Source organism: Chlamydotis macqueenii, chromosome 18 (genome assembly GCF_036417535.1).
Source record: "Chlamydotis macqueenii isolate bChlMac1 chromosome 18, bChlMac1.mat, whole genome shotgun sequence".
Lineage (NCBI taxonomy): Eukaryota > Metazoa > Chordata > Aves > Otidiformes > Otididae > Chlamydotis > Chlamydotis macqueenii.
In genome coordinates this window covers 2,727,318-2,859,273 of record NC_141573.1, presented here as the reverse complement: position 1 = coordinate 2,859,273, position 131,956 = coordinate 2,727,318, and the positions used below count along the sequence as shown (strand labels likewise).

Genomic DNA, 131,956 nt, shown 5'->3' with positions numbered 1-131,956 from the left:
GTGCCGCTGAAGCGGGACCCCAGTCCACGGCAACCCCTTGGGGCTTCCCTGAAAAGCAGCTGGAGAGCACGCAGCATCTCCAAACATCATCAATGAGCTGCCCAAGTGGTTGTTCCACAGGATTTCTGAGGAGGGGCCTGGGACCAGCCTTGGATCAGCCCTTACGTCTGCCAGGAGGAGGAGAGGGGCTGGGGATGGAGCAGCATCCTCTGAGGGGGACGCTCCAAGCACCGTGTTTCAGGAGACAGGAGAACAGAAAGCTGCGGGAAGCTCTTACCAAGAAGAAATTCACCATGCTAAATCAAGGACTTTCTGAAGATCTCTTAAAGGAAGAATTACAAGGGACTGGACTAATTTCACAGCTAAAAAAAAAATAAAAAAAAAATAAAAAAATGGTACGCTGCCCTCAAAATACCATTGAAGAACAACTAGCATGAAAAGCTGGGAACTTTCACCAAATTCAGAGTAAATTTATTTGGAGTTATTTTCCTCCCCATGAGGGGTCCAGGGAGCACAAACTCCTCTCATTTTGCTAGGTCCTTAGCCGACTTGCAGGGCTGGAGGCGGATCTCCTCCTCGGCAGCAGGTCACGCCAGGAGCCAGCGGTCCCATACAGCAGCCGAGGAGCGGGCAGCGTACTTCATCCCCGTAGACCACGGTTTCGTGTTCCAGCTTCAGCCAACCCTCTCACCAGCAGCATTTCCCCACTCCACACCGCAGCCAGCGCCCACCCAGTGAGTTACCCTTGGGCACGGACCCAACCAGAAAAATGAAATTTTTTTTTTCGGTGGGGTTAATTTTCAAGCGGATGAACGTGATTCATCCCCGCAGATGCACAACGCGGCGTGCCAGGAGGGCACAGCTGCCGAGAAGTCACTTCTAGCCCGTGGTGGGCAGTCGAATCCTGAGTGTTGCAATACTGCAACTCCCTGATTTCAATTGAAAAGATGCAATTACTGAAGCCTGACACCCCCAGCCACGCCAAGAGCCAGAGCCCCCGCTCACCCACACACCCCGGTGTGCTCCAGCAGCAAAGGCATCTGAAAACAGTCCCCCTGCCTCTAGCACGGCAAAACACACGCACGATAGGAACACGAGCATTTAACAATCCAATCCATCTTTATTTTGGTAGTACTTTCTGCTGAAAAACCTTGACTTTACAAATGAAGCGGTAAAAGAAAGGCAGGTGTATAAAGTAAACGGCAAATGATTCCAAGTGCCCGACAGTAACGTCAGGAGGAGCGTCACAAACGTGTCACCTCAGACCCAGCACCTTCTGTTCCTGCTACCGGAGTACCGGACATCAGCTACGGAATCCACTTCACTCGCTGTACAGTTATATTTTTAAATAAGGGCTTTTCTTGGTAATGTAAACAAAATCAGACACATTAACTCCTTCCGTAGAAAAATACCACCTTGTCATAACACCACAAAGTGCGTACATCTTCCCAGTGTTCGATAGACCAGCAATTCCTCACAGCCACCCTGCGAGGTAACTAAACCCACCGGTGGCACGAAGGGAATTGATTTGCCCCGGGTCCCACAGCCGGCCCGAACCCCGCTGCCTCGCCTCCATCTTATCTCCTAGAGCACAAGCTGGGTGCGCGCGTCGTATGGCTGGGATTTGGCACGGCACTGGGAACAGCTGAACAAAGGGACTTCAAACTGCAGGAACTGTGCTTCCAGGGGGTTCTGTGGTTGCATTTTGCATGTGCTTTTCCCTGTTCCAGCAGTGACAGACGTGACAGGATGCTTTGAAAGCCTTCCGACACGACACACTATGATTGCAGCGACGGTTTGGGGGGGCACCTTACACCACATTCACACATGATGTCACCACGCCAAGAAGACCCCACCCAAATGCACAGTTAACCTGACGAGCCAAATTCTTTGTACGTGTAGCTGCATAAATCCAGTGTCACCATCAGCAGGGTTACACCAGGGTAAACAAGAACGGTACCAAGCTGAACAGATCTGGATGCTAATGGAAGTTTTCATCGGATCCATTCGACACATTAGAAAACAAGAAACTATTTGAGCCAGGGTGATTTCGTCCAGACAGTACCGAACCACTTTACAGATTATTATTAAGTCTGGCTATAAGTTAAAGAATAAAATTAAGACATCAAGGCTGACAGGTCACAACTGTACTTTCACAAGCCCACGTGGAAAGAGCGTGCTGTGCGCTGCTGGAGATGTGCAGATGACACTCAGCTGAAGCACCATTTACAAAGAGATGGAAGCAAGAAGTGTGGGATTTGGAGAAGACACACTTAGCTTGTATGTACAGACATGGGAAAGCATCACGAGACAAAGTTCTGGGTCCCGCCTTCGCTGCAAATAAAGGAAAATGCTTGGAGATACTGGTCGGCAGCAGGGACGCAGCCAGGAGCAACGGGCTAGGGATTCCTGGGGCTAAATAAAAGGCTGCATAAACAAAAGAGCTGAATTCGGGTCCTTTTTTACTCACAGGGAAGCTTTGTCCCTAGAAAGGCCCTGCCAGTTTGCAGGCTGGCGCTGTAACCCCGTTCTCCACCTCGGTTTTGTTCCCAGCACCGGAGAGCTGGGCACGTCCCAGTACCACGGCTCAGGGCTCGCCAAGCCAGGCAGATTCACCGTCTGTGTGCCCGAAGGGAAGGAGCCTTCCCCCAGGGAAGCAAACGGGACGTCCAGGTGTTTCTGGTCTTTGGCTCAGATTTTAACTACTAAACAAAACCGGCCCATTTATGTGCAACCTACGGGAACAGAAGTTGTACGTAAAGGGCTCACACCGCCCCATAGCAGAGTAAGAAACTGATGAAAAACAGATTTTGGCTCAACATTACGATAAACAATTATCAGATATATAACATACATTATTGCCTGATAATTACAGCTGGAACACAGGACTCCACCTTAACCCACAGCTTTTTGAGTTTTTGCAAGAAAAACAAAGGTCTTTTCTAACTTTAATGTGAAGAGATACGATCGATATGACTTATGAAGCCAATGTTTCGATATAAATCCATCTCTGTATTTGTTCACTGCAGAACGCAATGAACTGTTAGCAATCTTTAATTTCACCTTATTAAACTAAAAGGGTGACGACAGCTTTGCGTAGAAAAAAAACCAAAAAAAATAATATATTTTGAACATACATCTGTCATCTCTTAAGATAAAGGATCACATCATATTCTGCTCTTCTTAGTGCTTCCATGCAAACCAAAGGCACCATTCCTACTGATGAGGTTGTGAGTTTGGATCTGATTTTGGAGGGTTTATGAAGGTGAATGAAAAAACGGTCAGGCCAGGACAAAGCGAACGTTCATGTGCTGAGCATGCTGCTGCATTAGTTACGTTATCACAACAAAGACGGATTAAGAAAGGCTGTTGCATGTACTTATGAATTCACTGTCAAGAAAAATGAAAACATCTACAAAGGTCTGACTCTAAAAACAGCTGGCAGGACACACACCGTTACACCCAGCAAAATAATTAGACTGGTTTTAATGAAGACGAGAAGTATTCACATCTCTGCAAATCCCGTAACTACGCAGTTATCACAGAATCATTTAGGCTGGAAAAGACCTCAAGATCACCAAGTCCAACCGTTAACCGAGCACTGCCAAGGCCACCACTAACCATGTCCCTCAGCACCACATCTACACGTCTTTTAAAGATCTCCGGGGATGGCGACTCCACCACCTCCCTGCGCAGCCTGTTCCAGTGCTTGACAACGCTTTCAGTGAAGAAATTTTTCCTAATGTCCAACCTAAAGTGTTACGTGCATGCATTACGAACACCAATGCCACCCAGCCTGGCGGCACGCGTTAACCACATCTGCCAACTGGCAGTAGAAAGGAACACAAGTGCCGACGAGTGCCGTGTTACATCTGTAAATGGACGCTTTCACATTGTTTGGATACCAAGCTAAGCTCACAGTGCAATTCAGGACCCTCTTCATAGTGAACACAGTTACTCCGGAGTGCGTTGTCCCCCTCCCCTAAGCAGGTGCATCTTCTAGGCATAAGCAGGGAGGGATCGGCCGGCGAGGGAGCAGGACCTCACACAGCCACACGTCTGCACGGAGCCTTGCTGGGCAGGCAGCGATGCCCACTGAGGGCAGGAGGCATGGCAAGACCCTGCTCAGCAGGTCCCGCAGGGCAGGACGCTCCAGCAGCAACTGGTTTTGCTCAAATGCACGATTTCCAGTAGGGACAGCCCAACCTCAGGCAGTCAGCCCCAACACCGGCACAGCGTGGCCAAGGAAGGCAGGCAGGTGGTCCTGCACAAGCAACCAACTCCAGGAGATGATCGACTGTCGCGGCAGCGTCTGCTCGCTCAACACAAACTGGGAAACAGCGAGGGGAGAAGGAATTTCAGGACAGCCAGAATAACGGTGAGGATGCTCACCGCTATCAGGGCGTTATTCCTAAGGCCAGGATGGTGGAACACGCTCAGTGCTTCCAAATACGATTTTTCCGTGACCATCCCAGCTCCGAGGTTTTCCACGCACACACCCCAACACATGTGCAGAGGATCACCGCTGGCACACGACACGAGCTGTCAAGCACATCTGGACCGTGAGGAGCTCAGAAAACGACTCGGTCTTCCTGTGTCCTCTCCCACCACAGCGTGCTGTTCAGGGTGCCGAAGCTGCTGTCCTCCTCCTCCTGCTCTTTAGCAAGCTCCACAAAAACCTGGAATCGACAGAAAGGATGTGAATATGCCACACTTCGTGTAGGAACTTTCTCAGTCACAAATAGAATTCATGCTAAAAACCTCAAAAATTTGAGGTATTGCTTCATCTCCGAGTAGGAAGTTTTTAGCATTTTGGGTTTCTTCTCCTTGCTCCTACCCTCCCGCCTCATTTCAAGGACACAATGAAAAGGAAGCTGGACTGAACACATGCTGAAGGACATTCATCGTCAGCATAACTAATCCAGAATAAGCCATAATAAGCCTCAGCTTTACGCTCCTTTCAGAAATGAACAACAACACCCCTCCTCTGAATAAATCAGAGCAATACTGCCACTGAAGTCCCAAATTTATTTTGCTCCAGTCGTTGCAGTTGGCATCTTACTTTTAAAAGAGAAAATGGGAATAAAGACGAGCAGGGGAGCTGGCAGTCCCAGTTCGCTTTGGAAAAGGGGACTTACTTCCACGAAACATCATCTGCTTTAGCATACCTGCTCCAGCGTCGCCTGAGAAAAGCTGTACTCCTCGATGTTGAAGGCGTGTTTTACTGTTAAAAGAATTCAGGAGAGCGTATTTAGGAACACTTCACTAACCAACACAATGGGATTGAAAGCATTTTAAGTCGTTACAAGTGCTTACACTTGATTTCACAAGAAATAGAGTTGAGGACAGCAATAATAACAGAAAAAAATAGATTAAATAAATTTGGAACAGAAATGCAGAAGTGCCACTGCATGGCAAATGTGTCTGTTATGGGAGACAAAGCGATTTCTGCACGTGATGCATGGCAAGTGCTTAATTACCTTCTTCCAGCTTGGAAAAAGAATGCGAAAGCGACTGTACATCTTCTTTAGGAACTTTATACGCCAAAATAGAAGCAAAACTGGAACAAAGAAACAAAGCAAGTTTAGCTTCAGGTAGCATTACTCAAAGCAAAAATATCAATATCCAGATGAATGAGTTTAAGTTCGTTTTCTGAAGGTGACTCCAGGCATTTTGACTAGTCATCATCGTACGAGACACCAGGAATGATGCAGTTCCAGACCAGCTGGTTTATAACCCATCTCAGAGATCCAGGTCCAGGTGCGCCAGCTGAGATCCCCCCGAGACCGCTCTATGATTTATAAGCTCTTCAGCTAAGATTAAATCATTTATACTCTGCCTATAAACCCATGAAAGAAAATTCGCTGCCCAGGATTCGCAAAGTCACGATGTTCTGCCTTTCAAATGAACTCAGACAGAGGTCACAGGATCTCTTGGGACTTTGCATCATCCTGCAACAACCCCGATGCCAGAACAGGGAGCTGCTCTACCCCACACGTCAGCTGCTGAGAAACAAACTCCCCTCCACATGTCCCACATCGAGGGATGCCTGCAGTGCCCTTTTTGGAGCCTCACCAGCGGTCACCAAGCCAGACCCTCCAGCTCATACAGCAGAAATTCAAAGCTGTTGGGGGAAAACCAACCAACTCACCCTCAAACTTCAAGGTATCCCCAGAAAATGTTCAAACATTTCTAGGTAAGGGCCAGTGACTCAGTTTTCACCCTGGTTTCCTAGGGGCCCTGACCAAGGAGGAAGCTGCCAGGCAACAGCTCTGCAGAAATTGAGTTTTGCTTCCTCTGTGCCAAACATCTGCACGCAGGGCACGCAGCTGCCGCCCTGGCAGCTTACGCTGGCCTGCAAACCCCTTCCTCTTTTATTTTTAAGCTACATGTAAATATTTTTCACAAATTTTTAGTATCACAGCATTCCTTACTCAGTGCCAAGGAGCTGTTGAGAAATCAGGGGCTTGTATTAATATAAATGTTTTCTGCGTATTAGTTCAAATTTACCTTTCCTGACGATTCGCGTTTGGGAAGATGTGCAAAATCTGGCTCTGCAGATACTCCACCTGCTGCACATCGGCTGTATCTTTCAATTTCATTTCCAAGAAGTATCCTCTGCCAAACTTACTCTTCAGGTGTTGGACGGTACCTATACACCTACCAATCGCAGAGAGAAAACAAGGGCTGTACATGTTACGTCGCACTCAAAAAGCAGCCTAACTTCTAACAGACCCTTTTACACCCTTCAGTTTAATTTTGCTCCAAGTTTAAGGTGCAAAATAATTGTCTACTTATATTTTCAAAGAAATATATTCTTGTCAACAGCTATCCTGTCCTCCCTGCCACACCACTCGCCCGCAGGGGAGGGAGCCGGCGGTACCTGAGCTGCCCGGACACCAGGATGGCCACGCGGTCACAGACAGCGTCCGCCTCTTCCATGTAGTGAGTGGTCAGGATAGCTGCTCTCTCTTTATTTTTAAATGCTGCTCGAATTGCTCGCCTACAAAACATAACAAAAAAAAAAACAAACCACCAACCGAAAACAAAACGAAACAAAAAAAAACAATCAAAAAACCTTGAATAAACATTTGGCACAGTAAATCCTAGGTTAGTAGGACAAGAGGACTGTGATGGCCAAACACAAACTCTTTTTTTTCATGGGCCAATACTACTCCAACAGAACCAATTAACACTGATTTTTTTTCCACAAAGATGACTCAAATCTCATACACCTTACATTATTTTAAAGATTGCTTTCAACTTTCAAGCTTTTAACCCCCAAGCTGCCCTGGGAGAGGACACTGAGGAGTGCACCTGGCGCTAAGGTTGGGTTGATCCCCTGTCTGTGGCTCTCCCCAGTGTTAGCAGGGATAATACACACATAACATTGGACAAATTCCCAAAGAGAAACAAGCCGGTGGTCAGCGCAGCCCCGGCGGCACTCACCACATGTGCTGCTTGGCTTTTGGATCCATCCCGGTTGATGGTTCATCCAACAGCGTGACCCGCGGGTTGCCCAGCATACTCAGGGCAAAGCACAGCTGGGAGGAAGGCAAAGGCAAAGGGTAAGGGCACAACGGCTGCTGGAGATGCCCAACGCGGCAGCTCAAGCAGCTCCCCCATACCTTGCGTTTCAGCCCTACGCCCAGCTTCTTCGTCCTCTTCTGCAGGTGGTCTTTTAAATCCAGGGCACTTGCGATGCTGCAGGAGGGGGAGGACCGAACATGAAAAGCTGAGAGGGTGATGGCTTCCCGATCACACACTACACAAACAGTCTCATTTGAAGAGCTCTGCTACAAACATTTCCACATATTTGTATATAAAGTATAAAAAAAGCAAAGCAAGCTGGGCACTTCCATACAAAAACACCTGCCCTGGTCCCAGAGGAGCCCGCAGGGACAACCCAGAAACAGGTCCAAGCCCTGGACTCCTCATCCTCGCAGCCTCTGAAAAGGTCATTGTTAGCACCTAATAACTTCAAAACAAAACAAAACAGAATCTCAAAACCCACCAAATACCAGTTGAATTTTGCATGGCTGAACCTGTATCTCCTAACCTACAAATTCACACTTGCCAAATTTGCTGAAAAGATCCAATAAAACTTAAATGAAAAAAAAGATTGCATTAGTGAAAAAAAAAAAAAAAACCACCCAAACACCTGCTAAGAAAAATATAGCTAAGCCTTAAAAATGTCCATAATAAACTACTTACCGTTTTACGACTTCCTTAACATCAGTCTGACTCATTCCTTTGATAGCACCATAAATTTCAAAGTGTTCCTGCAATGTAATATCTGGCCAAAGTGGGTTCGTCTGAGGACAGTACCCCACAAATTTCACTGAATCATCTTCGCTGCTCATTCCAAAAGAACAATCTCCCATCAGAACCTGCAAGGAACATGTAGAGACTTTACTCAATAATATTTTAAGTTTCAGAGCTGTTTTTGTAAAGTTCTAGCAAAAAAAAAAAAATCACTTGGGAATGCTTGCAGTAATAATAAAAAATTAAATATAGACTCATTTTCTATTTAGCTTGCAGCATGTGACATACCTGCCCACTGGTTGGCTCAATCTCTCCAACAAGCATGTTAATTAACGTGCTTTTCCCAGCTCCGTTGGGTCCTAACAACCCCAGTATTTCTCCTAAGGATGGAGGACACACAAAACATTGTCTGGGAGGTCAGATACATGGATTCAAGAGCCATTTTTGTAATTAAAACAGCTCAACAGCAAGTAATTAACTCCAACCTTTTTTTACGCAGAGAGAAACGTGTTTCGTTGCCACTTTCTTTATTTTCCTCCTCAGAAGAAATTCCTTTCTTTCATCAAACTCCTTGTGCAAGCTGCTGACCAGGATTGCTGGCATCTAGGAGAGGAGAGAAGCTGCTGCAGATGCCAGCGGCTCCGGGACATCTCCAAACGCGGGGTTTGGGTAGCGCCCACGGGCGCGCGGCATTACCTCCTCGCTTTTGGGGCTGTTCAGTATTTCTCGGACTCGCAGCCTCTCCGCCTTCACGTCTTCATCTTCGTTCTCGTCATGCGGGACATCGGGGCACTTCCAGGTTCTGGCTTTTGTAAAACATTTCCTAAGGGGAAAAAAACAGCATGATGCCCCCCGCTCGGCACTCAGCTGAGATCTGCTCACCGCTTTGAGGCGGAAAGCAATTTGTGTTTGCCAAAGCCAGGAGAACCACATCTCTGCAGCACATCTGAGAAGCCCCGAAAGAGCCACCAATGATTGCAACTTCGACATCTTTATGCTCAGCTCTTGGTTTGGGTACGGCCTCTCTAACCATGCAATGGGAAAGGAAGTTCCTCTGTTTTTATATAAGGGATGCCCTTACAAAATTCCCAATTTTGCACTTAAAAGGAAGTAAAAAAAAAAAAAAACAAAACCAAACTATTTCTGCAGTTTATTAACTGAATTTCAGAAAAGTAAAGTTAGGAGAAAAAGTTCTTTGGATGCTTAGGATGGGATATAACCAAAGGTATTTTATTTTCTGCAATATCCCCCACAGCTATACACTTCATACACCAGCATCACTTTTAAAACCAGCTTATTTGGACTATTACTTTTAAGAAATCTGTTCAACGGGGACACACCTGAAAAATGGATCCTCTCTAACTGTCCTCCCTCCATTCTTCAGCTCGAAACACCGCAGCAGGAAGAGCCAGACGACACACTGCAAATAGGGCTACAACAAATACAGTTCTGGTTACTGGGGGAGCTGCCAGCCCTGCAAGGCTGGTGACCCTACAAGTGACCTTACAGGCGACCACAACCACGTGATGGGTGACAAGAAGCTCCCGTGGGTCAACGCTGAGGACGCACAACCAGGGTCTGCTTAGATTTCATGGCAATTATTTGGGGTTTTTGGAGAGAGAAGGGACTGTCCCCTGCTCTTGCTCCATCAGCACGGACTCCCGTAAGGATCAGGATCGGTATCGGCACCGGTAGTAAGACCACTGCCGCAGCAGAAGTTGAGCTGCTAGCACAGCAGCTTGACTGATCGCGCTCGTGCTGCAACAGGTTGCAAAAGCTGCAGGCACCAGCGGTGCTCAGCGCTAGATCAAATCTTTATTAATCAAGATGCCTGAACAGAAGGGGCCTCCCAGCAGGAGTCAGCAACTCCCTCCAGCAAATCCGGCAGATAATCCAATAACCACGCTTACCGCTACGACTGCTACCAGGAGCCGGTCCCACGGGTCGTAGTACCCTCCGTTCTTCCGCTTGCCTTTCCACGAGACCTGACAAGGCAGAAAACACGCATCCAGGTAAATAACGTCCTACCAGAGACTGCGTGTTCTACACTGCCCTTAAACGACTGGTTTGAGGTTCATGTCACTCAAAGACTTTCTGAGCTCTCCAGAGACCCTGCTTGCATGAGCCTGACACCAATAAAACTCCATCAAAGTCCCTGGGGCTGCTCCCAGTTTAAAGCCATTGACTCCCAATTAACCCATCTCTCACCACTGGGTCTGCCCAGCAACACAGGCTGAAAAACGCACGGTCTTCCTTTAGGTATTTCATGGAAGACTTGCTTCTCTCCTCATTTTAAAACTGCAACATTCTGCTTACAGAAAAAAGGTGACTTTTCACCAGTTGCTGTTTTTCACGTGTCAAATGGCAACGGATGGCACCACAGCACCAGGCAGTATCTGCTGTCCCGTTATCATCAAAGATATCGGCCCAATTCCAGCTGTCTCCAAGCGCTCTGGAGAGGACCTCCTCTATCCCCTTACCTTTATAAAGCAAATCAGACAGCCAATAAGGGGATAAATAGGAATAAAGATGGAAAAGACATAATGCAGGATGGTGGTTATCAGGTAGTAGTCCAGAAAAAAGGCCACTTCAGTCACAACGGTACAGAGCAAGGCTGTCTGTACAAAAGAAAAAAAAAAAAATAAAAAAAGTCCATTTTCATTCAGTTCAGACTCTCTCAGCATAGGTTTTCTAATTTGAGGCACATTTTTTAAAGCTTTTATCATTTAGGAAATGGCAGTAATACAGAGACATTAGTAAATGTTTCTAATTTCTTGTGCATTAAGGACACACAGTTAAATAAAACAACTACAAATCCTGTCTTCCGAGCTCAAGGTAAAGTTACTCACCACTGAAAATATGAATGACCAAAATTCTTTCGTATTCTGGACTTTTTTAAACGTGAAGGAGACCACGTAAGTGAAGAGCACGACTGATGGGACATAGCCAATCAGGCAAAAAATCTGCAAAGGGAGAAAAGGTTTCTCAGGAAATGGACAGCAAGAACCCAGGGGTGAATTTTTTTGTATAAATATCAACTGGAATCACTGTGTGCACTACATAACTCTGGATTCATCTTTGTAATTTGATGTGTTTTGTCATCTTGGTATGTACAGCATGTTCTGTTAGAGACGCAAATAAAAATACGTGGATAGGCAGGAATCTCCCTCACTCAGTTTCCTTTAGACCATTTTTTTTTTTTTTTTTTTTTTTTTTTCCCCTCCTCTCCCCAATAACACAGGCTCCCATAACTGTTGACCTGATGATTTTGGCAAATATTAGGAATTCCCCCTTCAGCCTTAGCATTTTCACAGAAATGAAAACAAGGGCAGATGCAGCGGTAGAAAAATAGCCTCGCAGCGCAACGGTCACATCCCAAACCTGATTAACTCAGAGCTGCTGGGAAAGCAGCTCGGAAAATCTGGTTCGTCTCAATTACAGCCAATATCTCAGGGAAGCCCGCTCTGAATATAGAAGACACGAAGGCTTGTAGTCTCTTCAATTCAATCATGTGCTGCAATTCATTGCAGGGCTGGTCTGCGTTCGAAGTCACCGTAACCTTGTCATTAGCAGCCCACCGATGCACACGGAGCATCAACCGGCAGCAAAGAGCGCAAAGCTAGCACAGCAAAAAAGGATGGAGCACTTCCTTGGAAGATCCTGGTATTTTAAAGCTCCATTTTCTTCCAGTTCTGAATGAAAATCCAAAATGTGAGTATTTTTCCCACAAAAAGTAGAACTATTTTGCCTCTGGTGCAGCCTGACTGCTGCCTCTGCCTCAGCAGCCTTAATTAAGCTTTTTCCCTGTGTATCGGTGGGAAAAAGTCTGCTGAATCATCTAACAAAAATAAATCCCTGTAGAAAATAAGCTAACCGTGCTCTCGCATCCCCACGTGCGCTCCAATCCGCACCGCACTCACCACAGCAAGGAACTTGCCAACGTAGAAATAAACGCCGTAGTGGAAGGCGAAGAGGCTGCCTATCATCAGGACAAGGATGGAGAAGAACAGCGGGAGGTCAACGACGGCTTGCCCGGTCCAGTACGCGGAGGGATAAAGCCCCGCTATCTTCAGCTGCGTGTACGCTTTGATCTGTGGCAGGAAAAGAAAACGCAATGTTAATTTCTGCCCTACCCCAGGCAGCAAACACCAGTCACATCCATACTGCCTCTCAAAAACGCTATTTAAATCACAAACCCCACTATCTAAAACACCTTTTCAGATTTTCCCCAAATCCCAAGGTTTTTAAGTTCTTGTGCAGCCTGTGAATCCACATCTGGGAGTCTACCTTATGGTTTTCAGCGTTGTCCATGGCAAAATAGGGCGGCATTCCGGTTATAATGATTCCCAGTAACACAGCTTCAAAATAGATCTCCAGTCTGAAAATTGTGTCTGGAAGATTCTGAAATACAAATCAGATCTCTTCAATACCAGACGCGTGTGACCAAAAGAAAAGCATTTAGAACTGGAACGTGACTGTAAATGCTAAAACATACATTCTGTGCATCTCAAGATCATCTGAGCTGCATGAAGAAAGGTATCTATGGAGGTTTTTGGAGTATTTGTAAGCGTGTGTGATAAATTCCTAGAGCACTGCTCTCCTGCAGCAGGTCCTCTCCTCTCCCAAAGGCCACCCCAGCTCTCACAGGAGGCTGTAGATCTCCAGCATCCCCGCGTTCAGCCCCTGACCGTTGCAGGTAACCCTTAACAAATTCCCAACAGGACATCCTCTTTCCAAGCCCCTTCTTCCTTCACTTCCACAAGCAGTAGAACAAAATCCCGGCACCTCTCAAGTCCTCTTCAATTCTGCAAAGGTCCAGGCCACCAAGGACTTACTCCATGGGCTTTGGGGACCGGGGCCCGATCCTTCCTGACAGCCACGGGTGCTGCTCACCTGAATGAAGGGGTTGCTCCAGATCTCGATGCTCTCCGTCACGTTTAAATTGCGCAGAAGTAGATTACTGACAATGTTCATCAAAACTGGCAGGGAGTGCACCATGGTACTGTTGAATACGAGCGTGAAGACATAGTTCTGGAGAGGAAAGTACGCGCTACGTTAATTCTCCTGCACGAAGGGCAATACCCTGGGAGAGCTCTCCTATGGGTTTAATTAAACCTGAACATTGGGAAAAATCTCTGCACAATAAAGTACGCTTTGCAGGAATCGCTGGGCTGCTCAGGGCGGTTACAACACGTAACCCAATTCAGGAAAACAGGCATGCTCACAGAGAACAAATTCTTTGGAATAAGTTCCCAGAACGTTTTATGTAACTGTGAGGCTATGAGAAGTGATGCTCCAGACAATTACAGCCTGAAAAACAAAACACACGACGACCCGCACGCCTGTGCTCCTGCTAATGCATTTAAAAACCAGACAGGCAAAAATTCCCACCAGCTACGGGCTGCGCCGTCCCACTGATGTTAACTGTTTGCAATGAATAAAAACGGGACTGAGAGAGCGAGCTGGCACATTGCAAAGCAGTTCCTTTGCCAGTGATTAAACACAACCCCAGTGTTCAAATCCTTCTGACTCTCCTTCAGCGACCATATCGAAATGAACACCTGCAATCCAAGAAACTCATTTTTCTTTACACATGAGAACACCATGGAATTACACTTCTGTCAAATTGTATAATTCAGCCAGTATAAGGAGAGAAAAAAAAAATAAAAAAATCTATGCCAGGCCTCTTGTGAAGTAAAATATTTCTCTTGGCTTTTTGTATCCTTGTGTGGAAGAAAGGGCGGTGGAAGTTTTACTAGCCCTCCATAATTACCATTGTGGAAGAACATTTATTTTGATAATATTTCCATTCTGTTAATACAAGTCCTCTTTGCAGGCCTCTTGTACAAGCAGTACTCTATGATTATTTGACGATGTGACTCAATACAGCCCTCCCAAACAGGAGTGCACCGAACCCAGCCCCTAACCAGCTGCGTGTCTGCTCTTTGGGATACGGCCGAGCCGCTCTGCCCATCTTACCTGTCTGGATTCAAGGTCAAACACGTTTAGTGCTGCGCTGTGAGGTGCAGCTGAGACATAATCACTGTCATTGAACATCTCCAGGAGTATGTTCATGCCTCCAAGAGAGCGGACAATGTCATCGATACCCGATTCTGGTGCGAGACAGAGAAAACAACATGAGCCCTCATCACCAGCTTGGAGAATTTTTACACAAAATTATCAATGCATTTTCCCACTGACATAATGCTATGGTGAAAGATCACTGTTTCCTTACGCGTGACCACCAAAACCAGCCCTCTGCTATTTTGAACAACATGGATGTTTTTATTTCAGATTCCCACTCAACAGCCTCCAAAGAACTCAAGAACATTTTTTGGTTATATGCTCCAATTAATTTGTGCAAGTCAAATGCAGCAGTGAGAAAGCGGAGCTGCCAATGATCATTATCAGGATACTCAAAAGTTTCAGCTGAGCAGAGAATCAGCTAAGAGAGCAGGACACCAGCAGCACTTTGATAAAGCGTCCAAAGAAACTAAGTTCCCAACAGCTCAAGCAGACACTCATTTCCATTGCGTGGATTGCTGCTACGCACTTTTAAAGTACCCTAAATAGAAACAAAAAGGAGTTTTCCAGAATGCTGTGTAGCAGGACTTCACTGTTGATGCATCTAAACTTCTCTCTGGCCAGTCATCTGGGTCATCTTATGACACAGTGAACGCAAGGCTACCAGATATAGGAGGAGGATCTCTCAACCGAAGCACAAAGGATATTCACTCTCTACCGACTCTGGGTACTTGGAAACTCTTCATTTCAAGGAAAAAGTTTGTTTCGAACCCCCAAAGTAGCACACACACTTTTTCCCCACCACGTGAAATGCTACGCTAAAGAGAGAGGCGGAGACGGGAGCTACTCCCGCAGAGCATCTCTGAATCCTACCTGTGGAGTTCTGCAGCAGGAGACGGCTCCTGTACTTGTGATAGTGCTCTCCGGGCTTCAGCAAGTACAAATCTGGGGAGAGTTTGATAGCAGCTACAGAATTTTTGATGATGTGGTGTATGAAAAATAGTAAGATCTGAACTACAAGAAAAATCAGAAAAAGCAACAACCTGAAAGAAATGAAAGTTTTGGTTTTATTAAAATTCAGTGAAAGGCAACCCAGTTTATAACCATGTTATTAAAACATCTCCCTGGCCCCAAAAAAGCACGTATTCAACAGTAATACTTGTTATTATTGAAATGTAACTACGGAGAAAAAAATTAATTGCATTCTGCCATTTCTCTGGTATCTTCCAAATAATTTTGAGAATTTTCTATACAAACGAGAAAGCCCCGATACTTACATAACTCTCACACATTTATTTTCCCGCTTGAGACTAAGGAAATGAACTTTGGCTATGGTGGAAACCTGCTTCTTCCAGAGGGCCGTATTGCTCATGGCCGGCGCCTTCGTCTCCGAGAGCATCAGGAGGCTCTGCTCCATATCATCGAAGGATTTTGTATCCATTTCATCCTGCGCTTGCTGGGAATTGAACACGCTATAATCTGAAAAAGAAGAGAGTAAAACTCTACAAATTTGACATGGTTTGAAAGGGCAGGGCTGGAGAAAGCTGGATGGCCATCAGTTCCTCCCCCTTGCTATCGCAGGAGCCATCTCATCCCACCCCCATCTCCCAACTCAACCCCAAGGTCAGCGACACCGATCCACCCAAAACTCTGACACACACACACTTGAGGCAGATGAACAAATTTCTGCCAGGGCAGACTTGCCCCCATTCCATACCACTGGCCTCTCTGTGCGCCCATATTACTCAGTACCAGCACATTCAGCCGTTCAGCCCCCTGGTACCCACGCAAGAGCTCTGCGGAGCGGGATGGTTTACGAGTCTGTACCACACAGAAAGCCCCAGAAAGATTAAGCTAGCTTAAACCACTCAAAGTCAACATCGAAAGAAGAACTGTTTAGTTGTGGAGTAATATTAAGCAGGCCCAGCTTTAAATTAAATTTCAATTCAAAAGAAAAGGAAAGGAAGAAAGACAAGTTCAGCTATTTCAGCCCTAAGTGCAGGCCACTACTATTACTGCTCATGCAGAAAGCTGGAAATCATTTCTACACTGTGCATTTACAAGTCCTGGAAAATAAGCTCCATTAGGAAAATAAAGCACATTTTCAAAAGCTAGCCATAAGAAGTGCAATTGTAAAGTAAAGAAGTTAGATAAACTGGATGAAAAATTAATTACTGCAGAGACAGCCAGTAAAAACCTTTTCCCCTGGATCCTCCCAGAATCTCTCCCCATCCAACTCGCTGCTTTTGTGTGTTTTTCATGTTAAATATTTCAAAAGCCTGGAATGATGCAAGACCAAAGGTATCCCATGCTGCTGGATGTAGCAATATGCGAGATGAGCTTTTATTTTTACCTCCATAGCAAAACTCCTTCTGGCAGTGATGTTGCATGGGGAATTCTACACTAATTAAGACAAAATCAAATACGAGGGAAAACAAAAAAAGAGCCACAGTCCATCCCACCTGCTTGATCGATCTCTGCCTCAACTTCCAGCTTCAGGTAGACATCCTCCAGCGTCGTCATGGAAACGCCGTAGGTGATAACACCCAAGTGGGAATGCGTGTCGAGGTCAGAAAACAAGCCTAGAGAAAAAAAGTGAAACGTATTGGTTGTTCTGAAAGAGGATAACATCGTCTCCACAGAGATCTTCAAGCACATCAGAGGCCTCCCTAAAGCCTTCTGCACGGGATCAGGTAATGCGCAAGTGTGGTTGCTTAATTATGAAGACACAAGTCACTCGAGAACAGAGGTTGGGATTAGCTCCTTTTAGCAAAAAAACCTCTCAGCCTCTGGTCAGGTGTGGGAAGTTGGTGCGTTTTCACAAAGCGTAATGTTTATGAAAATCACCTCAGCATCCTAAAGCTCCCGGGCTCAGATCTGCCTCAGAGCCCCTCGCCTGGAAACATCGCACACAGGGACTGCAGGAGAGCTTGTCCAAGCTACATCCCTGCCCAGGCACAAAGGAATTTTACAAATAAAATCACTGAGTAATTTTTATATATATTTAAAAAAAAATACGTGTATTTTATATATGTGTGTATATATATACACACCCCCCAAGACCTGTAAAGACAGCTTAACTGGGCAAGACCAAAATTACACCTGGAGTGAGAGCACTTAATAGCTCCTTGGGATAACCAAAACGCTACTGGGCTCTCGCCAGTCCTATGAAGCACAGGACTTCACAAAACAAGGACCTTCAGAGCCAAGGGCACACTGACTGGGAATGCAAACGTGTAAAATGGGAAGGACAGCTGGATACTCAACGATGCTCATCAGATCTCCCCAGTTTCTTCTGCTCTAGCAGCTGAGGCATATTCCTAACCTCGGCTTCTCCTTAAAACAGTTTGAGGGAATTGACTCGATCTTGCGTAATGATGCCTATTTTTCAGAAGTGCATGCAGTGGCTGCTAAAGGTAAAGTGAATAAATTATTCACTGATTAAATGCAATGGGGAAAAAAAAATAATTATGCAATATGAGCTGCATATTCACATCAGTATTGATCCTCCCTTAGCTTTCCACGCAGTGCAAAGGACAAGCTGTTTCTTCCACTTCCTCCCGGGAGATGACGAGCAGCCCTGCGTAGGACTGCTCAGATAATTGCTGCCATCTAGTGAAACCAACACGTCTGTTCCGCGCTCCCCCTCATCAGTGAATTTTAATGCGGTGACACGACGCCCTTTCAGGCTCACAATTTTGTAGGTCGATTTTTGTAGGACTTCGGGCTTTCTGGCTTCCCGCTGGAGGGAAGCTCCTGCTCATTAAAACGCTCTGCAACGAGATGATGCTTCTGCATGACAAGGGGATGCCTGGACAAAAGGGTCTCTTCACCCTTTTGCTAAAGGCATCTCCCCAGCACTTGCTGCTGGGTACCCACATTCCTCTTAACACACCTTGGAGGAGGTGAGAAGGACCTCATCCCCCTGAGAAAGACCTTGCTGACCGATCATCAGCCAAATAAACATACATAAGCCCACATAAAATGCAGAAGTGACAATTTAACTGGAATTGCAAGCTAGTCACGCTCGATGGATTTCTCTTCGCCACCCTGCAGCACAACAAACATCCACACCTGCAAACTTGTCCATGTCCTTGAGCGGCAGGGTGTACACGAGCTGCTCGTCGTTCTCCTGGACCAGGCTGGCTGCGGGTATGTGCTGCCTTATCAGCGAGGTTGTGGCTTCCGTGTTGCAATAGGCATCGATGTGCATGCTACGAAAACGCACAAGAAAGCGGGTTTTCAAAGCTTGCTTTTCTCCTTACAACTGCATCAGAGCTATCAGTCGGCAGAGCACTAAATATTCAGAATGAAGATGATAAAAGGATCTTTTTTGGGGGCGAGGAGTGCTGTTTTAAAGGTTTCAACAGAAAACAAAAACAAACAAACAAACAAAAAAAAGATACATGATGTCACGTAACTGGCATCACACAAGAAGAGTACCTCAAGCGGTAGCCAATCCCCCACTTGCTTTTCAGAAAGAGAGATGATCCAAGGCATTTTAGCATCCCTTGAGAAATCACAGCTTTACGATCTAGAAACAAACAAACAAACTAATTAGAGAGAGGGAACTGTCTATTTGCTCCAATAAACAACTATATATTTCAAATAAAGGCGCCTTCCATGCTTGTATCCTATCCACTTTTGCTCTGCAACGTGACCATCGCCCACGGACTGGGTGTCCCGGCCGTACCCCCGGGGCCGCAGCAGGACTCACCGGCGAGGATATCCGCCTCGTCCATGAAGTGGGTACTGAAAACGGTTACACGATTGGCTTTTCTGTTTTTCAGGAGGTTCCAGACGATGTGCCGCGAACACGGATCCATACCTGCCGTCGGCTCGTCCAGCAGTAAAACCTTCGTGCAAAAACAAGAGGTGTCTGCAAAGCCATACCCCACGTGCCAGGCGGTGGCCTCAGGAAACCTCACCCAAGTAACAGAAACTGGGCTTTTTGTCTGAAGCCTGCTAGTTAGTCCTCTAAAACACGGAGGAAACATCCCCTAGAGTAAGCAAGGCAGCTATCTTCATTACGCTTTGAATAAATTCGCCTCCTGTTGTGACAAACGGAAGAATTACAGAGTAACTTAACGCCTCACGCTGTTTTATTCTGTTTCTAATACAATCACACTTAACTATGAATTCACTCCTTTCGTAAGGGATGGTGAGCGATGCACACATGCTCTTAAACTCCCAGTGAACTGTCACACACATCATTTTTAAGTACGGATCTAAAAGCAGTTCCCGCTCTCGCAGGCTAGAAATAATAGATCCGTAACACCCCCGGACAGCGTTGCAAGGAAAGGCTCTGACAGTTTTGCTGGGGGGCTCAACGTTACCTGCCTAAAATGACATCAAACTTGTCACACTATTTATTTTGCAAAGAGATCAAATCCAGAGCTACTGCCATCACCTAAGCCATTAACATCCGCAAGCACAAAGGCAGAGCTATTGAAGTGATTTTAATTGTTTAAACAAGAAGAAAAAAAAAAAAAAAAAAAAAAAAAAAAGAAAGAGTGGCAGATGCTCACAGTAACAATTTCAGCATCTTACACATTATACGTGTTAGCCTGTTTTGACCAGAGACACCCACCTCAGGCGTGGCAGTGACAGCGAGGCGGGACACCCCCATCACGCTCACCTTCGGGTTCCCGAGAACGGCGATCCCCACCGACAGCCGCCTTTTCTGCCCCCCGCTTAATTTTTTAGCTTGGTTGTCGCGGATAGGCTGCATATCCAAATCCAGCAACACCTTCTGCACCTTCAAAACACCAGAAACGCTCATTGTTAAAAAAAGGCTAGAAATCTTTTTAACCAGATTATTAACTTTCAAATTAACTTCTCTTAACTCCATGTATTCTGTATCTGACCTGCGCACCCGGCCAACGAACCTGTACAGGGTTTTGAGCTCCAGCCAACCCAAAGAAGTTATAAGGTGTCTGGTGCTTGAACACAAATGCTAGGATCAAAAATGTTTCACGAGCATTTTAGTTTCCCAGGAAAATTTAACAGTTTACGTGCGTAAAACCATCTGTCTGCACCTCTTTGTCCATTGTAGTGTATTGTACTATAACTCAAATTATTCCCTTCAAATTTGTCTTAAGGAAATACCTGTGCACTGTACAAGTATTTTGCCCTACAGGTTAAAAATGAATATATAAGACAGTATCTGTGCCTGGCTGGCTTACCTCTTGTATCAAATCATTCTGAGGGATTCCTTTAATTGCAGCAAATATGGAGAGATTCTCCTCCACCGTTAAAATATCGAAGTGTATGTCAGACTGGGGGCACACCCCTGCTATTTGTCGCACTTCAAGCATTTCATCAATTTCGGAGACTTTGTGCCCATAGACAGAGACAAAGCCTAAAAAAAAAAAAAAAAAAGAAAAAAAGAGGACAGGTTGTTTTTTTTTTTATACAGCCAGAGAACAGGCCAACATGGACATGAATCTAAAGCGGACTCTGCCAGACATTGCCCAGACAAAAATTTGTGCATCCTGAAATAACTGTAAAGGTTAAAAGCTTCGGTTCTCAAAAGCAGGGTACCCAAAATCTCCTAAGACCAGAGCAGCTCACCGTCTGTCGGCGGACACAGCCCGCAAAGGATGTTCATCAGCGTCGTCTTCCCGGTCCCGCTGTGCCCGAGCAGAGCCGTGATCTGACCTTCATAGATGTCGAAGGACAAATCTGGTCCCCGAGACAGGCAGGAGAGAAAGAGGAGATGTTAGCAACATGCTCGCGGTGCCCGGAGCCGGCTCCCACGCGGAGGTAAATTCAAATACTGCCATATGGGGTATGCGTTTAGGCTCTGCTCAAAGGGACGCCTTACCTCCACGCCCCGCCACGGGACAGTCCCTGCACCGGCTGCGCACGTTTAAAAGCCAACACAAGGCAACAAGATGAAAAGATCAGGGGGACGGGGCAGGGAAGATCGCATTGCTAACGAAGTGAGCGGAGCGGGAATAACGGGGATGATGCCAGCAGGCTTGCTTTAGTGACGGGAGGGCTCCTCTTTCTGGGGTGCCATTTTAAACAAGATTACTGCCAAAGCGGTGAGAGAAGACACACACGAGCACATCTGGCATTCATGCTGCAAGGTCCCACCCCACTAAAAGAAACCAAAAAGCCCAAACTGAAAGACAAAAGACCACTCAACAATTCAGCTATCGCTCCTCTGCATCTGACAAGCAGCTAAAAAGCTAAAGCGTTCTTACTTCTGAGAGCCTCCACAGTTTCCCCCTTTTTCCTGAATGTTTTCTGAACACAGCTGATTCTGAAAGAAGACATGTCATTTTATAAACTATTTTAAGGTCTTCATACATCATTTTGAATGGTTAACACTCGACAGCAGTCACAAGCAGACGACCACGCTAAAGTGGCACTAGACACGTTAAAGACCCACAGAGGCAAGTCAAGAGCCAGGGCATCTTGTCACAGAACTGAATCCATCTCCACTCTGGTATCAGAAAGCTTTTTCTGGTATCCTTCTAAGGTCTTTCCTATGATGACAGACTGAATTATTTCAAATGTGTATTTCTTTCACATGTAGGACAACGCACCAGAGGTTTCCTAAGCCAGAAAAGGGCATGGCTACCCCCACAAAATGTCACAATTCAACAGAAGACTCAACAGACACGATATGGAAAAGAGATGTTAGAGAACAGACTCCAGTGATTACTGACAGCTTTTGACCAAAATTAGGCCGAAGAAAGCAAGTTATCTTTCTCTCCAAGAAAGGTAAAAAGCTTCCTTCCAGCCCCATTGTTTTTCAAGATGAAAAAACCCAACCATGTTATTTGAAGGCACCACGTGAAGGATGGATTTTGGAAGCCTGGCCACACTGAAAATGAGGACAGGGGACAGATTACAGGTCTCAATAGCGGGAAGGAGAACCGAGTGTGAAAGAAAACAAAACCTCTACATGTAAAGATGACAAGACAGTGTGAAAGTGATGGAGAGCTGTTGGATGGATGCTATGGACAGAGTCCAGGGTGGATGAATAATGCAAAAATGGCCACAATGTCCTCATGTGAGAATCAGGATTAAGACTAGAGCCTTCAACCTATGGCAGATGTCCAAAGAGACATGGACAGCATGGACAACACAAGAGTCGTTCTTGTCACTAAGCTCAAATATTTATTTGAGACTAGTGGAGCCAATCAGGAGGAGTGAAGACGCAGAGTTCCTCAACTCACATCAGGCTATGCCTTTGGAAAATGATGGAAACAAGGGCTAAAAGGAAGATACCGAAATTAGGAATCCCAGACACACTAAAAATAGATGACAGTCCAGATGCAAGACAACAGGTGACACAAAATGCAATGCAAAAGATGAGTGTGGCCATCTATTTTTCAGTTTTGTTTTACCCTCTTAGGTACAGCAGCTGGGTAAACCACCATGAAGTTCTCCTCTGGTTGATGGAGAACCCAACAGCCTTCACACAAACCTGGAATTCAGCTTTTTTTTTTTTTTTTTTCCCCTCAAATGTGTATTACCAGAAACTAAACCCTCCCAGAAGAGTAGGCGTTTCAACATCTGCAACTGCTTACGCCTCTCGTGGCCTCAGTGAAACTGAGGGAATGGAAAATCGGCCAGTTTTGAGAGGACTCCAACTGGAAGAATACAACCCACAAACAAATCCTTTCTTAAAGCCCAGCGATTTATCCCTGGAGAGCATCCATGTCGTTGACGATGGGCCTTCATCGAAAACGGAAAGGAGCAGTGCTGCGTGCGTGTGGAGGACTCTCTGCAATGCATACCATATGCTATTTGGATCCAACACTTGGAGAAACAAGAGTGATTTTCAAATTACACGTTAAACGTCAGGGACCCAGGTTAGCTAAACGACACGTGGGACAGGGCAGGAATCGTACCTGATGGCTTCTTTCCCCTGAAATTCGGAAGTCACGGGTTCAACGATCTCACTGAAACTTAAACTGCCGTTGATGCTGCTCTCATACAACTCCTTGTAATTTTTTCTGCGCTTTGACCAAAACGACGGCTTCATAAAGAAAAACGGCATGCGGCGCAGTCCAAACTCCCCTGGACAGTAAAGGGAAAAAGAGAATTTCTTAACAGCAACGGCAGATATTCCTCAGCTTCTGGGTTTTAGCTACAAAAACCATGAGCTGCACTGCTAGAAGTTCAGGAGCCACCCACACCTCCACTCTGGAGGGATTTCATCAGCCAAGTTTACGTTATCCACATGTAAGGCACGGTTCCCACCAACGCTGCTGGCAGGTTCCCGTTTTGCCAAGTAGTTAAATGTACGTGCAAACCTCCTCCTACGCAAGAGAAACCCCCGGTGCCGAAAGAGCAGCGACTTCAACACCGGCAACAGAAAGCCAGAGAGACCAGAGGCAACTGGAGCTGAAAGGCTTAACCGGGCATTAGTCTCAAGATTAACAACTTCATTCTGTGTTTCACGTTAAACTACCGCCGCCACAGGGAAAGGTCTGGAACAGGCAGAGCAGTCTTTAATTTTCAGAGCAAACGGCAAAGGCTGAGGCGCTGGTTAATGCAGCGAGGAAGTTTTTTCCTCTAGAAAGAGGGAAACAGGGTTCAGCCGGCAAACACAACACGCATCAGCTCTCCAGGTGCTCACACCTCTGCTCACATCTCTCAGCTTTAATGGAATACAAGTTACTGCAGCTAAAAGTATTCCGAGCCACAGCGTAAAGGCTATTTGCAAACACCAGCATTTCCTTTCTCCGCAGTTGAAATTAAGTCAGAAACGCCACCAGGTCCACCAGTCCTGTCGACCTGAGGCGCTCAGGACTTCAGGAACTGGTGCTGCCAGCACAGTTCAGTTCAGTTTTTCTCAAGAACGTACCTGGGATAACCTGGTCAAGGTAGACAGCCACAAGCAGATAAAATACGCTATCCAGCACCAATAAAATAAGAGAGATGAAGAGGGGGTAAGGACCATGATTTAGATTTGCGAATGTCGCACCATCTTCGTAATCTTCTAGATGCATGACCTGCCAACAAACACAGAGGGAGATGTTACACATCAGCACCGCACCGGCCTGGAAAGGCACGACAGCAGCGTGCAAAACTTAGCAACAGGGAAAAAAAAAAAAATAAAAAAAAAAAAAAAGTGACTGAGATTGCAGCAATGAACACAAAGAATAACAGCTGCTTGATGCTGTGCTGTATTTCATTAGATATTAAATTGCCATGGGAAGCTATTACAATAGCCATTTTTCCCCCATCATCATCATTTTATTTAAAAAAAAAAAAAATGTTAAGAATATCTGCATCACGACCTATTTGAAAACGACGCAAGACAAATGAGCGCGATGAGGCTGCAACGGGAGGAGCGGAAGGTTCTTTACCTGTGCGACACCGATCAAGAAGCTGCACTGACACAAGGGGCTGAGGATCCACACGAAGGACTTGGGGAAATCTTCCAGCAGGACGATGTTAAGGCCCACAAAGCCAAACGCCAGCGTCGCCAAGAACTCCACTATACCCACGTGCTTTGACTTTTTAAACAGAGGTGTCAGCATAAGGGCAAAGAAAACCTAAGAAGAGATTAAAAACAAAAGATAAGAAGGTACTGTAGTAAAAAAAAAAATACAAGGTATTGAAAAAATGAAGTAAAAGGAGTATAGCTTTACTTTTCCTGATAATCAAATCATTTTCCCTGGTGTAGTCACCACAGCATTCACCCACATCCCGCACTTCCCTGACAAACAGACCACTGGGACGGACAGTTTCCCAGAGACAGCAGGTCACAGAACACAGAAAAAAAATCATAAAAGAAAAATAAGGAGCCATATGGCTGAAGGCGCATACAGATCCGGCTTAGTGCACCTTCTGTGAGTGACAGACAGTAAAGAAATAACTGTTTCTGCACTGGTTGCTAATGAACTCTGACAAGCAATTTGCTGTCTAAATTAATTCTCTGACCCTTACTTAGGGTTTTAACACTATATAGTAAGAGGGAGAAAAAAAAAAAAACCAAACAAAAAAAACCCCACAGGGATAGGATGGCCAAATTCAACGAGATCAGGAATACTTACTGAAGAGATGCCATACAGGAAAAAAAGGAGAAATATCACAAAGGCACTGCTCTGGGGAAAGAGGGAAGAGGCTGTCGCAATCACCGCCATAAGAATGGACATGACAAAAATCAGGCTCATGTAGAGCAGCACCCAAGAAAGCCTAGGAGCAAAATGAGGGGGAGGGGGGGGGTGGAAAGAAAAAATAAAAGAAAAGAAACCAGTCAATGAATTCCCAGCCTGAATTATTCTCACATAAAAATAGCTAAAACTAGCATTCCTTAATATTCCAGTCAGCTGCACCAAAGGACAGGCTTGCAACAAAACAAGAGCCCCCAAATAAAAAGAGCTCTTGTAAACATCCCTGTAATTGTTCTAAGCACTACAGCACACACATCAACACCCACGGCACCAAAGAGAGAGACAATTCGATGATTCATGGTTTGGTTGGGTTGTTTTTTTTTTTTTACCTTGCATAATTAATCCCCTGGTATAACCAAAAGAGGGTAACTGAGTAGTAAGTTTCAATAATTAAAGAAATTCTGTTTAAAATTTAATACGGTAGTCATCCCAGTAGCCGGGGAGGGTAATAAAACCCTCTTCCTAAAAACAGAGCTGCCAGTCTGCGAGCAGCTCTGACCTCGGGAAACAAGGGCAGGTTGTGCACAGGTAGTAAAAAATGACACGTCTTCCTCACAAACACACTCCTGAGTTCTGTTCAGCGGCAGATCAAAGCTGCGTTACCAGTCTGCCTTTGCAGGTCGCTCCCATTTCACACTGGGAAAAGTAAAAAGGTTTTCTCCAGAGCAGAGGTGCCCAACGCCGACGCGCGAGCGGGGCCAGCGCGCCACCGCTGCGGGTGAAGGGCTCGGCTGCATAAGACGTGGCACTAAGGACGTACCGCAAACAAACAGAAGTGACTGCCACAAAAGAGCTTGGGTGCAGAAATAAAACAAAAACAACCCCCAAAAAATAAATAAATCAATAAAAATAATAACAACCCAGAGAACCCCAGCTGGCTGTTATGGTGCAAGAGGGAAAGATGCTAAAGCCCTGTTGGCTGCTGCGGCAAAGGGCAAAGCTAAAATAATTTTTATCTCCGCAAATATCAATGATTTCAAATCAGTACATCCTCCCATTTGGAAAAAAATCCCACCATTATACAGCAGAGGACAATTTCCAGCAGGACAAGGAAACAAATTAAAACCTGTTGCTAAGACTGCTCTGTCACGTTAAAACTCCAGAGTGAGATTCATTTAATTACGTGTGGGGGAAACGCTGCTGACAAACTGTGAAGAGAGGCTGCAGGTTACCTGCCGAGCCTCCAGAAAAGGAGGTACTGAGCCAAAAATATTTAAAAACAATAAAACCAAACCACATAAAAATCTCACGCATCACCGTGTTTAATCCCTCTAAAGTCTGGCGTGACTTTACGTGCATAAATGCAACAGCATTACTCTGGTATTTACTTACAAAAATATTCCTACTTCATGATATTGATATCTTAGATTTTACAGAATATCTCATTTTTAGGCTGTTTTCAATTATTCAGACTGAAAACAATTAAAGCTCGGTGCTGGGATAGAAGAGTTTTCCTAGAAAGTGTTACTTTTCTTTTTGCATTTCTTTATGTATTTTCTATTTCTTTCATAAAGAATGGGTTATACCAAACACTCACATACCAAAAGGCAGTGTCATGAAGTCCCAGTATTTTTAAGAATTCCTTCAACTTCCTCTCCTTTTCCGCCACAATATGAATCGCCAAATAATACCCAAATGGTGAGAAAGCAATCACTAGGTAAATTAAAATGATGGCACGAGGAAAATTATCAATTTCCACCACCGCAGCCTCTCCCATAACCATTGCTCTCGTCAGTTCCAGTTGTTCCCAAACGGACTGATTGGTCTTCAGCTGAAGGGAAGAGAAGGAAGAGTCACTTTTGCATCGCTCCCAATTGTAAAGCCCCATCCCACCCAGCGACCCCCAGCACCGCGCTCAGCCCAGTCTCCATCCCCACTGACAGGGAGAGATGTGGATACCCCGAAACCTGACTGTCCCCAAATCCCAGTCCAAAAGCACAGGAATTGGAGAATATCTGAACATCTGGAGATAAAATGAACAATTTTGCGATTCCTAGCACCCAAAAGGATGAGACTCGCTCTCAGTGGGAGCGGCAAGAGGGGAGAGAAACAGGGAAAAAGTCATTGCTGGCAAACACTGACACCAAAGAACACGGCAAATTCTGCAGCCCCTGCGGTACAGCATCTTAAACAGGATTTTGGGGGGAGCACTGTCAAGCCCTCGTGCTTCGATGACTGCTGTGATGTTTGGTTCGGGCTCATTTGGACACAAAAGAGGACAAATGCCCGGGTTATTCAACTGGACAAGAACACTTCTGTACAAAATACGGCAAAATACACATGCAATACTCTGCCCGCTCATCAGATTCAGGCTGATTTTCTTATTTGGAATTTTACACAATTAACAGACAACATCACAAAAACAGTCAGAGCCAAGGCAGTCCACAGATTTGAAGCTCCTTGGTTTTCTTACATTCTTTTTTTCCCGATTTACCTGTATAATCGCAGCATCGATGCAGGCTTGCAGAGCCGTAAACCCCGAGCTCCAGTACGTCACCGACTCACAGCCTTTCCGCAGGTTGGAGCAACTGGCTGCAAGGTAAAGCAGGACATTTTAAAAAGTGACGAGACAGAGATACGGCTCTCCTATCCCTAACGTAAAGATGGTGCAGCTTGAAGTGATCCCTCATAAATGGTGGAAAAATCTTCCAGAAAATCAATATATGCAACATCAGGCCAAAAAAATAAAAAGGAGGAATGATTTTTTAGTGTATCCTGTTACAGATCACGTATACGAGCGTGCACATTTACCTCTTGACTCCATATAAATGGACGACATTGCGACCGAATCGGGGAACCTCAGCTGGTAGGACATGGCGTCGTTGAACACTACGCCCACGAAGTTGGAGGGTTTAAAAGCACTGGCCTCCTGCAGCTCCTCTTCGCTTAAATACTCCTCTGTGATGATGCCTGCGAGACAGAAGACATTATCAGGTTGATTTAGGCACGCGCACAGCGGGAAGAGACACTGCAATAGCTTTAAAGAAGCATCACGTTAATCATTAATGATTTATTTGGTTTTGGGCAGATATATATTTATACGGTTATATTTTTATCCCAGTGAAGGAAGTATTCTCCTGAACAGAAACCCGCAGGAGTGTCGCTCAGGAGCGGGGTGGGTAATTCAAATTTACACCCCAGTCTCCCTCTTTTCCCCCCATTTTTTGCTGCTCCAGTAGCTTCTGTGCCCCAATCCTCTGCCGGCCCCCCGAGAGTTTATTCTCCAGCACCAGCACTTCTCAAGAAGGGCAGACTAAATCAGTGCAGGGGGCTAAATATACGAAAACATGGTATTTTGCCCCAACTTCAGCAGAGGACGGGAGGAAGATGGGCTGCAAATGCAGAAAGTGAAACCATTTGCTCAAAGCAGCCGAGGGCACCCGTGAGGAAAACACAGACGTGGGGCTGGGCGGTTTCTCCGCGGTACCTTTGAAGCATGCATGCCACGAGGAAGAGAATCAAAGGTACCAAACTAAAAATTTGGGTTTGGAGGTATAAGTTCCCGCTAGATGTGTAGGCAAAGCACTTAAAAGAAAAGGGGAAAAAAAAAAAAAAAAAAAAATTGCTTTCAAAAGGTGACATAGTGTTAATGGAAATTCTAATTAAAAAAAAAAAAAAAACAAAACAAAAACCACAAAAACCCAAAAAAACAAACCCATTATAATGTTGTTTTGATAATAACCACAGGATAGAAAATGCGACTTAATATACCTGCAGGACAGCATCATTTCCTGAACTCGAGCATCATTTCCTGAATTCGCCCCAAGATGTCCCAGGACAAGCATTAATTAGCCCTAGAGCTGCTCAGGGGCTTTCTGTATTTTCCATTTGGGTTCTCCCAAAACCTTTCCTGCAGCTACATAACACTTGCTGGCTGCCACAGCAGGAACGTGAACTACTTTGAGATGGCAGTGCCAGAACATTTGCCAACCAAGCAAAAAAAAAAAAAAAACAAACGCCCTCACAGTCTGTTCTCTATCTGCGATGGAAAAGAAATTTTTTTTTTTTTTTTAATCATCATCAGCAACAGTGAGCTCCCTCTTCAAACACAAGCCACGGCACGAGACATACTGAGAAAAATAAAACGCTCAGGTTCCAATACCATCTTCGAAGTTATCGAAAGCCACTTTCTTCATGATTTCTCGTGCCATCCGGGTCGGCGGCGTGTATCCGATGACAAAATTCACCAGCATGGAGGTATCCAGAGTGCCAAGGTTGGTGTTGGTGACCTCGTCGAACTTCCTGTGCGGGTGCATCATGCTCATCAGAATCAGCCAAAACAGGAAAAAGAGTGGGAAAAGGACCTCCTGCACACAGAAAAATAAATACAAGTTCAAAGAGCAGTCATAGAAACAAGAATTTCCAAAAGTTTCTCTTAGTTACACGAAGCTTAAAGGAGTGACTGTGAGTCCAATTACTCAACTGCAAAGTTCCCTGAATGCTTTCAACAATAATTTTAATGCCAAATCCTTGTCTGGCACTGCAGCAGGATTTTAACCGCATGCGCTGGTAACCTAAGGAGCCATTTTAAGGCACACAGGGATAATTCCGCTTGCTTTACATATCAGCAAACTTTTGCTATTTGCAAAGGAGCAAAACACAAATCATTAAACAAGCCTAGCCAGGCATTGTACGGTCTCTCCTGCACCTCAAAATTCATTTTAAATATCACACACATCACCTACGCACAGAGCTAAACCGTCAGGAAAGATAAAAATCTTTTGGAGAGGTCTAATCCCGCTATATTGCTCAGTTACAGGTGCGACCGTTTCTAACGGTACAATAAGATCGCAACGTTAATTCAAGGATTTTTTTTTTTTATATATATTTGTATTTACACTGAGGATACATTTTCAACCAAAGGATCACACGATACCTTCCGAAAAAGCCTATTTCAACCCAAAATTCGGAGCGGACCTTGAAGCTTCAGCAACGTTACACAAAAACTGAGCAGGGCCTCTCAGGAGCCACGGAAACGCAGAACAACGGCAGACACCCGACGTAAACGCGTGCCGCGCTCACCTGAACGCTGCTCTTTTTAGTCCTGCACTTAATGAGGCAGTTCTTGAACAAGAGAGCTCTGGTTTGCCTCCAGACTCCCGCTTCTCTCGGAGCTGCTGGTGCCATTTTGCAAGGCTAGTTTGTTTAAGAAGAGAAAAAAAAAAAAACACAAAAAAACCAAACAACAACAAATCCATATGAAACGATGAAATAATTTAAAAAGTGAAAGTCAGGTAGTTGCAGCATTCCATATCTCATATTTTTATATCTTCATGTAATTTTTCCATTTTCAATTTTTCATATTTTTAATGCCTTCCAATATATACGTTAGATGCCCGTTACATGAAGAAATTGGCAGAAATCATTCACGAGCACCAGGAAGAAGCCTCGGAGGTCTCCACCCAAAGGCAGGATCAGCTCCACGCAAGCTCACAAGACTTGAGCTAACCTGGGCTTCTTTTCATTTTGCTTCACATAAATGACAACCCAAAGTGTTTTATCTCAGAGCACAACCCCCCGTGTTCATCACTCGGGCTCAGGGCAGCCAGCCAGGCCCAGGCATCCGAAAACGAGAGCCGCCTCGCCCCAGGCAAGCTGCTCAATTCACCGTGAGTAACCCATTTCCACTCTGGAGCAGATCCAGCACTGCTTATTTTCCTTTTCATTATTTTTTTTCTTTCCTTTCAATTAGGCCAGCTGCACAGCACGGTAGTGCTGGACGTAATCTTTTGGAACAAAAAATTGGAAAACGCGCTTCCCGTCGGCTGCACCCCGTTCCACCAGGACGTACCTGGTCAGGGAACCACCTTGCTGCCGGAGTTTCGGAGTCACCGGTCGATCTACATCTCTTTCCTCGCCTGTGAGGTTGAGACGCAACCGTGAGCCGCTCCCCACGAGAACCAGCGCAGGTCTTCCCGCCGCCCCACTTCCAGCTCCCCGACCGCGCCAGCCACGAGTCCCACCCGCAGCAACGCCCGCTGCCACAGGTGAACGACCGAGTCGTTTCTCAACCTTCCAGCCAGAACACAGTGCGGATTTTCAGAATTCACCCGTAATCCAGACTTCACAGCTCCCAATACTCCGTCAAAAAGCGGGCGATGCATTTGGTGAGCATGCATCAGAGCAGCTCCGCGGCAGGACCTGCTCTCTCCGGCCCGAGCTTCCTTCCCCAGCTGTATTTTAATACGGAAATCTATTTTTGGAGCACAGACATCATTTAACGAAAGAAACACATGACGCTCAGATGTCAGCACCGCTGCTGTGAGCTGAGCCCGAGGAACTTCAAACACACAAACTGCTACAGCCAGCCAGCTCTGTCGCAGCCCGCGTTCCCGCGAGCGTAGCGGGGAGGAGAGGAGGGGAAAGGCGCCCGCAAGCAACCGAGCCCGCGGCTCACGGCTCCCTTTGCGGGGTGCGGGGCCCGGGGAGCCCCAGCAGGCAGACGCAGCACGAGGACACGCGAGGGACACGGCTGCGCATCCCTGAACACGAAGCCCGGGGGAAGGGATCCCACCTAGAGCCTGGAGCGCTTCCGACAAAGCCCCAGGGAATCTACTTCAAAAATTAAAAAAAATAATAAAAAATAATAATAAAAAAATCCTTCAATAAAAAATAAAGAAACCACCACCACAAAATGCTTAAACATCAACCTATGCTAATAGTTAATTCTCGCAGGAAGAAATGCATATCCTCTGGATATTTTCAAGCAAGAAATTCTTCAGAGTGTTTAAAAATTAATCAAGAGCAGCAGCTATTGCTTACAGGTCATAAAAAATAACGTGCTCCTCGCCTCTGCTCACAGCACGCCCGACTAAGCGCTTGGGCTTCTGCTGTTTGCTTTCGGGAGCAGATTTCCAAGAGCACAGACACGGGGAGAAGCTCCACCAAGGTCCCTGCCGAATGCTACACGACCGCATTAGTAACCCCCCCCAGTCACACTCCTCTATTTCACTGAAATCCAGAAAACTGGCAAAGCTCATTTAACCAGTTCAATCACCAATGCCAGTTACCGTTTCTTTAATTATTTTCTATGCAGTTATATAAAAAAAAAATAATAAACCAGTAATACTTCCTCATCCTCACCATGCTTTAATTTACATCACCTAGGTTGGAGGAAAGGTCGTTTTAAGAATGTTAATTAGTTTCTTGATATCACACCTGCCATCTCCACACAAGCTGCTGAAGCCACATAACCCGCAATTAAGGAGAATGAAGAAGTAACACTCGAATGGTGAAAACCTGTGTCTGGGCAAAAAAAAAAAAAAAAACCCCAAACCCTCCAGGTGAGGAAAATGAACACGGAGGCTGAAGAGAAAAAGAAGCTGCCAAGACATTTATTTGAATAATACTGGACAAAATTAAAATACCCTTAATCTGCAAAAGTCCCCCACAATTCAGCCACTTCCTCACAGCCTGGTTTTGACAGGAGTGGCTGAAACACAGCTACTTGTGGGCATCTCCATCAAAGCAATCTCAAGGAAATTACTTGGTGCTGTACTTTAACTCCACATTAGAGATGCCAGTGCTTCTTACGGGGGGGAAATAACCATCGTAACGATGAGACTTCGGAAGACTTCCCTCGCACCCCCAGACACCAACCTGACAAGGTCTTCAAGGGTCAGCGTAGGCGATTTAGGGCTGCACGTCACTTTCCTCTCGGTTTTGTCAGCTACAAGAAAAACAAACAAACAAACAAAGGAGGGTGAGCCTCAGCTAAAGGAGCTGTGGGGAAAAAAAACCCAAACTTAGCAGTGAACACCTGCAGACAGATAAGAAAATCAGATTATTGATCTTGCTGCAAGAAGACAATAGCTTAAACGATACTTATGGAAAATTCTGATGTGCTTTTTATTGCTCTTCAATTATTTAGGCTGAATGATTTATTTATGCGTTTTTAAAAACGGGCTGAATTTTCCTCCCGATCCGGGTCCCACGGGAGACAGACGTGTCTCGGGCAGCCGCGCACCACTGAACCCCGCCACCCACCCCCGTGCAACCCCCCCTCACCCCAGCAGAGCCGGCCCGGGCCGCCCCCCGCACCCTCCCCTCGCTCCCCGGGGACTCCGCGGGCGCTCGCTGCCGGCGCAGTGGGGCGTGGGGGCCCTTTTGGGTTTCCATTCCCCCTTCCCCCCCCCCCCCCGCCCGACCCCTTCACACAGCGGCTCCTCACCATTTTTCGCCCCGCCGCGGAACCTCGATGTGTCAATAAACACATCGATAACCCAACACCTTCCCAGCGATGACGCGCACCGACAGGTACGGCAAAACCCCTCCTCTTCCTCTCCCTCCTCCTCTTCCCCTTCCCGTTTCACACACCTCGGGGGGGCCCGCCCCCCCATCCCCGCCTCCATCCGCATCCGAAGACCCCCGCCCCGCACTCACCGGCTCCGCTGCAGGGGACGCGGCGCTCCCGGAACAGGGCGAGCGGAGGGGCCGGGCTGCCCCTTCACCATCACCGCCCCGGGGCGGAGCTGCCCCGCATCCCCCCCTCCCCGCTCCTGGCCCCGCATCCCCGCCCCACCCGGGCGGGGCCCCATCGCCTCCCCGCAGAACCGGGGACCCTCCTTTCCGGGACCCTCCTCCCGGAGACCCCCTCTTCCTGAGACACCCCCTCCCCCGTAAACCCCCCCTTCCCGTGAACCACCCCCCCTGGCGACCCCCTCTTCCCAGGACCACCCGCCCTCCCGGGACCACCACCCCCCCCGACACCCGCTCTCCCGGGGACACTTCTTCCCGAGGACCCCCCCTTCCTCTGGACACCCCCCCTCCCGGACAACCCCCCTCCCTGAACCCCCATTCCCCTGGGGACACCCCCTCCTAGAGACCCCTCCCCTTCCCGGGGACCCCACTCCCTCCCAGCCCAGGGAGCGATGGAAAAAGGTTGGAAATACGGCCTGGGGACACAGAGATTTATGGCTGGGTGGGAGCCGCCTCGATAAATCCATTGCTGCTGGTTCCTGCGTGCATCCGGAAGGTCGCTGGTATTTTACTGCATTACCCAAAATACAATTAAAGTGTTGAAAATGGTGCCTTGCATACAATCCAGTACGTAAAGGGGCCAGCACAAAAGCTGGGGAGGGACTTTTGACAAGGGCACGTAGTGAGAGGACAAGAGGGAACGGCTTCAAACTGGCAGAGGGCAGGAGTAGATCAGACATAAGGAAGAAATTCTTCCCTGTGAGGGTGGTGGGGCGCTGGCACAGGCTGCCCAGAGAAGCTGTGGGTGCCCCATCCCTGGCAGCGTTCAGGGCCAGGTCGGACGGGGCTCTGAGCGCCCTGGTCCCGTGGAAGGTGTCCCTGCCCAGGGCAGGGGGGTCGGAACGGGGTGAGCTTTCAGGTTCCTTCCAACCCAGACCATTCCGTGATTCTATGAAATGCTGAATTCCCATCATTTACCTGTTGGTTCCCTACCTCAGTGGCTTGATGGAGTGTGATATTTCCCACCAAGTTGTTCCCCTTCCTGCGGGTGCTCTCATCCCCCTCCACAAAAGGCCCTTCACCTTAGTCCATGACTGGCCTTTTCCTGACAAGTGGGATGTGATCAAAAACACCGAGATCTTAATTATCCCACGCGCAATCTGACATGCTTGTTTTCCTAAATGCCTCCTGCATCCTGCTGGGAAAGGCTGAGCTGAAAACGAAACCCAGAGATGTCGCCGAGCACCTGGAGACCTGCCGCAGAGATGCTGCATGTGTGCTGAGGAACCGACCGCGCAGGTCCCCGTGCTCCCCCGAGGACAGGCTGCTCGGCCTCCTGTGGGGAACGGAGCGGTTTGACGGGGCAGTATTTGGAACTCCTCGGCTGCGTTGGTTTGGTGCAGCGGAGGAGCTGCACGAGCACCTGCGTGCCCACGCTGCAGCGCAGCTCTGTGACCACACTACGGACTCAACATTTTTACTTGGAAAACTGAAATCGGGAGACTAGTCCTCATCTGGAAAGGGGAAAAGGGTCTCAAAGCACAGTATGAAACCTCAAGGCTCGGTTTACATGAGCTGTAGGTATCACGGCCATGCATTCACACCTTCACCTACAGCGGTGATTGGAAATCGCCGGGACTCCAGCCCCAGATCTGGTCCCAGGGCCCTTGTTGTGTAGAGGCACACCAGAGCCGCATAAATCCCATGGGCTGGCATGGCAGGGTTTTGGGGAGGAGGGTTTGGGGGGAGGCTGCTTCCACTAGGTCCCTCCCTGATACAGGGAATTAACTTTCTGAGTTGCAGAGTTTGATGTGCGCGTCACCCCCACCCCCGCGAGCAGCGTGGCCCAGCAGCGGTGGGTCCAGGCCTCTTCAGATACCTCACATACAGAAAATTATCCAGTCACACCTGATCTTTATGCTAGCACCTCCTTTAGAAAAAAAAAAAAAAGAAAAGCCATCAGAAAGGCTTGCTTTAACTGGAAACTTTCTTTTTTTTTTTTTCCATTAGTTTCCATCTTAACAAAGAGCATTAGATAAAAGTACTCTAATTAAATAATGCCCCTCAGTTTTGCCTAATGAATACTGGGTAAATACAATGGTGTAACTTGAGCTTCAATAAAAAAAAAACCAAAACCCCAAACTTCTTATCTTCATCCATCTAGCATTAAACAGAACAGAAGCCCATCTGGGGCTGAACTCTTCTGGTCCCTTTGATGTTTGTTGTGGTCTCTGTTTATACTTAGAGAGTTTTAACCCCTCATATTCATGTTCTACCTGCGAAGTTTTGAAGTCCCTGCAGTTTGAGGTATTTTTAGCACAACCACCCCTCCTGAAGAGGTTGACACCTCTGCTTACCTCAGGCCCTGTCCTTCCAGGGAACTGCTGAGAGCTCGGGGTCTGCAGCAATAACCCACCCTAGCATAGTTCGCAAGGAAAAGCCAATGGTCCGCAGGGAGCACAGGAGCGGTTTTTCATGTGGGTGCTCCAAAACACTGGGCTATGTCACCTGGGAAGGCAACATCCCCCAAAATATATCTTACTTACACCTAAAATACATCATCTTACCATCAGGCGGGCGAGACACCCACGGTACCGGGTGCCACTGCCGCTGGAGCAGCACCGAGCACACGCGCGGCAGCACCCCTACAAGAGTCAAAACCAACCGGCACCATGAGGAGTGAGCCTCCAGAGAGTAATTATCACCTCAAGTGCTGCAATGCTTTTCATCTTCAAAGCACATGAAAACCATTACCTAATTAATTTTTACAACACCCCCATATGCTCAGGTGCCTCAGACATCATCTCCGTTCAGAGATACAAAAAGCCAAGGGTGGTGTAACTTGGTCAAGGCCAAAAGCAGCCCTCATCTGAGGTGGGGATGGGCACTGCTTATGGCAAACACCAGAAACCTCACCAACTGCTTCTTCTGAGCAAAAAACTCAAAAGACAAAGAAAGCAATTTCATCTCTTTAACTGGAATAAAGATCTAAGCAGCTACACCCCACTCATGGCACCAAATGCAACAAATCCACATGAATGGTCCCACAAAGGTTCGGTAGGAATAGATAATCTGGTTTTCTTTATGGAAACTGGTTTCTGCCCATGATGGTGAGGCTTCCACATCTGCAGCCGGGGTTTCTCCATCAGCATCCAATAACAAACAAACCCTGCACCTGGCAAAACAACTCAGCCCCAGAGCAGGCTGGAACGTTTACGCATCTGTTCGAAAGTTTGGGATGTTTCTTCCTCTGCTCACGAGTCCAGTGTAAACTGAAAGAGCTGTTGCTTAAACTAAAATCTATGAGTTTGATAACAGAAGGTAAAATAACCAAACATTCAGGAAAAGTAAGTCTGAGGTGAAACTTGAAAACACTAATGAGGTGCCTGGAGATCTGCGGGGTGCTGCGACAGCCCCGTCCAGCAAACCCCGAGCAGCTGCGGCGATACGGGCTGGGGACCTTCACGCCCGACGGCAGAACTTGTTCCTCAGCCGCAGGGCAGCCCCACCATCGCGTCTTTGTGCCCACGGTTTGTCTGTCTTCCGTTTCCAGGTACCCAGCACGTGGAGGTGATGCTAGCGCCAGCGTTCCCTGGCTCCCCAGCTCTTCCTTTGCGCCCTGGGGCTGCTCCGTGTAAGCACCTAAGCAGAGCCTGAGTTTGGAATATAGAATTCAAAACTTTTAAGAAAACTTGAACATTTGAACTCTTTATTTTGCTGGGGCTTATGCTAGCAGGTCTCCAGCTTGTTTTCCATACCCAAATGACCGACAGCTCGTGCCGAAGCAGTGGGAATTTTGTCCCGTTCTCATCACTTTGGGCTGACGGAGCCTCTGCAGCGCACGGGGAGCTCGAAGCCGCAGCGGCACCCGCAGAACGGTGCTTCTGCCCTGCCAGACCGGGGACGGCCATTTCCCCCACTTGCTTTTTAAAGGGTCCCCTTACAGAAGTATTTCTCTGAAGAAGCCAGCTGTGCACAGGCGCTCACCTAGGGAATTCAGCGAACAGGATATTATGGAAACACAGCTCAATGCACACGATTAACTGAATTTCCTTTCTTTGAGTAGGTGGTGACTCAGCCGTTCAAAAGTAAAAAGAAAAAAAAAAATAAAGGGAGCATTAAAATGACGAAGGACCATTTCCAAATTCCTGGGCAGCATCCCCGCTCATCCTGCCGGTGAGAGGACTGCGCAGAACCTGCTACACCCGGACGTGGAGCCGAGCAGGAGGGAGATGCCTACATCAGAGCAGGCTCTGCTTCTTGCAAGAAATACGGGAGGTTCTGCCCATCCTTCCGCGTGCTGGGTTGAGAGGGGGGAACAAGTTCAGTATCGAGATAACAAATGAATGGCCGGAGCTGGAACATTATTCTCGAGTTTCAGTGTGGTGGCTGAAGCCCTTCTGTCCCCTCTGGCGTCGATGGCACCGCTGGGAAGCGTGTGCCTGCTAGCAGAGGGTTTGCAAAAAGCCCAGGAATGCTGAAATGATTTTCTCTAGTGATGCAGAAGCTTCAGGTAAGCTAAGCAGCTGCTCTTTCACTGTTCCTCTTTTTATCAAAGCTTTGCAGAGTCCTTTGAGGACCGGAGGCCCCCCACATAAATTGCTCAGATGCAAATATTTTACCTTTTTCTCTGGATTTACCATCTGTTTATTAACTGACTCCAGTCCCATTCCTGGCCCATTTCTCGTTACTGTTTAGATCCAGGAAGCAGAAATAAAAAAAGAAACAGCATTTATGCTGTAAATCGTAGATGTTCTCGGCACGCTCAGAGGGCACAGATGTTCTCGCCCAGGACACGGCTCCTCCTGCATCCAAACCAGCGGCTGCAAATCCCCGAGGTCGCGATTCTCTGGAAGCCGAGCACCGGCGCCAGGTTTTCTGCCCCACGCCGGCAGCCTGCCTTCTCCCCGCCGAGGGTCTGCCCCAAAGAACTGCACTTTTATTCCCTGAGGGATCGTGATTAGAGACCGTGCCGGGCAGAACCAAATTTCAGGTGAAAAACTGAGTTCCCCATTGCGTCCTGCTTCTATTTGGAGATGGCATTTCCCGAGCACCCAGCACTTCACCACAGCACAGGCAGGGAGAACAAAACCACAGTAATCTGCTTGTATTTTTTCTCATTTTGGTGAGTTTTGCTCGGCTGTGAGGCCACACACCGCACAGGCCATCATTAGGAGCATCAGGGGTGCCCGGCACTGTTTCCCAGCTCGCTTCACCTGCTGTGGTTTCATCCAGATTGAAACTCAACAGAGCTGTTCATAAAGGCAGGTTGTCCAGAATTTTTTAGGTTTAATTAATCAGACAAATTGCCACCAACAGTTAAACTCACTCTCAGCAATCAGGTAGCTTTGTCTGTAAGCAATCATTCCACCCTCCGGAGCAGAGGCAATGGCTTATGAGAAGGCAGAACAGGCTTTAAAGAGGAGATATACTCATATTTACTGGAAACGATGTGTTTGCATCAATAAACCTGACCATAAGGACAAGGATGATGCGTTTGCATCATCGAACGCTACAGCCCAGATCCGCTGCCAGGGAAGCCCTCCAGCAGCAATTCAGAGCACCTCGTGTAGAGACCTGCCTCTGTCTGCGGGCTAGGAGGAGATTAAAATAAACTCTGCAAAAAAAACCCCATCTTCCTTCAGCATCAACTGCTCCAGCCTGCCCCCAGCTGAGAAGGGAGCTCCGACACTGCCCAAGCCACAAGCTCTTTGCTACCAAAAACTTCTCTGATATTCAGAAGCGGGGCATGATGATTGAGCACAGAGCAGCAGCAATAGCAATTTATGCCGGTGTATAAAGAAAAGGGGTTAAACCCTGCTGAGAAGGGCAGCACTTTGCAGCTCTAAATGGCGATGCACAATGAAATTTTTTAGGAGTCAGGCTTGCTCACAGCGTGCACGTCACAAATTTCACCCCGTGCCCTTATCCACCTTCTAGAACAAGATTCAAATTGTCTAAAAAAAAAAAAAAAATTCATAAAAGAAATGTCAATCTTGGCCTAAGACTTGGCACAGAGAGTTTCAGCTCAGAATAGTTAGAAACCACTGAAAAAAACCCCAAGTTTTCCAGCTGAAACATCAACAGGCTCTTAACAACTGTCAAGTACAAGGATAATCCATACATTGTACGCAATGCGTACGGCATACCGTCATTACAGCCACGTCAGCACAAACATATATTCATCCTGGCCACGAGTGGTACCTCATGTTCACGGAAAAAAAAAGAACGAAAATGCCTATTTTAAATCAGCAGAGTCCGGAGGGGGCGAATGCGCCCCGTCGCTGGTGGGGACGTGGCAGAAAACTGGTATTTTTCACCGGCGCTGCCGCCGCGTGTGGCAGCGTCCCCCGAGCCAGCGGCCGTCAAACACGCGCCCACCCCCAGCTGCGTTCCCTTCCCAGGGGATTTTGCTGTACGGATGATGAAATATAATTTCCCGTTTCAAAAAAGCGCGACACTGGCTGACTTTGTATTACAGCAGACTCTAGATATACATGTCATTTAAAGAAAATTATGCTTCCTGCTGCCGGCCCAATAAAAATATCCCTTCAGACAGAGGCCGCTACTTGCCCTTATTTAGCACCACTGTTCTCAGAATCTCACTTTTGGAGCTGCTCAACCTCATTCAGCCACGGTCGAGAACATTTTTGCAGTGGATTCCTCCCCCTCCCCGGCTGCCAGTAAGGCGGCAGCTTCTAGCCCTCGATATTTGGGCTTCTCCCTGCCTTGCACCCTCTGTACCGGGAGCTGCCAGGGAGTTTCCTACCAAACCCTAGGCTGGTCGGGGCACCCTGTAGCATTGCATCCATATCCAAAAAATCATCAGGCGCCCACCCAGGCAGGGCTTTTGCTGACAGAGCCGCCGTGCTGGGGCGAAGCCCCCTGCAAAGCCACACAGGGCTCCCCTTCACCTTCCGCGTCCAAGCCCCCCGATGCCGATGTTTACACCCAGCCATCCAAATTTGTGTCATGTTAAACAGGAGGGCAAATGGTGACCACAGGCTTTTGGCAAACTCTTCATAGAATCACAGAATGGTCTGGGTTGGAAGTGACCTGAAAGCTCTCGTCCCAACCCCCCAGCCCTGGGCAGGGACACCTTCCACTGGGCCAGGGCGCTCAGAGCCCCGTCCAGCCTGACCGTGAACGCTGCCAGGGATGGGGCACCCACAGCTTCTCTGGGCAGCCTGTGCCAGTGCCCCACCACCCTCACTGGGAAGAATTTCTTCCTTATGTCTGATCTACTCCTGCCCTCTGCCAGTTTAAGGAAAGTCACAAATAAAACTGGCTCTGGTAATTAACTCCAGATTATATTACCCTAGGAGTTACATAAATATAATAAAGGTTTAATAAACCATCGCGACAAAAACACTCATGGGGTGGTGGCTGTACACACCGAGTGGTAAAGACCGTCCCTACCCCGGAGAGCTGACGGGCAGCTCCAGTCCAGCAGCGAGGAGCCTGCCTGCGGGAAGCGCTCGGACCCCGCCGATGCTCGGGTCCCGCAGACAGCCCCTCGCAGGAACACGTGCGTCAGGGGGAACCCAGAGCAACGAGCCACTTACAGTTGAACCCTTAATTGTGTTGTTGAATGAGCCTGCAACTCATTTTGCTGCAAAAAAGAAAAAAAGATGGTGGAATGAAGGAGACAGGGGAAAAAAGTGAGAAACAAAGTCCAAACAGAGCAGTGCCACAGGGTGGAAAAAAACTAGACCCTAAATGCCTACGTAAGGCAGGGCGTGAGGGACGCAGGGCAAGTGACTCGCACGGACTGTCGCCGCCAGGCCAAAGGTTGTGCCCACACCTCTACCCGGCCACCAGCATCCCAACCGGTGTCACCAAGCGGTGACATGGGGCCAGCGGCTCCTGCTTCTGGCTCCTCATGGTCCTGCCCAGCCCCTGCCTGCCCGGGAAGGAGGGAGGATCACTCCCCAGACAGAGGCGGGCTGGCTGGCGTTTATTTAGTGCAACTTCAAGGCCCTCTGACTGTAGAGGAACCTTGAAGGAGTAATTTCAAATGTTCTCGGTTCTCAGTGCGGTGCTTTCACTCAGCCTTATGAAAGGGCTTGGATATTGGCTGGATGGGCAGAATTTAGAAAAGTCTGAATTTGCTTTATTGCTCCTGTCCTTGGGATGAAGCCACTGGGCATTTAAACGATGCCTGGTGAGCGACCTGCAAACCTTACCACCACGGAGACCAAAGGTGATGGGTATGACCCCAAAAGATATTTAACCATCCAAAGCCGAGCAGACGCAGGGCCACGAACACGCAGCCTGCGGCGCGGCGTCGCGCTGGGGATGTACCCGGGGGGGGAAAGGACCCGGAGCCAGCACTGCAAATCCAGCAAAGCACAAAGGGCTTGGCACTGCAGACTGAACTAAGTGCTCGCGAGATGCCTGAGGGATGCACGTTGGTCCATTACTTCACCAAAGCAAACAGAGACGCTATTATATACGTATATATATATATACATGCACGGAGTACAGATAGAAGGAGATCCAAACAGCAGAGAAGCAATATTTGCAGCATCAAACCCCACGCTAGCAGCCAAGGAGAACCAGCCACAACGCTCAACTCTGCTTCCAGCACGCCGACCCTAAACGTGTGCGACAGAGGGATGGGACCTCCAACGGGGACATTCTGCAGCAAAAAGGTGATCACATAACGTATATCTGGTAAAATTGCAGGCTTTTTTACAAGAGACAAAAGCATCACTGACAGCACGCCTGCAAGTCTTGGGAGGAGGGACATGCAATGTAAGAGATGCCATATAAAACCACCTTTTCCTCCAGCCCCCAAGTAAATGATTTCCAGAGGTATGAGGCTGCTGTAGTTCATCTGTGCATTAATCTCATATTTAAAAAAAAAAAAACAACCTAAAAATCCCATCTGGCTTTTACATGTCATGGCTCTCTACCTCCATCTCCGCCCCTCTTCTTTAGGCTAACAGACCCGAGAGCATTGCCCACGCCCCTCCTGGAAGAGGGTGCTCAACCCGTTATTATTACCTAGCTGGGTTCATGGCTCTAAGACCTTATCATTATGGTTACTAAGTCGAAAGTAGTTTTTATTTATTGGCCTCTGCCACCTTTACGAGCTGCGTGTACTCCTTGGGTCATTTTATCTTCTCTGAATTCCGCAGTTATCTGGCTAAAGCCACAGAGAGAGATTTTACCAACTGTTCCACCCTGTGCGCACCGGGGCAGCCCGGTTTGTTTAACTTCTGCCAACTGCAACGTCCTCCTGGGCTCTTCATCCACCTACTGCAGATCTGAGGCAGAAAAATGTGCTACGAACTAATGACTGCCAGAGAAAATGCTTGAGGAGGAGGAGAGGGAGGAAATTCAAACAAAAGGTAAGACGTGGCTGAGCTCTCGGGGACTGTGTTCGGCTTTAAACCCTCACAGCCTGCAATTCCCTTTAAACTGGGAACAAAGGAATGCAGGATATCGCTGGGCACCATCACGCGGGTGAAAAGCAGATGGTCCCTGCTCCCATAAGCGGCTCGTGCTCAGGACTGCTCATTGCTTCTCACCTCCTCTCTCCTCAAGCCGCATTCTCCTCCCCAGCATCTGCACCCACTGTTTGCTTTGGCTTTTCTTCAGGCTCCTTCCCCAGACATCTCCTCAGAGCATCCCTTTTTCCAGCTGGTCCCTCTTCTCTTGGAGAACTTCCTGCAGTTTCTTCCCCTTCTGTAGCAAAGTGCCCTGCCTTGCCTGCCTGCCCCGTAGCAGGCAGAGCCTTTAGCGTGCTTATTCCTACTATTTTTCTTTTTCAGCTTGGTAGCGTGAGACCACCGTACCTCGGGAGCATCAGGGAAATGGCTGGTGTTCACCTGGCCACGTGCAGTCTCCTCTGCTTCTCTACAGGGGCTGACCACTACCTCAGCTGAAAAATGATGGGAAATTTCACAGGATGCTGTCCAGGGGATGGGATGACACTTGAAAATATCTTTGTCTTGCCTGTTGTCTCTAAAAGCCATCGTTACGCTCTCTCACAGGACAGACCAAGCCAAACCCTTGCTACACGTGCCCCACAACATCCTTCGTTCTCCACAGCTCCCATTCCCAGGGAGGCGATGGCTGGAAGCAGCAGAATCCAACAAAAACACAAAATGGAACTGAAGGAAACCGAAATAGCCACTGGGTCCTTCTGCAGAGGTCGTGTTGGAGCCCCTCCATCTCCTGCTCCATGGAAGTTGGCTCTCCAGGCTCCTCTGCTCCGCTCGATTTCTTCCTTTGCGAAGCGTATTGTTTTTGGAAGATCCCAGGCACCGTGACTTCTGTCCATCCCTGCACAGGGTTGTCATCCAAAATACACAACAGCTTCAGAGCAATAGCTACGGCACCTTCACACCACAGGAGACACTGGGAAAGCCATGATTTGAGCCCAAAACCCTGGTCTTGGTGCTCAAGGATGCACACGGAGGCACCAGAGGTGTGCTGGACACCAGTTTTGCATCTGTTTCTCACCATCTCTGCTTAAAACGGTTATGAGCCAGGCACGAGCAGCATCTGAATTTTCCAAACAATTTTAGTGAAGGGATATGAACCGGGGGAAAACATATCCCTCCCCACCGAGACGTAAGAAATTGAGATAGTTAAAAAAACTCTGATGATGGTCTTGCAAGAGTGAAGCAGGATGACTTTGAGAAGCCGCAACCCTCGAGCTCGCTGTTGTTTGTGGACCGAGTGCTGGCATTAATTTTTGGCCTGTCGATTAAGCACAAGCGATCGTTCCCGCAAACACTGCAACCGAAGCCTCTAATTGTATTTTTGCTGGACAAACCCGCCACATGACTCGGCTCGCCTTCCAAGCGCCCCGATCAAAGCGAACGCTGGAAACGAAGCCATGTCTAAAACAAATACATATTTCGGCGCTGTTTACCAACGCGGGGAGGAGATTTTTCAGGAGTGCCCTGAAACCACAGCGTGTTTGTCCCATTTCTCTGCAGCAAATTTGCTTCTTAGCAATGAAGGAGCAAGCTGGAAGGAGGAATAAACAAACTGTAACACATGTAAAATTCAAATGACTATGGAAGAAGTTACAGCCAGACTCAGACGCAGAAGTCGGATCTCTTCGTTCACGCTCACGGGCTCCCCAGCAGTCACCGCCTTCCCTTGAGCCACTCTCTCCCCAGGCGCTGTGCGGTACCGCCGTATTCCACGGCCACTCATCATTTGATAATTTAGTTCCTAAAAGGTCGCTGCCCAGGGATGCACACGGCACGGCGCTACTTAGCATCACGCCGCAGCCTTCAGGTACGTAACCGTCCAGGAAGAGAGGTTCCTGTTCCGCTTCAGCCTCTGCTCTCACAAACTAACTGCTGCACGGCAAATCCAAGTGTGTTACTGCAAACAAAACCAGCAACTCGAGTCATGTGTAAGAAATTACTTAACAAGTCCTCAGAAGACAAACGGCCTTTTCCGCAGCTCGGAAGCGCTGCTGACCGGAGGAGATGGTTTGAACAGCAGAGGTGGGGACCTGAGCCTGACCCCGGATGGGAGGAGGGCGATTTGTACCTAGGGCAAAGGAGATCTGGTCATGCTGTCTGGAGAATTTAGGTTTTAAAAGTAAAAAGATCTGCCGAGAGGAAACTAAATGCTGACCGTGAACAATAAAGATGATAAAGCCTTGTGGTACCACTTGACTCAAAGCCGTCCACGGCACGGTGATGCTCTGTCCGCGGCAGCCCGCTCGTGCTTACACCGGCTCACCCACCAACATCCCCACCGGCCGCGGGGCAGGGCAGGGCATCCCGCGGTGCCGGGGAAGGCTGCAGCCCTCACCCTGCCCGGGCAGCCCCCCAGCCCGCTCCCCCCAGCCCAGCCGCTCCGCCTGGTCCCACGCAGCCTGCTGAGACTCGCCCGCCGGCTGAACTTCACGCGCCCTCCAGCCCTGCACACACCAACGAGCCTCTGCAGGTCCCAGGCTCAGCCTAAACCCATTAAAGCCGGGAGAAAAATCTCCTCGGCGTTAGCAGGGTACAAGGGCACCCTAATTTTGAGGAGGGCAGCACTGCAGTGGGATCCCAGATCCCTGCACGCCTCTGGGGAGGAGGAATAGGGAAAATATCAACAAAAAATTAAAATTTACAGTGTGCTGTTCACTGGGTGGTGGAAGTGTGACACAGGTTTTGCTGGGCTGCCGCAGCTCACGCATGCGGCAAGGACGTCCCGGAGCATCCGATCACACCTGGGACACAGCAAGGGACACGGCCAGGGCTCTGGGAAACTGCGGAGAACAAGGACCCCATCCTCTTTAGGAAAAAAAATGCCTTAAAACAACTGGACTCTTGTTCTCGCCCAACGGATGTTCTTCCAGCGGTCATCCAAAAACTTCATGTGAAACCAGAGGTGCACCCCTCGTTCTGCATGCAAGTGCAGCTAACAAGAGTTCATTAGGAAAATTAAAAGCAAATGAAAAGCCATTGCCTGGCTGCACATCTCCATCGAGACAAGGCCTGCTCAGTACCGCAATCCTCGAAGGCCGCCCGCGCCGCTGCTCGTTTAGCTTACAGCTCCTGAACGGTGACGCTGCCGTTCGCGACGCGTTCGTTCAGGGTTTGTCAGCATTTCCACCGTAAACCCTTCATTTGGGGGATTTACTGCTTGGCCGTCAGGATTTGCTCTAGCGGGAAGTTCGGCAGGAAGGACCACGTACAGCGGGATATTTCCCTCACCCCAATCGCGCCGAACACGAGGAAGTTACACAAACGGATCTCTAATTGAGGGTTACAGCCTCCTGCAGACTTCGGCCCTCGCAGCCAAAGACGGCAAAACCCAGAGCAAGGCCAGCCCAGCGTGAGCTCAGCCGCACGGGGCCGGCCGGGAAACGGAGCAGCGCGAGGGCACGGGACGAAAATCAGCTACGATCCACATTTTCCAGCCCGAGGGAAAAAGGGCTCTGGAAGCGGCAGCGCTGCTTACGATCCCGGATGTGCTCTCCGTGTGACCTTTTCACTGGATTTTATAGCTTTGGCATCAGTATTTCGCCGGGGTGTAAACAAACGTCCTTGCCACTAATTCAGCTGTAAATGTTTTTAGAGCACACATTTCTTAGCGCTTAGGGTTTTTTTTATTATTATTCTGCCAGTGGTCCTATAAGGAAGCATATATTTAATGTAAAAGGCTGCTTTAGGAAGGCCTATCTTTTTCTTAGGGGCTTTTCCCGAAGCGGGGTTCCTACGTGCGGAAGGGGGTACCCATCCACCACACCCCAGCTGCATTTCTGATCCGGACACCATCCCCGTCTCAGGGGGATGTCACCGCATCGTGTCCCCCCAGCTCTTCTCAGGGAAACCTCCGCAAGCCCGCAGGGAGGAAAACACTCCCGTTCCAGATTTGGGATAAATTCGCTTCATCTGCTCTGCCTGCGAGGGGAAAAGAAAATAAAAGATTAGGGAATTGTTAATGTTATGTAAGGCTAAGAGCGGTGTCTAAGCCAGGGCACCGCCGCGTTACGCAGAACGCGCGACGCCCGCGGCACCGCAGGAGCACAAAAGCAGGGGTTCCTCTCCAGTGCATCCTTACAATCTGAAACCAACGGAAACAAAACGCAGCGCATCTCATTTTTCCTCTTTCCGCTGTATTTTCCCACCCTGCTCTCTCCCGTTTTCGCTGCCCGCGCACCCGCACACCGCGACGGCCTTCCCCGCGCCCACCACCCGCGGGGCTGAGAGCACGAAGACCCCCGTGGGCGACACCTCCATGCCCTAGACGTGCTCACCCCATCATCTCACCGTCCCACCTCCGCCTTCCCCTCCGCCCACAGCCCCTGGTCCCCGAGGAGCCTCCGCATCCCACCGGGTCCCCAGCTGGGAACAGGAGCAGGAGCAGGAGGAGCAGGAGGAGGAGGAGGAGGAGGAGGAGGAGGAGGGGGAAGAGGAGAGCCAGCAGCCCCCGCACCCGCCTCCCGCACCGCGCAGGCAGCGAGAAAATAAAAAACATTAAAAAATTAAAAAATAAAAAGGCGAGCAACCGCCGACCCAGGACATCTCCGCGCATCCCCCCGGAACCGCAGCCGGGAAAAAGCCGCCCTCGCAGTTTGCGCGCCATCTGCGCTCGCTTTTGCGCTCTGCACCGACCCCCCCCACCCCCTACCCTTCACTCCCTTAACCCCACCCCCGCTCGCGGCGGCAGGAGGCCCCGCGCAGGCTCCGCAGGGCGCGCAGGCACCGCGCCGCCCCCTGCAGGAAAGGGGCGGGCGCCCGGGACTACAGCACCCAGGAGGCAGCGCGGCGGGCGGCGCGCCTGCGCACTGCGCCTCCCTCCCCCCCCCCCCCCCCCCGCCGTTTGCTCCAAGTTTGGAGCTTGGAGCTGCCAGCCCTGGCCCATCATGTAGGTGCAGCAGAGCCTTCCCTACCATTGCAAGCGGGGGCGGGGTGGGGAGGGGGGGGGAAAGGAAATCCCCCCCCCCGCTCTGCAAGCTGCCCTGCAAAGTGTGCAATTGCACGGGGCCTCCCCAGCACCCCCCTATCCACCCCTCACCCCCCCCCCCGCCCCCCCATCCCGCCCCCTCCACCACCGCCCCCCGCTGCAAGGAGAGCTGCTGCAGCAAGTCAGGAAAACTCCCGTTGCATGAAGATTGAGCCGCTTGCAGTTTGCATCTTTGTGGCAAAACTAGCTGCCGCGGAGAGGCAAGGCAAAGTCTTTTGTGCTCCCCTCCCCCACCAAAGCGAAGGGGACAATGTCTCAGTCGCGAGGTAAGGCTCCCGCTTCTGTTCGCCGCAAATATGCAAAAAGCCGCGCATGCATATTTCAGTGCATGCATGCATTTATTTTTTTTTTTTTTTCGGGATGCAGTTGCGTTTTGAAGTTGGAGGCTCGCCGTGGCTCTCCGTTGCATTTCCTGTTCAGCGGGTGCCTTTTTTTTTTTGCAGCCGCGCACACACACTCGCACGCACAGTTCCTGTGAGGCAGGGCTTGCCGTTCAGCTGTGCATTGACGTTATTTGAATTCTTCTGCGGGGATTACCGAGCCCTTTTTTTTTTTTTTTTTTTTTGGTTTTTTTTTTTTTTTTTTCCCCCCCTGCCTTTTGCACACTCAGGACAGGGAAAGGGGGTGGCGGAGAGCAGATGCGGGCGCCGCGGACGTGCATGCAGGAGGGGCAGGGTGCATGCGGGTTGCAGCGAATTGCAAAGTGCAGAAATTAAAGGAAACTTTTACAGAAGTGCGGGGAGGAGATGAAAGGTGAAACTCGAGTGGAGTTACCAGGAATTAAATATATACCTATGTTTCCATGGGAAAGTATTGTTCTTGTGCCAGGACTGAGATCATTTTCCACTGATTTCCCCCCCCCCTCCCCCGACCCCCCCGTAATATTTGGTAACTTTTGGGCAGAGGCAGCAGTCTGGTTTGTAACACCCGATCGCGGGGAGCACGCAGGAGGGCGGCTTTATTTAGCATTTCGGAGCTTGGGATGGGGCGGCTGTGGGCAGGGGATTTATTTTATTATTATTCTATTTTTTTTTTAATTTTTTTTTTTTTTCCCTTGCCAGCGCCGTGGGGATGGTTTGCTTCTTTGCTTTTTAACTTGAGGATTATTGCGGAGTGGCTCTGCCTTGTGTCCTGCGAGGACGGGGCGGGGGAGAGAGGTGGGTGGGAGGAGGTGGAGAATTTAATATTGCAAAAAAAAAAAAAAAAAAAAAAAGAAAACTGCTGTGGGAATGCAAGAGCCGCTGCTCGGGAGCGGGGTGTCTGAGGAGGAGCTGCTCCGGCCGCTCACGGTGACGGGAGATGCCCGCACGTCACGGCCGGCCGCGCAGATGCGGCGTTGGGAGCTGCGCTTAAATATTTGGGTTTGAGGGTGCAGCTGCTTCGCCTTGCGCTCTGCAGCCTCCGCTCGTATCGGGGAGCAGTTCCCAAACCGGGACTGGGGCTTTGCTGTTGTTGCTTTGTTTGTTTTCCTTTTTTTTTTTTTTTAAAAGACATCCGTGCAGGCGGTGGCCTTCCCCCGTAAGCCTGGCTGGGAGGACCAAGGAAGGAGGTGCTTTCACAGCTCTTGCCACACAGTTTTCCTTTGTAAGAAAAATGTAAAGTTGTTGTATAATTTATTCCTAATTTGGGTTTGCTGCAGTCATCTTTTCCAGCCAAGCAGCGAATTGTAAAAGTTTCCAATAGAAAGAGCCAAGGAACTTTGATAATGCACAATCCAACCAAGCGATACCCGGAGCTGCTGCTGCTGCTGGTGGCAGGGTCCCCGCCAGGCCCGCGGCCGCTCCCCGAGGGTCCCCGGGAAATCTCGGGGTGCAGAGCCCTGGCTGCACGGAGCCGGCGGCAGGCTGGTGGCCCCCGCGCTCGCCGGCACCGGCCTGGTCCGTCCTGCGTACCGGGAAAACGGGAAAATAGAAGGAGCCAACCCACAGAGCGCGGCCTCGATGAATGGCATCATTCTTGAAGCCGTTTTCCGTCCGTCGCGCGCTCGGCCGTACGAGTGCCTCAAGTCTGAATTCCTGACGCGGATAACTTCCCAGTTCAGCTGTTCAGGCTGGGGTTGTGCCGGGGAAGGGGTTTCGGCGCCGGGGTTTGCCGCAGAGGTACGGTTCTCTGGGATGAATTAAGGGAGGCGTAATCTGCCTTTCGGGATCAGCTTTCATCTGTTGCACAGGAGGTTCCTCGTCAGCTTTCTGAAACACGGCACAGAGCTTCAGCCAGCCGCTGAGCTGAGAGCCCTCGCCTGACTTTGAGTTGTTTCCAAAGCTGCTCTGAGAATTTGCCATAGATTATTATTTTTTTTTAAAGCTGCCTGTCAGGAGGGACAGTAACCGGGAGGGTTATTCTCTGATAAGATTTATTCCCTGTGAGAAATCTCGCCTGGTTGGGAGGGCAGGACCACTCCTCGGGCCCTACCTGTCCCGTGTGAAGGAGCGGAGAGGATCTGCTTTCTGCGTTGCTGTACCTGGGCTGTTCAAGATAAATCTTCCCAGGGTTCAGAGGGAACAGCTTCAGCCCAGCTGAAACCAGCTGACACGGCCAGCGTCGCGCTCGCGGCGCTCCGCCACGTGAACCCACGCGTGATGGGCTCCTGAGGACTTTGCGGTCAACAAAATCCCCGTCAGGTCTGAAAGGCACCGCCGCATTTCACCCCGTGCTCCTTTCTACCTTCATTCCTGCTTTTAAGTTGCAAAAGGATCTTTTTAGTTGGATGGAGCAATCCATAGAAAATAAGATTTTTTTTTTTTTTTTTTTCTCTGCCAAACCCAGCAGGTTATTTCTCACCTTCAGAGAGGAGCCCACTCTGGGACAAGTGGGGCTCTATGCTGATGGCAGTTCGGAAGTTGAATCCTTGCCGAAATGTGCCACACTTGGCTGTCATGACTAATAGGATATTATTCTGGAAGAGGGGGGAAAAAAAAAAAGTGGAAGTCCATATTACAAGCTAAACAACAGTTAGATGCTATAAATCCGAACTCTCGTGACAGCAGATACATTGAAGAGTCTTCACAATTCATTGTGGTGGAGGAATTATTCACTCACAAAGCCTGTGTCAGAGAAGCAACCTGCAAATACGCGAACGTCTCCATTGAAATAAGAAAAGGGAAGGGGAGCAGTTCCCATTAGAGCACTAACTCATAAAAAGTACGCTGAAGTGAGGTACATATGAAACTACTGAATGTTGCTGTCCATTGATCTCATTCCTCAGACTTTGTTGTTGCCAACACAATTTTTTGTGCTCTCGCTGAAAACGGATACCGAGGTTATGAGAACCACGTCCCACGTGATGCTGGCTGAACGTTACCCTATGGACTTTGACCAAAGGCCCCGCACCTATTCCAAAATCTTGCATTTTATGTAAAATGCTTAAAATGCTCTTTTTTTTTTTTTTTTTTTGCAGCTAAAAGTCTCAGTGGAACAGATGTAAAGCCTAAATAGTAGCTTTTTAAAAAAAAAAAAAAAAAAAAAATTCCTAAGTAGGTGGCAGGTTTTTGCTGGTATAAAATTAACCCGTCAGCAGCGCGAGGCTCCTGCGGTTGTGCAACGCGCGGTTTGCCTCGTCAGCACCACCTCGGCGCTCGCCGCCGGCGCACGCCCGCGACACGGGCGCTTGGCAAGGGCAGGCGGTGCAGGAGCACGGCGAGCGAAGCCGCGGCGCGGTCAGCGAGGTGCGAGCCTAGCAAAGCCTAGTCTAGCAAAGACAACCAATTTCAGTTTGAGTTGATGATTTATTTTTGGTTTTTTTATTTATTTTTTTTAAGATTAACACGTTGAATTACTCTTTTGCGCCATTGCGCGTGCTGCCGGCTCTGCTGTACCACTTTAGTGATGGAGGTGCCTGCGTGCTTTGGGTTAAGAGGGGTCAAATGTTTATGAAAAGGTTTAAAAGCTCCTCGCAATGCCATGCTGGAGCAATTAACGAACGTGGGAAAAAAGAAAAGCATCTAGTTGGGTAGAACTTACCACCTCAGACTTACTTTTCCTCAATGTTTGGTTATTTTACCTTTTGTTATCAAACTCAGAGAATTTAGTTTAAGCAACAACTCCTTTAGTTTACGCTGGACTCCCGAGCAGAGGAAGAAACATCCCAAACTTTCAAATGCGTGTCTGGCCTAAGCCAAATCTCTGCTCTGCACAGCTGAGCAACGGGGAACCGGTACACCCAGTCAGGGCTCTGCGGTTGCTGCGTTTCGTTCCCCGCTCCCCCCGCCTTGCACAACGGGCGCGTTTTCTTGCGGCGCTGCTGGGCTGTGCAGGGACGGAGCCCTCGGCCCCTCCGTCCCAGGCAGTGACACGGGGTGCAGGACCCGGAGTGCGTTCGCAGGGTGCCCTGTCCCCGCGCCCCGACGGCTCCCCGCGCTGAGCAGGGACACACAAGCGTTTAAAAGCTCCAACTATAAAAGTAATTATAGCAGTAAAAGCGATAAGTTGCAGGGGGAAAAGGAGCAAAGAGCTGTTTTCTCCTCCCAGATGGAAAAAAAAAAAAAAGTTTAGGGTTCTCACTGTCGTGGTAAAGTGTTGCATTTGTTGCATTAGTCACCAAAAAAATGGGGCTTCCTCTGGGGCGAATTCCCTCCCCTGACACAGGCAGGCTGCTGGGGTGAACCAAATGATGCTCAATTAAAACCACAGGAGTAATTTAGAGAGATGAGACACTTCATTCCTCCACGAGTATTGGCATTAGTGGAGCGCAATTACCTTCAACGTCACGTGGCGGGTTTGCAGATTCGGTGCACTGTGGTTGCAAATATGTAAGGTGATGACAAAGTTTTGCTTTTTTTTTTTTTTTTCCTCTCTCCAAACAAGAGGTGCATTTGATGTCACTTGTCCATTTTGTCTTGCTGAAAAAAGCCGTAACAACACCTATAGGGGTCTCTCAGAAAAGGATTTAAAAACACCACATCTGAAAAAATGAGCCCTTTTTTAAATTGGAAAATGATCCACCGACCCCTTTTTTTTTAAATTTGAAAAAGAAGGAAAAAATAAAATAGCGTGGGAGCTTTGATAGCGCCGGAGCGGGAATGCACTTGTGTCTCTCCTCTGCGCATGCAGCGTCTGCGACCCCGATCACGGGGCACGGTGATGCTTCCCAGCCCTTTCCCACGGGATTCGCTGCCTTCACCCCGGGATCTTTGCCTTTCTGATGCTGGGCCGGCCCGCGGGCCTCGTCCCGCTCCCGGGGCAGAGCTCCGCGTCTCCCAGGGAGCTCAGGCACCCGCGGCAGTGCCCGGCTCCCCGCTGGCAGCGGGTGGGACGAGTAATTCCGAGCAAGGGAAAGGGGCTGAAACCAGCGCGCGCGAGCGTCCCTCACCATGGTCACTCCCGTTTTGGGGGACGGTGGGCGCACGGTACGGGTTGGCAGCCTGGCCACCAGCAGCACCATTACGTGAAGCGTTGAGTCAGTCTCCGGTGGCCGGATGAGTTGCAGGACTGTTCTTATAATTTTAGACATGGGCAGAGCTATAATTAAAAAAAAAAAACAAAACAAAAAGAATTCATTACCTGTAGAGTTCCTCAGCTGCCTTCCTGAGGGCCTGTCTGGGGACAGTTTCAGAGGTCGGCGTTATCGCCAGAGCGGAGTTAGCAGAAAGCAGATCTGGGACCCTGGAGCTGTGCCACCGTAGATAATTGTGCTCTGCGGTGGCCGCGTGAAGGCCATTCACTGCAGCTTCCACATCTACTCATTGTGCAAAAAGTTGAGGGTTTGATTTTTTTTTTTTTTTGCTTTTGTCTTCCAAATCCACAATATTCTGCATATTGACAAGTGCGAATGGAAAAGTGTCTTGTGCTCAGTAATCCTGGCTCAGTAATCAGCAATTTGGAGATGGGAAGCCTGAGACTCTCACTTGTGGGGCTTTCTAGTGTCTCAGAGCCGAAATTAAAACCTTCCTTTCTTTTAAGCTAGAAATTCCAAACACCCAGTTGATGTTTCAGAGGGCTTGTGCCACCGTGAAAGTCTCTGGGGTGCTGAAGCCCCTTGGAGTCGCCTTTGCTGCGGGGATGTCGCACGCGGATGCTGAGCATCCTTTACGGAAGCGCCGAGAAGCCGCTTGTGCATCTTGGTCTGCTGGTGCTAGCGAAGCTTTGGCCGAGCATCGCTCTGGAGCTGCAGCCTGCCAGTCGAGCACGGAGCCGAGTTCGTGTGTGAGGGTGGTGAGGGCAGCATCCGACCGCGTCGGGAGAGCAGTTTTGGGTAGAAGCTACTCAGGCCAATTTCCCCCTCAAAGTCACTACAGCAGCGACGGTCGTGGCTTGTTACGCCGCTGCAGAAAGCTGAGCATTGTGCAAACAGCTGAGGGAGCAGCCGCTGCAGCCCGGAGTTTCGTATATTTGTAAGAAAGATTGCAGAGAGAGAAAGCTTTTTTTTTTTTTCTCCCTTGTTTGAGCAGGAAAACTTCAGAGCAGCGCTGATCCAGTTTCTTGCTGTTGCTGTTTTGTTAGCCTACTTCGCTTGCAGTGTTATAATCGAGGCTAGATTTTCCTAGCCTGTACCCAAGCAGATCAAAAACCATTAGCGGAGCTGAGGCCCAGGCAGTATGCGCTTTTACTGCACTCAGATGAAACCAGTGGGGAAAAAAACCAACCAAAACAAAACACAAAAAACAAACCCAACCCAGCAGAAGTTGCAGATGAGATGCCAAAGATAAGGCAGCAGCAGAAAATGAGCGCAGGAGTCACCGCTCCGCTGTGTCTGCAGTCAGAGGCCTTTGATGAAGGCTGAATCAGCAGAGACTTGGGAGCTGTTTTTTTTTTTCTAAACAAAAATATGTAATTGCGCTCATGAAACCATGCTTATCAGTGCCAAGTGGCCTCAGAGCATCATCTGGCTGTTCTCCTGTGGAAGTCCCAGGTTAACATTATTTTCCCCCCTTATTTTCATCCTGAAGTTCCTTGTTTGGGTGTTTTCAGCAGGGTTTGACACCCAAGCAACAAGTTATATTACATAAATTACAGCTTCGCTCCATGTTATCATTCCTCTTAAGAATGTTTATGGCTTCTCCAGTAGTTCAAGGTCAGATGCGGAGGATGACTCAAAAGCCTTCTGTTCTGTCAGCCCTGAAGTGATGGAAGTCCCCACCTAGCAAAGACAAACCTTGCCAGGGTACCAGCATGGAGAAGAAGGGGAGACAGAAGATTTTAAAGTGAAGCCCAGCATTGATTACTGTTTGTTTGTCTGGTTTTTTTCCCCTGGATTTGCTCCATTATCTCTGCTCTTGTCACCTCTCAGCATCCCCCAGGAGCCCCAGTAAGACCCCAGTAGGCTTGCATGGTCACACAGGTACCCACGGGTAGGAGGTGAAGCCTGGAGATGAGCAGGTCCTTCTGGCACCGGCTCTGCGCGCAGGGTTTGTGCAAGCGCCCAGCGCTGCCCTTGGCACCAGCTCCTCCAGTGCTGGCAACTGGCACCCAGTTAGAGGCACGCTGCCCAGCTCTGGTTTCAACACAGCCCTTTCTTCCTAGGGCTGCTTGCGTTGCCTGCAATTTGGGCCTCCAGTGCTGCGAAAGTATGAAGAAATAAACCCCAAATTTGGCTTTGAAAGGACTGGAATTGAGTTCTTTTAAACAGCTGATGCTGTGCTCTTTTGGAAAGGGAGCAGTCAGCCTGTGATCATGGCCTTTATACCTGCTGCTGCCCAGGGATGAAAGCGCAGCTATGTGACATTTATTGTCGTTTTATTCAAAGAGTGAAACACCTGTAAGAGCCGACGACAGCTGTGCCCCTTCTTCCAGTTAGGTGCGTCATGGAAAAGCCAGGGACTTGCAGGCTATCATCAAAATGCCAAAACCCCTTTGGGCAAAGCAACGTCTTGGGTAGGTTTGTTTAAGCGCTGAGCCTCAGCACACTCCACAGAAATGCCACAGCAGGAGCAGAAGGCACAGCGCAGGGCTTTTGGCTGCCCCGATGGGTCCCTGAAGCTGCCATGGGTCACCCCAGCCCCTGCGCAGGGAGGCCGGGGTCTGGCCAGCTGGGACCCTGTGCTGTTGATGGTGTGCAGACAGGGATCCGAATTGGGTTGCTAAACCCCACGTGGGTTTTGGAGCTAGCGAGAGGACGGGGAAGCTGCAGCAGTTTCCATCCTAGGTTTGGCCACCGCTGAAGTTCTGTCCATGGAGATGTAGACTCGACCTGCAGTCCCATCGTGCAGTTTGCTTCTCCAGATTGAAAGATGCTGATGGTTATGCAGGAGCTCACTCCCAAGCAGACCTCAGTACTTAACTGTACTAATTAAATGTTTTCAAAAACCACAAGATTGACCTTCCCTGCATGCCCACGGATTTTTCTCTCATTTAGCAAGCAGAGGGTTGACAGTGTAGCCTATTAAAGAAGAAAGGCAGTGCTCTGGATACTGTTGTTTTTCAACCTATTCCAAAGTGTTTTCTGCTTTTTAACTATAAGAGATGGAAACCGTAATCCCCTGATAACCTACTGGGAGAAACCAGGCTGGACACAAGGAGTGTGTGGCTCAAATAAAGCACAAAGCCTGATAAAAGAGTGAACTTAACTTAAAACTGAGGCTTCCACAGGTATCTATGCAATAAGCCGTGACAGCCATTATCTCCAGGTACTTACGTAAGCAGAGAGCCAGTCTACATGGCATAGAGTTGTCCTTTGGGAGATGCCCTCTAGAAGAAAAATAAAGGCAGTTAACATGGACTCTGACTTCCTTACCTTTCCCAAGGACATCAGTAATTTGCTCATTGCTCATAAAACTTGGAACGTCTCTACAGAGCACTTGCGCTCCTGCCAAGGACTCGGCTTTACCAATTAACCGAAGGAGCAGATCGGTGCGGTGCACTGCAAGGACATCGCCAAACAAGCCCCCTCCCCGAGAGGGGCAGCGCCTGAACTGGAGGGAGAGCCCAAAATCGTCGCTGGCAGCTGGGGAGGGTGGCACCGACGCAGCGTTCAGAGGTGATGGGTTCTGGAGGCAGGAAAGGCTGAGCGCGCAGCAGGCACCTTTTGGGCAGGGAGGAGGCCTCTGGGCTCGCGCCTCTGCGGGTCTGTGCAGGGTGACAGCGTGGGAACGGGCCCTTGCTCGAAGCCACCTGAGCTGGGCAGCACGGCGCGCTTCCTCGTGGCATGACTTCGGTTTCATTCATGTCATTAGGCAGCTTCCTCTAGAGCTAAGCACGTGATTTTTTTTTTTTTTTTTTTCCCCTTTTTTCTTCCCCTCAAAAACATTTGGTACTTCCCCCGCAAGAAATCAGAAGCTTTATGTCTGATAAGAGGCTGGAACAGCTTCCTGCAATAGGAGAGCATTCCTCCTCTCGCGCTTCCTGCGCGGAGCTCAGAACAATGCCAGCGCTTCCAGCATCAGCCAGCTTCCCCTTCACCTTCCAGCTCGCTCATTTAGGGTCCATCCTGTGCAAGCATCTCCCCAGCCAGCATCTCCTGGGAAAAAAAAAAAAAAAAAAAAAAAAGGGGGGCGGATTTTCCACCCAGGAGCTTGCTTTAAAAAGGCATTGCCGCAGCTGAAACGCAAGGAGCAATCTGGGAGATTGAATCAGAGCCGGTTCGGAGCAGCTGGAGCCAAGCAGGGCCCTCATTTGCACGAGGGGGGTTGGAGGGATTTTTTTCTTTCCCCTTACAAGAGTAGCTGAATAGGATTTTTTTTTCTTTTTTTTTTAATGCTCTGATCTTGAAACTGCTTGTGCACATGGTGCACTTGGAGCATCCGAGTCCTTTTGTAGGGTGGGACTGAACCGGCTTGGAGTTGAGCACGCACAGAAGAGTTTACAAGGCTGGGGATGTATTTTGTCCTGGTTGCGAAGTAGGGTGGACATTATGGATCTGGGTAGATGATTTATACTACCCTGCCTTCTCTTGGTTTCTCTTTTTCCCATTTCTGCGGCTCAGAAAGCAGTATCCCGTTTGCACGCGCGTGTGTCTATAACTGAAACTACGGTTTTGGACCTCGCACGGGAAGTTCTATAGAGGCTTTGATAGAGAGCCTTATAAAGGGGGTTTGTATTTACAGCTTCTGATTTAGAAGGCTGGGTGGAGAGATGTGACCTGACGGGGTTTGATCCACGTGGACAAGATAAAAAAAAAAAAAATCTTGGACAGAAAAAAATCTGCCCAGTTGTGTCAGGCACACTTTATTGGGGAAAAAAAGGAGATGACTTGCTGTCTTCTGCCAGGGTGCTATGCCATAATGCATTTCTTCAGCTTGTTTTCCAAACTGAAATAAAATTGCATGATAAAACCTGGGGAAAGGCTTTTGTTCTTTCCATACTGCTTGCTTTACTTTATGATGTGATGTGCAAGCAAGCGTGTGCTCTTAGCGGCTGTCTGGAAGGAGAGCAAGAAGTTCACGCTCACTGACCTCTGGCTAAAATCTGCTTGAACCTGAGCGAGCTTCCCGGGAAGCCCCGCGAGCCACACTGCGTCCCGCGGACCTTCCCTTTGACCTTTTCAGACCCCTTACACCTGCAAAGAGACGTTGCTGAAGTGGTTGCAGGACCGAGACGTCACGTTTGTGGTTGGACGGACCTGCTGGTGGTGGTGGCGGTGGTGGTGGAGCAGCTCTGGTTCTCGCCCGTCTCTGCCACCGGCGTTTCTTGAGGCCACCGCCGCTGTTGACAGTGCAGACCGGGCGCAGTTGTTCTCCTGGAGTCTCCTGTCCCACGCTGGTGTCGGGGCAGCGCCCAAAGTCACAGCGCTGGAGACCTGGGTGGGCACCAGGGCTCAGATGGGACGCGGGTTTGGCTTTGCTGCGGTTGCCCTTGGCTCCTCACTGGGAATGGGGCTCCTGTGTGTTTTTAGAGTAGGACCTACACGTTTGCTGGGAGGCATTGCCAGAGGGAGTGTGAGTTAGTGCCTCCCATCCGCGCTGTCCAGAGCTGTCAATAGCATCTTTAATAATTCTGGCACAAAGATAATCAAATAAGCTCTTAAGTCCAAAAAAGCATAGCGAAAGAGAGCTGTCAACCGGGGTAGCACAAAGGCAGGTTGGTCAAGGCCTTGACTGTGCTGAAAACTTCATTGTGATATTTGGCCGAATCTTTAGAAGAATTCCCCGTGACAGAATGTTCAGGAAAATCTCCGGGCGGGATTGCCCCTGGATTTCTGATCAACTGGCCTCTTTGGCCCAAGCTGTGAGCAAAGGATGGCGCGTGAGCAGCATATTGCTGGGAGGAAAATTAGGCGTTGGTTGGAAATTCTTGCGCGTGTTATTTGCACCGCAGAAGAGGAAAGTGATCCTGAAATTATCTTCAGTTCAACACTTCTGGTTGAAACAAACAGTTGCCAGCTGCCGAACAGGACAGCATAACTTGGGGACTGAAGAAGTAGCTCAGTCTAGAGGTGTCTTGCAGAACTTTGTCGCTCTTTATTAAATCTTTTCAGCCCAGAGGTGCTGTTTTCCCCCGAGGAGCACGGTGGCTGCTTGGCCACGTGGGTTAACGTAGCCTTCATCTTCATCAGGGACCTTCTGCAGAGGGTGAGGATGCTCGCTGCAGAAATGGCTGGTGGGACGTTCCTCTATTTCCACAGATCTTCCCGTCTGACTGTAGAAGTCATTGATGCTCTGTCAGTTGCGGAATGACAAAATCGAAGGGCAGTTTTCTCTCTGGAACATAAATTGCCCGTTTTGTCCTGAGGTGGCTTTACTCATCAGCAGAAAATGATAAACCCGGGTTTTTCAGCTGCAGCAGGAGACAGCTGATAGCGGTGTAGTTTCAGTGTCCAACATTTACGATATGCTGAACAAATTAAATCTGTGCTTGGCAAAATGAGACTCCTGTGGCTGCCTGGAGCGCCCAGTAACAGAAATAAAACCGGAGCTCAGGTTGCCCTGTGGTATTGATGAGATTTTATTCTGTCCTGCTGCGAGGGTGACGACACCGGGGCAGGTATCGCGCAGCCGGGGTGCGATCCCGCTCGGCGAGCAGAAGCATCCCTGCAGAACAACGGGGCTGTCTTAGCGTGGGGGGAGCAGCGGTCCAGAGCTGAAGGGCAAATACCTGTGCATGCTTTCCTGGGGACGGGGACACCCCAAAGAGCCAGTTTGCTGAGCTCCCCAGGGGAATCCTTCCTGGCCTGTCACACCCTCCTGCTTTTCCCATGTTTCAGCCTCCTGACTCATTTTTGGCTGAACAGTGCTTGCCTGCGTAGCTTGGCCAGCTATGGGGCAGCATCTCGGGCACGGGGACGCATTGATGAGGAACCCGCAACCTGGTTGGCGCCACCGCCTAGGGACTTCGGCCAGTGCCCGGGTGCGGGTTGTCCCTTTCGGTGGGAATGGCTGAGAAACGGGCTGAAGCCTGCAGCCAGGTACCCCGGGGACCGATGCTCGCTAAAAAGGCTGAGACAGGGGTCTGGTGGAGCCTTTAGGTACATGTTCCTGCTCAGCCTGGCGCTTAATGCAGCCTTAACAGGAACATGTGCCCCCGGTAAGCAGGCGTGTTAAATGCAAGGCACCGTCAAGACGTAAGAACCTTCCTAGCTGGAGCCGCAGGCCTGAATCGGGCTTTTGAGTCTGCAGCGCAGCAGGAATCAGCAAGCGGGTGGAAATGTCACCTTCGTTTTCCAAAGCAATTTGCATTTCCCCGGGCTGGCAGCGCATCTGACAGCTCCGAGAGGCCCTGGCTCGGAAAGCGCGGTGCCGGTGCTGCCGGGACGGCTGCCCTGGGTGCACGGACTCATCACCCCTCGGTGTCCCAGGGCCAATGCTCAAACCAGTCTGTTTTTTTCAGGGGAGATTAAAAATGAAGCTCTGCTGCAGGGCCCTTGCTCAGCCAGCGATGCTTCTTTAAAAACTCCTTGCAGGACCTGCTGGGAGAAAATCCCAGCTGCACGGAGTACGTTTAAAAAATGTGAAAAGCAAAACTGAAACGTTGAGCAAAAAGGCATCCGCGGGGTGTCGGACGGGGAGGGGATCTCACCGCCCTATGAAAGCTGGGTTTTGAGGCTCTGCAGAGCAGTGGGGAAGGGAGGGGGATGCTCCTTTACTGTGCTAGGTTTTCCAGGGAGCGGCAGGTTTGGGAAGTGTTTTTGGCTGGGCTGGGGCTGGTGAATTTAAAGCAAATCCTGCTCCCACTACGGCTGAGGCAGACAGGACACCTGCTTTTATGCTGATTGTAGGAGACATGGTGCTGTCTGCTCGATACTCGTCTGGGAAGCTGGTCAGAGCCCTGTAGCTGCGTGTGGTCGCTCGCTGTGGTGTTTCGAAGTGAAATCTCGGTGGAGAAGAGGAAGTGAAAGAAGCAAGCGGAGTAGCGGGAGCGATTCCCAGTTCGCGGTGAACCCACAGCATCCCTGCTCACGCATTGGCCGGGGCAGCTTCAGCCCCTCGTCCCTGCAGCTGCATCACGTGTGAGCGCCCACCAGCACGGCAGAGCCTGCCCATCCCTTGGGAGGCTTTTTAGGGTACCGAGCAGCAGAGCCCACCCTGCCTTCCATGCCAGGGGCAGAGCCAGGGCAGGGAGCACGAGACTTGGCCGAAAGGCCCGGGTAAGTCTTGCACGCCGTGGTGCATGAACATTTGGAAAGCGCTTTGCCCTCCTGCCTGCAGCGCTCTGCTTCCGCTGCCGGCGGGCGCGGGAGGCATCCGTCCTCCTGCCCGTGCATCCCGCTGCGCGCGGGCGGCAGCCCACCTCCTCCGGCACCGCTGGCAGGTGCTCCTTGGCAGGGAGAAAATAGCAGTGAAGGTAGCGGCAACGAAAGCAGCCGCGTCCTCCAAATCCTCCTGCACAAAAGCCTTTTTGTTCCCCGGGTGAATTCCAAGAGCTTTTCTCCGGTTTTGATTCCAGCAAACTCCCACTGCAAGCAGGCAGCTGAGGGTTTAAAAACAAAGCAGCAACTAAACGAGAAGTCCCTCATAAAAAATCCCCACGAGGGCTGGAGGCTCTTGACAAACAGCTTCCCCGGCCTGCAGTTCCTGTGGATTTCCTAATTTGAGATAAGCAGCAGGGCAAACAGGCTCTGGGACTGGGAGGCAGCAAAGCCGGCGGACCTTGGCAGAGGGAAAATAGGAGCTTGATTGATGGTGTACTGGTGACAAGGGAGCGACTGCCCCTGCTGCTCGCCTTGCTGTGGTTTCACCGTGATGGTCTCCGTCACCGTCGCATCTTTCCCGGAGCAATGGGAGGATGCAGCCACCCGCGTGCTGGAGGCGCAGGAGCCCCGCGAGGGATGCGACCTGCTCCAGCCACCGCGAGCAGCATAAAAAAAATGCTTTTTGGCGTCGCTTGGACCCCAGTAAGGTTCCCCTGAGCCGTTAGCTGCCTTTGGCTCTCGCAGCCTCACGGCGGGCAGCCGCCAGTGATTTGCAGGATTTGAGGGCGTTTGAGATGTTGTGACAGGAGGAGAGGAGTTGAAATGTTTTTTTTCTGTGCGTGGTGAGGAAGGCTTGGGAGCACCCATGAAGTTAAGTGGATGGGTGGAAAAATAAATGAAGCAAGGTGAGAAGAAGGAAGAGGCTTTGGTCCCCATAGGGTTTCCGTCAAACGGTTGAATTTTGCATTTTGTGGTTTTACGCACATGCCTCCACAGTGGTCTCCGGAGGGTCCAGCATGTGCGGAGCATAAAGGCACAGCCGCCGCCTCGGCGCAGGCAGGGCTGTCCTGGCCGCTAAAGGGTGTCAGAGCTGTCTCACAGGGCTGGTGGGGATGGGTGCTGCTCTCCCATCCTCAGCTGGAACCACCACCATGGGTTCGGGCTAATACGCGGAGGTGCCAAGGGGGACAGAACGGTGGTGTGAGCCCGTGCTGCCTTGTGCCCCTCGTGCAACGTGGCAGCTGCCCTATGGGTCCCTTCCAACTCAAGATGTTCTGTGACTCTGTGATGAACTTGCCTGTGGCCACAGACGGGGTTGTTGGGTTGAAACTGGAGCGTGCACATCCCAGTGCCTGGTCCCTTCCACCCACCACCTCCTCCCCTCTTTATCCGATGGATCCCGAGGCAGCGCCTGTCCTCCGACAGAACATCTTGCAGCTGGGGTGAATCAGTAGAGAACTGAACGTTTCCACTTTCCGTCCGCCTGGGAGATCTCAGCACCGAGGAGGAAGGCGCTGATCCCTGGAGAGCCGTGCTGGGCAGGGGTCAGCTTGGGGCGGCCGAGCCCCGGAGGTGGACTCGCGCGGCGGCAGATGCTCCCAGCTCTGGTGCATCGCGTTCCTTCCCTGCCGGGCGATGTTGCCGCTCTGCGCAGAGGTGCTGCTGTTTGGGAGGAGCTGTGCCCTTTCCCCCAGGCCATCGACGCTCCAGCAGCTGGATGTACATGCTGGATGAGTTCAGCCAAGGTGTTATAACAGGGTTTTTAATATTACTGTCTCTTGTGCCCTATGCTGAGAGCCACAGGCAGGCAAAACTCTCCTCTCTACCATATCCCCCTTACATTGGCACCTAAAGGACGACGGATTTAGGGCTGTTTTGCATTGCATCTGTTTTCTGAAGAAAAGCCGGCTCATCTACAGGCTGCTTGGCGGTGCGGGATGTCAGGGCAGGGCTCTGTCTTGCCCCGTCACATCTCCAGGTACCAGCACGGTCCTGGCACCAGCTCAACGGGGACGTGATGGGTGGCCCCACGCTGTGCCCGCAGTTCCCGTGCTGAGACTGGGAGTGACGCTGCGTCTGGGCCGGGAAGGGACGTTATCTGGGAAAGCTGTTTGCTGTCACCTCCCTGCTTCCTCTGAACTGTTAGCATCAGAAGGGAGCACGTGGCTGCTCTTTGTTGGTCTGTGAGCATTAAAATGGTTGCTGAAGGCCCCGTTTCCTCTCTTCTTTGGTATTCCCATAAGCGAACACTGGAGCGGGGCGCAGGGAACCCATCAGGGCAGAGCCCAGCTGAGAAGTGGGGTCCAAGGTCCTGGCAGTGGAAGCCCGTGAAACAGGTCGGTGAGGTGGCAGCGACTTCTGTAGGACAACAAAGATCATCCTGACCCCTCAGACCCTCTCCAATGCAGCTGTGTTGTTTTAAACCCTCCATCGCACGACCAGTCTTCGTCTCCAAAGTGGCGTTGGGTGTTGGTGTCCCCCAAAAGCTGCTGGAAGGTTGCTCCGGCGTGTGATGACCCCGGTGCTCCCTGCAAGCTCCGACGGACTAGGGCTGCAGAGGGGCTCAGTTTTGTTTTGTGGGGGATTACAGGAGGGTCCAGAATTGGCCAAAAGCCATATCAGCACCCTGTGCCCTTCCCAGAGCCCCTGCAGCCCTGTGTTCGGCGCAGGTCTTCGCACAGGATCTCATGTCTAATCTGTCAAAAGTGTCTCTTCCGCTTCACACTCAGAAGGTCTTCACTCTTCTAAAATTCAGAGGTGCACTCTTACCAGAGTGACAAACAGGCTCTCGTAGCCGAAATGTGCCGATAGATAAGCTGACATTGCATCCCTCTGGTTTCTGTGTTGGCACGAACGCCCGCAGCAGCCGGCAGCCCCTTTGCAGGGCGCGTTAAGAGGAAAATGGGCAGAGCGAGAGAGATTAGCCCGAATCGGGAAATCACCTCCAAAACTGAATTACTGAAAGGCAGGCAAATAGGTTCTGATATTCGCACAGTTCGTGACATTTCTGTATGTTTCTGCGCTGCGGGATCCAGGGATGAGTCTGCTGGAGTCTGCATTGCAAAGCTTTCTGCTTTGCCTTGCTTCTGGCTTTTCGTTCCGGTGCTGTTCGGAGCGTCACCGCCGCGCTCTCTGCTGCTGGAGGCCGATCCTGAGGCAGGCGCGAAGGACTGACCTTGCGAATTTACCTTGGGGTAGAGCTGGAGGTCTTTGTCTCCATTGTGCTTGTGCCTCGGCGGAGCCGGCCGACGTCAGCCGCCGCGCGTTGGAAAGGCGGCTCGCTCGCTCCTGAGACGCAAATAACCCCGCTGCCATGCAAGCAGATGTTGCACAACCGCTGCGGTTCACGCCGTGCACCTCCGTCGCTCCTTGCAAAAGCGCTGCTATTTTGGTTTGGGGCCTCTCCTGCGCCGGGTTTATTACAGGTTGCGGGACTGAGTCAGCACAGCGAGCTGAGCCCTGCGACAAAGAAACCCCGGGGCAGCCGCCGGCACCGCTGGGTGCTGGGGCACGGCCGCCGACGGGGCAGGACAGCAAATTACATTTTTGGCATCGTAACGTGGGTGCTAATGGTATCGGGACGTCGTTTGGGATCGGCCGGTACGCGCTTACTGGGGGAGCGGTGCCCAGGCAGCGGCATGCTGTGCTCTTATCTTCAGGAGCCTGGGGAATTAAAAGGGAAGATGGATGCAGCATCACCTGCTCAGGCTTTGTGCCGGCGGTTCAGGGTTTCCAGCTGTACACGTTTCCAGATGGAGGTGCTGGGTTTTCCTGTCCCCGTATTTTCATTGCTCAGACCAACACTGAGAAAAGAAAGCATCCACCTCTGGGCTGTGGCTCACCTCCTCTTTGCCACTGTGGTTGCCCCTGGGGCAGCGTGTTGGCTGTGTTTCCGTCTCGGGGAGGTGTTTTTCGGAGAGGGTTCCCCCCGTGCGGTGCGGTGCGTCTCAGCCATCAGTCAAAGCCAGAATGGAGAGGAGCAAGAAGTGACTCAAGCACTCCGTTCAGCCTGCTGGCATTTCCAGGTTGGGCATGAAATGAGACCTACTTATTTATTTACTTTTGGAAAAATAACTCAAGAGGAGGAGCTGAGGACTAGGACTTCAGAAGCAATAGGGCTGTCCCATGGTGTCTCTGCACCTGGCGCGGGGTTTCAGGCGTATTCTGGTTCCGGTACGCGTTGGCAGAATCCATCAGTCGTAAAAGTGCTTTTGCCTTTCCCACTTCCTATCCCAAAATGTGGTTCCTGGGGGAAGAAAAAAGAGAAATAAGTAATGCTTCGGTTCTTGAGACATAAAGGTGTGGGTTGCAGCACGGACATGAGGCGCAGTGATGGGGCTGGCCGCCGTGATGGCCATCGCAGACCTGGATGTGCCCACGGCCACCACATAAGCTGGCAGCTCTGCAGCACCAAAACAAGAGGAAAAAAGCCCGGAGCTGGGAGACATCTCAGCCCCACGACCGCAGCAGCCTCGACTCCCTTCTCCCGAGCGGCCCTGAAATGAGTTGTTAAGGAAACAGACTTCAAGTTTGCCGTTTCCAAGGAGTTATTGCAAACAACTGCGAGGGAAGACGCAGATAAAGGACGTGCAGGAAATGTCCCTGTCCTGTGCAGGGGACATACTGTGCTCCTCACTGGAGCATCTCTGTTTGCCTCCAGCTGACCCAGTTGCTCATGGCAGTGATGGAAGAGCAGCCAGTGGCGCTTGGCCACTCTTCCTCGTTGACAGGGCTAAGGAAAGCGCAGCTCAATTATATTTCAGGGAGGCAAATAAAGCACAATGTCCACTTCATCGCTTCTCTTGGCCTTTAGTTGAAACTTCAATGGATTTTAAGAATCTCTTGAACATTAAATTATTTTTCTGTGGCTTAATAGGGGTTGGAAAACAGATTTTCAGGCCCACTTCCACGTCATTGGTGCTTCCATGAACATCTAGCTTTTGGTTTTCTTCAGAAGCTAGGGCTTGGCTAAAGCTCTGCATTTACAAACTGGATGGTGGGCACAGCTCAGCCGCTCACCCACCCTGTCCCTGGCACCCTGCTTTGAGCGTTGCGCAATGTGGTTTTATGCAGCTTTACTAAAGGGTTCCCAAGAGATGGAGGCAGAAGTGGTGAGAGAACTTCCCTCCTGCCTCCCCAGCCCAGCCACCAAACCGCTGTCACCAACGCCAGCCTCCCTATCACCTGCAGATCTGTCCCAAAGATATTTAAATCGAAAAGGCATGGTCTGATTCCATACTTGACCGCCTGTATGGCGAAATTCAATGGCTTTCACAGAAGTGAAGCCCGTGGGAGGAAGGCAGTGGAGATGCAGAAGGCACTGTGGTCATGGCTGTGGAAATGCCGCAACAACCCATGGGAGGGCAAGTGGAGCTGCCTCTGGGAAGTGGCCACCTGGAAAGATGCATTGGTACTACTCAAACCATCAGAAGACGCTAGTTCATGAATTTACACTCGTTTCTGTTGTTTTTGACTGGGGTCTTGATTTCCATTTCAGCTGGAATGGAGCCAGCTTGTAAAAACAAGTCCAGGTACAGCCTTGGCAGCATGGCTTCTCCCTCAGACCCACTCATTTAAAATATACTTTGTTATCTGCTTGTATTTTAATTTTTAAGCACAACGATTTGGCAGGGAATCTTGGGCGTCTTTGCTCGGTGACTGTTGTTTAGTCTAGAGGTGGTGAGTGTTTGACTGCGGGGACGCCAGGAATGCACCCGGCCTTCCCGCTCCTCTCACGCTTGGCTGGGGCGTCCCCACTTGTGGAGTTCCTTGGTGGGGAGACCTGGGCAGAATTAAAGGCTTTTCACCTTGAGAACTGGTGAGTGGTGACGAGCTGGTGCTGAGGCAGATGACTGAGGACCAAAGGAGATGGGCAAGTCCATCATCAGCCCTTGAACTCTTAGGTGTGCCAAGATGGGTTTGTAGCAACTCTAACCATTTTGTGTGCCTTAACCTTTAATACTTTGCAAGCATAAATGTGAGATGATCTTTAGTGCTTGTTAAAAAGTATTTTTTCCCCCTCTTTGGGGCAACCTGTGTGAGACTGATGTTAAACATGAGGTTGCTACATCTCCCACAGCAGCAGTCGCTCCAGGTGACCCTGCTCTGCCCTTGGTGCCATGAGCAGCTTTAAGATACAGGATAGAATCACAGAATCGTTTGGGTTGGAAGGACCTTTAAAGGTCGTCTAGTCCAACTCCCCTGCCAGGAGCAGGGACATCTCCAACCGGATCAGGTTGCTCAGAGCCTCATCCAACCTGGCCTTGAATGTTTCCAAGGATGGGGCATCTACAGTATCTTAGTGTTCATGTGCCTGCATCCAGGCGTGTTAATGGGTGAAGTTCTCAGAGGTTTGAGTATTTCCATCTGGCCTGCAAGGCTTGAACTTCTCTTTGACGGCATCAAGTCTACCATTGCCTGCTGAAATACAAGCTGGAACTGGGCTATAAGATGCTCTTTGCAGTTGAAGACCAAGTCTTTGTGTGAAGAGCTGTCTGCTGCTGGGCATTTCCAGGGCATCTCGGACACACAAAAAAAGTTAATTTTAATTTCTTGGTTTTGCAAGAACCATCTCAGTTTGGGGTTTTGCACCTAAACCATGGTCACGGGTCAGGCGGACGTGGGTTGTGCAGCCGTGTGGCGCAGGGCTCGGTCCTGCAGAGCCCACGAGATGCCGATTCTCTTTTCGTCCGCGGGAACACACCAGGCATTTCCATTGTGCCCTCATTTTAGGGGTGGGGGTTTTGCTTAGGCAGTGGAGTACAGCTGATAGGGGAAAAGCAGATCATTTAGCTTTCGAAACCTTTCAAGAAATCAGACAAAAAAAATCCTTAGGAAAGACAGGAATAGCAAATGAGCCACTTTTATCTCTTTAAAAAGTGGGAGAAAGAGGCATTTCCTGCCTGTGAAATTTTACCAGCATATTATATGCTGAAGAGTGTTGTTTGAAAGAAAGTGTTGCTACATGGCTATTGAACACAGCTTTAATAATAAATTGTGGTGAAGACAGAACTGGTTAATATCCTTTGAAGGGAACAGGAGCTTTTTTTTGTGGCAAGGAACCATTTACTTTGGATTATATCGTAAAAAGTTTTTGACTGCAATGAAAGGCCTGGAGGCTGGGGAATGGGATTTTCCTTCAGAAGCAGAAGTTTATTTTCTGTTACAGTGTAAGTGGGCAGCGAATTCCTCTGTCTTCCCTTTCTTTATTATCCTCTGTTATGCTTCCTACCCTTTTGCTGCGCAGCTTTGAAGTTTCCTTTCTCAATATTGATATTTAACGCTGCCCTAATTGAACGGGGCCGGCGACGTTAATCTCTCTGGATGCTCTGTCAGTGCTGGTGGGAAGAGGTTAACGGGCCCACTGGAAGCTGTGTGTTTCTCCCCTCCCTCAGGAATTGGGTTTAAGACCTTCACAGGGAAGTGTTTAATGTGTTTTCATTAAGGCAGGTTTTCTTTTCCCCATGACAGTTTTGCTTCCAGACCTCGCTTCGTTCGCGGCATCGACGTTCTGGGGCTGGTCCAGCGCACAGGGCACGCGGGGCGGGTCACGGGCGCCGGCTGCGGTGATGCTGCAGCGCGCTGCTTGCCTTGCTGCCGTCCTGGCGAGGGTGCTTGCCAAGAAGGCACTGAGGGTTTTTGAAGGTCGCAACTTCTCTAGCACCGGTCGGTTCAATATCTACTGTGGCCACGTGCTTTGCTAAAAAGAAAATAGATTTAAGCTTGTGCTTAGCGTTACAGACACCCTGGGTGTTTTGCTCAATCAAAACTCAGTTCTGGAGATGTCTCTCAGCATCGCTGCAAACCTGTCTGGTTTTTTTACCTCAATTATTCTTCAAACCTGGCTTTTGAGTCAAGTGCTTGTGGAAGTCTCCGCGTGGAAAATTGCAGGGAGAGCTCTCAATGAGCTTTAGCGTCAAGGCTCGGAGACCAGAAAGCCACCGGTGGTTGTTTGCACAGAAAACTCAAGACTTTTTGGATGCTGAGGAGCAGATGTCTGGACCCATCTGTTGATCAACCAGGACTGCGAGCCTTTTGCAGAAGGAGCCACATTGAGACTCCGAGCTTTGTGTGACGGCTCGTTGGGGCTCTCCTTACTGCAAATCCCAAGGAGCTGCGGTGAACCCCTCGCCCCGATGCTCGGTCGCTGGCTGGTTTGTGCCTCAGGACTGAGCCTGGGGCTGTTATTTGGTGTCTGAGACACCCGGGGCTTCTGCACAGCTTGGATGTGGATGCCTGGTGTCTGCCATGGGCTGCTTTTGTGCTGCAGCCTGCCTCCGAGCTGGAGACCTCTTCGTGTAGTTACCTGTTCTGGTCAGATTTGCAGTCTCCAAAAGCTCAGTTTCTCTGCCAGCTCGGGCTGAAGTTGGCCAGTGGATTTAAACTTGCCACGAGGGACAGACTGACGAGTAACTCACATGTCATGATTTTCTTCAGGAAACAAAGCTAAAAATAATAATCTTCATAAAAACACTATGGAAAATACTGGTTTTCTGGCGGATGGAGCAGGTACCATCCAGTTTCGTATGTTGTTAAGCTGCCTCCACATTTTGAGCTCCTGTGTAGATGGCTTTCTCTGGAAACCACAATTTAATACAGCGATGTCTTTCGAAGCGGTGTCTGCTATGGTAAACTGGGAGATTTTATTTTGTCAGTGAGATATTTGCTTGGCAGTTATTGACGAGAACAGATCTTGGGACTTCAATTTTTTTTTTTTTTTTTTTTTTTTAAAAGCCCTCTAAGCCTCAGTGTTTGCTTTTGGGGAGAAACTCTGAGCACGTGTCACCTGGACCCTTGTTTTTCGGAGCAGCTGCAGAGCTCTCAGCTGAGTTGGGAGCCAGGGAGCTGGGACACGCGGCAAGGCGGGGGGACCCCAGTTGCCGCACCCCATTGCAGGCTGCTGGGGTGGCAGCCACGGCTCTGCGGAGCGGCGCTGAGCGCTGCTGCGTGCTCCTGGTTTTCAGGCAGTGTCCCGTTCAGGATTGCTAATGCTGGAGCCGCCAAGCCCCAGAAGGCTTGGAGAGGCAAGCGCTTTGCGTGTTGTAGCAAAAGGAGCTCCGAAACTTTGCCTGATCCAGTTGAGAGGCATGAAATTGCCTTATCGCAGCCCGAGACTTTTATTAAGTAAGTGCTCAGTGAGCCGCGGTGCGGGGGTAACCGCTTTCCCCCTCCGCCCCTTGAGCCGATCCCCAGGAGCCGATGGTGCCGCAGGTGCGAGTCCCGGCCGGGGCGATTCCCGTTTGCAATCCCTTCTCCTGGTGCTGTCGTGAAATCCGTGTTTTCTTCTTGCTGCTGTTGTTGCTTTCTCCTTTCTTGAAAAGAAAACCCCGAAGAACGTTAAACTGTGCCTGTGTCTTGGCAACTCGAAGACGTGAACAGATTGTGCTTCAAAAAAATGGCAAAGTTTCAAAATATTGTATTTCGTGAAGAAGAGACAAGGAAAATAAACTCCCCAAAGTGCAGGTTTTTTTTCACCAGAAGGCGGAAGGCTTTTAATATTTATTTGAGTTTGGCATTTTGCTACGTAGTTCTTCTGCTGACACCACTTGTGAACCGCGATAAGATTAAATGCTGCCCAACCTGATCGGGTTCACGTTCAAATGAGATTAATTTCCAGTAGGTTCGTTGTCACCCTCCCAGAGCTGCCTGAGAGCAGGTTCCTGAGGTACAGGTACAGCACGTGGGGTTGTGCAAGCACATCCACAAAGGAAAAAAAAAAAAGAAAAAAAGGAAAGCACAGAGCAGATTTGTGCTTGCTTCTCTTTTTATTTCGGTTGGGTGAATGTCACTGCGGCGGTGCGGATGGATGGTCGGTGTGCAGAAGTGTGCCAGGGGCTGGCTGGTGAGTGTTAACGGGAAGAGTTCAGCGCTACAGCTGAGGAGGCAGATCCTGCCTCCGTGGGCAAGTCGGTGAACTTCTGTGTCTTGATTTCCATGTGCAAAATCAGGAAGAAGATACTGCTGTTCTTGTGCCTGTGGTTGTCTCGTTCGCTTCAGCTGCGAGAGGATGCAGGCAGGGCTTTGGAGGCAGAGAGGTCACGGGGGTGGCAGACTTAGAAATTGCCAGAGAAACGGGTTTTGTTTGCCTGCACTGCAAGACCTGTATTTTTGAGTTTCCTTTTTTAGCTAAAACATGAAAACAGCAAGAACAGCGTTACCCATTTAGCATCCTGCTGGATTCGATGTGCGCTTGGCGTGGCCTGGGCAAGAAGTGATGTCTAGAGCATCCAGCACCGCAGGGCTTGCTTCTCGCTTGTGCTGCTGGAGACCTTTGTCGTAGGACTAGGAAAACTAGAAGGAAAAGGGTCAAAGAACAGCTCAGCTAACTGTAGAAGTTCCTCCACTTGTTTTTACAGTGAGTTTTACTTCCTTCAAACCAACTTTTACCTCTTGAGAAAGCTGAGAGCTGTTCTTCATGCTTCTGAGTGGCCTTGCTGCTTTTATTGTGCCTTTTCTGTGTTAGACTGGAAGCTCCTTAGACCAGAGAATTGGCTTTTTTTTTTTTTCTTTTGCAAATTTGCAGCTGTGTTGCTTTCTAATAACAGTAGTGAGTGTGCACAGTGGTTTCCAATAAATGCTTTTCCCACGAGGTATCAGCTGTGTTGTCACAGTCTGTCCCATCCTGGAACGACTCTTTGCCAAAAGGAGTGAGTGCGATCCTGTCTTTCGGAGCAGATAAGAAAAAAAAAAAAAAAAAAAAAAATTGGCAATCTGAAATTACTATATTGCTTCTAAAAGGCCATTTTCAGTGTTGGGTGCCTGCACTTTGATCTAGCACCCCTCCGGCACTGGGATGCACAGTTACCTGTTGGCATGAGTTTGTGTCGAGAGGAAAACCAAATTCAAAGATGTATAGGTAAAGTTTGAAAGACAGTGTTGAGAATAGGGAGTAAAAGCGATGCTTAAAAGAAAGACGGTAATTGATCTAAATTGTTCAGTTAAAAATGTTTAGTGCCTAAATTAAAGGCTTGTGCCTTTTCTGGGGACCAGGGATTTTATTACCCAGCCAAGCAGCCAGATGTTTACCTTGGGGTTTTGGTGACATGACTTATGTTCTCAGGTCATTTTATCCCTGGATTCAAAACCCCGTGCTGCAATGTGGCTGTATATGTTTAGTCATAAAAAGGTTCTTGTATTTCTCTAGTCTGCCTGGCTCTTGTGTCTGCCGGCTTGGACCCCCTTTACAGGAGAGCCTGCATTTGAACTGCTTCAGAGCTTGAGCTGCATCCAGCTCAGAAAAGCTTGGCTGGTCAGTGTGAACAGAAACAAATGGCTTTGAAGCCTGCAAACTTAATTCTGCTTTATTTTTGCTGGGTTTGCACAACTTTAACGACCAAGAGGTGAAACATCCATTTAAACAGAATCAGAATCTGGTTCTGGACTTTTAGAATCAATTTTTAAAAGATTTCTGTTCCTGCCAGGGTTATGTATCTGGAATGGTTTAAAATCTGAGAAGCATTTACAGGGATCCTGCGTGGGTAGGGCTGAGGAAGGAGAAATACCTTTCTCTTTTCATCCTCACACGGCCTGCCTTCGCCAGCGCTCTCGCCTGTTTTCTGTACCCGGTTGGCAGCCAGACCTTGCAGGTCTGAGTGAAGCCGTGCTGAACAAAGGCACTTTATGTTTTGAACCCTGTGCCCTCCGTCTACACCACCAGCCTGGCCGGGCACTTATGTTAAATAAGGTCAACAAATACAGGCAAGCTGTGTTTTGCAAATTTAAACAAAACAAAACGACAACAACAAAAAGCATTTCTTTAATTCTGCCTCTTTCTTGTTTCGCAGGCAAGAAGAGAAACCCTGGGTTGAAAATTCCTAAAGAAGCATTTGAGCAACCACAGACAAGCTCCACGTAAGTCTGCAAACACTAAGGCAGAATGAAAAGAAAACCACGAACCCCAGCTGCCTTCCAGCCTTCGCTAGCGCCTGCGCTGCCGCGGCCGGGGGCCAGCGGCCAGGGGCCAGCGGCCGGTCACGGCCAGCACCCGGGGCTGGTGCTTGCAGGTCTGGAATGGCGGGGACCCTTCATGAGGAGCAGGGACAAAATGCCTGCGTTAATTTTGGCACCGTTAGAATCATAGAATCATGGAATGGTTTGGGTTGGAAAGGACCTTCAAAGGCCATCCAGTCCTGCAAGGAGCAGGGACATCTCCAACCGGATCTGGTTGCTCAGAGCCCTGTCCGGCCCCTCCTGTTAGGAAGGATAATAACTTAACAGCCCTTGTTTTCCTCTTGTAGCCCCAGGTACAACCAAGGTGTCTCAGCCCATCACCCTCTACCCATCACTGCCCATGGGACATCTCCTATGCTGCTTAGTGATGTGCCCAGGAAAGGGGAAAAACAGAATGGGCACCAGTTCTGACTGGTGTGGCACTTGTCCCGCTCAGTTTGAGTAACATACATTTGATCAAGACATAAAAATGCATCCCCTTCCCTACACACTTGGCCTTGCAAAAGAAAACTCTGTGTTTTTAAGGCAACTTGTGCAACTCCAGCCTGCCTGGCTTTCTTTGCTTCCTTGAGAGCTGATGTTTCTTAGCCTGTTAACTCCTGCTGTATGGCCTAGGTAATCATTTACAGGGGTTTTAGGCCTTTATGACCATTTAATCAATTTTTCGTACAGGCTGGCAGAGGTTTGGTGCTTGGCACGTGCCTTGCCTTTCGCAGTGAATCTCTCTGGGTTCCTGCACGGGGAAGTTGGATGTGAGGAATGCCAGGTCCAGCAGCTTCCTTCCTGCCCCCTTTTTGGGGTGACTTTGTGGAGCTTGGTTGTATCTGTGGATCCTGCAAAGCTAGGAGACTGGTTAGGCTGCTCGGGCCTGTGAGGGCTGCTGGCCTGAAGGTGCGAGGGGATGGCCTGAGGAACTGTGGGGGTTGTATTTACTCAATGAGGGAAAATTGTTCTTTGTAAGGAACATATCACATCTTCTCCCTTTTCTCTCCTGCAGGCCACCCAGAGATCTAGACTCTAAAGCCTGCATCTCTATTGGTGAGGAGGTAAGTCCTCACACCTGCTGTGATGCCGACTGCTTGTCCAGGCAGGCTGCTCATGGGATGGCTTAATTTCAGACAAAAAAAAAAAGGGCAGTTTAATAAACACCAGCTATTTCAAAATTATGGGTCATTTTGCTTTAAATGGGGGGCCAACACTGGCTGAATAAAAGCTAGGAAGAGCCAGCCTAGAAGCTTGTGTGAGCCCTGACAGTCACCTTCAGCTGTGGAGAGCCGAGTAGCATCTGATGTTTGTGCTTCTCCAGCAAGACCAGTGGCCCTGTGGCCAGCTGCGGTGTGACCTACTGGTTGTCACCGCTCTGATGAACGTGCCCCCAAACTCTCACCCTTTGCATCCCATAACACTTGCGACGCCTTCCTATTTTCCACCTTGAACATTCCTTCCTTGCCTCGATAAGGTGTGGCTAATCCCCTGGAAATAAGGATTTTAAACCAAGGGGATTGCTAACACCAGATTTTACTCTCCTTCGCAGTTCCTTTCCTGATTTAAAGCCTTCATCCAAAGTATTTCCCTTCGCTAATATTGAAGGCCAATCTCATCAAGAGTCTAACTCAGATCTTCCTGTCCTGGAAGCAAATCCTTCTGACGACATGGAAACCAGTCCACCTGATGTTCTAAAAAAATAGCAGGGAAAAAACCGAAACCGAGGACAGCTGTTTTGATAGGAGAAAATGGCACAGCAGCATTCATAAACGCATTTTAAAGCTGGGCAATAAATTTATTAGGTGCAAAAGATAGGCCGTGGTGTCAGCGAGCTAATTTATGAAGTGAAATGCTAATCCAGTAGTGTTTTATAATGTTGATCGTTGGATGCTTTTCTTTCACTTTGGATTTTGTATTTTCCCTGGCATGGAGCAGGGGCTGGAAGGTGGAAAGATGCCTCTGGAGCAAAATGGTGCAGCGCTGAGGCAGAGAAAATGCCTGCTGCTAGAGAAGCGCCCGCTCCAAGAAAATCACTTCTCCCCTGCAGTCCCAGGGATGAGGAAAAGCTCAAGCGCTCCAAAAAGGCTCCGTGCACGGAGGCAGAGAGCCCGTGTTGGACGGTGCAAAGAGAAGCGCACTTGTAAAACCCAGAGCTCAGTCGTTTGTACGGGTGCAGATCTGTGGTGATCTCGGAGGGACTGGCATGCCGTGGCTTGCACTTCCCATAGATCTGTTCCCTGTTTGTCCAGCCAGGTTCCTTTAGGACACGCTCCAGCTTCCACCAGCCTTTCTACGCTCAGCCGTTATCCCTAGGGAAAGCCACTTTCCCTCCTCTCCCTTTGAACTTTGCTGCTGGATTTAAGAGTAGCCTTGAGGGAGTCCCAGGGCTTTTTTGGAGAGGGTCCTGTTGAACAGTAGGAGCAGTGTCAGGCAATTGGAGATGCTGGAATCTCTGCCGCTACACAAAAACGTTGCTCAGGGCTCCTTTTGCCGGCGACGGAGCCGTGAGCGAATGACCGGGCGCCCGAGCGCAGGGTAACGCAGCGTACGGGCCCCGCGTGCCGCGGCATCCCCAGGCAGCACATGTCAGGCTGCAGGTTTTTTTTTCTGCTCTGCCAGCGAAAAGCGGTGTGGGATTATGGGCTGTGAATCAGTTCGTTATAACCCGCTTCTTTCTGTAGCGTGATTGACTGATGTGGTTGTGCGTTCGGCAAACAGAGTGACTGGTTTTAGTAGCAAAGGCGTATTTTTAAACATCCCAAAATAATAATAAGCAAAAAATAGAGCTGCTGCACAATATTGCGGCAGAAGGAAGAAGGGCAGGTTAGAATGCAGGGCTCCAAACAAAGTCATCCTTTGTGTAAGGCCAGGAGAAAGAGATCTCGAATGCTAGACGAAATAAATCCTCCGTGGTTTAAAAACCGGGCACGCTCGGTTGGTGTTTGGCCCATCTGCAGGTCTGGAGAAATAAGTTTTTACAGGCCTTAAAAAATCTGGAGATATTTCCATGATTGTTTGTGGGAGGAGGAGGATGGAAGGAAAAAGAAAACCCACAGAAGACTGAAGGTGAGAGGAGGACGCGCAGAGGTGAATTTATGTGCCAAGCAGGGCTCGATTTTAGGGGAATTTCACTCCTTGCGCAGCATCTACGTGCAGCAGCCACCTTTGCGCTGATGGTTTTTTCCCCACAGAACTTTGAGGTGAAAGCCGATGACCTGGAGCCCATCTCCGAGCTGGGACGAGGTGCGTACGGGGTGGTGGAGAAGATGCGGCACATGCCTAGCGGGCAGATCATGGCAGTGAAGGTAGAGTGAGCCTCCGAGGCGTTTTCTGTCTCTGTCGGTGTGTGTGGCCACCCTCTGCGCTCTCCTTCGCGCGCGTTTTTAATCATCTCACCTGTTCTGATGCATGCCTTTACCGGGATCGACTTCTTTCCGTATGCAATCCTCTTTCTACACAGGGGCAAAGAGTGCCGAGGTAGATTTGGGCCGTTTAACCCAGAAAAGGGGTGTGTTTTGAAAGTGTGATGCTCAACGTGTTTCCAGCATTGTGCATGAAAACGTATTGTTCACCTATTTCAAAAGCTATTTGCTATAATTATTAAAATATGTGTAATTTTTTTCTAGTGTAGATATACCGTCAGATCCAGGGCTCTGCACACTGTTTGTAATTGTAAAGAATAGCGTACTGTAAATGTAATTGCATAAAATAATTTTCTTCAGCTGAGACTTTTTCAGTCTCTTTGGAACAGGAAATTTTTGTTGGAGTTTTCACGTTCTGTCTGGTATTCTGATTCATGACAGGCTTGTAGATGTATTATGAAAAGTTCTCGTAACAACGGTTTAGACTCATAAGCTTGCAGCTTAAGGAAACAGTCCTGGGAAAAATTGTATTTTGGGAAGGACCAATTTTTGTGGGGCTGAATTTTAGCTCAAGTTTCCTTTCGGAATAAAGAAAAAAGAAAAAAAAACCATGCGGAGCTGGAAGCTGTGAGCAAACTGAAGGAAAATTCTTAGCTCCTCGGTTGTGGATGGACTTTGCTGTGGATGCTGGGATGTGTCTCAGGCCCTCTGCATCTGGTCATCTTGCTTTGGTGTACACCAAACTGCAAAAGACCGCTCTGAGTGTGATGGAAAAGCTGAAGAGGGTGTGGCAGGAACATTCAGAATGTTACTTGCATCTGTGATGCTGAACAGTTTAATTCCATCACATTACTGACCTCGAGCGGCTTCGGCCAAGGAGCCTGGAATATATGTGTGACCCGTGTTGAACCGTGTCATGCCCCTTTGCAGTGCTTCCCAACTGCAGTTTTCCAGGTATTTCACATAAATGCCATCTCTTGCCTGGGAAATGTCCATTTTCCAAAGCCATGGGGAGCACATGGGCTCTGGCTGCAAGGCTGGAGCCCTCTCTCGTGACTAAAGTCTGCTGATGTAAGTAGAATTCACAGATTTCCACCAGCTTAGAATTGGATTTCCTGCTGCTTTCTCTGCTCCCAAGCCACAGTGACTTTTAGCTCTTGCAGAAAGAGTGATGTTTGCAGGGAAGAGCAAAATCACCTGAAGTTTGGGCTGGGCTGAGAAGTCTCCTTCATCCACCATTGCTTTCTGTAGCCCGAAGGTGTTCGTGCCATGGGTGCTGTGTTTGTGATGTGCCTGTGACAAAGGGATATGACAAAAGGGTGACACAAAGTGGTATGATAAAAGGGTAAAGGCACTGTGGCCAGCGTGGGCACAGCCGTGGCGAGTCCCCTGCAGCAGCAGCAGCAGCAGCGTGGTATGGAGGTCCTGACGGCCAACGCTAAAATGCTTTGTCTTCCAGCGGATCCGAGCCACAGTGAACAGCCAGGAGCAGAAGAGGTTATTGATGGATCTGGATATCTCCATGAGGACGGTAGATTGCCCCTTCACTGTCACGTTTTACGGGGCACTTTTCCGAGAGGTATGGCATCCTGGAGATCAGCCGCGCTGCCCCTGGGAGACTGGATCCTCTCCCAGGCTCTGAATTCCCATGCCTAGGCTTCCTCCAAGGGCCAGACTTTTAATCTCCATCTAAACATGGAGACTTGGTACGAGATGGATTTGCTCTATCTCAGCCTGTCACATACAGTTGCTTCTTGGCGAGCGAGGAGAGACGCGGTCCTGTGCGAGGAGGAGCCAAGGGCAGCCAAGCGCCAGTGCCAGGGATGTGTGAGGCCTCTGTGACACTGGGGGCTGGTGGTGAGCTTGAGTGATAGGGACGGCCAGGTGCCGAGGACACCAACTCACAGCCTGGTCCGTTAGTGTTAATATTGTCCTGACTTGCAATGAGAAAGCCACATGGAGGAAAAAATGTGGGAAGCTCTGAAAAGCAAGATTTATTGAATAGTTTTAAGCATAGCTCTGCGGAGCTGAACTTTTCCTGGCTGAGCATTTACAGTGACCTGAACTTGTAGGAGCCTCTGTCCCAATAACTTTCTGGGCTCCTAAATCACTGAGATTGTGGTTTGGGAAAAGACAGCAGAAAATACACCCTAAATGGTCGTGAAGGTGGACAGCACTTAATTCCAGCTGGAGAGGAAGGAAAAAGAAAGCCCAGTACAGTTTTACTGAATGAGTTTTAAAAGACAGGGAAGAGGCAAACAGGCCAGCAAAGGGCAAGTGCCAAAGAAGAGCTTTGCGCGTGGAAGGAAAGGAAAGGATGCTTTGTTCCAGGGAGTAGATATTTGCTGTCTTTATCCTCCAGGGAGATGTGTGGATCTGCATGGAGCTGATGGATACCTCACTGGACAAATTCTACAAACACGTCATTGACAAAGGCCTGACGATTCCTGAGGACATCTTAGGGAAAATAGCCGTCTCTGTGAGTATTAGCAGGGTGAGGAGGGAAGGGAAAGGGGAAGGGAAAGGGTGTTTCTCTTCTAAGCCAAGTCCTACATGACCCAAGCTCCCTGCTCTATTTGCCCCAGGAAGAGCATGGTCCACAGGCCAGCCCACATGGACATTCCTGCCAGTATCTGGTGTGAGATGCTGTTATTGATAAGCCATAAATCACCCAAATTGTGCCTATACACGTAACTGAGAGATGGCACAGTGTTAGATGTGGGGAGGGCCCTGCAGCTCCTTTGCCTTCCTGGGTACCCACCGTCACCTTGGGCTGCTGTGAGGGTGCAGGATCTGTGGGAGATGTTGGTCTTCCCCTCCAAGGAGATCTGGTGAGGATGGGGCGGGTGAAGCTAGGCAGCGTTTTCTCCTCATCGTGGTGCTGCCAGGTGTGATTCACTCTGGATTTGTTGTTTCAGATTGTAAAAGCGCTAGAACATCTACACAGTAAGCTCTCCGTGATCCACAGAGGTAAGCGCCAGCATGCAGCCAGGACTGTGCTGGTGTCCGTCTGCCCTGCACCGCGCGCTCTCAGCCTTCGCAAGGGCTGGCCAGGCACAGGCTCCCCAGATACCTAAGATAAAATGGGCTTTTCACAGCAAAAATATTCCCCAGCACCTCACGACTAGCAAAACCTGATCAGAGGAAGCGTCTGCTGGTTTGCCCTTTAAAAACTGCACGCTGGTCCCAGCGTTGCCCCGAGGTGGAGGAGAAGCGAGCTCCAACCTGACTGTGCTGGCAGAGGAAGGGCTGTTTCCCTAACGCGTGGTCTAAATCCGCGGTCTGCTTCAACACCTCTGCGAAATTAAACCAGACTTTTCCTTCTGACCTTGGCGGGCTTCGGGTCAGACCTCGCAAAGGTTTCTCACCTCAACACGGCAGCTCCGTGTTGACGTGCAGCGAGGGGCGTCTCCCTGCAGTGATCTCGCCATCCTCATCCCCTTCTGCGAGCTGCCCTGGGCGCTGGTGGGGCAGAACGGTTTGATGCCTAAAATAGCCTGAAGTGAAGTCATAAATACCCTTCTTAAACTCTTCTGACATTTTCCCCTTTAGGGCATCTCAGAGATGCCATGAACACACTTAGAAAGAAACATTTGCAGCGTTGCTGCTTGACACCGTTGTTTTGAAAGGGTCATTTTCAATTTGTCGTGAGGAGGAAAAAGCCCTCTCTGGAGTGTGCGACTGCCAGGGGAGGGAGCATCTGACGCGAGCGGAGTTCAGCTCTAGCAGGCAGTCACATTTTGTACATTCTGCCTGTGGCTGGGGGTTGAGTTTCTGCCTTCTGTATCACTTACAGGAGGCGGAAAATGCTGCTCGGCTTCTGGATTTCTGTTTACTTGTTTGATTTCCACTGAAAATTGTCTTATTTCAGCGTAGTAACAGATGGGTGAGGATCTCGGGTACCTGAAGCTTTTGATTGCAGAATGCTGATTAGACAGCAGATGTTGACGAACTGTAAACCACCCGGTTCTAATAAGCAGGACTGAAAAGCAGCTTCTGGCCTCTTTTGGGGGGTGTTTCAGCTCTTCTGTGTAGTAGTTTATCACACGTAGACAGACTTTCTTGCAGAAGAGCCCTGGGGTGGCGACGGGGACAGGATTGCTCTCGTTTGAGGATCAGTGCTGGGACAAGAGAAAACAGGATGGCCTGCGCTACCTGCGCTGCGTTGAGGTTTCATCCGGGATGAGCCTCACAGGGAGCAGCTGCTTGCTGTGCAGGGAAGCACCTCCATGGCTCCTGGATATCACTTACGAGCTTCTTTCTGTGCCTTAATTTCCCTTTCTGATGGTGGTTATGACTGCCTTCATGAGCGTAGTGCAAGTATAAAGGCACCAGGGATTATAAGGCCGCGGTGGGAAGCAGATAAATCTGTCAGTAATAAGTAGATGAGACACTGGCCTGATTTCCATAAGGTGTGGAGCACCCACACGCCTGCTGCTCTTCACATTGCCTTTGAGCGTGGTATCCTTAAAATCAGAGGCCATTTCTGAAGTCTTGATCCTTGCCTTAGTTTACTGCTCCCTCCTTCCCTGGCAATCCCCGCTTCTCTTCACCCTTTCCTGCCCACCCCTCATCCTTTCCCCATGGGTTTTCCCTTGTGCTGGCATGAGACCAGCTCCAGCTGGGGACTCGTCAGAGCTCCGGCCGTTTGCAGACATCCTCTGGAGATGCCCCCAGCCCTGCTGAGCCGTTCCCTTGGGAGCGATCTGATGTCCGTGGCCGTTCCCAATGCGGTGGGATGTGATGGCTACGTGCAGAGCTACCTCCCCAGATCAGAGAGAGGAATCTGCAAGCGAAGGGACACTTGCAGGACATCTGACAGGCCCCTGAGGCAGTCACCTCAACTTGCAGTGTCTGCAGCCAGCCGGGTTTCTGGCGTGCGCTAAGCGCGGGCGTTTGCGCGGGCACCTTTGGTGCTCTCTGCTGATAGGAAGCTCTTCGGCTTTTTTTGGCTTGGCACAGTGACCCATGCGTGACAGTGACTGTGGTATGTGTTCCTTCTTGCAGATGTAAAGCCCTCTAACGTGTTGATCAATACGCAGGGGCAGGTGAAAATGTGCGATTTTGGAATTAGCGGTTACCTCGTTGACTCGGTTGCTAAAACCATGGATGCAGGATGCAAACCCTACATGGCTGTAAGTTGAGCCGCGGAGAGGCTGCGTATGAAAGCTGCTGCGGGACAGCCAGAGGAACATGAGCCTGGGCATCAGGTCATCCTAAAGGGGGAAGGATCAGCCTCCGGCATGTGTCCTGGGGACTCGTTTTGGAAGACGCGTCCCTGAAGTTACTTGTAAAGGGGCAGAGAAGGGAGACAGATGTCACGGGTCAGATCAGATCGCCTGGGCACAGCTTCCCACCACGTTATCACTCCCTGTGACCGTGGGGAAGGCTCTGTAATTGCTCTGTGTTGCATTTTTGCTGTTTGCCCCGTGGGGACAATAGTACTTTCCATCTGGGAAGAAAAACAGTCCCCAGGGAGTGGGTCCCGCAGACTCCTCCTGGGAGCTGCTGCGCAGGATTCTCTGTGGAGCACTTGCACAGGGTGAAAACGGTCCTGCAGAACTGGGGCTTGTCACCCCGTACATGCCGGGTGTGCTGGGTCATCTCCACCACCCCAGTCCCTCATGCAGGTGCCATCTACTTCTGGTGACCCATTGCACTGCCTGCCCTTACCGGCAAGGATGTGGGACCAGAGCTGGCCCCATGACATCCAAGGGAGCAAGCTGGTGGCGTGGGCTGAGTGGTCCTGGCCTGCCACCCTGAACGACTCGTCTGAGGTCGTTCTGTGGGCGTTGCACTGGGGCCATCCCTGTTCCTCAACCGCCTCTGCCTCTGTTCACAGCCTGAGAGAATTAACCCGGAGCTGAACCAGAAGGGATACAGCGTCAAATCTGATATCTGGAGCCTGGGCATCACGATGGTAGGGTGACCTGGGGGCTCGCAGCGATGCCATGGGGGTTGCGTGTTGCTCGTGGATTCGTTTTCCTCCCCGTAGCCCCCCTGACATTGGTGGCACCAGTGGGAATGGGAATACAGCTCTGAGGGTACCAGGGAGCATGCCGCAGGGTTGAGGGGAAGGAGGATGGAGCTGCTTTGTCAACTCCTTGCTGTCTTCAAACGCGTTGGTGGGGTGTCTCCTTGGTGGGGACGACCCCGCTGCGGTGGCCGTGGGCTGCCGGGAGATGGCAGCATGGGCTAAGGCGAGGGCGTCCGGCGCCGCACGTCTGTCGCCTTGGAGCAGGTTGAATTTCATGCACAAAAAAATAACTCCCAGCACTTCGCAGTTAGCAAAGACCCCCTCAGAAGAGAAGCGATGGGATGGCGTCTCCCACGCAGTGTTTAGGGGGAATCCATCTGCTTGCAGAGTCGTTTTATAGCGCAGTTATCCTTTGCAACGTGGTGTTGTTTTTTAACTTCTAACCTTTCCCAAGCAAGGTTTAACACGAGGGTGAGGGAGGATTGAATGTGGAGACTGCTGTGTCTCCTCAGGCCATTTTGCTGGGGGAGGTTAAGCAAGACGTTGTGGCCAGGTGGGGTGAGGAAATACCGTGTATTTGCGTGGGGCCTAAAAAAACACACCCCTGGGTGGGCACACAGGAACCCGAAATCCACGGGGCGGGAGGGCGAGCGGTGGGATGTCCGCTGTCGATGCCTGAGGCGTGGGCTCTGTCTCCCCAGATCGAGCTGGCCATCCTGCGCTTTCCGTACGACTCCTGGGGGACGCCCTTCCAGCAGCTCAAGCAGGTGGTGGAGGAGCCGTCGCCGCAGCTCCCAGCGGAGAAGTTCTCGGCAGAGTTCGTCGATTTTACCTCGCAATGGTAAAATACCCTCCGTGGCCATGCTTGCCCTGGTCCCACTCGCCCTGGCCCTGCTGGCCTCTAGCATGCTGTGGGGACGCCCAGGATGGCAGGCGCTGGCATCCTCCTCTGTCCCTGTCCCCACAGGTGTCTCTTTGGGTGACAAACCAAATTTTTGAACAAAACATCCCCCCATGGGGAAGGGGACGGGCCTTCATGCCCTCACCAAGCCGTGCAGGCAATGTGTGCCCTTTGCCGGAGCTCTGGTGATGGCGGCTGTGGGGGTCCTCCCTGCCTGAGGCGGCGAGGAACAGGCTTGATCGCTTTGGCGGGGCACACAGGAGGAAGGGATTTAGGAGACTTTCTCCATCCTATTGCCTCCATATCAGCAGCACGGGATGTTTGTGGCCAGGCCAGCAGCACGGGCAGGCAGATCCGGCGGGCCCCTCACGTCCTTGGGGCTGGCACGGGGCAGGGAAGGGGAGCAGGGCGCAGAACGGCTGCGTCTTCCTGCCCCCCGCTCCCGATGGGACCCAGCTCTGAGGGTGGCACCGCTGCAGAGTTCATCCCGCAACGGTCCCCGTCGGCGGCCGTCCTGCTACTGGGGCCCTCCGGCTGCTGTGCTGCTTTCCGTGGGACTCGGAGCTGGAAGCAGTGGGAGAGTTTGGCTGCGACGTAGGAAAAGGCTTGGAGCAGATGCGCGCTGTCTGGAGGTTGCGAGAGCTGCGTAAAAGCACAGGCTCTCCCAGCACCCAAGGAGACTCGCAGCTGCCCTCATCGTATGGTTCAAAGAGAGCTGGCGGCGGCCCCGCGGCTCCTGACTGCTTCTCCCTCCAGCTTCCCTGGAAACCGCCTGGGAGGCGTTTTTATTTTCCAGGCGCTGCAGTGCCATCCGCGGCTTGCCAAGTTGGCAGGTGGATGGTGGGTTTGCGCGGTAGCCAAGAAAGGACGGCAGATCGACAAATACAGAAATGTGAGACTGTTCCCGAGCTGCCAGCGTCAGAGCCTGGAGCCCGGCCGGCTCTGCCGCGACCCAGGAAGGGGATTATCAGTCACTCCTGCCCGGGGACTTTAAGTACCGACACTCAGATTCTTCGGAGTCTTGTTCAAACATGTTTTCGAGGTCCTTGTGACTCAGCTGCACGCCTCTCTGTCGAACTGCGCTGGGGAATACCTGCCCGTGCCCACACTGCTCTGTGTCTATCAGAGGTGGGGGCTGGCTTGGAAAAACCCTCTCACAAAATGCCCACCGTTTTCGCGAGGCCCACGCTGAGATTTTGGACGAGCTGCCTTTCTCCCGTGCTGCTGGCTTGCTACTTGTTATTGCAAAGTCGCCTGTTTGTGCCAGGCAGGCTGTTGTTCCCCACTGGATATTTTGCTTTTGCAAGCATGGTGTCTTGCAGCCAGAGCTGTGGGCTGATTTAGGACCGCCGTCCGTGAAGGTTGCAGTGAGAAGAGTGACCCCACTGAGCAGCACTCGTGTCTTGAAAGCTCATGCTTTGAGGAGCACGTGGGTGGTGGTTCCTCTCTTTGCAAATCCTGTCCCCTAGGACCACTCAACGCCAGCGGAGTGGCATGGACTTGGAAAAGTGAGCTTTGGCTGCAGATTGCACTGGTTTTGAGATGCTGGGAGCCTGAGAATTTCTTCTGACACTGAACCAGCTCACGTCAACGGAGTGTATTGAGATTGGCCTGGTTTAGGGCTATCTCAAATTCAAGAGATCACAGAGTGAATCACACCATCTGCTGCCTGGGGCAGCGAAAGTCTGATTACCTGCAGCCGCTGCAGGGAAGTTCCTGGGATATCTGAGCCAGGATCAGGTCCAAATATGGCTCTTCATTCCTGAAGATTTACATTGATTTCAGTAACTTGTCACCAGATTTCCTGGTATTAGTAACCTAGGAACAAGGTTTTTGTTTGTAGAGGGTTCTAAAGGGTCTAAATTAAGAAGGTTATACCCAAATCCTGCTTCTGGACACATCTAACCTTCAAATTCACCTTAGCATCTTGTCTTGGGCGGCTTTTGAGCTCAGAGGATGTGACACATCCCGTACCTTCAGTTCAGCAATATTGGCACGTATCGTTACTAGGTTCCTCTGTTCATTCACAACATGACACTAAACATGAGCCCGCTACACACAGCAAGCAGGAAATATCTATTCAGTGTGTGTCCTCCGCTTCCTCTGGGCTCCGGCAAATCCCAGCAGAGGAGCGACTTATCAGCGCTGAGGTTCTCACTTTTGTTTTGCTCAGTGTGACACCTTTTCCCCGCCACCGACGTGTACGTGTGTGAAGATCTTTTCAAGTTGCTCCAAGTGTCTTTCCCCTAAATACACTGTCAGGAAGTGAGTAGAGATTACGTCCTGTCTTTTAAAAGCTATTTTCTGCTGGAGGGAAACCAAAATAACTTCCAGCTACAACCCTCCAGAGCCATCTGTTGTAGGAGAGGAGAAAAAAAGGATGTCCCATGTAGCCGTCCCTGCTGATAACAGCGCAGTGATAAACAAATAGTTGTACACGTGCTTCAGAGCCACTCGGTCACCGCTCCCAATCAGAGGTTGGAGGCTATATCCATTCCCTTAGTCACTGGCCTGCTGGATGATATCCCAAAAAACCAATTGTACCTGGTCCCCAGCAACAGGCCGTGTCTGGACTGGTGTTTGTGGTGTCTCTGGATCTCTTGGCTGACCCTGAGCTCCCCTGCACTGTGTACGGTACGGGGCCCACGTGTGGGCTGTGTTGGCTGTAGGTACCCTCAAGGCCCAAGCTGAATGAGTAGTTGAACTTATTCTACAGGGACTTGACACCTTGCTTTTGTCATGGTATATTTTTATGGCCTTGCCTAAGTTGCTTACAGAATGTAACTTTTAATTTTTTTTTCTTATTTTCATTAAAGCTTGAAGAAGAATTCCAAAGAACGGCCGACATACCCAGAGCTTATGGTGAGTGTCGCTACTTTAAGCAGTGTGTTGGGTCAGAGCTGAGATGGATTACAATGAGATGCTGAAGACAGCGTTTCCAGTAATGACTGGTGATTTAGGACACTTAGCATCTCTATTTCCATAACAGATGTGAGGATCATGGCACTCCAGGGTCTTGGGAGGGTGACTGCAAATCAGAGATGCTCTTGGAAATGTCATTCAGGTGCTGTTCCAGTCAGATCAAGGGAGGAAAATATGTAAAAGCAGTTAACAAACTGAAGGGGCAAGAGTGAGGCTGTGAAGATTCAGTTAGCAAGGATAAAATTGTCTTCTTGCATTTGTGTGATGGCTTCAGACTCCTCAGTGAGATGCCTGCACCATGGATGCTCCACGTGGGCTGCAGGAGCTGAGTGGCCTCCTAGAGTTTGCTGTCATGGTGCCTGGGAGAGGAGACTTTTTGGGCAGAGTAATTCCTGGATGTTCAGGACAGAGACAAGTCTGTGACTAATAATTCCGGTTATTGAATTTCATCTGCTGCTTAGAGACTGTTTGCTGTGAGCGTGACTAGGATGGAGGAATAATGAAGGAAGAAAATGCTGATAAAGTCTTGCGATGGAGGAAATGCAAGGCAGTGCGGGGCTTTGAGGTCAGATGCATTTAACTGCTGGTGAACTCCCAGCAGCACAGACACTGGTGTATGCTCAGCCAGAGCTCTGGGCTGGAGCTGGCAAGAACAGGGTCTGCGGTGAGATTCTTCTGCTAGGGCTCCACAGCTTCATGGCCTGTCTCTCCTGACTTTCTGGTGTTGATCCTGGTGCTCCTAATAGCTGGCAAAAAGCAGGAGAGCTTGGCAAGTCAGTGTTTGGTCCCATGAGCATCTCCTCTCCTTTTTACTCTCACCCAATTCACAGCTTGCTGAAGGCAGGAAGGTGTCTAACTTTGTTATTTCTGAAGATCTTGACCCAAATACTTTCCTGTCCCTGCATGCCCACCCCTGTCTTGTGCCACTGGCAAGATTTTCTGGGTTAAGGCTGGAAACTGCTGCAGAATTTCCTCCAGCGTTGCTGTCTCTTGCCCCATAACTTGTAGGACGTGTGTTATGCCAGCTGGAATTCAGCCTCGTCGCTGCCCGACGCTGTGTGCTCGGAGGTGGTGGGACCTCTGTGGTGTGAAGGTGCTGGGATTTAAGGTGCTCTCTAGCTACCAGACATGCTGGAAATCCATGTGCCATTTGAACGTGAGTTGTAGGCAATGAATAATTCCTGTGACATTTGCTGGGCTCTGTAATGCGATTAGACTATATAGAGAGCTGATTTACACACAGTTTGCCCAAATACTGGTTTCAAACAAAAGGAGGCCCGAGGTTTATGGCTTTTTTTTTTCCCCCCTTTTTTTTTGTTATGGAATAAATACATATATATTTTAAGAAAGTTTCTGAAGTTTGCCAAATGGCCTTTTATCAAAAAGGTTCACCGGAGCAGCTCCGTCTGTTGCAGCATTAATACTCATTGGCAAGCGAGTGCATTTCTATTGAATTAGGTTCTTGGATCACCTCTCCAGAGTATCTCAATGCTGTGGTATTTCATGTCTGACATGAATGTTGTGAGGTCCTGTGGTTGAGGGTTGCTGTTTTGCTGGGTTTTTTTTTTCCCCCTCCTCTCTCTCTCTTATGGCATTAAGTTGTGGTACTGGATTGGACTTGTCATGTAGACCAAGACTGCTCCCTTGCTTTCCTGTGGAATTGAGGTTTCTCATGGAAAATATGACTCTGTGCTATCTTGAGCATCGGGAAAACTGATACGGATGCTTAATTTCATTTTAAAACCCACTTCCCCAGGTGAAGTGGAGCGTGAAACTACTGCAGGACTCCTCCCCGGTGGTCTGGGGGAGGAGCATGGAGCACATCCCACCTGGCACGGGGTGTTTTGTGCTATAACCAGGCTCAGCCGTTGCAAAGGGCTTGAGTTCACTGAGAGACGGGGCCGGAGGCCACCGCTGTCACCCATGTCACTCTTGCGGGTGCTTCCAGGCTGCGATAGGTCTGCTTTGGGTGCGACTTAGCTGGGATGGGAAAGCAGCGGCATCACGCTGGGATAATAACGCAGCAGGCCATTTGGGCCATCTCTCTGAGAGTTATTCAGGGCACTTTGATTTCCGTGACTGTTTGACCCAGGGAGACCTTAAATTATGTCTGGATCCTTGCCTCAACCCATTTCAGCTCTGTTTCCCACATAATTGTGCTTCCTCTTCCTTGCTGGTGTGTCTTTGGGTCGCTTCCCGGCTGCTCAGAGCTGCCTGTTTTTATTCACCGGATAACTTTCTGCTCAAGCCCACCTTGGAAAGTCTCTTTTCTTTGCTTCTCTTCTCTCCCCACTTGGCCACTGCTGTAAATGATCATTGAAACAGCCAGCGCTCAGGGAGTGAAGTGGGGGGCAGCTTTGAAAAACCCCACAAACCCCCAAACGTCTTTAAAAATCTGGCTTGAAGTGAGAGGGTCAGGAGTCAAACCGAGCTCCCCCAGCCTGCCTACGGGAAGCACGACAGCATTTTGCGCAGAGCAGAGGTCACCTGTGAGCCCCGCAGCGCCCCAGCTGCCTTCTGGCTCTCGCTGATGCCCTCCGTACAAATAAATACAATTCTCTGCCAGGACGGTTGGTTTTGGTGATTTCAGGTGGAATTCGGCTGGTGTCCGCTGACGTGTTGCAGCCCCTGGTAGCAAACTGTGTCACTGGTGCGAGCGGAGGGGGCTTTGCTGTTGCTATCGGGGCAATTGGTTGTGTTTTTCACTCCTTACACGTATTTTTCCGTTTGTGCTGAACTGTAGGCAAGATTTTCTGGCAGGATGTCTTCCCATGTTGGTCACGATTAAGTAGTTAAACATACAGCTGCGGATGGCTTTCCAGCGGGATGGCTTTCCTCTTTGCGGTGGTTAGGGGTAAAGTAGCCATCTCCTGCTGCGAGTATGAGCAATTGCAGGGAAGAAATGAGACTCAAAAGTCACCAGAGGGTAAATACACAGATAAAGCAGGAAGCTGAGGGAAAACCCACCACAGTCGGCCTTCCTCCAAGGTTCTCCTTGCTCCCGTTGGAGCTGGCGCGCGGTGGGGTGGGTAACCACCGTCGCAGGAGGAGCACGTCTCCTCCCGGGGCACCGCGGAGCTGCAGGCCAGCGTGTGCCGAAGGGCATGATGTGCTAGAGATGGAGGCAGTGTTTTTTTCATATGTTCCCGTGCTTCGAGAGCAGCCCGGCTGAGCCCTCCTAGCTGGGGCAGGGTGGAGAGGGGATCCAAGAGGGCAGCACGAGTCCGCAGCCTTCGGGAAGTGGCCCCTCGGGCTCCCCGACTCGCCTCAGCTGCAAAACATGGAAAGCCCAATATTATGATGCCAGCGAGAAAATCTTTTCCACTGTCTAGAAGACTGTCTGAAAAGGCTTTGGGTTTGGTCCTCAGCATCGTGAATAATAAACTTTTCTATTTGTTCTCTCTTTTCTTTCCCAGCAACATCCTTTCTTCACCCTGCACGAATCCAAAGAAACAGACGTCGCCTCTTTTGTCAAACTCATCCTGGGAGACTGAGAACTGGACTTGTAAATGAATTGCCCTTCTGTGGACTGGTGGGTGCAGGGGAGGGGCGCGTGGCAGGACTTGTCATGAAAGCACCAACAGAAGGTCGCCGTGTTTTGTTTTGTTTTGTTTTTATTCTGAGAAACCCCCGCCTCGCCGAAGTTTTTAAAAGGGTTCTTTGGTATCCATAGTGACATAGAACGAGCTGGTTAGTGAAATGAATTTTAATAAGGTTGGTAACCTTAAAACAAAAACAAAACAGAAAAAAATTTAAAAGAGTGATTTACGTATTTAATGACAGTCAAAGTCCCTCTTCCTAACTTTCTCCTCATCTCCCTTCCCTTCCCCCTGAACCAGAATTTGCTTTGTCATGGTAATAGGTGCTACGGTAGTCATGAAGTTGTATGTAGATTTATATTTTGTCCCTTCCATTATTTTAATATTTATGTTAAGTGCTTGATGAAATAGATTTCTGTTTTATATGAGGATGAATGCGTGGTGACGATGATGATGCTAAATGAGGCCACAGCAAGCAACAGTTGTAGGGCTTTGCTGGGGAAAAGGTGTCAAAGGAAAAGAGAAAAAAGAGACAAAGTGTCTGTGTTGTGGAAAATATTTAATGTGCACCGTAAAAAGAATTTATAAACAAGGGTCTCAGCTCAACTACTCGAGCTGCTTTCGCGGGGTGCAAGGCAGCATCACTGTAAGGGAGAGAGGCCCCAGCGTCCCGCGAGGTTGCCTCTTCTCCGGACACCGCGCTCCGAGTCGGGCCGGCCCATCCCAGCCAGCCTGCTGCCTGCGGTGCACTGCCAGCCTCCTGCCCGGGGCAAGCCCCTGCCCTGCGTCCCACCGACTTACCCTGCGATATCGGGTGGGTAGTGAGGTCTGGAGTGGGAAGACACTGTTAGGATAAAAGCTCTAGGGGGAAATACATTGTCAGCCAAGTTGCACAAAGATCAGGAGGAGGCTGCAGCGGTTGGTCCCCACCTGCCCTCGAGCCCAGCAGCGTTGCAGCGTCTGAGGCTCCCTTGGGCTGGGAATGAGCTGCTTTGGGTCTAAGAGGCAGTTCCTCTCTCCTTCTCCAGATGAGAAAGGATAACAGTATGCGTAGCATGACATCTGTGAAAAACGGGATATCTCAGCGCGCGTTCCCAGGGCTCTCGGCGCTACATCGGCAGCAATCCCTCTGCGCCTGCCCACAGGCTTTGGGAGTGCTAGCGAGCTGCCCTGGAGCCCGTGCCGGCATGCGGTTTGGGCCGTGTCCAGCTCTGGTTGGGATGCTAAAGGCAGCCAGGAGCACTGGGCAGCCGGCACGGGCTGCAGGTGTACCCCGCGAGAGCTGCAGCCTGGGAAACCACGCAGGGAAACCACAGCCCACCCCGACCGGGAGCTCGTTGCTGTTGGCCAAGTCCTCGGAGAAAAGCTGCCAGCCACGGGCGGGAGCGTGGGGACTGTCGGGGCAGGAGGGGGAGACGGCAGATCACGCTGCTTTTGGGTGACGTGGTTACTGTCTAGAGAAAGGGGGGACTGCAAGGTGTTGCCGAGTCGGGAGCAAGGCCACTGGCTGCAGATTGATGCTGGTTTGGCTGAGCCAAACCCGCACAGCTGCCTCGCTCGGCTGTGAGGTGCTTTGTCCTTGCCCGCGGCTCCTTCCCCCGGCCCCGCGAAGGAGAGCGCCTGTGTGTGCGGCCGCGCCGGAGCGTGCACGCGTGCCTCCTGCCCCTCCACATGCTTCCCTTCCCCATCCGTCGCTTCGGGGCAGACCCTCGGAGTCAAATCCCGACCAGAAGCGTGCCTTGCTCTGCAGTATTTAAGTTGTGCAGGGTGTAATTCAGTCTCTGCTGGTGCAGCTTTGGCTTCTGGACTCGGCTGAGCGTCTGTTTGGGAAGCGATGCCTTGGAAGGGCTGATGGAGAGGGCAGTATTTAGAGCAGGGGTTCCCGGACGGTGGTACCTCTTGTGCTAGGGACGTGCCGAGCACTTTGAAGAGGTGCACGTGGACACCGTCACCGCCTGAGCCACTGCCTTCACCGCCGTGGCTGGCAGTGCCCGCAGAGGTGGCTGCGAACCCTGAAATAGTGCGGCTCTGCCCTGGGGCCAGCATCGAAGGAGATATAGAGGAGCATTGCTCATGGGGATTTACCGATCCTTGTGCACATCCGCTGCAGGGACGGGGGGCTTGAGGAGGGCTCGCAGGAGTCGGGGCGCGGGGGTTTCCTTGCTGCAAAGAGCTCACGGGTTGTGCAGAGTTCGGGGAAGAGGTGCCCGTTCCTCAGCCGTGTTTCGCGAGCCTGCCCGGCCCTCGGTAACGATAAGCTCTGTATTCCACGTTGTGCCGAGGGGAACCTTTCAGGTTACATTTTGTTGCGGATGAAACACAAGGATGTTTTACTTCACAGTGTAATTTTAAGAGGCCTCACATGGCTCATAATCTGCCCTCTCATATTCCATGGTGTGTGTGTGTGTTTTCTCTCTCTCACTTTCTCAGAGTCGCAGAGCTGTTTTGATTGATTGTCCTCAGCTGCAGCTAGAAGTCCAGCCAGCCAGTTTATAGAGCTGGTTCCAGCATCAATTCTCGCTTTGAAAAACATGACATTTAAAACCACCCTTTGGTTTTCCTACATATGGATCTGATGCTTTTGTTAAAGATTGTTTTTGCCGCTTTTCTCCTGGAATATAAGTCTCATTTGGACACCGCATCTCCTTGACCTCAGAGCACCTTTATTTCAGTGCCATTGTAATTGACAGGTTGAATTTATGAGATACTGTCAAAGTTCAGTATTAATAGCAGATATTAATGTCAGCAGCGTTTTCCAATAGAAAATTAATGTCAGTGCTGTCTGCAGCTAGTAGCCCTCTAAAATGATGCCTACATGCCTCAACACTGCATGCTGAGTGCTTTCTTTTATGCTTTTTGCTCTTGCAGTGCTCGGGCCGCCTAATCCCTTTGTTTTAATGACATTACAACAAGGGCATGCAACAAATCACTTCACTTCCCTCCTGATTCTCCGTGACTTTGTTCCTTTAAAAGTCCTTGGCGTCAGCCCAGGGTAAGCATGAATCCCGATGACCAGGGCGAATGAAGACAGCGATCCAAGTGATCGCCGCTGCGAAAGGTAGTTGTGGCAGGGGAGAAACGCGGAGGCTGGCTGTCTCAGCATCCCTTGTGCCACGTGTGGACACAAAGGGATTTTGTCTGCCTGCCCCAGGATGTTCTTAGAGAGAAAGAAGCCTGAGCTGGTGGCCTCGGTGCAGGGAGGAGAGCGAGGGACTCCTGTGTGCTTAAAAGCTTTGAAAACACGCCGGGCTAGAAGATGAAAATCAGACTCTCTTCTCTTTCATTTGACCGTAACTTCTGCGAAGATGAAAAACCTTTGGTCAGTGCTCAGAACTTTCCTTGGCTATAATGTTGAGCACAGGGTTGCCCAGGCCAGGCGTGGTTTCTGGACATGAAGCCTTTCCTGAAAGCCATGCCCCCTGAACAGCCAAGGTGTCGAGGCTTAAAGTTGTTCTTCAAAAAGCTCCTGGATGCTTGAGGCCTGGCCATCTCTAGAGCTCTTGAAGAGTCACTGGCAGGAAAGCTGCTTTCTGCGTCCCCAAGAGCCCACTGGTCCCTTAAACTTGAAAGAGAAGTTGGCGGGCGTTTGCTGGTTCTTGTTTCTACATGCCACGTTCGTGTTGCTGCCATGGGGGAAATGCCCATCTTTTCTGGACATCTTCCAGGTGTACAAAACTTTTCACAGGTATCTATAGGCTGTATTTCTACATTTTTCCTGACTTTTGTTGGGTTTGCTGGTGAGGAAGGAGACATTTCTGGAGGCAGCTGGCCTCCCTTGTGCGACGGAGGAGGCAGTTGGTGGGTCAGTAGGCAGAAAAAGCTCTAAGAAAAGATAACGCAGCTGAGCTCCCCGTTGTTCAGCGGGCGCAGAAGGAGGCGGCTGTGTGCCTGTGGGGTCACTGCTAGCTGCACCTTGTCTCGGTGGGAAGCGGCTGCCGGCGCCCTTGCCCGCGCGGCGGAGCCGTGCCCGGGGCCGAGGGCGGAGACACCGGTGCGCACAGCTTTCGCTGGGATTCCTTCACGTTTGCTGCAAGCTGAGTTATCTACCTGCACATCTCCCTTCTTTCCTAGACGTTTTGGGAGAGGAAATCCTGCTTGGTGAACACACAGCATTGCTTTAGTGGCTGGTCTGATGTAGTTCAGACAAGGTTCCCACCAGCTTCCTTGTTTAATAGACCTCTTTTTTATTAAAAACAAAACTCAGACTCCTCTCTCAGAAAAACCAGCCAAGATGCTCTTTTTTCCCCCTCTCTTCCATCTTGTTCCTCTTAGAGGAACTCTGGGAGCCCGTCTTGGTGCTTTCACTCTTTCACGTGCCAAAGATTGCTACATCCCTCTTAGTTACGCTCCTGCCAAACCAGATCTTACAGTCTTGCCTCAAAAATCATCCACTTCCCTGCTCCTTGGGGTTCCTTTTGTTGCTGTTGCTTTTTCATTGAATTTCCTCATGTTTATTGACACGTCTATTGTTGAGCTTCCTGGACACATGCAGCTCTCTTTTTCGGATACGGAGAAAGACAAATAGTTGCCTTCGCTGCTCTGCCCCTGCTGTTGGGGAAACACTGCTAGCGATGGGCTTGCTGCAGATGGGGACGGGTCTCACTGGGAGCTGGGGTCACGGAGGGTGTAAACCGGCATTGCTCCGCTGGCTTGGCTGGAATAAGGCCAGTTTTGTCCAGCTGAGAATCTGTCCTGAACGTCTAAACAGTTATTACACACTAATAAAGATTAATGATTGTAAATCCCCACGGATTATACATAAAATGGCAAGTTATACTCATTAATCTTTATTGCCATATTATAGCTGTTTATGTTAGAGGAGTCGTCTCTCTGTGTTCTGAGCATGCACTCAGGAGGTGGGGGCTGAGCATGGGGGAGACGAAGGGTGGACAGAACAGACCAGATGTCCACATGTTTTACAGTCTGTGTCCTCCCCTCCAGTCGGTTGTTTCCTTGAAAGCCGTTAACCAGCAGCAAAGGATGTATCACAGAGCTTTGTCTGCTTCGCTGGCCTCTGGCTGAGCTATAAAATCCAGATTGTTTCTGGTGAGAAGGGATCAGATCTCCTAATTAATATTTCAGCTCAGCCTTTACTGGAGCAGATGGATAATATGAAATTTGACGTGCGCTCTGGCAGGCCGGGGCTGTGCGGTGAGATTCCCTCTCCCGGACCGTGGCTGGAAGAGATGCTTTCTGTGCGGTAGACAGCTGTGTTGCAGGTTGAAAGGACGCTGCTTCTTCACATAACCCCACACCGCAAAAGCAGTTTTTTTTTTTTTTAATAAAGAGGGCCAGAAAAAGCTCAGCTGAATCTTAGCTTTTATGTGTTGGCAGATGCGCGTGGACAGAGCTAAGAGGTGGTGGTGCCCGTGGTCTAGACACAAAGGTTCATGTGCTGTGTAAATGAAGAGGACTCTGAAGAGAGGGTAGGCAACTGCAAGGGTGGTTTTAATGGTTTAGGGACAAAGTGAGTCCTCTGATAGGCAGCTGGTGTCAATCCGCTCTGCCGGGGAAGGTGTGGGGTCGATGGGGAAGGCTGGAGCAAGAGAGGGCAGAAGATTTGCAGGGAATGGCTTTGCTCATAAGTCCCACATTGCCACTGCATCCCTGCTTCCAGCAAGAGAAACAAAATCTAAAATCCAAAATAAACCCACAGGGAAAATCCGCAAGCGAGCTGATGCTTGTTGCCTGCTGCGTGGCCTTGCGCATCGCTGCTTCTCCTGCCAAGCCCGTCAGTGGGATTCAGAGGTCGGATTTAAACGATGGGAAAGGCATGGGACAGACCTCTGTAGCTGAGAAAGAAGCGGGTAAACATTTTAAGGTGGTCTCCAACTAGCCTAATGGTGGAAATGTCTAATTTACAGGCCACGGGGATAAGTGAATTCTTCAGGGGTTTATGCAGCCGGCAGTTCCACCGGGAACGATTTTGGCTGCGTGACGTTTATTACGTGGCCTCCTTCAGTGCACTCCTGGGTTGCTAGAAAGCTTCCCCCTCCGCCTTACATCTCAGTCACCTTTACGTTTTGTATTTTACTGTCTGGGATTTTGCTCGCAGCCTTTTTTCGAGGCGGTTGGTCAGAGCGAAGGCAAGGGAAAGGGGCCTCCAGCCAGCTCTCCGCGGAGCGCTTTGGGAGAGGAAGGACCTGCCTGTCTGTTATCCAGTGCCTGCTTAACGGGAAGCCGCAGCCAGAACTTTGCTGCCCTGCAGGTATCCAGCCGACGCGAGAACTTCTCCTTTCGTGCTTCTCTGCCATTGTATTAAAAATCCCTTCTTGGAAGTGGGCCGGCTCTGGAGTTGCAGCCGCCTCGCTCCAAGACGTCTTGCCCTCGCCGGCAGTCGAGCTGCGGGTCGGGCTGCGTTTCCTTCCTCGAAAGGCTCTTGGGTTTCTCTAAACGATGGGGCAAAAGTCCAGCGGCTGCGAGGTACCGCGAGGATAAGCTGGGAAAAGCTTGGAAGCGTCTTAAATGCTCTGGAAATAGAGATGGAAATCTCAGAAGATCAGACGTCTTTCGGCCATTTCCAAAGCTATGTGGTTTTAGCCAGACCTGAAAACCCTTCTTAGAAGTTTATTTCAGGGTATTTTGATATGTTACTTTCGCTTTTGGGCCCAGCTAAATCCAGGAGGCTCAGAATAGTGTAATTTTTAAATAAAGAGTAAACACGCCCCAAGTATTGCTGAACCGATCAGGAAAGTTTCTGTTTGGGTTCTCTTACAGGAAGAATTCCGGCCAGCTCAGGGTTTATCCTAATTCAGTCTGATTTTGCCCCAGATTCTTGTTCTTTTCGAGAAAATAAGAGATCAGACCATGGTCTTTCCAAAACCCGTTGACCTGTCACACAAGGGTATGAACCAAATTGTGCCAAAAGGCGGATGGAGATAAGTGCTACGGTAAGAGGCGGCCAGTGTCTGGTGTCTGGAAGGAGCAGTCTGGCAGCAAGCATGCTCATGGTCTCCAAAAACATAGGTAGATACATTTTCCCCCGGGGTTGTGTGATGGAGGGATCGGGGTCTGCCAGGTCTCATTTTTTTTCCCTCTAGTAAAGAACATTCAGCCATCTTGGAGTTTCCGGGAACAATATCTGAAAGCTTCCAGTATTTCTCAGCCCAGTTGTATGGTTTTTTCCACGATGGATACTGTGAAAAGTCAGGAAGGACCAGGTGTCCTTGATTTACACAGCCAGAGTGAAGAGATGTAGATAAGTGCCTGGTAAGAGACAAAAAGGTGTGTTTAAAGATAAATTACAGTCTCCGTTGTAGTCAGGATCAAATTTTCACATAGACGGGTGCAGCTGCAGAGCTGTCCATCCACATTGAGCCCAGATTTAGTCAGGGTCTTGGATAAATATCTGATAGCACGGACTGTGCCATTTGGTGGGCTTCTGGAGACGGGGCTGTACGGAGTACAAAGTACACTATCGCCCAAGCCCGGATTTGGCTCCCAGCCTTTCCTATGTGTTCTAGATACGAGGTGAATTTCCAGAGCCCTGCCACCGTTTTGGTTCCTCCGTAATTGTGAATGGAGCGGCTTGTGCTTGGTGACAGCTGCCACCGTGCCGGTGGGGCTGCTGGAAACAGTCACAACATACTAAATAGTTGGAATTTTGCATTTATTTTTTTAATAGCAGTACATGGAGGGGAAGCTGCTAAATGCATTTTTTTTTGTAAACTGTAAATGTATTGGAGTAAAACTTGTTATTTCACATAGAAGAAAGTAGTTGCCTAAAAACGCCCGAAATCTTTGCTTTAATTACAGTTTTACTGGCGAAAATCCATGTTTAGCATCAAAACAGATGAAATTCCTAGAATTTCTGTCTTGCGGTGTGAAATCTGCTTTTTCTTGCGATGGTGGGAAATTTGTAACAAGGATATTTCTACATACTTTCAGCTAAAAAAAAAAATTAAAAAGAACTGAGCACAATGGAAAAGCAACCACTTCCCAGTGGTCTGCTGGTGTTGAAGAGGGCAGAGGCAAAGCGGCTGTGTTTTGAACATGTTAGAAAAGAGAAGACTTTCCAACCTGCTGTAATGAAGGTCCTTATTTTCCCTTTTTTTTTAGGATTTTTTTTTTTTACAGTAACATCACTTGTTTTATAACTGTGAAAGTCTTGGCTTTTCCTTACATGTGGAAGGCTGATTATTCCTTCTCATGTTCTTGTTATTTATTATTTATCCATTCCTGGTACCATCCAAGATGTGCTGAAGGTATCTCCCAGCCTGCCCTTGAGCCACGTGGAATCCCTGAAGTATCTCCTAGCAGCTGGGATGGTGAATGGCAGTAGATGGCTAATTACTATTTTAAATTATATTTATAGCAATTTAGATTTTATTTTAGTGACCTGGTTTGCTCTAGAATTAGGGATGGGGATAAGGAATTTTTTTTCTAAAAAATTGTGGTTTTAGATTTTTCTTTAAACATCTTGGAGGTTTCTGAATAAACTTACTCACTTTTATTTTTGATAGGAAAAGCACCAGCTGGATTGTATTGTTCCTTCAAGAGGGGATTGACTAGAATCAGGGTTCAGTTTAACTGGTGAAAATGCTCTGTGTCACACCATCATTAACCAAAAGCGCACTGGCATTCTGTGAAAATAATAGTTTTCCTGGTTTGTGGTGAGCTTGGTCTGCCCAAGCCTCATGCCAGGCTTTTCTGTATCATATTTGTGTGGAGTTTTCCTTTAGCCCTTGAGCCAGCGAGACTCGGGGTTGCAAGGATTGCTTCAAAGCAGGGCTGAGGGCCACCCAGGCACCCTCTGGCCAGGTACCTGCTCTGGGTACGGAGGACACGAGTCCCGCAGAAATGATGGAGCAGCTGATGGACGGCTGCTTCTTGCTCCGTGAGAGATGTCGAGGTGAAATCCCGCAAGCATGACCTGTGTTAGACAAGCAAGATTGGGGGCTCAAAACCAACTTCTTGTTCTTTTTACTCTCCTTCTTCTCTTTGCAAAGGTGCCTTGCCGCTCGACTGCTTCAAAAACCTCCCCAGCTTTTCTGATGGAGAATGCTGTGGTGCATGTGTTTTCAAACAGCTTGCATTGGTTTTCTGGTTTGTTTTTCCTTCCCCCTATGTATAAGAAATGTTGGGTAGCAGAATGTGGAATTCATTAGAAGTTCATAAAGCAGGGACCTCAGAAGGATGTGGGTATAAATGCTTTTCAGGCATCTGAGGTGAACTTTAAATGGAGCTTTGGTCCTCATTTGCTTTCAGCTTTTCAAATACCATTTATGAGAAAGTGGAGCTGTCAAAGCCATGCATGAACTTTGCCTTCTTGCAAATAACTTGTCTCAAAGTAAATTGTCAAAATGCACAAGAAACTTGTCTCAAAGTAAATCCAGTAGCTCTACAAAGCTGGAAACGTATGTACGATAGAATGTGTGTGTGTGTGTGTGTGCGTGCAGATGTTGTGCATGGGTGGGTGGAGCGAGTAAGTCTACCATTTTGGAGATTTAAAAAACACAATGCAAGTGTTGTTAAAAAAAGGCAATGTAAAATATTTATTTCTTGGCAAAAGTACATCAGACCACATCTCCCATCCTTCTTTTAATTGCTTCATGTTTGTTTTTGTTGTCTAAGTCTTTGCTGGCCTGTTTCCTCTGCGGTGCTCGTTGCTACTTAGCAGCCCGTAACCTCGCACAACCCCTTTGGCAGCGAGGGAGCGCGTGGCACGGGGGAGCTCGTCAGGAAAAGCGCTGGTCTTCACATCCATGGGAGGGACGGAAAAGGTAGTATTGGATGAAAAGGCAGGACAATGCAATAGGAGTGATTTTCAGTTTTTAGTCTCGTTGAGGAAATTCTGTCCTCGTGAGAACCAAAACTCCCCACATCCTAAGGCAAGACTCCGAATCCTAGCTTTGGGGGAGGGTGGGTTGGTCCAGAGGTAGCAGGCTTTGTGGAGGACTCTCCCTGCCTTGGCCCGTTCTTGTGAACACGTACTAGTGGTGTGTTTAAAATAAATGGGGTGCTGTCATCTTTGTGAGACGGCACCCAGGTTCTGGTTGAGGTCCCCTCGGGCTTTGCCCAGGGTTTGTAGCAGTGCAGATCCAGCAGCAAGGAGGCAATGCCACCCTGCACCGTGATGAACCATCGCTCCCTGCTCCTCTTCCTGTCTGCAGCCTGGCGAAACTTCATCAGTCATACATTGCCAGGTTCACAGGGTTCTCCTGCGCTCCGGAGTACTTGGGTGGTCGCCTAGCTGCCCACCTGTACGACTTCATCTGAAACACTTCTCTTAGCCTGTGTTGTCTTCATTCATCTCAAAGCTGTTCCTTGTACTACGAAGATGATAAATAGTAGGAGACCGACAGTAGGACCATGTGCGTAACGTTAGATAGGCTTTTATTTAATGTTGTTGTTGTTTTAATGAGATACTTTTAGGATCCGCGTTATACTGGATTAAGTGTATTGGTGGAACAAATGAACTGGTATTCTTTAACCCTGACTGCCCTCGATCCTTTCCCTCCACCCTCTTCATTCAAAAAAAAAAAAAACTTGGATTGGGAGAATACATTTAACTTGAAAAAAACCCCAGACCTTGCTGATGGAATAAGTTCATCTTCTTTACTATGCTTCGGTTTTATTTCTCAGGATATCCAAAGGTTTATCACTGCTGCTGAGAGAAGGGGACAGTACACCTTTTTGAAACTTCAACCACTGTAACCGGTTTCCAGATGTGCGTGTGTGCGCGCGCGCGCGTGTGTGTTAAACTCAGCACTGTGTGTGCGTGTGTTCTGCTGAATATCGTGTGCATCTCTGAAATGCTTCAAACAACTGCCTGGAAGTCAAAACCAACCACCTCTTTCCAGTCATATGTTTGCCGTGACTTTTCATAACCACACTTGAACTAGTGGTCTTGGATTAAATATTCAAAGAGCAGGGCATCTTTATAGCAATGGTATGTCAGTCAAATTAAGAAAAATGTACGCAAAAATAAATAAATGAAATTTAAAAGTAACATGCTGTCAGTTTGCCTGTATCTACCCAGTGGAAGCACTGCCAGTTGCTGGGGGCACTTTTTGTATTGCTTTTGCTGGTCATACGGAAGGATTTTAAGCGTCTTCTCACTCATAACAGCTTATCGTACGTTACTGAAAACTCCGGAATGCTCAAGTGGCTCTACAGAAACAGTTGTCAGTCTTTCTGCCGTTGGTTTTTCTTTCTGCGCGTCGGCTAGCGTGGCTGGGAGCGCAGACACATCCACATCCCGTCCAGCCCACATCAAAGGCGCGAGCGTGGGTCTGGCAGGGCGCTGGTGCGAGGAGAGGGGCCGGCTTCCTGCCCCCCTCCCCAGAAGCAGCTTTCCAGCAGGGCTGGGGGGGTTCCAGGGGCTGCAGAGGGACATAACCCCGGTGCCCGGCGTCGCCGGGGGGTGTGGGTCTCGGGGCCAGGCTGCTGGGGTTGGAAGCCCAGCGCCTCGCTCAGCACCTTGCACCGATGCGGCCGAAGCGAGCGGTGGGTTTCGCGCGGCTGTCGGCCCCCGCGCTCACGGGCTGGAGAACAGACGTGGGGCTTTGCTCTGTCTTTCACCAGGTCCTGGATCCAACCCTTGATTCCACTGCCAGCCCCATCACTATGATCTGCAATTAAGCCTTGCATTTCTGTAAAGGTTAACTGTTAGGCTGTGCATTTGTCATGATGCAAAGCCAATTTTCTTCCTTAATTTATTAGGTTTAATTCAAATAGCATTTTGCTTGAGTAAAGCATGCTGCTCTGGGTCACACTGAAACATGAATCCTTATTTCCCTCTTTCTCATGTAAATAAAATTGTGCTTCCATTTCTATTAGAATTGCCGAAAACAATATATCAGCTCCCTCTGCTGATCCTGCAGTCCCAGTAAGGCAAAAGCACGAGGTGCAGAGCCGATGTGCTGAGGAACGAACTAAAATAGCCCAGATAATATAATAACCTTTCAGGGCCCAGGAAGGCAATCGATGTTTATCGCATAGACGAAAGCGCAGTGGCCTGGGCGGAACGCTTTCGGATCGCAGTGGGAATGTTACCCGACGTCGACAATGGGAACGCCGGTGATACGGGGATTGCCGTAAAAATGTCTGAAGAGAAGAGGCACATAACCATTTCTGGGAATCCTAAGGAAAACAGCTGCTGAAGTTTTCTCTGCACTGTGGCATGTGTGTATGTGTGTTTTGTTTAAAAGGAAGAAATTAAGAGCCATACTTTTATTTTATCAAATCAAATTACCCTTGTATGTTCAGAATATTTATGCATCAGTACTTTTTTTTTTTATTGGAGCTTTATCTGACTGTAATCAATTCCAAATACAAAACTATTTTTATCACTGAAATGCAGCAGTAATTTATAAGATGTAGACGGAACGCACACGAGATGCCAAGAGCAATTTTATGGAGCCTCTTTTGTTGTCATCTACAATGCATCAGTTCTTGCCTTCAGCCTCCCATCAATTTTAAAAGCCCCAAGATGAAAAAAAAAAAATAAATAAAAAGGAGTAAGTGTACTGAAGCAGCTGCCAACCTCTAAAATAGTCTAGAGATACGTATGCACCTTTGGGATGGAGTTTGATGGAACTCGGCACAATAATGTAAGCCGTGCTGAGCTTTGTAATACAATTATTTTAGCTGGTGACATGGCAGATCTTGTTCCTTCTGTCTCCCTCGCCTACTGTATGATATTTCATATATCTGCGGAAAATGAAACTGCGAAATAATGTCCTGCATTATCACAACTAATGTGACACTGAAATGAGGAGAAGAAGAGTGGAAGTTGAGGTCCTCACGGCTGAACAGGAACTCCAGCCCTGTACAAGAAAATATTTAAACTTGTCCAGGCTAAAGCACGTCTTTTATGTGGTCCTTCTTTGGGTTACTCCCACGACTGAGTCACTCACGCTGGGCGACTTGTAGGGCCAACGCTGGGTTGGCAAGAGGTTGTCAGAAGTTGCAAACACCTGTCTTAATCCATGCTGACCACCACAAAGGTAAAACTTCCTCTAAAAGAAAAGTAAATTAAGCTGGAATGAAGTCCCAAATACCTTCTAGCAGCAGCAGTTTCATGGAATTACGTTAACAAAAGGAGAACAACCATTCTGCAGAAACTAAAGCAAAGGATTTGGCCTTGAGGTTTTTGCACTAATGATGGTGATAAATTTGCTGCTAGAGGCTTCCTTAAATCCTCAAGACTTGAAAGAGGTGACTGACGAAATGCTTTTGCCTGGTGGTTGTGCAGTTCTGAAAACACAATATTTTGTGGATTATTTTCTGTTTACGTGGCACAAGAGCAGTCCTCCTACGTGGCAAGTAGCACTCAGAGAGAAATGTCTCAGTCCTTGTGGAACGTACCTCAGCCTCTCACCGTGCCCTCGCTTCCTGTATATGTGGTGCTTGCTGAAACTGGGAAAAGATTATAAGGAAAAAACCCAAATATTGACGCATAAACAATTTACCGTCATCAGAGATTACAGAATTTAAGAGAGAAGTGTTTCACAACTCTTCTGGCTAAAGATAGCCTTGAATATCTAGAGTCCAGCTTTGATTTGTGACTTTTACTGGGACACACTTTGGCCTGACAAATCGCATTTTCCTAATACTTTTCCCTGATGACAGATGTCCGGGACTACGGCCCAAGGATTTGAGGAAACTGCAGGACTGTTTTTCAGCACACAGGGTCTGTTCAAATTCAGTTCTTGCTCTGCAGGTTGACCCCAGTGCTTCATGATTGCCTTGTGGCTCTGAGATTTAGCGTGCAGTACTATTTCCTTACAAAATGCAAATATACCAAATGAAGCCCTCCGAAATCCTCATCCCAGTTTTCACACCAGTCAGCTCCTGGTGACCACCAGCAAGCCCCCAGTGCTCCTCAGGAGCACCCGGAGGAGCAGCATCCATGTGAATGTTCACAGTTACGGTTTTTCAAACCATATCTTTGATCTTGCCGGTGCAGACATCATTTCTGCTCTCTCAGATGACCCTGATGTTTCCTGCTGCAAAGCCATGAATTGCCACTCCAGCAGACTGGCTCTCCGCTGCTGGGAGTGCATGGTATGGTATATCGCAAAGTTTCTTACGAATATCCTGTATCTAGAGGTGATGTAGGCTACCGATGTTAAAGATACAGATATTTAATTCTGTTTTATTTGCTTGCCAAATCCTATTATTATTATTATGAGAGGAGGAGCCAAAGTGGAAGTATTTTCAGTCTTTAAAAAGCATGGCATTTAAATACCCAATGACTGGTTTTAACATGTTTGTGTTAGTAGATCTCTGTCAATATTCTTTTATTAGCTATAGGTATCGAAAATAAATGGAAGAACATTACAGAGTGTTAACAAATTATTAATGGCAAACATTACTAAGACACCTTCCTTGTTTGCCTACCACTTTCACGTTAGAGGGCTCTGGGGAAATAATAACAACAAAAATCCCTCTTGAAGGAATAATTACTGAAGCGTTTCGCTTGCAGATTACTTCAGGCTTCAGCATTGCGACTCTTGTCTAGGTTAGGAGAGAAGGCCAAGATTTGTTGATTGAGATCAGATGGCTGGTGGCAAGAAGGAATCTAAATGACTTAACTGGAGGGATTAAACTCAAGTCTTTTGGCTTCCATTTGGCTGTTTTATAAACTCCACCACTGGGCCAGCCAGTTAGGCTGTGTTCCCCTCGTCGTGTATGTGTGATGTTAGCGGGGCGGTTTGTTGTATCAGCCAGGCCATCAGTATTAGCAGTCCAGACGTTCTGGGTGAGAAAGGAAAAAAGACAGTGTAACTGAAAGCTAAAATTAGTCCCCGAAGCGCCCGTCCGTGCACCTCCAGCTCGGCGGCTGACCTACCGCCTGGCCTCCGCCGGCTGAGGAAAGCAGAGGCGAGTGCTCTCCAGCCCAGCCAGCACCTGGGTTTTTGATGGTTGACCACGTGCGAATGCTGTGGGGCAGAGCCAGCGTTCGCAAGAGCTCCAGCCCTGTTCCCCTGCTGTGCCCAGGGAGAGGCACATCTCTGCGGCACCCAAAACACAACCGATGTCCCTCAGCAGCACCACGGCCGGCACTTCGCTGCAGGATGGCGTACTATCGGACACGCGAGGAGGAGGGTTTTGTTATCAGCTGTTCACGTCTGGAGCCTCACCCATTCGATGTTCCCCCACGGGAGGAGATGGAGCTCACTTTCTGCTTTCTTTCAGAGCCCCAACCTTTCATTTTACAGCACTGATTGAAACAAGAGTGGAAATAAAACATCAGAGCTACTCTCTGTTTTCCTTCCCCTCCCTTCCATTATCTTCTTTCTTTTCCATCCATCCCCATTTCACATGCCTCTCAGATTGCGTCCCCCTGGTTTTCCAGTTATTCACTGCCCCAGACCTAATTCCTTATTTCCAGAAATGGGTCATGAATCCTGCCTTTGAGTCATTCTCTCTTTGCCTTCCAGGCTCACCTCTTTGACCACGTTTTCCTGTAAGAGATAAGGATATAGGGTTTGTGCAGTAATCGCAGCAGGATGCCTGGGTTTCATTCATAGATCTGTTGCCACTGGCTCATTATGGAAAATTAGGAGAGTTATTTCACCTTTCAGTGCCTCACCTCAGTGTCACCATCTGTAAAACAAGGCTAATAATTGTTATCTCTTCCTTGCAGGAGAACTGGGGAGCTTCGCTAATGACCATCTGCTAAATGTTATCAGAGCCTCACATGAACATTTCTACTGAAGTGCAAATTATTATTAGAAACCAGGGATTGTTACTGGATTGATATCAAATCATTGTCGACAGCTTCTCTGCAGGGAAAACTTAGGCGCAGCCAACAAGAACAAGCTGCATGTTTTGAAGTTGTGCAGTTGATTATATTGGCTTTCATCTTCTGGTAAAAGGATCCTCTGCCATCTGAACTCTCTGATCTCCGGGAACACAATTCATCCAATCAATCTGGAGGAAAATAAACCTCCTCAGACAAAAAAATAAAGTATCCACCTGAGATCACATGAAGATGGAAGATGTCAATTAATTCCCAGCCCCGAGTCATTAACTCTTGTAAACCCAGTGTTTTTCTGGCCCACCAGCCAATGCTTGAGAAGGATATAACGCATCCCTTACAGGCTCAGTATTGCAAAGAGCCTCGCAAGCCTGCCTGGGCTAAATTATAATTGAAAACATGCAGATATTTTACGATGAAATTGGTGTCACTGAAGGCTTCTATGGACTGTCTGAGGCATGCACGTTGATCTCATGGTAGCATACAGAGATTTGAGGTGCCAGGACAGATTTCAGCTGTGGTACCTTCCCAGTATGAGCCAGCCTGGGGTGAAGGACTTCTCCATACTGCTCCTGATCCTGCTCTGGTGTATTTTCCCCCTAAGTCAAGCTCAAGGTGCCTACCTTGCTGATGGATTTGGTTGCAAACTGAGTCTTGAGCCCATGTTGAGCACCATGTGCCCAAGACCCAAATGAGCGCCACTGATGACTTCACAGGGAACCCAGGTCTTCAACGAGCACGGCCTCCCATCCTTTCCGCGTAGAGGCTCACCTGTTGTGTTTTCCCTGAGCTGGAAATTGAGAGGGAGGATCACTGGAGGCTACAAACCATTACTGGGAACGGAATAGCAATGCTGTCAATAGGGACAAACAAGCAGAGCTGGGGCTGGAGGTGGGTGTGATTACAAGAACCAGAGAGCTCAGGCTTCCCATGACACGAAAACAGATGATGGACAACTGGTGAGGCTTGGCCATGGCCCTGAGTCTTCCCCTTCCCGTACCATTGCGTGCCATTATCATCACTGTCTTAATTTGTTGGGTTTAAGTAAATCACATGTGTTTTAATGATGCTGTTAATACCCAGCAACATCAGCGGTGCTGTGCTCACGAAACCCTTTCCGAAGCGATGCTGTGAGGGCTTACACGGAAGAAAATGGGTGAGTCTGAGCTTTTGGGAGCTGCAAGGGGAATATAAATATCCCTGGTGCAACCATCTGCAGTGCGCGGGGGGCTCCGGAGACAGCGCTTGGTTCTCTCATGCGGTGCAGAGCTTGTTAAAAATGGAAAAAAATAGCCCAGTAATTTTTTTAATTAGAAAAGGATAATAACATCTTGTGTTAAAGTTTTAAAAAGCAATCCTCTACATTTAAGAACGTACCTGTAAAAGAATCTGTGCCTTTTGGCTGTTTCCTGTTGTACGTAACTTCGGTCACATGGCTCTCATTAAGACACCAGAAAATGTCATAAACTAGCATTTATAAGCTCAACATAGGAAATTTCTGTATTTTTATTTTGAATTTATAATCCCGGTCCAAGATTTGCTGAAAGATACAAAGCTTTATTTGAGGTTTTGGAAATGGAATAATTTCTGAGCAAAAGAGTCTTTTGGTGAAAACTCCCATCTGTTCAAATTTTGACATTTTCTTCAGGCAAATGTGATTTTTTTTTTGCCTACAAATATGAAAAAAAAAAACTCTGGCTAAAAGCGCAGTCACTAAGACTTAAAAAATGCAATGTTATGAAATATTAACAGTTTAAGATAAACCTACCAAAACGCAGGGCAGCGTGAACAGGCGCGCTCGGTGCTGGGAGCGCTGCCGTGGGTCCCGGTGTGGATTTAGCACTGGAGGCGAGGAAGTTTTGCTCTGAAAATGGACAAGAGCATTAAAAGCAGGGAAGATAATAACCACAGCTTTTTAACGCCGAGGCTTGAATAACGCTACCCCGGGTAGTTCGTAACTCATACTGCCCAAGCGCTGATCGGGTGGAAACTTTGCTGTTTCCTCCCAGCTCACATCTCTAGACAAAGCTCACGCTCTAAAAGTTGAAATAAAGTGGACTAATTAATTTATACAGTGATGAGACAAGGGCTGATGCCCATCGTTCCTGCACAATGTAGGGATTTGGAAGCGTACAGCAGGTTCCGTACCAAAAAGTCCGGTTTCAGCAGCTCAATGCCGAGCGCGGCTCTTTTACAAGCGGGCTGCAGGTGGCAATGCATTTATGTTCGTCTCGGAGCACGAGAGCTCGAAGAAGAAATACATCAGGAGGGAAATATGATCAGCAAAATTGCAGGGAAGGGGGTAGAAGAGCTTAAATAGGTTTCCTTGCAATGGGGACGGCTCGTTTCTAAAGGCAGCTGCTGTGATTTTCCTGTTTTGCCCGCGCCTGGCCGCCGGCCTTCGTGCGGTGCCGCCCGCGTTACGCAGGGAACGCGTCAAAGACGTCGGGGAGTGGAGCAGCATCGCCCGTGATGGGCGAAGCTCTGGGCATATCGGGGAGCATCTTAAGAGCAGAAAGGATGAAATGAGGCATCTTTAATTCTCTCTCCCTGGGCTCGTTGTCATGTTGTTCTCCTGGGAACGAGAACACAGACCTGCAAAGCTCTCTCCTTCCTTAAGGAAGATTAACAAGAATAAAACTCAGATTTGTTAATTTATAGCATCCACAAGTGCATTGTAGTGCCCTTACCACGTCCATCTAGCAATCCCACTTCTCTAGGTGCCATAGCAGGGCTTTACTCCGAAATAAAGGCATTTGCAGGGTTTGTTTTTTTTTGCAGTGGTGCAGCATGGAGATGGAGACGGAGGGTGACGGCGGGAGGCAGCCTGGCCGAACAGCCCGGGAACATGGGAGGGAAGACACATCATCGCTCTCCGCATGGAGAAATGCTTCTGAAAATGGAGTGGCTTTGCCAGGAGGGCAGGGAAAGCTGCGGGAAGGGCTCCGGTACTGCACAGGAGCTCAGGTGGCGGCCGGGAGCTTGCTTGTCTAAGCCGCATCAGGTCTGTCTCAAGATGGAAAAGAACAAGCTGTGTAAGCTCAGGCTCCTCCAGCACTTCAGCATCAGCCCTGCTGCCGGAGGAGCGAGCGGTGCTTTCTGCCTTTTTGTAATGGTTCTGAATCTTTAATCTCTATTAAGTGCCTCCTCTGGAAAGTGGCCCTTATTTGCTATGCTGTGGGAACAGGACTGTTATTAAATGGTCACAGAGAGTAATTGCTTTAAAATAATATTGTGGAGTACTCGCTGTGCTCTCGCTCGGTTACTGTAATAACAGGTTGATCAGCCCTGAATGACGCCACTATTAATTCACCGAATGGAGCACACACCGAGAGCCAACCCAAAAAGGCACTTTCCGACGGGAAAGAATACTCTGTTTTCCTGAAAAAGCACGGGTATTTTGATCAAAGCATCCTTGATGAGACAGCCCGATGACACAGCTTCATCTGAATCAAGGCAGCTACGCCAGAGCTGTGCCTGCGGGGCGTCACTGCGCGTACAAACGCTCACGACCGCATCCACGGCACACGGCCGGCGCGGCAAGCAGCAGCCTCGTGGCAGCCGGCGCCCGGCCCAGGCGCTGCTACAGCCTCTCCCCCCTTTCCTCACCTCATCTCGCTGCTTCCTTCTGGCTTCCATTGCCCCTGAGCGATGCTCTCCTTCCCATCCGCGCCCCCTCCGAGAGCCACCAAGCCAGCTCCCACGTTTGTGGGTGCCTTGATGGCAGACGATGGGGGCACATCCAGCTTAACCCTCTAACCTGCTCCAGCTAAAGGCAGAGCTGCCCTGAGCCCTTCTGAGCACAGAAACCTGCTCGTTAGTGCTGAGGTTTTAATTAGGGGCTGGGTGGTGCATGGATAGGAGACACCAACAGCCTCCTCCCTTCATTTGGGAGTTTCCAAAATGCAGAATGGGTCAATGGGGTGACGACTGGGGAAACTGGCTACACGTGGTCTGTAATTTTCTTGCAAGGTATTTCTGTTGTTCGTGCTGACACCAGGAGGATGGAGGGGGACAGACCGAGGGGTGAAGCTGGACCCACTCCCTGCGTGGGTGCTGCCTCTCCGCTCCCATCCCTGTCCCGGGGTCTCCCTGCACCAAGCCCACGAGCAGGGCAAAAGGGCAAATTCAGCAATACCTTTGGCTTATCAGTGACAGAACAAATTGATACCAGACTTTTAAGAGGGTGGGGAAATGTCTCTCCATAAAAAGAATCTAAATTTACCATCGTGTTAACAATTCTGTAAGACTTTTTGGCAACTCCTAATGGAAATTTCAGGAGCAGATGGAAATATTTGGAAACGTATAGAACACATGAGCCTGCAACATCCATTTTTATTTTCTCATTGGGAGTATGGAGTGGTTTCATGTTGCCTTTAATTTTTTTTTTTTTCTTTCTCTCTTCTGGATACTAAGAAAAGCAAGAGGGGAAGCAGGCGGTGGACATAGGCAGGAGGGGTTTTTTTTGTATTTCTCGCTTGAATCCCCTGTGTGGCCTCTGATGGGATTCCAGAGAAAACAGCACCAGTGCAAGGTTACCTGTTCCCAGGTTATTTGGGAGCTCGGCAGGAATGGGAGGGCACCTGCTGGCCTGGCTCTGTGAGGTCCAATCAGCCAATTAACCTTTTCCAACATTAATTGAGGTGGATAACCTGTATCTACCTCCCAGGCAGCATGTGAGGTTTAATTAATGAGCGTAAAAAGGCCTCAGGGATTCTTTGAGGGAAGATAATGTCAAAGTATGCAGAATGGCTTTTACTACCCTTGATGGGCGATGCCCAAGCTCACAGCCTCCCTGGGAGAGGAAAATCCACGGAGAACATTGAAAAAGTGAATCAAATGTTTCCAATCCCCGCTGCCCACAGAGCAAGAAAAACTTTTGGGTCCTATAACCCATCCTAGATTCACATCCTAGATCCACAAAATTCGGTGCAATAGGACAGGAACCAATAACAGTAATAGACACTCCTATATACAAAAGCTGGGGAAAAAAATAATAGCTCCGAGTTACCAAGTTTCTGGGCTGCTGCTGATCAGTAATGATCAGGAATGAATGAATATGCCATATTTTTCCATCTCCCCGACGGCTTAGCACAGCCAGGGCCAACGCACTGCCTTCACCGCGGCTCCGCTCCGATAGATCAGCCACTGCCGTTTGTTACGTGGGGAACTCATTTGGAAACTGAGGCGTTTTCCAAGGTGTTTACATTGTCCCGCTTCCACCGGATCCCAGCAGCTCTTGGAATAGCCATACCCAAAGCCTTTAATTAGGAGAGAGACTTCTGGGGCTGGTGGTCGCAGCCTTTATTGTGCTTGGAAGAGGAGCGATCTCCTATTACAGCAACAGCAAACCACCCCAGCACCAGCAGCAGCTCCGACAATTGTCACATCCGTGGCTAGATGCTCTTCGCGGTGGCGCAGGCTTTGGAAACCGAGTGCACGTTTCCCTTGAAGCCCAGGGAAATGAACTTGGGTGATGACAGAGCAATTTCTCTTGCAACCACTTGAGCAGCTAACAGAGAAAAATGAGTCGCAAATCCCTCACTGTCTCTGCCCGCTGACAGTAGCATGTACAGCTTCTTCCATTTCACGGCACTGAATCAGATTACGGGACGCTTCAGAAGTTGGTGCCTTGTCTGATGGGCACTGCTGTCATCCCCTGCAAGTAAACCCTCTGCAGTGACTGAGAGCAGCTCCAGGGCATCGTGCAGGTAATTCAGCAGCCTGCCGTGGCGTGGGGAGCCGTCCCCACTGCCCTGTGCCCTTCGCCTCCTCCTCTAACGCGGACAAATGATCCGGGAGGAGCACTCAGCCCTTTCCCTCTCTTCTTTCGCTGCACAAACTCTTTTTCCATCATGGGATTAATGCAAGGGAATTGGGTTAAATTTTCTTGTGCGTTGGCCACGATACAGGACCACATCTGCCCAGACCTGCAGAAGTCGTTCAGGTCCTAAATCCTCTTAGTCGTATCACTTCCCACTGATTTCCATGGCAAAGAGACGTTGGCCAGAAAGCTTTGCAGGCTCGTGCCCGTGCCCAGTGCTGCGGAGCTGCCGCCAGCCTTGCTGCAGGAAGATGTCACTGGTCTGGTCCTGGCACCTTCACCTTTGCCCAGAGGCAGCGGGCGCTGAGCCGCAGCATCTTCAGGTTGTAACTTCTCCCTGGAAATGTTCCCCTTGGTACCTTGTGAAACACAAAGAAAGCATTTGGAGTGATTAAATGTGGGCTCTTCCTTCCTGATTGCAACGTGATCCCGTGTGTGACATGGAAGCTGTTACGATAATTCCTTTTTTTACTGACTAGTAGTGAATAATTGTATTGTAATCCCTCTGTCCCTGATAAATATACATAACACACTTGCGACTGCTTGGAGGCAGGTTTAAACCACATGCTCGCACAACTTTACCAGATGCCGTGTACTTCTCGTCATCCCAAATCAGAAGAAAAACAAACCAAACAAAATCCTAAACTCAATTTTATTCAAAGCAATCAGCAAATATAAAAACCCAACAACTGAAATGAAAAAGCTTCTATGAGTTGGGAATAATAGGCCCATGAAACCATTTGATTATAAACATATTTTTAAAAATCTCTATTTTCGTTGCAAACCACTTTTCATCTCTAAAATGCTTGAAGTGAAACCACTTGAAGATAAATCTGAAAACAACCTGAATTGATTCTGTTCACAAGCACAGGGCACTCAGGTAGAACATTAATCATAAGAAGCAGTTGGGTTTTTAAAGTTAATCATTTTTAGCCAGCTCAGGAAGGAGCGTTATTCATGATGCAGCCAAACGTCTTTGCCTCTACCTGTGATTCACGCGCTGACAGTGACTCCTCTCTTCCCGCTGGCCTTCCTCGGAGCTGCTTCGCCTTTTTCTCTGCGCTTTCTTGTACAGTGTGCTATCAGCCAAGACCGTTCTCGTTCAACGCGGTGCGTATGAAGTGAGGGCTGTGTGTGGCTAGAGCACAGCTGGGCGATCTCTCCTTTTCTCCATCATCATCATCGAGAAGGTGCTGGTGTAGAAAGACCATCAGCTGAGCTGGAGGGGCCGTGGGGGAGGGAGCAGTGCCAAAACAGAGGCTTAACCCCTCTCAGACACTGGAGGGGAATTTCAGAGCCCTGTGGCCCATGTGTGCCAGTCCAGCTCCTGATCACTGATGCTTTTCTGCTGTCTTTTATTAAAATCCAGTCGCAGAGCTGCAGCCCGTTGCATCAAGTCCCTCCAACATAATTGCAGTTCTGCGGCCTTTTCCTGTCTCCATTTTGGTAAATGCTGCAGGGCTACATTCCCTCTTCTGTGCCCTGTTGAAGATATTTCAGTACAGAAGCCAAAATGGCAATTTTTAAGTCTCTCCACGCGTTGGGATTTTTTTTCCTTGCCAAGAGGTGCTGCAGCTTCCCGCAGCGTCGGGTCAACTGGGAGCGGCTCCCCAGCCTGCCCCAGCGCAGAGGGCAGCCCTAAGCCGGCACACGAGCACTTACAAGCGGCGCCGGCACGGAGATTCGGCCAGTGAAACAAAACCGATCTGGTCAGCATTTTGGCTGTGACGTATTACAAATGGCAGAAGTTAAACCACTGTCTGGCACGGTCGGTAACTGAGACCAACTGGCCCGACTGGGAATGATCCTCCGGCAGGCTATAAAAGTAAAGGTGCTCCGGGTTTTGCCGCGCAGCATCCCCGGCAGAGGGATGAAAGCCTGAACCACAGAGAAGGGGAATTGCAGCAGGAGAGGCTCACGTCCATCACTCGGTCTGGGAAAATGCGCAGAGCTGCTCAAAAAAAATTCCCCAAGCGTGCACCAGGCAAGGAAATATTTGCAACGTTGCTGAGCCTACTGCACTGAGTGACTGGGACCCCGGCTTTTCTCACTCGGATGCAATTCCAGGAATCCCTAGAGCTGCCCTTTCCCACCAGGCCTGATCCTGCCACACAGAGGTCTCCCAAAGGGATTGTTCCTCTTGGAGCTGCCCGGAAAATGGCATAAAGATGAAGAGCTGCATCATCCATCCCTACGGAAGGCAGCGGGTTGCGAGCAGAAGTGACCGTCCTGGCTCAAAGCAAAACCAGTTTCCCCAGCTGCTTGGCAGAGGTGGTTTTCGGAGGATTTTCCCGAGATGGTTCCAGGCTCCGGGCACGGCCACCCGCCCTGGCAGACAGGCGTGTGCTGGCTGCTCACGGCTCGGGGAGGGCAGCGGCCGGCGCCCCGAGCAGCGCTCCCCCACTGACTCACAGGACCTCAGCGCCAGATTTGCTCAGCTGTTACGCGTTAGCACTTGGAGTTCAAGGCAGCTCTGCCGCTTCACCCCAGTCACTGACCTGGCCCCAGCAGCCCTTCGGTTTTTCTGTTTTCGGAAAATCTGTGAGCAGATAAAAATCTCCCTAAATTTCTTGGCTTGTTTGATAAAACCCCCTTTACTGATGGATTTATCTGTGTTTACTTTGGTGATGGACGGACTCCGTTCCAGTCGCAGGCATGCTGTCCGCCTGCGACCCATCCCAGGCAAGTCAGGGATTTTTATTTCCTTGCTGCAGCGCATGCCTGAGTGCTTCTCTCGCAAACACCAACTGGTGTAAAATGAAAAATTCAGCTTCACCTTCCCTCCCTCGCGCGACGGACTCGTGGCTGTTGCTAATTCATGTAAGGATCTGCATGAATAACTGTGGAAAATATTTGGCATTGCTCAGCCCCAGATATAACATGATTAAATATGTCTCACAATTATGCTTAGTCTAAAATTATAGGCCCTTAAATACCTTGCATACCGCTCACAGCTGGTATATCTAAATTTAGGGGTTTCATCCGCCGTGAACAGTGGAGCGGGATCACGCAGTATTGTCCGAGGGGACACGGTGGGGACGGTCGGGTCGACCTGCGGCAGCAGCCGATGCCATTTGCTTCTCCAAATCCCTTTGCAAACTGCCACAGCCGCTGGCGGGCACCGCTGCAGCGCGGGCATCGCACACCCATTCAGCGCGGCGCGGGGACGGAACCGCGGCTCCGGCGCGCTCACGCTCGTCCCGGGCTTGGGCAGCACCTGCCCGCGCGCCCCGCAGCCCCGGCACGGCTCTGCCCCTGCCCAGCGGCCTCGGGGAAGGAAAGAGCTCTTTCAACTTCTTATTTCCCAGTCGGGCTTTATTTTTCTTTCCACCACCTCTTGACCCTGGACGTGGAAATAAGGGCTGGAGTCCACAGAGCTGAGAAAGTTCTCAGCATCTTCTTTCCTTCCTGCAGACATCAAAAGGGGATTGTGGGCTCGATCGCGTTTTACATCACGGCCGGTTTTGATCCTTTAGGCATAGGAGACATAAATCTTCTTCCTCTTTCTTTCCCTGTTTGGGTGTCAATTCTTTCCTGTGTTCTGAAGGTTCTCAGGAGAAAATGTAAGCGGGCTCATAAGCCGATTATCTCTCTAGAGATTTTTTACCTTGGTGATTCCTATCATGACTGTTAGCTGCAGTTTGGAACGGCGTTCTTTCCAGAGGGAAAGGTCCTTTCTGCAGGGTGCAGAAGGGAGAGCGGGAGCTGGAACTCGCCAGTGAACACACCTGGTTTAGTAAACCCATGGCTGCAGTCCGCGGTGGGGAGATGCCTCCAGCGCTTTGCTGATGCTGGTAACGGTGGTGCCAACTTTTCACTGCGGGCAGGCAGCGAAAGAAGCAGAACCAGGCTCCCAAAGTCATCCCCTCTGTGGGCATCTCTGGGACGAATTGGGGCAGCCTCACTGAAGCTGAGGGTGCAGGCCAAAAACCTGATATTTCTAATTTTACTTGGAGGGAGAGAAGCTGTGAGCTTGGCACCCGGTTCCCACAGAGCCCTACAGCTGCCTGGTTTGGCGGTGGTGCTTCTTCCAACCCCCCGGGTGAGGGGGCAGAAATGATAGCCTGCTGTCTTCTTAGGCGAGAGGTATTTGGGCCAAGGGCTGGTTTACTCCATGTTGAAAGTGCCTGAAATCTTAAGCCTCTATGTGGCCCGGGGGCTTCTTCCCCAAAGGGGTCCACTCACGCCCCTGCCTGACCCCGGTCCCTCGTTCAGAGCATCCTTCACATCTCTGATGGAGGCTGAGGGACATGGAGGGAGGTAGGAAGGTGAGAAAAAGGTGAAGTCTAAAGAGCAAAAGTGACCAGGGCCAGCATTGTAGAGCATTTCTTAGCACTGAGTTGTTTGAACAAGTGACCATCGCCCGCGTCACTGCCAGCTTTGCCTCCCATGTGCTCGTCCTCAGCATCCCCACAGCAGCTGCAGCGACTCTTGCCTGGACGGGTTACAGCAGGAGAATGTCGATGTGTTTGTGCTGCCTTTTTGATCTGCTGGAGAAGAAGCTACGGAAAACAAAATATATTACACAGAGGATTTTATTTTTTCCCATGTGCATGTCCATGAACTTGCTGCGCAAGCATGGCGGCATGGACTACTGGAGCTGATCACCATCATCATCCTCTCGGCACAGCCATGCTGCCCAGCGCCAGCGTGCACACTCAGCTCGCCGTCCAGCCGCAGATGTCCAGGCTGGGAGCACACAAGCTTCACGCAGCAATTCCCCCGGCGCTGCCCGCGAGCGTGGCTCGGCGTCACGGACCGGCCTCGCGCCCGCGTGCGCCGGGCCGGCTGCGGATGGCCAGGCGTCACCCACCGCAGGCCTTTCCCTGGGATAATTTTAATGAAGCGCCATCACTTGAATGCAGAAATTTCAGTGAATTACTGCCAGGAGCATGAAAAAGTTAAAAAAAAAAAAAAAATGGAATGAGGGTGGGAGGAGGGAAGGTCATTCCAGTTTCTTCCTGCTTACACCCCTCGCGGCTTTCGGATACAGGATATCGCTGAATGGCAGCCTCCACGCCGCGTTTATTTTTAAGCCACTGATAGCTTTCTAAGTGACCTCGCTGTACATGAGCAACATCAGCCAAGAAGCTGTTTTTTTCCGGCCCTTCGACGTCAGATTGCTTCCTTTGACACCTCTGAGAGCCAAAAAATGGGAAGCATTCTCTTCCCAAGGTGACTTTATTTTTTTCCCCTGTGATACTGCCGCTGGGTCTCTCTCTCAGGCTTGGGGCCGTGGGGTATGAACGATGCTGCCCTGGGGACACGGCCCCGAGGTGAAAGCTGCAGGTCACTGCAGCAAAGGGGCCCAAATTACCCACACTTGGGAAAAAAAATAAAAATAATTACCCTGGCTGGACCCAGAGTGAGGGCAACTTCACCTCGATTTAAAGGATGCTGGCAGGCACTTGTAACTTTTTTTCCTTTTTTTTTTTTTTTTTTTCATTTTCAGGGCAGCTGGGGCTTTCCAGGATATCCCAGCTCCCATCTCCGTAACCTGTTTACTGTAAACTTAGATTTAGCTTGCGTTTTTCAAGCTCATTCACAACTGAGTGTAAATACCTGAACACTGCTCGAGCACGAGAGGCGCTGAGGCACCAGGAGAATGCTTCACCCTCACTTGTTAACAGCACAGGGAGCTTTTAGCACCCCCACATCAAAATAGTGATTAATGCTGCCAGAGCCTGGGGCTCTGCGACGGAGCTGGGCGGGTGATGAAGCAAGCTGCGTGCTCGGTGCCTCAGTTTACCCACTTGCAAACCACAGCCTTGCGCTGACTCAGTGCCGGCTGCGCCTCGCGGCGTCGGTGCGGTGGGGGTGCTTCTATCCGCCCCTCCGCTGCACGAGAGGTTTTTGATGAAAAAAAAAGATGGAATGGGTTCAGCTAGCCACACAGGTGCAGGTCCCAGCTGCATCTTATTTTCTCAGAATTGGGGACTGGCTTGAAAAATCCCCTGGGAATCAATAGGAAGGGCCTGGCTGGAGAAGACCTGCATGGAGGTAAAGGAACCTGGGCAGTGCTGCTGCGCACAGCTCTCCGGGGTTGTTACAGAGCTGGAAAAAGGGGAAAGGACCAGGTTGGGATGTGGTGGGCTCCCATCCCCAGTTCTGCTTTGTTTCTGCCCAGCTTCCAGCACTTCAAAGCCACGAGGCGCAGAAATCTGGCTGAGAGGTATCCTTCAAAGCCGCTTCTTCCTGCGTCACTCGGCAGGGAGAGGGCACCGGGCTCAGATAGGGATTTCTGAGCTCAAAAATGTCAGGAGGAAGTGATGGACTTGGAGGAAATTCTTGCGACGGTCTAGGAGGAAATGGGAGATGTGAAAATACACGATGTATTTTCCTCCCACAAGCTGTGCGCTCTGTTTTTATTATCATAAACCTGGGCCCAGAGGATGTCAGCTTGTTTATTTATTTGTTTAAATGAGGTTTCGCTCCTTGTTCAAACATTCCCATGTTGGCAGCTGCTGCGCTGCCGGCCCAGGTCCCGGTTCCCGTCTCCCCTCCCCTAATGAGGGGACGTGTCAGCCCGGGCAGCGTCCTCGGCCGCCGGCGGGGTGGGAGATGCTGAAGGCAGGATGGGAGGTGGGTCCCCCATCCAGGGTCCCCCCAGGCATCACAAGGTGCAGGAAGAGCCCCTTGGGCTGGTGGCACCACCGTGTCCTCGTGCATTGCACCATTGCATCACCCTGCAGCCTCCCCGGGCTCACAGCTTCTCTGCCTTGGAGTAAAATTGGAAATATCTTTTTTTTTTTTTTTTTATTGTTCCCCTGAGTCAGTGTCCCTGCAGGCACGTTTTCTTCCTTACCAGCACCAGTGTGCAGAGCAGCTCCAGCGAGCATGTGCTGGAGACGGCACCAGTGTCCCGTTTTCTGTCGTTTTGAAGCATCGTCGGGAATAATCGCAATGCAAAGTCCTGCTGCAGCGTTGGGAGCCTCTTTGCACACCTAAGGCCTCTCGCACTGGCTCCCGAGGGCTGCGGGGACCCGTGGAGGGTCTGATGGTGGTGGTGACCCCTTCCACCTCGAGCTTTCCAGACCCTTGTGGCCTTGTAGTCCCCGATGAGGGCTGAAGGACGCCATGAGCCCGAGCCCTTGGCTGGGGTGCTCCTGTCCCCACCAATGCGGCGTTGCCCCACGTGGCGGGGGGTACCCCCGGCTGCGGCCTGCCTGTCCCGGGGGGGTCACAGCGGCAGGAAGCCGCCTCTCGCCCCGGCGTGGCAGGGGAGCCGCGGGAGATGCACCTGGGAGGAGAAGCACTTTGCTGGAGGAAGAAAACAGGATCTAACGTATAAACAACATCCTCAATGGCTCAGCAAGTGAGTCGCTCTTTCCAGAGCCTATTTTTCGAGCCATTGTTGCAGCCCCCCCACCCCAGCAACAAAGTGCAATTAAACCGAGAGGGCAGGAGCCCAGGGGACGGTGCTGCCCTGCTCCGTTCCGCAATGCCACGGCCCCGGACGGACCCAGCGTTGCAGGGTGCAGGGCAAGAATATTCCCTGACTCCATTTCAGGCTACGTTTGGGGCTGAAATACATGGGTAGGACGTGATTTCCACCCCTCAGTCCCTGAATATTTAGTCTGAAGCTCATTGGGACTAAATGAGCAGGACGACAGGGTTCAACGGGGACAGAGGGAAGGCTTTCCCGAGGAGTCACTTGTGCTTCTTCCAGAGAGGTCCGTCCGCAGGACTCCCCACGATGAGGATGGTTCTTCTGGCAAACAGACCTTTATTTTGCATCCGTGTGGTACAGCCTCCACGTGCTTCTGGAATGGGCCATCCTATATTCTGGGCTCTGTGGTCACGGCGTTAAGCAGAGCACCCCACAGAGCCCCTGAATTCTGGCTATTTTGTGACTGAAAAGACTTTTGATTTTAAAAACACAAACAACTTGTTAATTTGTTTTTCATTACTTATTCCTTCCTTTCCTTCTATAGAGCACAACTAACTGAGTACAGCGTTGCTGACAGCTGGTGAATCCAAACTGCTGCGGTATCCCGCAGGGATCCAACTGGACAGACTGGGAGGACCAAGCAGCGCGGGCTATTCCGTCTCCGACAGCCTGAGCCCCTCCGGGCTTTAGGGTGCCTCCCACCCACCCCAGGATATTATCAGTGTCCAACTGTCATGACCTGACTAGTTCCCAGATTTATTTTCTGCTTTGTTTGGATGAGAACAAAGTGTTTTCTTAACCTCAGGCACTGTCCCTTGGCTGGGCAGGCTCCCACCAGCCCCATGAGCGTCCAGGCTGTCCTGGCACACGGAGGAGGTGGACATTTTCTGCTCCGGTACCCTGTAGCTATCAGTGGACGTTACCCTACTGTTATTTGCAGCCTTTCTTTTGCCAGGTTATGAGATGCCCTGTGAGATCCCTCTGGCACCATTCCACAGCCCACCCAATGCTCTGGTTTTTGCCAAGGTCCCTCTGTGGGAGCCTCTCTCCATCACCCTGAAGTCCCATGGACCATCCTTGGGCTCTTGCTAAGGGCTGAACTTATCTCCTGCGTTGTCCGCATCTCCATCACGCCCACTCCCTCCAGGCGACTTCAGAAAAAAGGTTAATGTGAATCCATTCCCATGGGCTTGCACCTGCCCATCTCCCTCCATGCCCTGGCTGAAACGCTGCTTGCTTTCTGCCTGGAAATGTCAACCAATCCTGGTTTCTTCCATTTTTCCTTTTCCCCTATTTCCCTTCCTTTCCCCAAACCTCACCATGGCAGCCCTGCCACCTCCAAGGAGACCCCATCCCACCTTGCCCTGGCTCTGGTGTCCTCACTGGGGAGTGATGGGGCCATATCTGTGCCCTCCCACCTGCCCATGGGATGTACCCCAGCCCCAATAGCCCACGGGGTGCCCTGGGGGGCTGGGGCATGGGATGTCCCAAAGGGTTAAGCTGCTCCCCAGCACAGGAAACCTGCAGCCAAAGCCAGATTCCCAGGGAGGAAGCATGCTGCTTATTGTGGGAGAAAAGGTACGTGAAGTGTTAACGCGATTGCCCGAGCAGAGGTCATAGGTGTATCCTGCTGCAAACTTCCTGAGTAACCTCACACGAGAAAACAACAACTCCGGGTACGGGACGTGGCGGATTTGTTTTTAACTCCGATTACCTTGGACCTACTTTCTCGCCGGCGCGCACGGCCGCCCGCACACGTGCCCTGCAGAGCGGCATGGACCTGCTCGAGCATCCTCTCCTCCCTGCTGCTGGCTCTTTTTTTTTTTTTTTTTTTAAGTGTTTCTCTTGCGTGACTGGTTGTATTTTTATGCCCTGGACTGGAGCAAGGGGGGAGGAGAGAAGGGAAGCAAAATGCAGCTCTGGAGGGCTCAGGGTCACTGTGAGATGCTGCTGCTGCCTTGGAGAAGGTCTGCAGCAGGTGGAGCAGCCTCACGCCACAGCTCTGCGAAGCCACCAAAACTTCCTCCACTGTCCTGTTTTGCTTGTGGCTCTCAGGACACAGAGCAAACAGGGCTGGGGGTAACTGGGGGGGTAATGGTGGGAGCAGACTGATACTGGGGAAACCACGAGCTGGACCAAACTGCTGCATCACCTTCCTCACTCTGCAAAAGGGAGCAAAAGTGTCTCCACTGCTTTTTCCAGCCACAGATTCTTATTAACAGTAAGGTTTTTACAGTAGCTGAGGTTCCTGCAAAGAAAAAACCCCAACCTTTAAAGGTAGAAAGTGCCTGAGATGCTATGCCAAAAATGATGTTTAGACAGAAATGACTCAGAAGTTTAAAAACTGAAGGATGATGCAACCAGTTTTATTTACATACACGCACAAGAGCAGCGGCAGGTCATGACCAGCACATGAAATGATTTCTTTCAGTTCAGCATCCATGTGTGATTCCTTAGCAAATATCCCATAGAAAGAGGAGACTTAGAGAAGAGGTCCATCGTGAAGTTTTGCTAACCTCACAGACAAATTTGGGATGAGCTCCAAGTCTGAAGCAAGACGCTCAGCCTGGCAAGCTCTGTTAGAAGTCAGAGTGCATACAAACATTTCCATTTCCAGATCCTGAGCTAACGCCAGATCTCGGACGTTAGCGAGCGGTGCAAACCACTGAGCTCGGTTTCTGCCGAGCTGCCGGCTCGACGAGTCTCGCGCACCGGGTGTGCTGCCTCAGCTGCCACATCCCTGGACGAGGCCCAGCGCTGAGAGATCGCCCTGCTTGCCAACCAGCAAGAGGATGGGTTGGATATTTTAAAACGTCTGTATTTTTTGAAAGCACAGACCCAACACTCGAACAGGATCAGCTCAGATCTCACTGTGTGGCATCTGCTCACTGCTGCGGGAGGAACATCCTGGGTGAGCCTGGACTGACGGCTGGGACACCGTCCCGTGCAGAACCACCGACACAGCATGTGGAGAAATGGCCGGGCATCCACCTGCCTGTGTCCTCCTGTCCTCCACAGCCGTGTCCTCCTGTTCCGAGATACCCTTACCTAAGATGTAAAGTCCAAAGGTCCCAGGGCCTAGGTACCCTTGAAGAGAATTAAAGAGACTCAGGCTTCCTAACAGCTACTTGTACACCAGTGGTGGCCCAGTTCAGTGAACTGGACTGAATTTTAATTCCTCCTTTTTTTTTTCTTTTCTTGGGACTCAGCCAAAAGACCTGTTTCACAGCTACCACCCTCAGGCATCCCGTGCTCAGTATTTATTTGCTTTGAAGGGTTTGACAAGAGGAGAATATACGTCTATGGACGTGAGTTGGAGCCGCAGGACAGCGGTGCAGCCGTACGGCCTCGGAGTAACGCACTGCTCCAGGGGAACGCAATCGATGCCGTGATTAGCTATGCTAAATTGAAATCTTATGATCTTCGGGGTGGTTACATAAAACACCAATTAGTATGCGGTCTACATTGTTTCATATAAATGTTTTTCATTATATTTTGCTGTCAGCAAATGCTGGTGTGAAACCAGTTTTCATCCCTCATATGGCCACCATGAGGAGGTTGGGAAATGCACCAGCAAAACTGGAGTCTTCCTGTAGACAGATACGTTATCTGGTTTACCAGGCAGAAGTGCAGCATCTTTTCTTTGGGCAGTGGGACGGACGCTTTTGTGTTGGAAAGGACACACCCAGAGGTCCGGAGGCTCCTGTGGTTCCCACCAAGGCTGTCCTGACAAGTGACCCTGCCTTCTGACCTGCTGCAGCCGCTCTTCATCGCCTCTTTGCCTCTTATTTTTTATATCATTGCTGTGTCGACAAAGTGCTGAGTCACAGGATCCAAGAAATAATGTGCAAAATAGCTGCAAGGGACTCCTATTTGTTGTCTGGGATGCTTCCTATTAAATAATAACAAAATGCTGTAATAATAACTTGGCAGCTCTCTGCCTCCGTCAGGCTGATGCTCGGTGCGGGTTTGCTTTCCTAAAACTCCTTTAAGTATCTCGACAAGTTGCACGGTAGGAAGGAAGGCCGCTCCACTCTTGACTTTTGCCTGAATGAGTTCTTGTAATGAGCAACTGCCTTGAAGGGACGGAGAGGATGAGAAATAGGTCTTTGACTCATGTTAACCGGCAGTAGCGTGGGTCGTTACACGCCGTGTTTCCTGATACAGCAGGGACGGGTTATGGATTTTGCAGCGCTGTGGTCTTGGCAGGTTTCACCAGACGCGTAGGTACGGGTCCATAGTGGCTTGTTTCACCTCTTGGGGAAGTGCTACAAACCCACCTCTGTCTGAAAACAAAAAGCAAAAAGCAGGAGACTTACTGCTGGCAGGCATCTATTTGCATCCCTGTATCATGAGCTCAGGTAAAAGCCTTTAGTTTTATTTAATATATAAACATCTTGATTAATATATAGTGTCAAAGCTTGACATGAGTTTGCATGGCTGCATCTGTAGGCATTATTTTGTTTTCATTATTTATTAAAGAAATTTGTCTGCTGCCTGCGAGGTTTCTCAGCTTTCCTGGCCTAGGTGGCACCAGCTGTCCCTGCTAGAGATCCCGCCCGGCACGGCACGATCCGCACAAAACTTCAGTGCTGGGAAACCTTTCCAGAATATTACATTTTTTTTCCCCTGAATCCAGGATGATGGAAGCTGAGCCAGATGAAAGATCAAATACATTATGCTGACTCCAATATGTGGGTTTTTTTGATGAGAAATGCCACACAGAGGGCTTGTTAAAATGTTTTGCATGAGTTACTGCTATACTTTGTAAATCTTCTGAATAACCTGATCCTGAGTCGCAGAATTTCAATCTCCTGGCATTCCAGCCGGTCTGTATTTGCCACATGTTCTTCTTTGCTGCTTTTCCTCCATTTGGTCCTTACAAAGTCAGGGATTTTCATGTTTCCTTTGAGGTCACCTGTGTTTTTGTTAGTGGCCACACCGAGGCCATCGTCCCACCTCATCAGGAACACCTGAGGAGAGCTGGGGATGGACACACAGCCATGTGGGACCGGGCGACGCCGGAGGCTCCTGTGCCAGGAATTGCGGGGAGATGCTCTCGCTCGGGACGTGCCCGAGCTGTAGATCTCTGTGGCTGGCAGAGCGTTTTGGGAGCCGTCCCTGCAGGGTCACAGTGACCCCCCGGCTGGCAGCCACCTCTCAGGGACAGGATGCTGGTGTCCAAGCTCATCTGTCCCGCTGGGCAGCTTTTATGGTCTTACTAGTGTTTCCGGAGTATAAGGCATCCTGGTTTTTTCTCTGAAAATGACGCAATAAATCTTTAATAAAGCAGAGAAATCTCCAGGAAACCTACAGCAGGAGCACGTGTACACCCAGAGGTGACAGCTGACTTACAACACCCAAACAAATCCTTCTCCTGCTCTGACAAACAAAGACCTCAAGAGACCCTGATTTCACGCCTGTACCTCTGAAATGCCATAGAAAATGAACGTCATCGCAACATGTTCCTCCCCCGTTGTTAAGAACACCGTCCCATTTACATTTCTCTGCTCGTGAGCCGCTCTCCCCGTCGGTGGCAGAGGCGCTTTGCTGCCGGGGTAGCAGCGTGAGATGCGGCACGCGCATCACCCCAGGTTGCGGCTTCTGTTATGAATATTTGAGCAGCGACGGCATGATCCGCCTTCAGCACGCCTAACGCAGCGGTTGAGGCTGCTCTCTGCACTCAGAGCTTTTCAGCATGAATCTGATCGTTGATTGAGACGTGTACGAAAATAGTGAGACACCTCACTGAGAGCCCAGCGTTTCCTACTGCAAATGTTGAGAGCATCATTCTAAAATTATTTGTTATAGCTTAAAAATTGAGATTATTTTTAGAAGATAAGAAATAAATAATATAAGATTAAATAATACTAAAGAATATAAGAAATAAAGACATAAAGAGACCTAGGTTTCTTTTCCACAGGAAGATCCCGGGCTGAGATTCTGGCTTTGTAAGCTGCGGAGATGCAGGAGCAGGATGCTAAGGTGAGAGCAGTAAAAAATTACACAGTTAACGTTAAGAAGCAATTTCATCAGCTGGAAACCAGAGAGGAGGAGTTGGAGCACTACACTTTTTTAGCATAATAATGACACTGCGACACAGGATGCATTGATGAATAGAGCAGCCTTAATTCTCGATGTGTCCACCCAATTATTTCCAAAAGAGATAAGGGAGCGTTCCTGTCATTGTGCGAAGCCTAGACAAAGGCGTCTCAAAAAATGTGCAGTTCTGGTGACTCTCTTCAAGAAACATTAATTTAAACTAGAACGGATTCAGAGGAGGTCTATTAGATGACTGGAACTCCTCCAGGAAAACAGGAAAGGTTGGTTTTGCTCAGCCCTGTGCAACGGAGTCTCAAACTACATCTAAGTACATCGGGATGAACCTCAAAGTGGTGGGAGCAGCTGTAAACTACAGAGAAGGTAAAAACAACCCTGGGTGCAGTGGGGAAGGTTTCTAAGCATCAGAGGAAGAGGGAGAGGAGCAACCTTCCCATACCTGTAGAAGAGGCAAATCAACCAAAAGATGGAGCGTAATCCCTTTGGAAATGGGTCTTGTGCAATGGCAGGGAGCGTACGGATGCAATGCCACATCCATGCTTGGCTTCACAGCTAGCGCAGAAATGTTTCTAAAAACAAATACAGTAATTTACTCTGTCCTGAGCTAGCAATGAAGTCTGGGCTGCAATACGGCGGAGGGGAATTTACCACTGGTTTAATATGATTAGGACTTTTTTTCCCCAAGAGTTTGTGTCTGTCTTTTTGTATTATCCGGAGAGTCGGCGTGGAGTCCTGAGTCAGGAAAACAGCTAACTTAAATTCATCCCTGTTTGCAGCAGAAGTCTTTGGTTTGACTTCAGAGTGATCCATGCATGTGCTTAACATTAAGGCTGTGCTTACAGCCTGTCCTGAATAATATGCTATAGTGTATTTTGAGAACTCATTTTTACTTTTTATTACAATAATAACTTCTACAGTGACACGAATTCCAACACGAAGCACTGAGAAATAACATACCCTTCCAAATGGTTTTCCCCTTTACACTGTTATTAGAATACACATTAGGAGAGCAGCATATTATAAGACAAAGCACTTTCCAGAAGGCATATTTTTCCCAACCTCACTGCAGCACAGCAGTTACTTTATAGTCGAAGATTAATTATATTACCGAGTCTGCTTCTGCAAATTGTAGTCAAATGGATCGTTAAAAGAGAAGGATAGCGGGGACCGCTGCTAGGGTATTGCTTCCAAAGGGCCCAGCTCTTGGAGGTGCTGAGCTCCTGGATCTTATGTTGGCCTTTCTTTCCGTATTTCCTTTTCAAATTTCACGCTGGCATTCCATAAAATGATGTGTTTGAAAAACTGTCCTGCTGCGATTCTGACAGTATATTGCATTACTCCGAGAGCAGAGCTACCACAGGTCCTAAGCCTGGGATTATAATGAATGGCTGGTTGGATGGGATATGGAGATGTCTAATAATTCCCTGTGTGCTTATTGGTAATTACCGCCTAAGCCCTAAATAGCAACGTTGGACAGAATACAAACCGTGCCCATAAGCCTTGATGGGGAGACAGGAAAAACCCCAGATGTATTAGGGCAATAAAAACAAGGAAGGTGGAAGACAACTCAGACTCTGCCACACGTAGGTCCATCCTCTGTCACTTCTCCAGCTGCAGGGAAGTTGGCTGTTGGACTGGACAAGCGGTGGCTCAGGTGGGAGAGCGCAGGAGGAGAAGGGAAGGACGATGTGGTTGGGGTCACTCCTCTGGCACCACTCTCTGCACCCTGACGTTCACGTTAGAAGCAACTCCTGTTGAATCATGCTGGCTTTCAGACCAAATTTGCTTTAGTCATGATGAAAAAGGTAGATTTCTTCAAGAGTAAGCTAAGAGGGAAAGTCAAACATTTACTCTCAGGCTGATGTTTTATCTCAGAGTTACCAGGGGTCTGACAACCTGAGACGCATCTCTGCAGGAAGGAGGGGATAAGCCCTGGCTTACTCGCGCTCCTCTCGCAGCTCCTCGCCTTCAGGGGAAAGGAATGATGACAAGCTTTCCACTTAAAATTTAGCTTCAAAAGGCAAAACAAAACTCAAACTCAGCTAATTTTATCTGTGGTTTTAAAAAGAAACAACAACCAAAAAAAAAAAAAAAAAGCCAGTAAAAAAAACAATGGGAGAAATGAGCAGTATCTGCCAAATAAAATCATTCACTCGCTCCTCATATTAGTCAGGAGAGAAATAAACTTTTAGAAGGCCACACAGTAAAACAGATCCCCGAGTAGAGTTAGAAAAAACGAGTCAAGATCACTGCCTGAGCTCCTCGAACTGCTCTGTATTTTCTGGGGAAACAGTACGTCGCTGCAAAATGGTACCTCTGCCCCCAGGATCTGGAAATAGAGCCGGTTATTTAGACCATTTCGTTAATGCAAACTCCAGAAAAGACGGAGTAATTGAGCCAATTTGCTGCGCGGGCGTGCGGTTGTTTGTGTCGTATCTCCGTCGCCGCTGCAGCGTGTGGAAAGCCACCGTGACTCACTTCTGCACGTGGTGGCTGAGCACAAGCAGGAGGGCTCCTAAAAGTCAGCCTGAGGAGCAGGTGGTGGCTGCTGGAGACACAGCCAGTGCCCTTCCTGTCAAACTGCTTATTTTTCCAAAAGTGGGGAAGTTTCTGGGCTGGAAAGAGCAAAGAGCGGTGATCTGCAGAGCATCACGCAGCCCCCGGCGCTGCTGAAGGTTGGAGAGGAGATGTAGCTCGCGCACACCAGCATCCATCAGTGAGTGAGGAGGGGATACAGCTGAAACGCAGGAACGCTCCTGCAAATTTTACATTGCAACACAAATTTCTGGGTAATTTTTTCATTTCACATGGAGGCAGCATTCCTCCAGCACCCCGACGTGCTTGCAGACCCTACCAACATCAGGACCACGTTACCGCTGGTTCCAATCCCTGTGTCAAATGTCAGACCACCCCCTCGGCGGGGCACGGCCGGGCATTTTCCATATGGCCGCTCTTCACCGTGGGGGAAGGCTGAAAGTGCTCCCACATTGCTTTGTGGCGCACGTTGCCCCAGTCTAAATTTCACTTATTTCCATCTCAAAGAGCCCGTTCTTGAGAGAGCGGAGATCTTGGTGGCCTTCTGCTTGTTGCTTTATGCGTTTTGGCATGTGCCTGTTCACTTTACCACAGATAAGCTGTTTGTGCCTCTGCAGATGTATTTTGTAGGTGCGACTTAAGCAAAACTTTTGATGTGTTGGGCTTAGAGGTCACCCGAGGAATGTCAGTGTTTGTCATCAGGAATTTGGGCCAAGTTCTACTCACCTTCTCCGAAAATAACCCCTTTGAAGTCAGGAGAAGCACTCAGGAGCACAAGGGGAAGCATTTGGGCAGTGGAACATAAAGGTAAATTTCACATTGTGACCTTTTATTATTTTTAAAAAAAAATTATTGTCTTATGGAAGTTTTTCCCCCCTGTTTTCCTCCCCCGAATTCGACACCCAAGACAAAAAGTCAGACACCCAATAAGCATTGGAAAACTTGTCTGATAGAGTTCAAAGCGCTGGGAAATCACATTTCTTTACTAAGTGTTGAATATAACCTGAGCTTATGCAACCGCATCCTTCAGGGTATTGGGAAAGTGCTGAAAACGCACTGACAAGCAGCTTTGTTTTCTGGGATAAAATTAAAAAGATACCGAGAAAGACAACAAATAGAGAAAAAATCCTCAGAAAAGTTGGCAAAACCTTTTGTAAAGACCGTAACAGATGCCCCCAAAGAGGAAATTACAACATGTGGCAGCTGTGATTTTTTTTTGGTTAAGCAACTTTTTGCAAAAGTTCAAAGCATCTGGGGAAAGTAACTAGTAACAGGGTGAGACAGTTTTATGGAGCCCACACATGGCAATATTTTTGTATAAAATTAGTAAAAAACCATTATATCCCTAGATGAAGAGATTAATTCATACGAGTTTGCATTCTTTGAAGAGCAATCATTCTTCATAAACTGGAAGAACTGAGTAATTTCTTGGATTAACTGATCACAAGAGTTGTAATCCTTAATAAAAATCCACGCAAGGCTGCCAGGCTTTGTTTTGCAGAGAACTAGGGTAACAAGTTGATTTGACATTAGCAGGATACATCCCAGCCTGCAGCCCCATTACCTGGATTGAAAGGGTGGATTCAGGAAGACGAGGCGGTTAATCAAAGCCTTCAACGTGTTTCTTTTTAATATGGGGGAACTTATTGTTTATGTGAGTTGTTGGATTGATAAATCTGGGAGAAAAGCTTTGCATAAATCTGGGGTGCATGGCATGGACACCGCCTGGGCTCAGCTAGCTCCTATGTGTTACATGTATCTACATATATATACACACACACATGTGTATATGTAAATCTCTAGAAATCTGTCATTCTAGCCATGACAAGGACAGTCTGCAACAGTTCACACCGTGAGTTTGTATTTATTCTCTCTTTTTACACCACTTTTGTGGTTTTGTGCTTTGTGTTCTGGTGAGAGCACCAGAAGAGACCCTGGCCATCTGCTGTCTGAGTCACCACGCGATGGATAAAGAAGAAAGGCTGAGATTTGTATATGCTTTGTTTTGAGGTAACAAAGCCCTAAATTTAATTTCTCATTAAACAGTTAATGCTCCTGGAGCTGAGGGAGGCTGTGGCTACCTGCAGTGAGAGCAGCCCAAGGTTTTCCCTTGCCGGTCCCCTCCCCGTCCCGCCGCTCCTGCTCCTCTAGCGCTGGCGCATGCTGCGAGCCAGATCAGGGAAATGATGCTCCTTAAAATTAAACCAAATGTTATTTTGCTGCTGGGTTATTTTAAAGCCAGATCAATTCCCAGTCCGGCTCGCGGTGCAATCGCACGGCCAGCTGTGCTGGCATGGGAGGGAGCGAGCAGACGTCGCTGGGGAGAGGAGCAGACCCGCTATCATCCCCAGCCACTTCATGGTGTGAAACAAGGGTCTGGGGTCCCTCCAACGGGTTTGGGTTTTACCATCTTTCACCTCAGCCCAACCAAGTCTGCACCAAGTGCATGGTGGTGACACCGTAAAGGCAATTATTAAAATAAATTAAAATATACCTATGTACTTTTGCAATTGTTACGGTCCAGCACAGACGTGTCTGCAAAGAACAGCCAGTTTATCACACATATTTTATTTCCAACGTTCTGTGAGGCTTTGGATTTTCATCCCAGACTTTTGATGCACCCACTCCACGCTCCCAGCCCGATTAACCCTTCTATGGATGAGCAGCACGAGGCTGGGGAAAAAAGCCCCAGCAGGTACCACTCAGCATGCAGAGGATCAAGGAAATCCCCACCTTCTGCCCCCGTCCTGCCCATTCCCAGTGCCCACCAGCCGGCTGCCTGGTCCCGGGGGGGTGTCACCACGCTGCAGTGCCCCAAAGATGCCTGTGGCCGGGGATGTGCTGGTCCCCCCCCAGCCCACGCGCACGCAGGTGCTCCCGCACGGGGATGCATTTACAGAAGGCAAAGAGGGGCTGGAGGAAGCCGCAGTCACGCGAGCCGCATGTGGTTTACGGAGCAAGTGCCAACATCTCTCACTCTCACTGTCCCAGAGTTGCTCTGAGGGCAACCTGATCTGCCTTTAATCTACTCTGACCACAGGACAAATGGTTTAAATAAAATCCTGCATGAGTGAGTCACTCCATTTCTGGCTTTTATACGACATACTGAGGAGCGATGGTTTACTTTGCCTGAGTAACAAAATTAATGTAAGAGAAACATTTTTGTTATGTGGTAACTAAGAAAAAAAAAAAAAAGAGAGACACAGAGAAATTTGGGTGGGATGTTTGTGCGTGATAAAAGGAAAACCAAGGACAAGAAAGTAGTTACTTTTCTTGGAACAGCAGGTATAAGTGACAACAGACAAATGGGCTGAGGGCTCTCTTTTAGTGACCGAATTATTTTTTGAGAGAGGAGACCTGAAGCCCCGCTGCCCTCAGCCCAGCTGCAGGCAAGCTGTCATCAACCAGGTACCGGCTTCCCCACGTCTGTGTCTGCCTGGGCGAGGTGCGGGGAGAGGCAGGGGCTGAGCAGTACGGCATCGCGGGGAAGAGGAGGACCAAGAGAAACGCCTTGGGGTCTTGGTGGGAGACACACAGAGGACAACACGTGCATGTCATGGGGAGCAGAGGAATTTGCCTCCATCTGCAGGCAGACGGTCAGAGGGATGCTGTCTGATCTGGGTACCTGCTAGAGCCGGTCCCTGCTCCTGCTTGGGCTGCATTTTGCAATGAAACGTGTCGTGAGAGACTCTGACTACTCACCGTCATTGACTTCTTGTCCAGGACTTCTTACCACCATGAAATATCCCTCAGAGCTGTGCAACTGATCTTGGCTGGGAAGTCAAGGTTCTCGCATCTCATTGTCCTGAGCTTCACGGGAACATGTGAACATGAGCTCAAACGAAGGCTACGAAGGGGTGAAGTGTAAATCCTGGCTGCGTGGGTTTCACACGTCACAAGCCAACAGCACCTATAGGAAAAGCTCTGCCTTTTTCATGTTTTTCTTTTTAATGAGAAAACTTCTACTGATTTTTGGTAAGCTTCAGGACATGTAAGGTAATATCCTGGCCTCCGT

The 131,956-nt window shown here is 49.5% G+C and overlaps 2 protein-coding genes across 5 annotated transcripts; one reads left to right on the top strand and one right to left on the bottom strand.

Annotated features, from left to right (window-relative positions):
- Positions 1–1,100: 1,100 nt before the first annotated feature.
- ABCA5 (ATP binding cassette subfamily A member 5) lies at positions 1,101–33,685 on the bottom strand. The gene is made up of 40 exons (XM_086762054.1): positions 33,604–33,685; positions 33,033–33,102; positions 30,456–30,569; positions 29,536–29,740; positions 28,185–28,343; positions 27,868–27,965; positions 26,975–27,204; positions 25,314–25,455; positions 24,624–24,812; positions 24,119–24,266; positions 23,160–23,328; positions 21,501–21,559; positions 20,863–20,973; positions 20,475–20,650; positions 19,928–20,047; positions 19,007–19,145; positions 18,733–18,823; positions 18,364–18,503; positions 16,752–16,871; positions 15,567–15,768; positions 15,163–15,332; positions 14,245–14,378; positions 13,159–13,296; positions 12,553–12,666; positions 12,186–12,356; positions 11,115–11,228; positions 10,746–10,883; positions 10,176–10,250; positions 9,606–9,697; positions 8,962–9,088; positions 8,751–8,868; positions 8,554–8,645; positions 8,215–8,390; positions 7,629–7,704; positions 7,450–7,544; positions 6,884–7,003; positions 6,511–6,660; positions 5,481–5,560; positions 5,169–5,224; positions 1,101–4,679 (listed from the first exon to the last, which is right to left on the bottom strand). Exons 3-40 carry the CDS (start codon positions 30,558–30,560, stop codon positions 4,572–4,574), a joined length of 4,947 nt encoding a protein of 1,648 aa, XP_086618180.1. The 5' UTR covers positions 30,561–30,569; positions 33,033–33,102; positions 33,604–33,685; the 3' UTR covers positions 1,101–4,571.
- Positions 33,686–48,370: 14,685 nt separating this feature from the next.
- Positions 48,371–106,363, top strand: MAP2K6 (mitogen-activated protein kinase kinase 6). 4 transcript variants are annotated; one of them, XM_086762077.1, is made up of 12 exons: positions 48,371–48,556; positions 73,572–73,638; positions 74,735–74,783; positions 76,914–77,027; positions 78,544–78,663; positions 79,447–79,563; positions 80,003–80,054; positions 82,092–82,219; positions 82,927–83,004; positions 83,763–83,902; positions 86,779–86,824; positions 106,019–106,363. In XM_086762077.1, the coding sequence occupies exons 1-12, from the start codon at positions 48,541–48,543 to the stop codon at positions 106,052–106,054; spliced, it is 963 nt and encodes a 320-aa protein (XP_086618203.1). In that variant the 5' UTR covers positions 48,371–48,540; the 3' UTR covers positions 106,055–106,363. The 4 variants fall into 4 exon arrangements, with proteins under 4 accessions (XP_086618203.1, XP_086618201.1, XP_086618202.1 ...); XM_086762075.1 differs by lacking the exon at positions 106,019–106,363 and adding an exon at positions 90,301–90,516; XM_086762078.1 differs by lacking the exons at positions 48,371–48,556; positions 106,019–106,363 and adding exons at positions 49,856–49,874; positions 90,301–90,516.
- The last annotated feature ends 25,593 nt before the right edge of the window (positions 106,364–131,956 follow it).

Excerpts from the sequence above, each read along its gene's own strand:
- ABCA5 (XM_086762054.1), bottom strand. The coding sequence starts at position 30,560 with ATGGCACCAGCAGCTCCGAGAGAAGCGGGAGTCTGGAGGCAAACCAGA. Across the intron at positions 9,698-10,175 it reads TCCTGGTAGCAGTCGTAGCG|CCCTATTTGCAGTGTGTCGT; the intron begins GTAAGCGTGGTT and ends TATTTGTTGTAG. Across the intron at positions 8,646-8,750 it reads TTCTCTCTGCGTAAAAAAAG|GAGAAATACTGGGGTTGTTA; the intron begins GTTGGAGTTAAT and ends CTCCATCCTTAG.
- MAP2K6 (XM_086762075.1), top strand. Across the intron at positions 73,639-74,734 it reads CAACCACAGACAAGCTCCAC|GCCACCCAGAGATCTAGACT; the intron begins GTAAGTCTGCAA and ends TCTCTCCTGCAG. Across the intron at positions 78,664-79,446 it reads ACGGGGCACTTTTCCGAGAG|GGAGATGTGTGGATCTGCAT; the intron begins GTATGGCATCCT and ends TTTATCCTCCAG.